We start from the raw sequence: 119,136 nt of genomic DNA, 5'->3' as shown, positions 1-119,136 counted from the left end.
AAGTGGGGAATCCATGGTTTCAACCTCTCTGCTCTTGTGTCATGCTGATGTCCAAACCATGTGGTTCAAATTCAGGACAGTGGGGGTCTCTGCAGAGGGCCTGGAAAGGGTACCCAAGGGAGATTTGACTATGTTGGCAAGGTTTTATTTCTTACTGTTTTGTGGCTTACCTACCATATTTGTTTTATTAATCTTTATGTCTTCTGTGTATTTCAAAATTTACATTAATTTTTTTTTTGTAATTTTAGTAGTTTTTAATTTAGAAACTTTGTGGTCTGGGCACCTGGTGGCTTAGTCAGTTGGGCATCTGCCTTCGGTTTGGGTGGTGAGTCCAGGGTCCTGGGACTGAGTCCCGCATTGGGCTTCCTGCTCCAAGGGGAGTTGCTTCTCCCTCTGCCTCTCTCTCTCTCTCTCTGTCTCTCATGAATGAGTAAATAAAATCTTTAAAAATAAATAAATAAATAAAAGTAAAAACTCTGTGGTTTGAAGATTCAATGAGTCTTAGATTTCAAGAATCAAGGGAGATAGTATATGTATTTTGAGGGGAGGGGAAAAAACAGACATGGCCTTCGATGCACCAGACCTGAGTTCAAATCCCAAGTCAGAAAGACCCTAGCCGCATGACTTGAGCCAGCCCCCTGACCTTTCTGAATTGGTTTTCTCCTTTGGAAAGGAATGACAATAACACTAAACTTGCAGCGATGTAAGATTAAATAAGCATTTAGCACAGAGCCTGGTACCATAGGAGATACTCAAGAAAAGAAACTGTTACTCAAATATTTACCAGATATTTTCTGGATAATTAAGAAAAATGAAATCGTGTATCCATACAAACTGGAGCACAAATGTTCATAATAGCCCCAAACTGGAAACAACCCAAATGTCCATCAACAGGTGGCTAGATAAACAAACTGTGGTTCATTCATACAATGGAATACTACTCAGCAATAAAAAGGAATGAACTATTGATACACCACCTGGATGAATCTCAAAATAATTATGCTATATGAAAGAAGCCAGAACCAAAGAGTATATACTGTATGATTCCATTTAGATAAAATTCTAGGAAATGCAAACTAATTTACAGTGATAGAGAAGAGATGAGTAGTTACCTGAGGATGGGGGTGGGGGGCGGTGCAAGAAGGGACAAAAAGGAAGGATGACAAAGGGACACAAAGAAACTGTGGGGCACATTATCTTGATCGTAGAGCTATTTTCATGATGTATGCATTTGTCAAAGCTTGCCAAATTGTGCCCTTTAAATTTGTAAAGTTTATTATGTGTCAATTATATCTCAATAAAGCTATTTTTAAAATAAGACTTTTGAAAAACATTTCTTAAAAGACAAGTGACAAAGAAAAATAGTGTGTGTATTTCAAAGATCACTATTAAGAAAGTGAAAAGTCAGCCCATAAAATAGGAGAAAATATTTACAAATTATCTATCTGATAAGGATCTAATGTCCAGAATATATGAAGAGATATTAGAACTCAATAGTCACAAGACAACCCGATTCCAAATGGACAAAGGATTTCAGATTTTTCTCCAAAGATGTGCAAATGGTCAATAAGCACATGAAAAGATGTTCCCCATCACTAGTCATTGGGGAAATGCAAATCAAAGCCACCATAAGGTGCCACTTCACACCCACTGTGAGGGCTACCATCAAAAAGACAGACAATAACAAGTGTTGTCAAGATGTGGAAAAAGTGGAACTGTCATTATTGCTGGTGGGAATGTAAAATGGTGCAGCTGGAGCGCCTGGCTGGCTCAGTCCATAGAGCATGTGACTCTTGATGTCAGGGTTGTGAGTTCGAGCACCACGGTGGGGACAGAGTTCACTTTAAAAAAATAAAATGGAAAATAAAATAAAATGGTACAGCTACTTTGAAAAACAATTTGATAATTCCTCAAAAAGTTAAAGAGTTATCATGTGACCCAGTAATTCTGCTCCTAGATCTCTACACAAGAGAAATGAAAACATACCCCCCACACAAAAACTTGTACACCAATATTCATAGTGCCATTATTCCTAGTAGTCCAAAAGTGAAAACAATCCAAATAGCCATCAACTGATGAGTGAGTGAATAAAACGTGGCATATCCATACAACAGAATATTATTTAGCCATAAAGAGGAGTTAAAATCTCAACAGAACGGTTGTTTTTAAAAAACAATGAAGTACTGATTCATGCCACAAAATGTTTGAATTTGGATGACATTATGCTAAATGAAATAAACCAGACATAAAAGGCTACATATTGTATGATTCTATTTCTGCGAAATGTCTAGAATAGGCAAATCCATAGAGACAGAAGGTAGATTAGTGGCTGCCAGGGGCTGGAGGTGGGGAGGGGGCAGGAGGGGGGTATAGAGAATGATTGTTAACGGGTACAGGGTTTCCTTTTGGGGTGATGAAAATAGTCTGGAATTAGATAGTGTTGATGGTTACACAACTTTACGGATATATGGAAAACCACCGAGTTGTACAATTTTAAAAGCTTGAATATTGTGGTATGTGAATTATAGCTCAATTTAAAAAAAGATTTCTTGGTAAGGATGGCTAGAACACACATATAGCTTTACTTCCTCTCTCAAATGACTTTTTTTTTTTTTTTAATGTAAACTCTAAGGACAGAGAAGACAGAAGAGAAAACAGCAGCAGAATTTGGGAAGCTGGAGAGCATATAGACTAGTGGTAAATCTCATAGCAGACTCCAGAAAGCTAAATCTTCAACCTGCAGCTAGAAAAGCTGAGAAGCTTTACCTATTTACATGGCAGAACAGGCTCAGGAATTGGGATATGAGGCGACTGGGTGGGAGTAGAGGTGGGGCTAAGAGGAAGAGGGCTGGTTGAAAGTCTGTTTATGAAACAGTTGGATACCCACTTCCTCCCCCTCCCCCTCTCTGAGAGAAGACTGGAAATTTATCCCCAGGCATAATAAAGGGCATGGGCCAGTACTAAAGCTGAGAGTCCCAACCTTCTCCCCCTCCCGGTTCCCAGAATGCTAGAAGGCAGGCCTCTCCCTCGGGTAATACTTGGAAAGATCCTTCTTCGGGGAACATGACCAAACCAGGAGGAATGATCTAAATACTCTAACACTGGGGGTTCCCCAATTAACAGGTAATGCTATAGGGAAGCCCTCAGCAGATAAGCTCTCCTCATGGGTCACGACTTCCATTTGGTTTTTTAGACAATCAAGGATCATGGAACATCTGAAGAAAGCCTCCAACATAAAAGAGAATGAACTAAACAAATAACCAAACCCCAAAAAAGCACCAGGGAGGAAAACAAATGGCCATGAATAGCCTTAGGGACATAAAAGATGATACTGTACCCATGAAACAAGAATAGGATGCTATAAAGATATAGGTGCTATTAGAAGAAAAATACAGCTATTGAAGATTAAAAGTACAAGGGCAGATATTAAATAATTGGTAGATGGAAGATAAAGTTTTTTTAATGTTTCAGAAAGATAAATTTCCCACGAGGATAAAAAGAAAAATCAGAAAGAAAAGAGAATTAAAGCCAATCTGAGAAACCCAACAGCCAAATATCAGAGTTTAAGAAATAGAGAACAGAGAAAATCAGGGGGAAGAAATCATCAGTGAAATAACTCAGTACCATTTCCAGAAGTCAAGGACATACATTTCCAAACTGAAAGGGCCCGGTGAGTACCAAGGAAAAGGCATAAAATAGTTTCAAATGAAGGGACATCATGGTAGAGGTTTCAGAAAAATAAAGACAAAGAAAAGATTCCACAAATTCCAAATTTCCAAAAAAGAAAACAAAACAAAACAAAACACATATAAAAACCCAGGAATCACAATGACTTTGGACTTTTTTTTTTTTAAAGATTTTATTTATTTATTCATGAGAGACAGAGAGGGAGAGGGAGAGAGAGAGAGAGAGAGAGAGAAGCAGAGGGAGAAGCAGGCTCCCAAGGAGCAGGGAGCCCGATACGGGACTCGATCCCAGGACCCTGGGATCATGACCTGAGCCGAAGGCAGACGCTTAACCATCTGAGCCACCCAGGCACCCAATGACTTTGGACTTCTTAACAGCAACCCTGGAAACCAGAAGATATTGGAGCAGTGCCCTCAAAGGTCTACGGGAAAATGATATCCACCCTACGAAGCCAAATTATCAAATATGTGAGGGTGTCATTAAGATATTCTCAGACATTGAATATCTCAAAAATTTTCCTTTCTCAGAAAGCTTCAGGAAGTTATGCTCTACCAAAATGAAGTTCACTAAAAATAAGAGAAGACCTGGGACACAGGAAACTGAAATTCAATTGGTGAGAGGGAATGGGGATGCCCAGGAGAGTGGCACACAGAAGTTCTAGGAGTAAAACAAACTACATTGGATCAGGCCCAAGAGCTCTGAAAGACATCTCCTCAACATGACAAACCTGATAGATATCTGATATGCCTGGATGTACTGAGATGCAATTTTGGGAGTATATGATGTTAAATTACGATAATTTCATAGAAAATTAAGTAAATAAAGGAACACTCGTGCACTGTTGGTGGGAACATGAACTGGTACAGCCATTCTGGAAAACTGTATGGAGGTTCCTCAAAAAGCTAAAAATAGAACTACCCTACAATCCAGCAATCTCCCTACTAGGTATTTACCCAAAAAATGCAAAAACACGAATTCAAAGGGATACATGCATCCCTATGTTTATTGCACCATTATTTACAATAGCCAAACTATTCAAGCAGCCCAAGTGTCCATCAAAAGATGATGGATAAGAAGATGGAATGGAACACAATTGAATATTATTCAGCCATAAAAAATTGAAGTCTTGCCATTTGCAACAACATGAATGGAACTAGAGATTATAATACTAAGCAGCTAAGTTAGAGAAAGAGAAATATATGATTTCACTCTTATGTAGAATTTAAGAAACAAAAGAAAATGAGCAAAGGAAAAGAGACAAACCAAGAAACAGACTTTTTTTTTTTAAGATTTTATTTATTCATTTGACAGAGACACAGCAAGAGAGGGAACACAAGCAGGGGGAGTGGGAGAGGGAGAAGCAGGCTTCCCGTGGAGCAGGGAGCCCGATGCGGGGCTCGATCCCAGGACCCTGAGATCAGGACCCGAGCCGAAGGCAGACGCTTAACAACTGAGCCACCCAGGTGCCCCAAGAAACAGACTTAACTATAGACAACAAACTGATGGTTACCAGAGAGGAGGTGGGTAGGGGATGGGTGAAAGAGGTAATAGAGATTAAAGAGTACACTTACCATGATGAGCCCTGAGTAATGTACAGAAGTGTTGAATCACTCTATTGTACCACTAGAACTAATATAACACTGTACGTTAACTATACTGGAATTAAAATAAAAAACTTAATTTAAAAAAAGAAAGAAAAATAAATGAACAACCAAGACAACTATTAAGTCTTGGGAAAACAAAAGTTATTTAGGAAATGTTTAGTAATCTTAGTATACTGTGTAGCTCAAATGGAACGATGTACACACTGTCATAATATGGTGAACGTTGAACGCTGATCATACATAACCAAACATACAATGGAGGCATAAGGGAGGATGAAAGGACAGAAAGAGTGACATAGAGGGACAGAGGAGGGAAGAGGGCGAAATCTTCACCTTCCACTGTGAAAAACCAACCAGACAATGTTTAAAATTGAAAAATCAGGAAGTAATACCAGAAGCTATTCGGAGGTACAGAGATAAATACCAAAAGAATCGGCTAAAAAAGTTTATAGTAGTATAAAGAGGAAGGTGAGGAAATGCTATTTTTCACAGCAAGGCTTATAGAGTATTTGATTCTTTAAATATGTAAATTTGTAACTTGGATACAAAGTAAAACTAAATTTAAAAATAAAGAAAAAATGCAACAGTTGATTCTAGGCTGATTGTGAAAATAAAAATGGCAGCCCAAACCCTCTCCCTTGTTTTTTTTAAAGGTTTCATTTATTTATTTGACACAAAGAGAGAGAGCACAAGCAGGGGGAGCATCAGGCAGAGGGAGAAGCAGGCTCCCCGCTGAGCAGGGAGCCCGATGCGGGACTCGATCCCAGGACCCTGGGATCATGACCTGAGCCGAAGGCAGATGCTTAACCGACTGAGCCACCCAGCACCCCCAAGCCCTTTCCCTTGTGAAGCAACTTTAGGTCAAGGCTGAGGATGTCCCCAAAGATCAACCTGGCCTTGCCCAGAGGAGGCTATAGACTAATTCCAGCCAGGAGGGTATACCCCAAGACTGAGTTTCCCCAGGATTGGCGGGAGAGGGCTCCCTTCATCTTTTCTAATTGTAGGGTAGTATGTCAGTTGTCATACAGGCCCCACTGCCCAGTGTAGGAGTCCTGTGCCACCCCTCTCCTTGCGTGGGGAAGGAGACAAAGTGATGGAAAGTAGGAAGGCTTGGTATGTGACACATCCTTAGGGGGATACAGGGTTAAGGCAGGATTCAGCTCCCCCATTTTTCAGATGGAGAAAGTCTGGCTCAGAAGGGGAAAGGAACTGACCCAAGGTCACACAGCGAGGTCACACAGAGCTGAGACTAGCCCCTGCAGTTAAACAAAAGAACTCTGGGGCAGACTTCCTGTATTCACATCCAAGTTCCAAAAGCTGGATCACAGGGTAGAGGAAAAGAAAGTACAGGTAGGTGTGTTGGAGACATCTTTTTTTCCAGAAAACAAGGAAATGCTCAGACTACTGGGATTTGTCAGAAGGATCCAGGATCTGGGGCAACTGGGTGGCTCAGTCAGTTGACAGTCTGACTCTTGATTTCAGCTCAGGTCATGATCTCAGGGTCATAAGATAGAGCCCTGAGTCGGGCTCCACTCTCAATGCAGAATCAACTTGAGATTCTCTCTCTCCCTCCCCCTCTGCCCCTCCCTGATGCTCATGCTCTCTCTCTAAATAAATAAAATCTTTAAAATAGAACTCCTTTAAAAAAGAAGAAGGATCCAGGATCCAACTTGAATAGGCACCTGCCAGCCAAATATGGGACAATTCCAGAATCAATTAGAGTAATTTACCTTCCCTCTTTGGAAGAAACTATAGTTCAATCCCAGTTGATAAAGAAAAATTCTTCTTTACATAAGAATGCAAGAAAACTAACATAAAAGAAAACATAGAATTAGAAAATCACCTTTTTATAACCTCAGTGTAATAGTTGGTTCAGGCGAGGGCCACCAATGGATGCCAAAACCATGAGATGAAATGTTGCAGGGCGACAGGATATCCACACACAGCAGTATCATCCCAAAGGTCCCTGCTGGTGGCAAAGAGGGAACGGCACTTTACTGCTGTCACTACCAAGTGACCAAACTTTTACTATCACCAACAGTGGGACAACCTGACATTATGTTTCCTAATGGGGTGTAATATTCAGCATCAGCCAGGAAATATCTTTTCTAAAAAATCATTAATCTGAATCTACCTTTAGACCTAAGTTCCAGTTTACAGTAATTATAGGGGTAGAAGAACAAGTTAAATGACACCATGAGGAAATAAAAAATTCCAGGGACAGTCTGCAAGACAATGACTGTTACCATCAAAGGGTCAATGCCATGAAAAAGGTATATGTGTGAGAGGGTTTTATATTTTAAAAGATTAAAGAAATGTAGGGGTGGGATGCCTAGGTGGCTCAGTTGGTTAAGCGTCTGCCTTCACTCAGGTCATGATCTCAGAGTCCTGGAATTGTGCTCCCTTTCTCTCTCTCCCTGTACTCATGTTCTTGCTTGCTCTACTCTCTCTCTCTCAAATAAATAAATAAATAATCAATCTTTTTTTTTTAAAGATTTTATTTATTTGACAGAGAGAGACACAGTGAAAGAGGGAATATAAGCAGGGAGAGTGGGAGAGGAAGAAGCAGGCTTCCCGCTGATCAGGGAGCCCGATGCGGGGCTCAATCCCAGGACCCTGGGACCACGACCTGAGCCGAAGGCAGATGCTTAATGACTGAGCCACCCAGGCGCCCTAAACAATCTTAAAAGAAAGACATGTAGGGGAACCAGCTGGCTCAGTGAGTGGAGCATAGGACTCTTGATCTCAGGGTTGAGTTCAAGCCCCATGTTGGGTGTAGAGATTACAAAAAATAAAATAAAATCTTTAAAAAAAGATTAAGGAAATGTCATAACCAAATGCAATTTGTGAATCTTTTTAAAAAGATTTTGTCAGAGAGAGAGAGTGAGAGAGAGGGGGCACAAGCAGGGGGAGTGGCAGGCAGAGGAAGAAGCAGGCTCCCCACTGAGCAAGGAGTCCAATGAGGGACTCAATCTCAGGACTCTGGGATCATGACCTGAGCCAAAGGCAGACATTTCACTGACTGAGCCACACAGGCATCCCTGCAATTTGCGAATCTTGACAAGATTCTGGTTTGGAAAAAAAAAAAGCTACAAAAGGTATTTTTGAGAAACTGAGGAAATGTGAATCTGGATAGATTATTAGAGGATATTTGGGAATTATTGTTTTTTTAGGTGTGATAATGGAATTTTTGGCCATTAAGTGAATATTTCTTTTTAGGGGCTGAAGGCTGAATGAAATACTCGGATGTGACATGACATGAGGTTTGCAACTTATTTTCAAATGTTCAGAAAAAAGATACAGGTAGATAATAGATAAAATTAACAATAGTTGATTATAGATGTGGGTATAGGAATAATCAATTTTCTATATGTCTGAAATTTGTCATAATAAATGGTTGGGGAAAAAAAGGCAATTGTATACAAATCCTACACAGGAACTGTGCTGGCTGCTAAGAATACACTCCATTCCCATCACTGTTACATTGACACTTGTGGGACAGTGGGTCCTTTCACACCATAGGCACATAATGTGTGTTGTAATCTTTGTTGGACTTTCTCAGTAACTACCAGAAGTTGGTGTTTGGCTTGTTTTTTGTTTTTTGTTTTGATCGGAAAAAATTCCAGCTCTACCACTTACTAGATGTGTGATTTTAAACAGGTTACTTAACTCCCTTTTGCCTCCATTTCATCTGTAAAATAGGCATACATACCATAGAACCAAATAGGCATACAACAGAACCTATCTTACTGGGTTGCTGGGAGAATTGAATGAGTTAATACACACATGCCTGACATAGAGACTAAGTGTGCAATAAAATTTTGGTAGCTCAATATGATTTTTCCTGCAAACTTGCTAAATCTGAATCAGGGACCCTGCCTGTGTACAGAGATTTTGGAGCTGCTCAACAAAAGGGAGCAGCAAGGCTTTTCTTTTTTTTTTTTAAGATTTATTTATTTGACAGAGAGGGACACAGCGAGAGAGGGAACACAAGCAGGGGGAGTGGGAGAGGGAGAAGCAGGCTTCCCGCGGAGCAGGGAGCCCGATGCGGGGCTCGATCCCAGGACCCTGGCATCATGACCTGAGCCAAAGGCAGACGCTTAACGGCTGAGCCACCCAGGCGCTCCCGAGGCTGTTTGTTCGAGCATGTGTATCCTCCCACCCGGGACCTTCCTGGGAGTCTCATACTGTACCCTTCAAGCTGGTCAGTTGAAAGGCCTGCACTCCCTTGGTCTGGATACTCCAGGCTCCAGAGGCATGAGTTCCTACCAGTTCACTTGGGTGAGCCAGGAGGTGGAGTGTCCCAGGACCTCAGGCCCATCCTGTTCTCCTCCTTAGTCCCTAAGTCCCTGAGAGGGAAGAGCCGCCCCAGGTGGCAGGCAGGCTGTTCATGTCCAGCCCTGTCCACACGCCACATGGCCTGGGGTGGGGCCTCCGTGGATCCTAGTACACTTGGGCCATAAACACAGAGCCAGAAAAGGGGCTCTTTGTGGGGAAGAGCAGGTCTGGGCTCCAGCCTCGTATCTGCTATACCCGCCCCAGGCAAGTTACTTACTTCACTTCTTTCATTCATTCAACATTTATTTATTGCACATCTACTTTGTGCCAGGCACTCTCCTGGGTACTTGTGCTACATCAATGAACAAAGCAGAGAACTATCTCTGCCTTTATGGAACTGACATTCTAGAGGGAGATAAACAAGTAAACTACACTGTATGAGAGAGATGAGCAAGCTGGGAAAAAGGGAAGGTATTGCCAGGGCACGTGGATGGGGGCAGGTTGCAGCACTTTATAGGGTGTTGGGATGGGCCTCACTGGCAAAGCCAGATTTGAGGATAGGCTTGAAGGAGGTGAGGTGGTTTACCAAGCCCATGTCTGAGGAAGTGTCCTCGGCAGAAGGAACAGGCAGAGCAAAGGTCCCTTGGTGGGGATGTGCTTGGCATGGTTGAGGAAAAGGAAGGAGGCTAGTGTGGCTGGAGCAGAGCCACTGAGCTAGAGAGTGCATGGACATGAGGTCAGTGATGTATGCAGCCAGACTGTGTGGCTATGTTCATGACTTTGGCTTTTACTATGAGTGAAATCAGGAGCCATGGGAAGCCTTTGAGCAGGAATGCTGTTATCTGATTGTTTTAACAGAGTGGCTCGGGCTGCTTCCTTGAGAACCTGTACGATAGGGACAGATAATCCCCACTGCCTTGTGGGACTGCTTTGAAGGTCTAAGGAGAGCCTGGATGGAAAGCACTTTGTAACAAAAGGCCCTCAATATAGTACAATGCCTCTGGGAAAAAGAGACTAGCTATTCTGTTTCTTCCCATCTTATGGAAGGGACAATTGAGCAAGGAAAGGATCTGATCTGCCCAAGGTCAGATGTTCTACAACCAATTTAGAATCTGGAACTCCCAGAGTCTTCTCCCAGGTGCCATCTGGCAGGTAGGTAAATAGCCGTTGGACTTGTGATTTCAGCTAGCGCCTCTGAGCAGGACGTAGTAGTCCTCCCCTATGATTCATTCATCCAACAAGTATGTACCAGGCACCAGTTCTAGGCCAGGCATTAGGGTACAGGGGCATTTGAAGACACCTGGCGAGGGCTGAGCCCCAGTCTCTAGAGGGTGGAGCAGAGGTCAGAGATCAATCAGAGACCAGGCTACCAATGGCTGGGGTTAAGCTTAGGGGTCAGGGGCCCGTCTGTGGCTGGAGGCAGAGAGACCAGTTAGGAGGCTGTGGTGAAAAGTCAAGCTGGAGCGGCAAGGCCTGATGGAGCCTGTGGCTGGGAGCATGGAGGAAAGGGGACGAAGAGTACAAAGGTCAGAAGGAAAGTCCACAGGACTTGAGCCAGACTGGACTTGGGCCTTTCTAGAGAAAGGGATGGGACCAAGATGCTGCTGAGCATTCCTACTTGGGTGACAGAGAAGATGATGTCATTCACAGAAACAGGAAGTCCTTGGCACATTTGAGGAATAGAAAGAAATGCCATACGTCTGAGCATTTTGAGAAAGGGGGAGAGTGGTTTCAAATGTTGATGGGACAGGCAGGGGACAGATCATGCAGGCTTGGGTGTTAGTGGGTATTATTTCAAAACAATGGGAAGCTAGCAGAGGGTGTGAGTCCGGAAGGGCTGGGTTTGGTTAATGTTTTAAAATGATATGTGAGGGCGCCTGGGTGGCTCAGTTGGTTAAGCGACTGCCTTCGGCTCAGGTCATGATCCTGGAGTCCCGGGATCGAGTCCCACATCAGGCTCCCTGCTCGGCAGGGTGTCTGCTTCTCCCTCTGACCCTCTTCCCTCTCGTGCTCTCTATCTTTCATTCTCTCTCTCTCTCGAATAAATAAAAATAAAATCTTTAAAAAAAAAATAAAAAATAAAATGATATGTGACATATAGATTTAAGGGGAGCAGGAGTGGAAGCCTGGAGACCAGTTAGGAGTGAAGTAGCTTAGGTGAAAGATGGTGGTGATTTCCGGTGGTGGTAGAGACGGGGAGAAGTGAATGGATTCCACAGCTATTTTGAAAGGAGAGATGTCATCACCTGCTTTGGGGATGAGATCAAAGATGGTGCCGGGGTTTGGGGCACAATAGATGGTGGCATTCAAGATGGGAAAGATGGGAGAGCACATTCTGGAACAGGCAGACTCCAGAGTTTGGTTTTGGCTGTATTCTGTGTGACACCCATATGTAGACATCAAGTAGATGGCTGATGGTACCAGACTGAAACTTAAAAAAAGAGTGAACACAGACATTTGTAAATGATCAACTTGTAGATGGTATTCACAACCATGGGACTAGGGCTGAGCTCTAGGGACTCTCAACATTTAGACTGCATGGAGGAGCAGCCCAGACCAGTACAGAGCAGCCGTCAGGAAGAAGGAAAGCCAGGAGAGGGTGTGCTCACAGATCCCAATAAGGGAGTGGCGGGGGAGCGTCAACTGCAGCAGATACCGCTGGGAGGACAAGGTGGCGGGGGAAGACGTTGGCCACGTAGAGGCTATGGGAGATAGAGACAGGAGATCAGTGAATTGGGTCGGGAGGTGACTGGGAGAAATGGTGCCAGTATGCGAGGGAGAGCACAGGTCATGGCTTTTGGGCATGTTTGTGGATGGGAATGACTCAGGAGTGAATGGGGCAGGGGCGGATGGGGCTGAGGAAGGGTCCTGCCCAGCTCCTGCACAGTGAGGTGCTTCTGCAGAAGCTACCCCTCCAAGCAAGGCCACTCTGTCACCCAGCCTCCTCCCCAGTGCCTCCCCTCCATGGCAGCCAAACCAGCTCCCTGACACCCCCGTTCTTCTGTTCCTCGGGACTCAGCCCTCCTGCCTCAGCATGGCAGCTCGGCCAGCTCGTTTCCCAAATGCTGCCAACAGCACTGTCTACTGGATCTGAGGAAAAAGTGAAACTTCCTGAAGTACACCAAGGCCTTCATTCTTGGCTTTTGTTCCCTCTTGGTGTCTCACCTCTGTGGCTGAGAATAACGGATTCCCACAACATGGTTTCTCATTTCATTGTCACCACAGCCCTAGGAGCCTCAGGGAGATTAATGAGATGTACAAGTATGAGCCAAGGGTGTTAGTAAGTGGCAGAGCTGGGACCTGAACACAGGTCTGAGCTGCCTGCAGATTCCATTCTCTTAACTACCATGCCATGCTGCCTCCACAGACCCCTTACTCACTTTGGCCAGTCGTAGTGAAGGCCATGCCTCCTGTACCCCTAATTCCCAAAGGATAGATTTGAAAGGCAGATGTGATTCTTTCCCCATCTTTGTTTCAGGTGGGCAATTTCCATAATTACTCTCTAGACAAGCTTAGTATCAGTTCACCAGGCTTCTGTCCCACCCAGGAATGACCCTTTTTGAGCATTTCCTCACAATCCCTGATAATCTTTTTGCATGCCTCCAGAGACAGAGAGTTCACTACCTCCATGAGCAGCCTGTTCTAGGCAGTAGGATAGCATAACAATCCAAAACACGGACTCCAGATCAAGTTGTTGTGGCTAAATCTCAACTCTGCTACCTACTAGTATCCCATGCCTCAGTTTCTCATCTGCAACATGGTAATAATAGTTGTACCTACTTCCTAGTGTGACTACGAGGATTAATAAGATGCTGCATTTAAGTTGCTTGCTAATTACATAATAAATTTTAGCTATTAATATCATTATTTTTCCTGAGGGAAAGCCACCACTTACCTTACTACAACCTCGACCCATTGGGCCCTTGGAATTCTACCCTCTTCTGTACTCACCTGCAGTTTCATCCTATTGTTCTGCAGGTCTCAATTTTCATTTTCTCCTGATGCAAGGTTTTTTTGTCTTTTGGGTTTTTGTTTTTGTTTTTGTTTTTTTTTGTAAGCTCTATTAGTTATCATGAAAATATGATTTTCCTAAGATCATGATTTCTCCTTGACAGTCACTGGTGGTTTGCCAGGCAAGCTCGACGTTGCCAAATACATAACTAGGGTAGGAGAATGATAGCTTAAGGCCTCGCCTTCTACCCTTACAGGCCCTCTTGTTGGTTCCCAGGCTTTTGCACTCCCTGGATTTGGAACCCTGTCAGTGGGCCTCCCATGACTGCATATCTACCATCAGGAGAAGATTATGTCATGATGAAGAGCCCAGATTCTGGAAACAGACAGAGCCAAGCTCAAATCCAGACTCTTCTGCTTACTTGCAATGTGTGATCTTGGCCAAGACATTCACTCAGTGTCTCTGAGCCTCAGTTTCTTCAAGAGCAAAAATGAGAGACTAACCTTACTTACTTCATCAGGTGCTATGAGAATTAAGATAATGCATATAAAACACTCAGCACAGTTCCTACCTCAACATTTGCCATGAATACTCTAGGGCTGTGCTGTCTAATAAGGCAGTTACTAGCCACATGTGGCAGTTGACGCCTTAAATATGGCTAGTCTAAATTGAGATGTGCAGGGTTTCAAAGACTTAGTAAGAAAAGAATGTAAATGGGGCACCTGGGTGTCTCAGTCGGTTAAGCGGCTGCCTTTGGCTTGGGTCAAGATCCCAGAGTCCTGGGATCAAGCCCTGCATTGGGCTCCAGGCTCAGCGGGGGCCTGGTTCTCCCTCTCCCTCTGCTTGTGCTGTCAAATAAATCTTAAAAAAAAAATGTAAAATACCTTGATAATTTTCATATTATGTTGAAATGAAAATATTTTGGATATATTGCATTAAATAAATTATAATTAATATTTTCTACTTTATTAATTCATCTACTAGAGAATTTGAAATTACATGTGACTCAGTTTTGTGGCTTGCATTATATTTCTTTTGGACAGTACTGTTATAGCAGGGCTTTTGTAGTTTTGGGGGAATGATGGTGGTAGTGCTTGTTTTTTTTTTTTCCCAGTGGGGGAGAAAAAAATAGTACAACTGGTTTTGGGGTATTTGAATTTTAGTGGCTGTCCTTGTCTCTTAGAGATGGTATTTGAGCAGCAAGGGCGCTTTGGAGATTAAGGAGATCTAATCTCCCCTCTGTAAAGATGGGGAAACTGAGGCCTACCCATAGACCCGTGGGATATGCCTAGGGCCAGAGAACTAACGGTGGCAGAACTCAGATCAGAACCCAGATACGGTACCCATCCCAGCAGGCAGCTTCCTATCAGAATGATGCTGCCACCTAGTGGTCACCCATAAATGAGTGCCCAAAGTAAGGGCAGCGGCTAGGCTCCCTTAGGAGCAGGACTCTGCTGCCATCTACTTCCTAGTCCTCTGCTGAAGCGAGGACAGGAGGATCCTCCTCCTCCACCTCCTAGCCAGTCGGACTGTGCGGAGCCCCAGCCTGCCAGGGGTATGACAGTGTAGTGATTAAGGCACTATATGTGGTTACAGACAAGTACAGAATTAAATCCCAGCTCGGCCCCTTCTAGCTGTGCCCCTACACAAGTCACTAATCTCTGACCCTTGGTTTCCCTATATGTAAAATGTGGATAATAATAGTACTTACCTCAAAGTGATTAAATGAGGTCGTGCCAATAATCTGAGTCAACAAATATCTACAAACCATCACCACTTATGCACTGTTCCTGGTACTGGGATATAGCAGTGAACCTAAAAAGGCAAGTCCAGTGGTTCTCAAAGTGTGGTCTTTGGACCACTGACAGCAGCAGCACCTAACATCTTGTTAGAAACGAAAAACTTTAGGCCTCCATCCCAGATCTACTGAATCTGATGCATGCTCAAGGTTGAAGACTACTAGACTTAGACATACAGATGTATATATATCAGGTAGAGTTAAATGCTATGAATATGGCAAATAAATGGTTAAATAGCTTGAGAATAATGGCTGGGTGGGGGGGTAGGTGGGGAACATTAATTCATCTGTGATGGTCAGGGAGAACCTGTCTGGATAAGGTGACAGGTTCCAGCAGAGATCTGAAAGCAATTATCTAGAGGAAAGTTTAAAAGGGTATGCCTTTTTCTGTTCAAGACACTTCCTATATTTATAATAAGTCTTGGGGATATAATATAGTGGACTATAGTTAATAATTCCAAAAGATACTTCCTGCAAATTGCATACACAAATTCTGCTTACATCTCATTGCCCACAACTTAGTCATATGGGCCACACTTAACCGCCTGAGGAGTCTATTTTTGTTTTTTTTAAAGTAGGATCCCGGCGCCTGGGTGGCTCAGTCGTTAAGCGTCTGCCTTCGGCTCAGGTCATGGTCTCAGGTTCCTGGGATCGAGTCCCGCATCGGGCTCCCTGCTCCACGGGAGGCCTGCTTCTCCCTCTCCCACTCCCCCTGCTTGTGTGTTCTTGCTCTCGCTGTCTCTGTCTCTGTTAAATAAATAAAATCTTAAAAAAAAAAAAATAAAGTAGGTTCCATGCCCAGCATGGAGTCCAGTGTGGGGTTTGAACTCACAACCCCAAAATCGAGAGTCAGATGCTTAACCAACTGAGCCACCCAGGCGCCACTGAGGAGTCTTTATTCTGATCAGCCATACATCCAGTTAAAAATTGAGACTCCTTTTTACAAGAGAAAATGAAGAAGTAGTGTATTGGGAAACAATGGTCTCTGCCACACTAAGAGATTCTAATGTAACTAGCCTTTGACAGTCTGTTTATGCTTGTATGCCTCCAATGATGGGGAGATCCCTATCTCATTAAGCAGCTGTATTCCCTTTGAGCAACTCTTTTAGAAAACTCTTTGATAACTCAAGTCTACCTCTCCACAACTCCTATCCAACGGCCAAATCCTACCACCTTAGGACTACATGCAACAAGACTGCTTGCCCCTTCCTCCCCAAGACAGAACTGACCAATTTTAAGTCCCTTATCCATCTTCTCTCTGGACCACTAAAAGTCAATGGCTTCCCTGAAGCCATGTCTTGGGAAAGGTTTTCCTGATTCTGCATTAAGAGATTGAAAATGACCTTGAAAGTAAACTCCTAGATAACAGGGAGCCAGCCACATCATCACCCAGGTCAATGAAAGCTAACTGGAAGGCTAATGCTCTCACTCAGGCAGAACAGGAAGGGAGCAATGCAGGAATATATTCAGTTCTAATCCCATTGGACTTCTCTGTTTTGTCATTTTTTCAGACTTTGTAGTTCAGCAATTCTTTCTTCTGCTGGCTCTAATCCGTCATTGAACCCATCCACTGAGTATTTAATTTCAATTACTGTATTGTTTTCTTTGCTTCCTTTTCAGAGTGATCTGATTACACATATTTTGCCTACTTTTTTGTTCCATTGTTTGTTTAAACATTTCATTTGAGGTTATATTTTAATTCTAGTATCAAGTCTTTGAGGTATATAAAAAACTTTCTGATGACTCTCATTTGGTGCCTATTTTCATGCGTTGGTATTTTGGGGGGGTTCCTACTTGGTTGAACCTCATCTGTGGGAAACCAGAGGGCCTCAATTGTGGTTCTTTCCAGAGGATTTGCTTTTGCTTTTGCCAAGAGCCCGGGAACAGTCCTACTTAGGACCATTTTGCCCAGAAATCTGAGGACTTCTGGCTAATTATCGTAAAGGTCAAGCTCCCTCACCTTGGAACAAATAGAGGTAAAGGCAGAGCCTGAACTTAACTTCCTGGCACTGACTTGGTTATTTGCCAGGAGGGCTACCCAACTTTCTTTGCCTACAGCTGTGTTCCCTAATCCATTTCTTCTTGATGAACTTTCCCCCCTCATTTCTTGAATGCCCTTGGGGATTTCCTTAATTTCTTTGAAGCACAGGAACACGTGTTTGTTTTAATTTATCGAGGATCTACCAAGGCTCTTTAAACTATCTAGTTTAGGGGCACCTGGGTGGCTCAATCAGTTGAGTCTGACTCTTGGTTTCGGCTCAGATCATCTAAGGATTGTGGGATTGAGCCCTGCGTCAGGCTTCATGCTCAGTGCAAAGTCAGCTTGAGAATATCTCTGCTGCTCCCCCACCACTCACCCATGCACTCTCCCTAAAATAAATCTTCAAAAATTTTATTTAAAAAAGGGCGCCTGGGTGGCTCAGTTGGTTAAGCGACTGCCTTCGGCTCAGGTCCTGACCTGGAGTCCTGGGATCGAGTCCCGCATCAGGCTCCCTGCTTAGCGAGGAACCTGCTTCTCCCTCTGGCCCTCCTCTCTCTCTCTCTCAAAATAAATAAATAAATCTTTAAAAAAAATTTATTAAAAAAATAAACCATCTAGTTTATAGAACCTATTTAGTTTACAGAAGGGGGAAGCCCACTCACCTATTCTTTCAGTGATTCATTAATCATTATTGAGCCCGTACTTTGGAGACTGGGCTGAGGGCTGGGGTGAGAAACACTGAACAAGACCCACTTGTCCTCTCAGAACTCACGAATTAGTAGGGAAAATAGGCTATTAGAATACAGGGGGCAGTGGTGGCACATGGGAAGTAGGGGTGACGTAGGAATTCAGTGAAGCACTTTGAGGGGCACCCAGGAGGGTGACTTTGAGCGGGATTAAGAATTGATTCTAACAGATGAGCAGAAGATAGTGAGGTGAAGTGGGGGAGAGAAGATGCTGACAGAGCTAAGCTGGGAGGGGACATGAGCAGAAGACTGAAGGCCCAGAGAATTGAAAAGTGAAAGGAAGTAGGTTTGGCTTGGGCAGGAGAGGGTGAAGTGTGTGGCAGGACCAGATAACAAAACATGTGGTCTAGGGCTAGGCAGGGGCCAGTGGGGAGACAGGGAGGCTTGTTTAGGAGACCTGCAGGGCTCAGGTCAAAGAAAGGAGGCAGGAGGGCAGTAGGGACCATTTCTAGGGGCCTGGTTGGGGTTGCAGCTGTAGCCCATGGCATCAGGCTCACCTGCCAAGGCTGGGCTCCCATGGTCCGTGTCGCAGGTGGGCAACAGCTAATCCAGTTCTGCCCTGCATGCCTGTGGCCGACAGACTGCTCCGTTCCAACGCAAGCTGTGCAAGTTGGCTCTCCTTGCAAACAAACCTCTGAAAGGAACTGCTTTCAAAGACCTGGCTGATTGCATCCCTGGTTACCAGGAAACAGCAGGACAAGTTGCAAAGTCCCATCACAGGAAATAAAGAATGCTCTAGCAACTGCCAGCATTTTTCCACCAGGATTCCAGCCAGCTGTCATTCATTCCTTGGCATAAGAACTCAACAGGCATTAAGAATAGCAATAGCTTCTTCAGAGCTAGGCACTGTGCTGAACACTTTAAATCTTATTTCTTATGACACCCTATGAAGCAGCCATTATCACAGGAATTTCCACTCAATGGCTGAGTGCTTATTTGCTTAAAGCTAGTCTGAAGCTGGGGAACTAGGTATTTTCATCCAGGCCTGTTTACCTGAGGGTCTGTACACATCCTGCCTCAGAAACCAGGCTGACCATGTTTGTTTGTTTTTGCCCCCTCACATTTTTACTTCACATTTAGATTCACCAGAAAGTTGCAAAAATCATACGGCTTTTCTGTATACCACTCATCCAGCTTTCCCTAATATTAACATCTTATACAACAACCACGGAACGTTTGTCAAAATTAAGAAACTAATGTTGGTAGATTATTAATTGAACTTCAGGCCTTTTTCGGATTTTACCAGTTTTCAAACCAACGCCCTCCTTCTGATTCAGGATCCAACGCTGTATTTTAAGTTGTCTCCATAATCTCCTCTGGTCTTCTGTCCTTGTTTTTCATCACTTTTGATGACTTAAGCACCAGTATTTTGCAGAATGTCCTCTAAGTGTTATGGGTTTTTAAAGAGTATCACAGAGTTGAGTGCTCCCATCACCTTGAACGACTATAGTTGCCCCTTTAACAGCATAGATTTGAACTGTGTGGGTAATTCAATACGTGTGGATTTTTTTGATAAATACAGCAGAGTACTGTAAATGTTTTTTCTCTTCCTTAGAACGTTAATAACATCTTCTTCTCTCTAGCTTACTTTATTAACCACCCACCAGTGTAGCAGCCACCATCCCTGGGCCTATGGTACTTTCTTGCAGAACACTCCGTACCATCTGGTGCCACTGGGTCCTCGGAGGTGGAGACAAGCTTCCGGAGAGCAAAAACTTTTTTTTTTATCACTGATGAAAATAGGGCTTGGTGTGTTATTTGTGGGGTGACCGAATCTCTATGTACTTTATGTACTGATGTGGAACAATCTCCAAGATCTGCCAAGTGAGAACAAGCAAGATGCAGTAGAGTGTGCTCCCAATTTTGCACAGAAGGTGTGGGGGGCGAGTATACACCCACATGTGTTTATATATGGCTCAAGTCTGAAAGGCTCCTCTTCTGCTCAGACTACACTTGGCTCAACAGTTTCCACTCTGCTCCGGCTCTTTTAAGATTTAGTCCATTTTTGGAACCAACGTCTCCGCTTTCAAAACAAGGTCTCTAAGGCCTTGGTGGGCTTTAGATGATGGCCACAACAAGCAGTGTGGAAAAGACCCAAATGCAGCACAGGTACCTCACCTCTCCTTAGGCTACTCCTCCCAGGAAGTCACTTCACAGAACACAGGCTCACCCGGACGCATGTCAGGGGCCGAACCAATCCCTCCTGTGTTCCTGTTTGGCAAGTTACCTACATCCTCTGAAGTAAAAGATCTACTAAAATGCCTCCTGCTTTGTCCTGCACCTGTGACTGCGAGTCAGTCTCATGCCCTGGTCAAATTTCTAGGAGGAAAGAAACAAATATCCCTGAAGGAGAGAAGACTGGAGTCGAAATAGCTCACACAAAGCCAATTTATTAACAGAAAACAGTAATTTGAGGAATCCTGTTCACAGACGGCGACCACGGCGACCCCCCTTCCTGCGGGTGCTATCGGAGGGGATGGGGGTGACATCCTCTGTGGGGAGGAAGAGAAAACATCATTGCCTAGAGATGGATGGGAAAGAGTCCAGGCCTCCCTAGACCAGTGGTCTAACAGACCAACAGTGAATCCCGCTGCTCCCCACGTGAATCCTCAAGTATATAACACATGGACACGGACTGCCCCATCTGCTGCTTCCTCAAAATTTCTGATGTGGTCTCAACTCACTTTTCTGAAGGGAAAACTGAGGGTCAGAAAAGGCACTCAACTTACAATGTCAGAAGGAGGTGAAATAATCAGGTTTCTGACACCCAGCCCGGGGACTCTCTAGTGGAAAGATTCTTCTAAACGGGCAACTTAAAACTACCTCCTTTCCAAAAGGTAATAGGCTGAACCACTAACTAGACCAATCAGTATTATGATGCTACTGTGTGTACAGAAAACAGGGAAGGGCTAACACCTTAAGTGCTCTACGAGGCCAGGAGATCACAGGCGTAAGGGGGCAGGCACCACACAGATGGAGGTGACTCGCTGTGATTCTCAACCATGGGAGGTGCTGCTCCCTGCATTCATTTTCCACTGTTACAATGACTGGCATGCTCTAATGCTTAGTAGGAAAGAACCAAGGATGTGGATGGTCTTACAATTCAGGGGACAGACCACATGAAATGCCAACTCCCATAAGAAACACTGAAGAAGAGAGACATTTCATCTCTGTCAGGGGTGTTCAGGGAGGAAATTCTGTCATATGGTGCCTCTTGCAACCCCCATTAACTGTGGTACCCTAACTGCCAATAGTCCCCAGACCAGGCACTGCATCCCACTGGGTACAACACAAACTTTCTGGGGTCAATGCTTCAAAGCAAATCCAAGTGCTAGCTAGAGGGAGGCACTTACCAATCCGCCCGATCTTCATTCCTGAGCGGGCAAGGGCTCTGAGGGCTGACTGGGCCCCAGGTCCAGGGGTCTTGGTTCTAGGGAAATAAGGATCTACATGAAGAAAAGCTTTGTCCAACTCCTTAGAGGTTCTTCTAGATCCCACAACCCTCTAGTTCAGGAATCATCTGCAACTTTTTGTAAAGGGCCAAACAATAAATATTTAAGGCTTAGTGGGCCACGTATGGTTTTTGTTGCATACTTTCTGGCCCATGCGTCAAGAGTTTGTGCTCTGCTCTGCTGCAGCCCATTGAAGGAACTGTCTTTCTTGCCAAAGGCTGTAATTTTTTTTTTTTGGCAATCCATTTCCAGCTGCTTCCCCACCCAAAACCAAGACACTAGCATCTCTCCAGAGGACCACTTTCTCTGGTCTGCTGCCCACACAGCAACCAGTTTTTTTTTTTTTTAATGTAAGCTCTATGCCCAAAGTAGGCCTGAACTCATGACCCAGATGTCAAGAGTTTCATGCTCTATCAACTGAGCCAGCCAGGTGCCCTGAAGCAGGAGTCATCTTTAAAAAAAAAAAAAAAGGGCGCCTGCCTTGGGCTCAGGTCATGATCCCAGGGTCCTGGGATCAAGCCCTGCATTGGGCTCCCTGCTCAGTGGGAAGCCTGCTTCTCCCTCTCCCACTCCCCCTGCTTGTACTCCTGCTCTCACTCGCTGTCAAATAAATAAATAAAATCTTTAAAATAAAGAAAAACCCCCAATCCCTGGAGCACCTGGGTGGCTCGGGCAGTTAAGGGTCCAACTCAATGTCAACTCAGGTCACAATCTCAGGGTCGCGCTGAGCAATGGAGTCTGCTTAAGATTCTCTCTCCTCTGTACCGCATCCCGCCCACACACATTCTCTCTCACAAAAACAAGACTCCAATCTCATCAGGTCATTACTATTAAAAAGTTCTTATGCTCCCCCCACCCTCTTTGGCTAAAGTCCAAATCCTTACTGCTTCCTTTAAGACCTAGCAGGAACTTGCTCCAATCTCTCTGCTCATACCTCATGCAACTCTTTCCCATAGATGTGTCAAGTTCATTCCCACTCAAGACCTTTTCCCTGCAGTTGTATCTGGCTGGAATATTCTCTCCCTGCCCTCCCCTCACTGGACCAACTCCTGGCACAACATTTAGGTCTTAGCTGACATTACACTTTAACTCCCATCCCTCATACTGTACTTCTTACTTCCCAGCACTTGCCACAAATGGAAGGCACATGTTCCCCTAGTCAGGCTGTTTAAAGTCAGCCTCTTCTACCTGCACAGGAAGAGTAGAGGCTGTAACTACCCTTTTCAATCATTCTTTTCTAGTACCTAGAACACAATACCTGGTCTGCAGTTGAGTGCTCAATAAACAGTAAGTTGGGGGGTGGGAGGAGTAGAAGCAGCAGTGCAGCAACCAACTACTAAATACGAACACACTTATGATGTCTTGTGCAAAGTTACAAGAGAAAAACCAAGCCTCAAATCCAGGGGCTCTGGCACCCAGGCCCAGAGATCTCACCAACCAGCCCCTGCCTTATGTACCTATTTCCTCCTGTGGCTCGTAGTTTGATGTGGAGGGCAGTGATGCCCAGTTCCTTGCACCTCTGGGCTACATCCTGGGCAGCCAACATGGCAGCATAGGGAGAAGACTCATCTCGGTCAGCCTTCACCTTCATTCCACCAGTCACGCGACAGATGGTTTCCCTGGGAACAAAAGCGCAGTCATTTCTCTCATCCATCAAGAATTCTGAGTGCTTATCACATCCCTACGGAGTAAAGACTGCCACAGTTCAGGTATGGCAGAGGATGAAGGTCAACTTGAATATGCATCCTTTTTAACAAGACTATGGCCATGGGGTCTTTGAGGCTTTTTTCAAAGTCTTTCAAGACTTTGAACCCCTGATGGGGTTCAAAGACCTAAAATAAATGAACACCGTTATTAACAATGTAAATTTACTTCTGCATTTAATCCTCCCAATCGCTCCATGAGGTAGGCACAATTACCTCTCCTTATATGAAAAACCAAAGCTTAGTATTTGAGTGAACTTCACGTGTCATAAAAACTTGCTAATTACAGCCAGAATCTGTACATAGAGTGGATTTCTATCCACCCCTGCTCCTACAAAGTACCAAGAGATTGAGTATTCAAGGATTACACTTTAAGGTCATTAAGGGCAGAGGACGTGTCTCTTTCTTTCTCATAACCCAAGTGCCTGGGAAATCACAGTATTTGTGGCCAAACAGCCAAATGCATTTCCTTATCTGAACATTCTTTTTAATTCTTTCATGAGAACCCCTTAAACTGCCACCCAGTTTCAGGGGCATTTCTTCCCCTAGACCCTTGCCAGTTTGGTCTGTGCCTCTTCACCCAGGTACTCACTTGCCAGAAAGATCGGTGACATGGACAAAAGTGTCATTGAAGGATGCAAAGATGTGGCAGACACCAAACACATTCTCTCCTTCAGCTACCTGAGGTCCAAGGCTGATGACCTGTTCTTCCTTCTTTTCCTTCCCCTTGCGAGGTGCCATTTCTGAAAGAAGGAAAAGAATCCAACATTAGCAATGGACAAGGTTTCCACAACCCTTTCTTCCTGGCTATTGAAGGAAATCTCCCAAGTTTTGCTCCTCTGTGTCCTGCTTCCCTTCACCCTAGTCTGTGAAACCTCATTTCTGTCTAAAACTCATTTCTCCCTGCATTTGGGGGGCTTTTAATTTATGGCTAAAAATGCAAAGTACCTTGAGATAACCTTTCTCCTGAATCTACCAAAAGCACAGCCCATAGCACTTATAGGAAAGGAGCCTAGAGTTCTAAGCAGATCATAAGTATGCCTCAATTTTTTACCAAGTGGGCCTCAAAAACTTAAAACACACTGGTTTAGGTCTCTGGAGACCTCCAAGTTCAACTGACAGCTCTGCAAACCCGGGCAAATCCGTTATCCCTGAGCCTTACTGCCTCCAATATGTACCCTGAGAAACTTTTGATAATTTGTTTACGGTGACAGAGCAAGTCAGTTGAAGAGCAGAAATGAAAACCAAGTTAAGAGATTCCTGGTCTACATATCACAATACTTCCAATGCCAGGAGTGCTTCTGGTTTCCTGGCCCCCAAGTACCATGTACAGGTTAGGCTCAAAGAAGACTTTAAGACCACAACCAAAAAGGTTAGTACAAAGCCAAGGTCAATAACCTACCCATGAATTGGTGACACCTGAAGACCCTTTATGGAAGGCACCTGCTGCCTGAACTCCGCACCAATCCCTTGGCTTAGAATTTAAGGAACCCTTACCCACATACCCTCTAGCTTCATCTACTATATCCTGTGCTCTACCAGATCCCTCCAAAAGCCATTTTAAATGCTATCTCTTATTCTCTGACAAGTGATCTCTTGCTATCCTTCCACAACTGATTAAAACCAAATTCTTAAACTTTTACTAGAATCAAGCATTAAAGGCAGGAAAACATATCTTCTTGGAAGGCTAAAAGCCCCATCCCCAAAATTCAATGTTAGTGAAACCAGGTAACTCTAACATGACATAGCATGTAATGGAATTTAACTGTCACAGACCCTAGGGGAGGGAGATGCTAAGACAGAAAAGCAGGTGAGGATCATACGAAGGCTAAGAGAGGACCTACTTTCCGACCGAAGCCCCAGGCCTCCTGAGACTCAAGAATCAGAACAACTTCCTGACACTTCCAGAAGACACTAGAAATAAGAAGGGCTCAGATGACTTAGGCTGTACCCTTCCAGAGGAAGACAAACACAGCCTTGCCTACGTTTGTAAAGACAGTGGCAAAACCAAACCTAAAAACCAGTGTCCCAACCCCCAGTCCAGCACTCTCTACCCTGTATCAAGATGCCTCTATTCCACGAATAACCACAATTCCAGACCTGGATAAGTTCACGTCTCCTGATTCCTGGATCTCCCCAGTGCCTTCCTTATATAAGGTCTGGTGAGCGATCACAGTAAGCCCTACAAGTGTAGGCCTTGGGTGTACAATGTTAACTGCTCCTACGCTTTAATTAAATCCAACAGAGTAAGAATTGTAAGGAGGTGCCAAGGGAGCTCACAGAAGAGCAGCTTTGAGTTCTGCCTGGAGAAGCCCAGAAAGACTCCAGCAGATGTGAACTAAGGAAGCACGAATATGAATGCCTGTAGTGGCCACTCAACAAATGCCCATGTGCAGTTTCCCCACCCCGTGTCGCCCTTAAGTGGTGATGACAATGGTCCTTGGAGAATAAATGATAAACGCACAGCAGGTGCTCAGCAAACACTGATGCACATTCCCTAGCCCCGACTTCTGGCTTCGTGCGGCGCGCCCTAAGCGTCCAGTACTTGCAACGTGCCAGACTTAGCAATCACCCAGACTTAGGGAGCACCCAACACAGCGCCGTTTCTCCTCATTCCCTCCTTGAATCCTCACTACAACTCTATGGGATCGGGGCGAGTCAATCCTATCTCCCAAACAAGGACACGAACTAAGATTAGGGACCGGGCCTGCGACCGCCCAAGAGGTTGGCGGAGTAGAGGTGAGAGACCACTGCTGAGTAGGGTCCCCGCTCCTTCTCAACCACGCTGTGCGGCTCCTTACACGTAGCTGCGGCGGCAGCGCGGAGCCCGGGCCTTCAGGGCTGTAGCCGCACTCACCCCCACTTCACAAGCTCCTCCTGGAGAGAAGACGGCCACCTTCCGAGACAAGGCGCGACCCTGAGTCGGGGTCGGCCGGCCGCGCCCGTCTCGCCCGCACCTGGCTCAGCTTCCACGGCAACACCCCAGTCCCGCGACCCCGGCCCCGGTGAGTGCGCCCTGTCCCAGGATGCCACTCGATTGTCTTCGCCCAGGCCTCTTACCTGCGTGTCTTCTCCAGACTCCGCTACCGGAAAAAGAGAGTGGGAGTGGGCGGGGCGACGGGTCACGTCCGCGTCCCCGGAAGTGTACGCCTGAGGTCACGGAACGAGGGCGGCTCCCGGAAGATGCCGGCTTTAGCGTTTCTAGGGAGCTGAAGATTCGCCCTCGGTAAAGGCGGTTTGCTTAAGAGAGCACGAAAGAAGGCAAGGGGCAGGGTGTCGCTGCGAGCGGGTCGGCCTCTGAGACTGCACGAAGCAGTTACATCAACTGAGTGAGGCGGGCCAGTGTGCAAAGATGGCGGGGCGCCGCGGCTAGACGGACTTCCTGTATCCTGACCCCGGGCCTGGTCAGCCCTAAGGCGACAGCGCTTCTCATGGCTCGGAGGGCAATAACAACAACAACCGCGATCATCGCAGACTGGCCTACTATGTACTGGGCAAAATAAGAACAAATTATTCAATATTTGTTATATACTAGCTTAGGCCGAGCAATTTATATGGATTGTTTCATTTGATCCTTACAAAATTATCAAATAGATAACTGTTTTGATTTCCCTTTTTACAGATAAGGCATGTTAACTGAAATCACTCATTTGTGGCTGATTTGGAATTCTGACTTCAAAGCCTGTATGTTTAACAGCCACTCCCTTATATCCCTCTAATGTTGAAGGACCTTGAAGGTTTGGGATAATGTATAGATGGAAATATGGGGAAGGGCCGAGAAGTAGGTCGTGTGTGTTTGTGTGTGTGTATGAATGTGTGTACGTGTGTGTGTGTGTGCATGTATACGTGTATATACACATACACACATTTATATAGAGAGCCCATGTAATGGACTGTATATATTGCATATATATATATGAACGTTTTTGAACAAAATGAGCGATTATACAGAGTAACATAGAGCCCTTTCTTCTCTAGAATTGGTGCCACTGAATAGCTTTAAGTTCAATTGGGGGAAGAACTTTTTAAAAAAGTAGTGCTTCTTTTCCCCTTTACAAAGGTAATTAATTACAGAAAACCCATAAAATAGAAACATTCAGAAAGGAGAACAAAAGAGAAAAAAGAAATGACAGTCTTACCCCCACAATTAATACCTTGGTGTATGTCCTTTCCAAACATAATCTATGCAAATACATACAAAAGAGGCACATCCTCTTTTTTAAAAGAGAATAACCTTCCAGTATCTTTCCTTGATGGTTTAAAAAAAATCCGTGCTCAATATAAACAATCTACACAATAAAGAAAAGCATGGACAAAAAAGTAAAAATTGTCTCTACATACTTTCTTCTAATGATACCGCCATTATCAAATTATCATTATCAAAGTGGAGCATCATTCGAGAAATAACTTTCTATTATCTATGCCAATATTTTTATTATATAATACACAGTCTTAGGTAAATGAAATTGTAGTCTGTATGTTGTTTGGTAACTTTCTTTTACTCAACGTTGTGGACATCTTCCCAAACAACTAGTAGAGATCTTCAAGATTTCTTCACAATATTTTATTTTATTTTTTAAAAAGACTTTATTTATTTACTTGACAGAGAGAGAGAGGGAGGGAGAGCACAAGCAGGGGGAGCAGCAGAGGGAGAGGGAGAAACAGGCTCTCTGCTGAGCAGGGAGCCCGATGCAGGGCTGGATCCCAGGACCCTGGGATCATGACCTGAGCGGAAGGCAGACACTTAACCGACTGAGCCACCTAGGTGCCCCGCTTTACAAATATTTTAAATTTTATTTGCTATTTTGAGTATTAAATGCATTCACAAAAATAAAAACTACAAACAGATATAAGTATGCACAAAAAAAAAGTCCTCCTCAATTCTGACTCCAGCAACCCAATCCTCTTGCATGCAAACAACCAGGAATAGCTGTATTGTATCATTTTTAACTACTGTATGATATTCCTTTGTATAGCTGACCCAATTTTTATTTAGCCAGTTCTCTATTGTTGGGAACAGAATTTGTAAATGTAGACAAAACTGTCAAGAACACACTTGTGCTATTTTTTCCTCAGGGTAGATTGCCAGAAGTAAAAAAGAATATATATTTGAAATTTTGATACATGTTGCTAAATTGCCCTTCAGAAAGTTCTTATCAGTTTCCACTTTTGCTTAACTGAGAAACTAAATATGTCTCCTTGTATTATATTTCTTCCATGGTTAGGAAGGTGAGATGTCTCTTTATGGATTATTTTGCACATTTGCCTAATTTATGTGAATTGTCTGTTTATAGTCCTGAAAAGGGAGGGCTTTTTATTTTCTAGTAGTGAGTTCCTCAGTAGAAGAGGTATGATAGCAACACTCAGGTTGCTGGAGGGGAGGAGTGTGGGGGGATGGGGTAACTGGGTGATGGGCATTAAGGAAGGCACGTGATGTAATGAGCACTGGGTGTTATATAAGACTGATGAGTCACTGACCTCTACCTCTGAAGCCAGTAATATATTATATGTTAATTAATTGAATTTAAATTAAAAAAGACATTTTCTTTCTCTTTATGAATTTCAAAATTATTTGCATAGAATATTTTACAGTATTGTATTAAATTATTTTAACATCTGTATTTGTAGTTATGTATCTCAGTAAATGTTTGCATATTTTACCTCAAAAAAAAAAAAGAAGAGATAATGATAGTAGAGACTGGAGCATTGTGGAGTGAGTTCTTGCTTTGGGTAAGAATTTTATTAAACCCACAGATCTCAGTGAGGGAAAACTTCATGAAGGAAGCATGGCTTGATCTTACAGCTGAAGATAGTCCATACAGTCACCGCAGAACATTATTTTTTTAGGGGCACCTGGCTGGCCCAGTCAGCAGAGCATGTGACTCTTGATCTCAGGGTCATGAGTTCTAGCCCCACGCTGGGCATAGAGCTTACTTAAAAAAATAAAGTAAGACAAATATTTTAAAAAGAACGTTGTTTTTTTTTCCACAGGGAAGTCTTATCTTCATATCAGAAATCAGCAAACTCACTGCTTTCAAACTCCAATTCGATTATTTAATCAACATATTTATTATTTCTACAAATAACTATTAGTCATGAGTCCTTGGGCAAAAGTTGTAACCTCTCTGCACTGTAGTTTTCTCACCTGTAAAATGGGGTAATAACTGTATTTTTAAAAACGTGTATTGAAACATATATCTTCAGTGGGCACTTGCTCTGTGCCAAGCTCTGAGATATAATAATACTGGCATTTAAGCTAAGACTTAAAAACAGAGCAGGAATTAGCTAAATGAAGGTGGAAAGAATGGTCTGGACAGGGAGAACAGTTTATGCAAAGGTCCTGAGGTAGGAAGGAACTGGGAGAGCTCAAGGAATTAAAAACATGGCCAGTATGGTTGGGGTATTGTGTGTGAGGGAAGAGGGGTGGGAGATCATGGGAGGAATGGTGAGAGCCACTTCCTGCTGGGTCTTCTTACCTCTCTGTTGCCTTGCCTACTTTCCCCATCACACCCTACCCCATGCAGTGTCAACACTGTAAACACAGGAAATATGTTTGCCATCACCTCCCATATTTTATTCATTCATTCAATAAATACTTACTGAGCCCTTAGTATGTGTCTCGCACTGTTCCAGATACTTGGAGTACATTTGTGACCAAAATAGATAATGATCCTTCCTTTCTGGGAGTTTATGTTCTGGCAGCAGGGGCAGACATTAATATCTAAATAAAATTTCTATTATGTTAGAAGGTAATTGATCAGTTACTATGGAAAGAAGAAAAAATCCAGTAGGGTAAAGGATATTGCGGGTGTAGGGGCTTCTCAGGGAAGGGGTGGGGCATGTGGCAGAATTAAATTGAGAGCGCAAGATAGTCTTGTTGAGAGTTTGAGCAGAGGTGGGAGGCAGGAAAAGGAGCAAGTATTGCCAGTACATAAGGGAAGATTATGACAAGCAGAGGGAACAGCATGTGCAAAGGCCCACGTCGGCGGGAGCACGCTGGTATATTCCAGGAACAGTAAGGAGACCAGTGTGGCTGGAGTAGAATGAGTGAGGGGAGATGGGTGGGAGATGAGATGCAGTGATGGAAGGTAACGGGTGGTGTGGGCAGATCACGTGGGCTTTTAGATCATTGGAGGGACTTTGGCTTTTACTCTGAAAGGAGCCATCAGAGGGTTTTGAGCAAAGGAGTGACAGAATCTGACTTCGGTTTTAATAGGATCATTGAAGATGCTCTGTGGAGAATAGACTCTCGGTAGGGGTGGGAGTGAGGGGCTAACATAGAAGGAGGGCTTCCAGGTTAGAGGGGAGAGATACTGGTAGCTGAGCCCCGGGTGGCATCGGTGGGGGCAGAAAGAAGTGATCAAAATTTGACTATATTTCTGAGGTAGTTCCAACAGGATTTCTTGATAGATTAGAGAAAGAGACAATAACATATGAGAAAGAGGAGTGTCAAAGATGATTCCGGCATTTGTGGCTGGAGGAACAGGAAAGATGGCATTGCCATCAGCCAGGATGGAGAAGGCTGAGAGTGAAGTAGGTTTTGGGGGGAAGATCAGATGTTCAATCATGGGCCTGAGTTTAAGGTGTTTATTGCACATCAAAGTGGAGATACCAAGGAGGTTTTGGGGCTAGATGAGTCTGGAATCGAAGAGAGGTGTCTTCAGCGTCTAGATGGTATTTGAAATCGTGAATCTGCTGGTGACCGCTGAGGGGCTGAGTGCAGATGGGCAGGAGGACCAGGGAGTGAACACTGGAGCATGGGGGTAAGAGAAAGAGATAGCCAGCGGAAAAGAAGCTGGGAATAGTGAGTTGGGAGGAAAGCCGAGAGGGGTGTGACCAGGAAGCCAAGCGAAGAAAGGGAACCAAGGAGAAGGGAGGGGGCAGCTTTGCCAAAGCACCCAGAGGCAGATGTGGGGGGAGGCTGAGAATGTGCACGAATGCAGCAACATGGGCGTCGGGGACCTCGGCAAGAGCAGGTTCAGCGTGCACGTGTTGGAGTAGATGTAAGGCAGAAATGAAGGTAACGTGTGCAAAGGACAGGATGAGAAAATGAGGAGATGGGGTCAAGAGGTTCTTTGGGTTTATTCTTTTTAAAGGTTCTATCAATAACAGATGTTTGTACGCTGATGGGAATGGTCTAGTACAGTGACAATTTGATGAAGGCGCTGTGTCCTTAGGCAGGCGAGATTTGATGGGCTTTAGCGCCCACAGGGAGGAACTGACTCGAGGTAGGAGAGTGGGTAGTGCATCTGTATAAATGGGGGAGAAGGAAGGTGTGCAGGGTGAGCACATGTCGGGGAGGGGGCTCGAGAGTGGCCTCGTCGGGGGAATGGCACGAGGCTGGGGCCGGGTGGGGGCATAGGGAAGGCGGGAGGTGAGAGAAGGCTCGAAAGGGTCCCTGAGGTCCAGGGCACTAGAGGATAATTCTGGGGCAGCACGCAGGGCCCCCTTGAGGTTGGTGGTTGGCGTTTTCTCCAGCCACGTTCAGCTGCGTGGATGCAGCTATGGAATAAACAGAGCTTGGGATTTAACCAGAGCTGTGGTTGTGTCCAGAGAAGAGAAAGTGAGAGAGGGGCAGGATAACAAGGGTGAGTGCACAGGAACAATGATCATAACCAAGCATGACGTTCAAGCTGGATGACTGGGGTCATGAGAGCATCAAGGGGCTAAGGGACATCATAAAGACTGTGGGGGCAACAGGCCAGAGGTCCCGATGGGGCAAGGGGACAGCTGCAGTCAGTTACCGGCTGATACTTTGGGCTGGAGGTCAGGGGCTGAGGGGCATGGGATTGAGATGTTGGTTGAAAGAGGAGCTGCAGGCATTGGTAATGACCATGGGAGTGAGTGGCTCTTCGTAGAGAAGAGCAGATCAAGGAACCAGAGGCCAGGGTGATGGCAGCATCCTCTGTGTGAATACTGAGAGGGCCAAGAAGTAAAACAGGAATAGACAGATGGAGAGTGATACTGAGTCCAGGGGAAAGGCCTTGAGGATGGGAGGCAGGATGGGACTCGGGGTTTGGGAGATATCTTTGCTGAGGTGGAGCAAGGCATGCTAGCTACAGGCGTGCGGTGACAAGATTCAAAACTAGTGTCCTTTAGTGTGTGTGATGGGGGAGGGGGACGGAGAATGGCCTGGAAATAACAACGAGGAGCAGGAGGACAACACGCTCACACCCTGTGGTTCCCATCCCCCTTCCATAGGCTGTGGAAGCAAAAGGGGAAGCCATGGGGAGGCCTGCAGGGAGATGGAGGGGAGATGGAGGGGAGATGGAGGGGAGGGCCAGATTTCCTGGGACTGGACAGGAAAGAGAAGAGACGGAGAGAGAGGAAATCCCATTGCCGATGGCCTGGAATTCCCCAGGGCAGAATTCCAGAAGGCTTTGAGGAACTGAAGGAGGTGGGTGGGGGGGGGGGGGTGGGACTGATGAGGGGCTGCCAGGGCCGCACTGGCACTGGGACGGGGACCGGGTGCGGTGTGCCAGAGACAAGGGAGGCCCTGGGTGTGGGCGGGCGGTCAAGGCGGCAGAGCTTAGTGACAGCCCTGCAGCCGCCCGGGGAACAATGGTAGCAACAATAGCCCCTCTGTTAATGGAACACTTACAGCAGGCCAGAGCCTGTCCCAAGCCAGGTGCATGTATCACCACCCTGGGAGGCAGGACTGTTTTTGTCCCCTCATTTACAACTGAGCAAACAAGTAAGCAGTCAACAGCCGTTGGTGGTGAGCCCAGGCAATCTGACTCCAGAGCCCCGAAGTTTTAGGTGTTTTCTAAACGTCTGTTGGCCGGGTAAATGAAGAGCAGAGAATTAACCTGAGAAACCCACACCCAGCCCTTTGCTGGGCCCTGCCTGGAATGCCCCAAACTTCCCATGTTCGGCAACAGGTCACACTTTAATTTGCTCATGGGTTCCATCCTCTGCTCCTCTTGGAGGCAGCTTTGTGAACGGGAGTAAGGGAAGCGTGGGAAGAAGAAGCTGTGGCCCAGAGAGGGTGAGTTAGTTCACCACAGACACACAGCCAGGAATCAGAGACCAATGGTAGCCCAGTGGGCACGAGGGCTTGGAGGTGGGACCCAGCCTGAAGCAGCACCCTGCGTCCTTCCTGGAAACCCCCAGCGTCCATCCTCCACAGGCTGTGACCCGCTCACTTCTGATGCTCCCGGGACTTACTCGCAGTTTGAGTGCATGGGGCCCGGGCCCTCTGAGCACTTACCCTGCTGAGGAAAGCATGACAGAGCCTCTGTCAAGGTCTCTGTTGAAGGAGGGATCCGGGCAAGAAGCATGGTGAATGTATGTGGAGCAGGCTTAGCAACAGGGCGGGAGGGATGCCTTGGGGGGCAACAGAGGGCAGGCCTAGCTGGGTCAGGGGCCTCCGGGCAGGTGCCATCTAAGTAGAGGCCCCGAGTGTGAGCAGGGGCTAGGGGTCAGCCAGGACAGGGAGAAGAGGGTGGGGAAGAAAAGAGCCTGTGGGAAGGTCTTGAGTCTGTAGAAAACGTGGACCATTCAGGATCATTCATGGAGCGGTTCTGTGCGGCCGGAGGGGAGGGAATGGTGGGAAGTGGGGTCCCAGATCGGGGGTGAGAGGCTCAGTGCCTGGATGGGCAGCTCCTGTGTTTGCTCCTAGGCCCAGCTCTGCCCACGGAGGGAGTTCAAGGTGGCAGTGGGAACAGAGGGGCTGAGAATGCCTGCTCCTGCCTAGGTTCCCCACTAGATGGCGCGGATCCCCACACTGGGGGCAAGGACAGGCCTTGGCTGAGGCTGGCGTGGGGAGGATGCTCTGGGGTTAGGGACGGGCTCTGCAGGTTCTGAGCCCAGAAGTTGGTTGGGGAGTGTGAGTCTGTGTGTGTAAATCTGCACTTCAGTGGGGACATCCACCTGGGACGTGGCTGTGAGGTCGCCTTGGCATACATTCTCTCTCTGTGCCTCATCTCACCCCCAGGAGTTCAGATTTTTATCCTCATTTTCCAGAGAGGAAGCCAAGGCTAGAGAAGGTTGGGGACATGCCCAAGGTCCCTGGGCTGGCTCGGAGTGGAGTAAGTGGTTAGAGGTGGAAACCAGGCCTTCCCCAGATCTGAATCTAGGCCTCTGCACTTCCCCACACTGCAGGCCCGGCTTTCAGAGGACCTGTTCAGGTCGTCCTGAAGGAAATGCAAGGCCCAATGGGGTGATGGCACCACAATACAGATTCTGGGGCATTTACCCATTCAGCACGCTTGTTGAGTGCCTGATATGTGCCAGGATCTCTGCTAGGCATTGGTGAGCAATAAGGCAATGGGTAGCACAGACCCAAAGGCAAAATCTAGCAGTGGAGATAGCCAGATGATGTACGAATAAACTGGCCCAAGTCCTATGAAGGAAACAGGCAGACTTAGACTCAAGAAGGTCACAGGGCTGGGCTCATTCTCTTGGAGGGCGGTGGGGACAAGACTCTGAGACCTGAAGGGAAAGAAGGCACACGGCCAGAAGATATAACTAGCGCAAGGACTGCCAAGGCAGAGAAGAGCCTAAGGGACTGCCCAGAGGAGGGGGCAGGCAAAGAGGGAGAAAGAAGTAAGATCATCCAGGAGGTCAGGAGCCTGGTGGGCCTTGGTGCCAGGGTGCCATAGGAAGGCAGTGAGGAGCTTGAAGCAGGGCATGGCATGCTCCGATTTGTGTATTTCAAAGTTCACTCCAGCTTTTTTGGGAGAATCAGGTAAAGATGGTCATGCAGGTGAGAGATGGCGCTCAGAGCATGATAGTAGCTGTGGGGATGGGAGGACCAAATCCAGATTTGAGAGCTGCTTTGGAAGTAACATTTGTAGCATTTTGAGCAATGCGTGGACAGTGGGACCACTTATCAAGGTGGTGGAGCCTGGGAGAGGTCATGATTTGAGTGGAGGGTGGGAAGCTCAGGCCCGTTACTTTTGGAGCTAGCTGTAGGACCTCCTGATAGAAAGATGGGCAGGCAGCTGAGGCTCACTGGAATGGTCAGGGCTGCCGATGTCACTTTAGGAGCCTCTAGATTGTCCTAATGTCAAGGGATCGGGGGAGGTCACCCAGCCCACACTCCAGGTGGCTCCACAATGGAAGGTAGCAAGGGCCCCATCGCTGCAGATGTGCAGGGGAGCCTGGCTGAGGTCAGCCCCAGCTGCGGGAAAGGGGAGGCCTCTTTGAGAGGGCCGGAATAAGTTGGCCTCTTAGGGTGCCGGAGACCAGGGCCGGGCGGCCCTGAGACTGTGTGGAGGAAGCTGGACATGCTGACTCTCTCTTTGTCTGGTTAGATTCTCCTCAGTGGCACTTCCCCCATTGCCATCTGGCAGGGCCCAGAGATGAGACCCTGGGGTGGGGGTGGGGAGGCCAGCCTCAGGGATGGGCTGTAATTTCAGCTGGGGGCAGGGTTTCTCAATTTCAGTTGCACCTGGTGTGAGGTTCCTTTCTGGCGCCTCCCCATGACTGGCTCTGCTGACAGTCCCTCCTCCCCAACTACAGCTCCTCAGCTAGCTTCCCACCTGGAAAGGCACTGGGTCAGGTGGCACAGCATGGGGGGGCGTGGGGAAGGGTAGTTGGGGGGGGCTGCCAAGTTTAATTAGTGGTTGTGAGGCCCTGGAAACTGCGTCTGAGAGCACCCCACCCCCAACCCCAGACTTTCATCTTCAAAACTTCCCCAGCAGCCTGGATGAAAGGGCCAGGGAGGGGCCAGGTATTAATAGTAATTATTAGTTTCACTAATAAAGAGAAGAAACAGGATTATCCCCAAGCCTGACTTGTTCTCCCCTCTTTGTCTACCTCTTCTCTCGTTCCTCCGGCAATATGTCTCTGTTCTTCCCTCTTCTCCTCCTTCTCCCTCTTTCTCTTTCTCTTTTTATCCAGGCCTTGACCATTCTATGCAACCTTGTTTCGAGGCCTCAGGATCCTGCCCCTCTGGGTCTCATCAGACCGTTGCGTTGGGATGTCTAGGGCACCAGGATATTTGGGGAGCACCCCTGTGGTTGTCTGGGTTGCAGAAGGAGGGTGGGAGAAGGGGTGTGTGTGTATTAAGCTGTCTACGTCCATTCATTCACTGTTTTCCAAATAGTTACTGAACACCTACTAGGTGCCAAGCACTGGATTGGACCCCAGGGATTCAATGCTGAACAGGACAGACTTGGGTCCTGCCTGTGGAGCCAACATCCGAGGGAGGAAGAGGGACAATAAACAGTCAACTGAGAAGTACGTGTGAGGTCACAGACTGTGACGCACACTGGGAAGGGATAAACAGATAAGATGGCGGCCACTTCAGACTGGGGGACCAAGGAGGTCTCCATGAGGAGGTGGCATTTGGGGTGACACCTGAACAATGAGAAGGACCCAGTTTTGAGACAAGATCAGGAAAAGGGTCTGTGGCAGGGAGAACAGGCTTTAGAAAAGTCCTGAGGTGGGAAAGAGCTTGGAATGTTTGTGGATGAGATAGGAGGGTAAGGTGGCCCTGTGTCAGGAGCGGGGAGCTAGATTTAGAAGGGGTGAGCTGAGCTGGGGCAAGGTTGGCACATGGGTGTGCCCTCTGTGCACTCACACCCCCCTGTGCACTCACACCAGGCCCCACACCTGCTTGAATGCTCTGCCATCACTGTCTTGAAATTCTTTATTTTTGAACAAGAGGTTCTGCATCTTCATTTTGCACTGGGCCCCATAAATTGTGTAGCTATTCCTAGTTGGAGAGGTCGGCAAAAGAAGTGAATGTCTGTGTGTAGAAGTATGAGGGCAACTTGGCTGGTGTTTAGTGAAGGAAGGAAAGGAGGGAAGGGAGGGAGGAAGGGAGAGACAGGAAGGAAGGAAGGAAGGAAGGAAGGAAGGAAGGAAGGACCGAAGGAAGGAAGGACCAAAGGAAGGACCGAAGGAAGGACCGAAGGAAGGAGGGAGGGAGGAAGGAAGCTGTGTGCTCACATGTGTGAGCTCATCTGTGAGGCTGTCGCAGGGCCACATTAGCCGACCAGGGTTGCCGTAATGTGTGGAGGGTTCACACACAGATGTGGCTGCAGCATGCCCCAAGGTCCTGCGGCACCTGCTACATTCTCCAGAGCCTGTCACCCAAGGGGCTCCCAGGAGCTGTGTGTATGGCCTGAAGTAGCACCATGAACAGGGGGTGAGGCCAGGCTCGGCCCAGCCCCCACTCTGGGAGACAGGGTGATTCCTCCACTTCCAGTGAAGGCAGCCCTGTCTTGCCTGTAAGATTTGAGACTTTGGAGCCAGACAGACTTGAGTTCAAATGTGACTTTGACACTCTGTCTAGTGCTGGCAAATAACTAAACTTTGAGCAGGTGATTTGCTTCTCTGAGCCTCAGTTTCTTCATCTGTAAAATGGGGGTCACTACTTCAAAGTGTTGAGGGGATTATAAGAGAAGAGCTCTTGGCCAAGTCAGCTTGGGAGATACAGGCAATAGTAATTATTATTACCATACAATCTCTGGAGCCTCGGGTAAACATTCGCTTCTGCCTCTAAATGTCTGCATAATCATGAATAAGCTCTTAATCCTCCTGGGCCTCAGTTTCCTCTTCTCTTAAGTTGGAGTGATAACAGTCTAACCCATCTCTAACCACAGTGGTCAGGACAGAACCACATGATCATTGTGAAGCTTTGCTGTAAACTGACGTGTGCATATGTGCGTTGTTGGCACATTCCTGTCCCTTTGGGGGCAGGTTTTCTACAAATCTGCCCACCTGGAGAGAAAAGCACCCCTGGGTTTTTGGCAGCACGTAAAACTCAGTCCCTGGGGGCGCCTGGGTGGCTCAGTCAGTTAAGTGTCTGCCTTTGGCTCAGGTCAGGATCCCGGGGTCTTGGGATGGAGCCCTGCTTCTCCCTCTCCCACTTCTGCTCCCCCTGCTTGTATTCTCTCTGTCAAATAAATAAAATCTTAAAAAAAAAAAAAATTCAGTCCCTGGATTGCCAGCATTGGGTTATTGCGCTCATGCTGGAAAGTCTGCCTGAGAGTGAACCTCAAGTTTAAGGTCCGCATTTGGGCAAAGAAGAGGAAGGTCCCGAAGCTGCAGCAGCGGAAGGGGGAGAATGAGCTGAGGCAGGGCAAAGGAGCTGGAGCCCAAATCCCTGTGGGTCTTGCTTCCTGCCTCCCTCTGGGCAGCAAGCAGCTGGGAAGCTATGAGAATTAGTTTCTGACAAAGTGTCCAGGTGACAATGTTGGAGTGGGCTGACCCCCACTTCATCTCCCACATACACTCCAAGCAGCTGATTTGCAGGTGCCTCCAAAACTCATGGGGAGCCCTAAGCAGCACCAGCACCAGCCTAGGAAAGAGAGCCCCTTGCCTGGAGGAGTCCTGGTCTGGGGAATCTGGAAGAAGAAAGTGAAAGCTCCCTTGGCCATCCCTGAGTAAAGACTGTGAGCTCTGGGTCCATGTCTAGGGGTGGCCACCAACCAGCAAGGTGACCTTGGGGCTAGTTAGCCTCTCTGTGCCTCAGTTTCCCCATCTAGAACACATCACACCTTCTCAGGGCTTGCTAGGATAACTAAGTGCTCTAAGGTTCTCAGCAAAACCTGGCACACAGTGAGTGCTTTAGCAACACTGGCTATTATTATATTCTTTAAAAAATGAGGCCACCCAGCGAGTTGTGACAGTCTGTCAGATATCCTGATAGGCTAGTTCAAAGCCCTCTATGTTTTGCTGTATTTTTGGTTGGCAACAATCCTCCGTTCATTTGTTTATTCAGTAAGTGTTTATGGAACATATTTATGGCAGCAAAAGGTGGCAGATGGGGGGGAGGGCGGGACTGGTCGGTTCCTGGAAGGCCATTTGAGCGAGAACTAACATTTACTCAGCGCGAACCACGGGCATAGTTTCCATGCACTCTTGGACTCCCGCAAGCCTGGAGATGGGCCTTCGCCAGTTGATAGCAGGTAAAGTCACAGATGCAAGATCACACAGCTACTCAGCAGCAGCTCTGGGATTCAAAGCCCGGCTCACCTCACTCTAAAGTTTGTGCTTTTCCAAATCTAGCTTCCAGGTCCGCCTTCCTGCTGCCCCTCCCCTCAACACCTGGCCCCTGCCCCCACTTTGGCACCGCCACATCCCTAGGGCCAAAGGTTGGCCTGTTTTCTGTCACCCTCTGCAGCAGGATCTTTGTCATTTCCTCCCTGGTTCTCCTGACCAGGCAGAACAACCTTGGGGCTTTCCTCAGAGGGGAAACCCAGCCTGGAAGCAGCCCATGGAAAATGTGGCTGTGGGTGACTCTTGATGTTTGTCTCAGCTGCAGAGCGGCTGGGCGCCCAGGGGGCGGAGCAAGGTGGGCGGGTGCTGGATGGGTGCTGATCCAATGATCCCCCAGCAGCCGAGACCTAGCCCCTCTCTGGCTCTGTTGCCTGAGACAGATCATAGCGTCACTGTGGGCCTCAGTTTCCCCACCTATAGAAAATGGAACAGCTGGGGCTCCTGGCTGGTTCAGTCTCAGTTAAGTGTCTGCCTTTGGCTCATGTCATGATCCCAGGGTCCTGGGATTGAGCCCCGAGTTGTGCTCCCTGCTCGGTGGGGAATCTGCTTCTCTCTCTCCCTCTGCCTCCACCCCCTGTGCATGCTCTGTCTCTGTGCCTCTCTCTCTCTCTCTCTCAAATAAATAAATAAAATCTTAAAAAAATAAATAAAAGAAAATGGAATGGTAACCAAGCTCCGGGACCAGGCCCTCTCTCTGCCTGGCGTTTGGGCTGGGAGTTTATGTGCTGGGTGACAAGTCCTGTCCACCTTCCTCTTGCACTCTTGTGAGGATGAAATGGGACTGTGGCTGCCGAAAGACTCTGAAGGGGGATGCAGAGCTGGACGACAGCAGGGGCAGATCACTGTCGACTGAGCCCCTCACTGTCCAACTCCAGCTTCTGCCTCACCCAGCCTCCTGCCTGTACCCAAGCCCCCTTTCCCCAGACCTTCTGAAGGACCTGAGAGCCTGGGGGCAAGGCTGGAGCCAGGGGGTCTCTGGGCCTGGCACAACTATCCCCCAACCAAGAAGTCATTCACCCAGAGGAAACCCCTGTGGGACCTTCCCGCAGCTTCCCTGACATCCTACCATGCCAGGTTTCCGCCTTGACTTTCCCAGCAAGCGGAGACAGGAGAGGGAGTTTGGGAGTAGGAAGAGGAACCCTGTAGCTAACCAGGCCTCCTCCTGGCAGAGCACAACACTTGCCTTATGCCTAGATTGGGAAACCCTTTCTGCTCTCTGGCTTCAGTTTCCCCATCTGCACAACTCAAAGCGCACATCACATGACCTCAGAGAGCCCTCCTGGGTCTCCCAGCCCTAGACAGTAGGTTTCTGACTTCTGCCCTCCTTGGGGCTCCCGGCTTCAGCCTCCAGCAAATGGAGACCAGTTCCACCTTCAGTGGCCTCCATCTGGGGTTTTAACCACACTCCCTAGCTCCATCTGCTCCAGTAGTCCCCAGATGCTCTCCAGAGTGGACAGAAACGAAGGGAGGGAGGCAGGGGCATGCCCCCTCCCCGGGGAAGATTCAAAGGCAAGAGTTTCACTTCCAGGCTTGTGCGCATGGATGGAGAGATGATGAGCTGGAGAGATGGCTGGTGAGGCAGCTCCGCACAGAGGGGCCAGCTCCCTGGGCACATGGGCACGCCCACCCCCCTCTTCCATGGGTTGGGCCAGATGGAGAGGGCAGCTGAGGGGAGGTCTCCTTGCCCCTCACCCCCCAGGGACTACACAGGGGCCTGGATTTCTTTCCACACAAAAGACATGTTGTGGGGGGAAGCCTTATCCACAAGCAGGCTTGGGGCAGACTTGGGGAAACATTTCAATCTGGTGGAATCACTATTATAACATTACAGAACCGTAGTATGTTGCAGAATTCTAGAATCTTGGAGGCACAGCATCCTAGAGTTTTAGAAAGAGGAGGTATAGATTTTAGGTTTCTAAACTGCTGTCCAACACTGTAGCCACTAGTCATGTGCGGCTAGTGAGTACTCGAAATCTATCCAGTCTGAACTGAGAGGTGCTGTAAATGTAAACTACCGGCGATTTTGAAGGTTTCATACAAAAGAAAGAATTTAAAACATCTCATCAATAGTTTATATTAATTGCATGTCAAATTGCTAATAGTTTGGGTATATTGAGTTAAATATGATATGTTGCTAAAACTAATTTCATTTGTTTCCATTTTTTAGAATGTGGCTGCTAGGAAACTTAAAATTCAATGAGCGACTTGCATTATATTTCTAATAGAGCTGTTCTAGAACCTAAGAATCATATTTAAAAATCTCAGAATCAGGGGTACCTGGGTGGCTTAGTCAGTTAAGCATCCAACTCTTGATTTCAGCTCAGGTCATGATCTCAGGGTCATGGGATCGAGCCCCACTTCGGGTTCTGCGCTCAACAAGGAGTCTGCTTGAGATTCTCTCTCTTCCTCCGCCCCTCCCTGCACTTGTATGTGCGCTCTCTAAATAAATAAATACATACATACACACATACATACATACATACATATATACATAAATAAAATCTTTTTAAAAATCTCAGAATCATGAAATTGTGACATTTCAGAACCTTGAAGTGATAGAATTTTAGAACCAGATTTCCAGATCTTTACATTGCTGACTTTGAATCTTAAACAGTAACTCTCAAAGCCTAGACGAATCTGAGAAGAATCCTGGTCTCTCTCCCACCTAATATAGGGATCCTTCTATCCTTCCCTGACTGGTGCTGACGAGCTTCTGCCTACCGCTTCCTGTCTCCTGGCAGAAAGTTCACTGGAGCCAAGGCTGCTGGGCTTCTTGAATGCTCAGTTTCTTCATGTTGGGTGGGATCTACCCCCTGCCCCTTTCTCCACCCTTGAGATCGGTTCCCAGAGCACCTTCCAGGGCCTCCCGGTCAAGTCCCCATGAAAGGTAGGGAGCCTGGGTCCTGTCCCTCCCCCTCCAGACTGCTGTCCTACAGGCAGGGCCTACCTTGACAACTCTTCCTAAAGGTGGGCTTCAAGTACCACCAAGCAGGGACCCTCAGCTCCAGATGACCTTCCCTGCTTTACCATCCCTCAGCAGAACTGGTCCTGGGACCCCAATAACAGAGGAGGGGGAGTCTCCCAGCCTCTCCCAATTTATAGATTATCCTGTCTGTCCATCTGGATAACTGGCCAGTAGTATGGGCCTTGGTCTAGACCCTGCCTTATTTCCAGCTCCAGGTAGATGGGGGATGGGTGACTACAGGTGCTGGGGCATGGGATGGCACAGGAATCAGGGGGTTGATTTAGAGTGCCCCGAATCTGCTTGAAAAGTGCTTTCCATCTTAAGAGACTCTTAGAGGAAGAAGGAAGAGGCTTTTTTTTTCCCCCAGCAGAATCAGGAATTCCAAGGCAGGACTAAGGGGCAGTGACTCAGAGGGCCTCAGCAATTCAGAGGGAGACAGAGATCAGTCAGGGAAGGCTTCCTGGAGGAGGTGGGACTTGAAGGAAGGGGCGGGAGTCGGAGTTGTGAAGAGGTGGGGGTGAGGGCATTCTGGGCAGAAGGGATGCTGGGCAGACATGGCTTGTGCTCAGGCCTTGAGGGGCTCAGGCTGCCTGGAGTAGAGGGGACAGAGGTGGGAGGGCTGTGAGGGTGGGTCAGCGGGCGGAGCGCAGCCGGTGAGTTAGCCTCTGGGAATGGGTGTGTACAACAGAAGAAAAGGAACTCCAAAGAGCTATAGGGGAACGTTGAAGAAAGTAACAGTAACAGCTATAGCTACGCATGGCCTGGTGCTAAGCAGCTTCCTGAAATCTCATTTACCCTATGAGGTAAATATAACTATCCCCATTCTACAAATAAACAATGGAAGTCTAGTTAAGTGACAGTAAGAGGAGGTTGACCTTGGATTCCAACACAGGACGGTCTGGCTCCCAGGCTTTTAAGCACTGGATGGAGGGTGGTTAGGGGAGAAGGGAGGTGGGTGGGGGCACATGGGGGGGTGCAGTTTATGATTGTGAATGAGTGGGGCTGTGCGCGGTGTGCACATGGGGGGAGGTATCCCTGCATTTCCCTCCCGCTTCCCTCCCTCGCCCCGCTCCATCTCAGAACACACCCAGCCTGGGCAGGTGGGTGTGAAGAGGGGCCTGGAAATGAAAAAACTTCTATGCTTGTTGGAGCAGACAGCCCCAGACAAGAGTGACTGACCGCCCCCCCCCCCCCGCCCTGACCGCCAGTCACCGGAGCGAACTTCCCACTGGGTCAACTCTGCCCCCCCCCCCCATGCTGGCACATTTGCCAGGGCCCAGGAATGGTGGCTACCCTTGGTCCTGGGAGTCCTTGCCTTGCCGGCGTCACCCGCTCCGCAGCTGCTGCACATACAGCGGGGCAATGGGGCAGGCTGCCGGGCAGGGGCCTCCCCAGGTCATCCTAGCTCTGCCACGTCACTGCTCCTCCCTGGGCCTCAGTTTCTCCACTTCTGCAAGGAGGCGCATCAGATTGGCTCAGGAATCATAAACTAAGATGCCAAAGGGGCCCATAATGCAAATGAACAAATTGGGCTGGGCATGTGCATGGAGTGGTGGGGACCAAGGAAAACGGTATGGCAGCCTCCAGACTAGGTGACCTAGACCATCCCTCCCAGCTTCACTGGGGTTGGGGGGGTGGGGGAGCAGCTACTGGGACCCTGAGCCTCAACTCCATTCTTCAACTAAAGAATGGACATCATAATGCTTAACCCTCCCCCACGGGAGTGGCGAGAATAAACTAGGATAATTGATGGGAATCTTGTGGAGAAATGCCCCCCCTTTTGATTAATGCAATCTTTGGATTTGAGTGATGCTAGAAGTATTTGGCTCCAGGGGATCAAGTGAAGAGAACTGAAGAATGAGGAGGCCAGATAGTGGAGGATTGGATGAGAAATGGGGCCTGGGGGTAAGGGCAAGGCCGGGCAGAGCACCTCTGACCGGCAGCAGAAAGGTTTGGGAAGGAACAGTCCCTCCAGGCCCTTGGCACCTGCCATCCTGATGGCGTCTGAGCCTTCCACTCAGTTTGCCAGGCATGAACTCAGCCCTGGACCCTGCCCTGCCCTCAGGGGACTTTGAGCCCTTGCAGTAACATCATTTAGAGACCACATGTCCTTGTGTGTTTTTCTTTCACGAGGTTGTAATTGGTGCATCACAATGAACACAGTAAAAAGGGAAATTAAGCGATTTACATTTGTTTGCAGAAGCCATTACCTCCTGGCGTGAGCATTGTGAAGATGTTCACCCCCCCCTTCGCTGTTCTATCTGTTCCGTGGTCAAGACGAATCCTCTGGGGACGTGGAAGCATGCGGGCAGGTGGTCTGCAGACCCTGGGGAGCTGCAGCTCGGCATTTTTGCTAGCTGTGAGCATCTCCTCCAGGTTAGCCAAATCTCCATTTTCTCATCTGCGAAATGGGGGTAACAAATCTCCACTGTGTCTACCTCCCAGGACTGCTGTGTGGTCCCCAGAACTTGGTTTACAGAATGAGACAGTGCTGCCCTTGAAAAGGACTGTGCTAAGTGAGCCATTGGCCAGTGGCAACTCCGGAGAAGGAGGGATGGTCTAGGGAAGGCAGGACACCTATCTTTAGGTTCTGCCTGAAACAGGAAACCTGGCGCAGGAGGTGGGACTGCTTTGGAAACAAGCTTGCAAGTACTCTTCAAACCGCTGCAGCCGCGGGGATGAACGTGGGTTTACAGCAGGGAAGGGCAGGAAGGGAACCCCTGGAAGTGAGGGATGGGGGTGCAGAACCTAGGTGGTCTTGGACAACATGGGGGCTCATGGCCCCTGGGCACCTGCAAGGTGGGGTGAATAGTGACAAGAACTCAGTCTTTTAGTTGGATGGACCTGGATTGGAAATCTCTGCCACTCCTCTCTGGGTGACCTTGGGGAAGTTGTTTCACCTTTCTGAGCTTCACGCCATCTGGGTTGCTGAGTAACAAACAGAAAGCGGGTGGCATGCACCAGAGCAAGTAATTAATTGCTGTTAATTGCTCCTATCCCCCACCTCAGATAGTCTTTGGTTGGTTTCCCGAACATTTTATATCCGTTGTCCAACTGAAGCATGAATCATCTGCCCATTTCACAGATTTTCTCCTTTATTCGTTTAAGAGATTATCAAGATCTGCCAGGAGAAACTCACTGTGCGTGCCTGCGTGTGTGTGTGTGCGTGTGTGCGCATGTGTGTGCGTGTGAGAGAGAGAGAGAGAGAGAGAGGAGGGAGGGGGAGGAAACTGTTACACCATGTGGTCAATGCTGTAATTACGGTGACTGTATTCTCCAAACCACAAATCAGGTCACGTGGTCTGACAGAAGCTATTTTCTGCCTCCACTGAAGTCCAAACATGAAATCACATGTAGTTACACATTCATTGAATCACCTTTTATTTTTTAAAAGAAGCAAATGACATGAAATGTGGATCATTCTTGACAAATCCCAGGATAGTCCTAGAAAATCACTAAAGCCATGACTGGGGCCCAGAAAGAGCCCTGGCAGGAGCAGGAAGACTTCCTGGAGGAAGTGCTGCTTAAGAGGAGCCTTGAAGGCTGAATAAGAGGTCTTCAGACAGAGGAAGAGGAGGTGAGGCCTGAATGCCCTTAGGACAGGGCCTCCTACCCTTCCTGCTCTAAAGACAACCCTACTAGGAACTGGGGATGCTGGCTACAGTCAGCAACTCTTGTCTGTTTTCAGTTACTTTTTACTTTTTGTTGTTTCCAAGACCTCTGGAGGGAGGCCAGTGTAACAGCACACTACTATTGCATTTACTTGCCTCTCTGCAGTAGGCTGTGCACTCCTCCCAGGCAGGGACCACCTCTGTCTTGCTCATCTCTGTGTCCCTCTGCTTGTCCTCCCCCACAAGAAGGGCATGAGGAAGACTACAGGAGAGGTATTTAAAAATGTCAAATAGGGGTGCCCAGGTGGCTGAGTCAGTTAAGCGTCTGACCCTTGATTTCAGCTCAGGTCTTGATCTCAGGGTGGTGAGATCAATCCCTGCCTCTGGTTCCCATGCTCAGCGTGGAGTCGGCTTAGGATTCTCTCCCTCTCCCTTTGCTCCTCCCCTACACACCTCCCTCCCCACCCCCAGGGCACAGCATTCTCTCCCTCTAAATTAAAAAAAAAAAGTCAAATAAATAAATGAATAAAGTACCATTGATGAGCATTTTGTAGGTAGACAGTATCTATTTGGTGCTGAATCCGTTGAATTTCATTTCATCTGTTTTGTTAGCGAATGTGTGCGAGTTGCCTACCCTATGCCTGGTGCTGAGCAGGGCCGCGGGGCTCAGCAGTGTCTGAGACAAAAGAGGGCCTGCCTACACAGAGCTTACACTCCAGGGGGAGAGATGGGCAGTGGACAAGTAACTAAGGGGGATGAAGAGGGGGATGTGGCATGTAGACCAGGAAGCCTGGTCTGGATTAGGAGTGTAGGAAAAGCCCCAGGAAGAAATGAAATTTAGCCTGAGATCTAAAGGATCACAATTAATACTAAACTAACACTTACATATAGTGTTCATCATGTAAAGGAGACCACCCTGAAGGCTTGGCATATTTAACTCATTTAATTCTCACAAAAAAAACCTGTGAACTACAATACTATTATTGCTCCTATTTTAGAGATAAGGAAGCTGAGCACAGAAACGTTGACAAACAGGCCCAAGGTCACACAGCTTGTAAGTGGAAAGGCCCGCATTCAAAGCCGGCAGTCTGGCTGAGTCTACACTCTTATCAAAGAATTAGTCAGGTAAAGGGGAAGGTGGGGCATACCATTTAGTACAAGAGGTGAGGTTGAACATCAGGGCAGGGAATTTATCCTAAGATCAATGGGAAGCCATTGGTAGTTTTAAGTAGGAAATGAGCCGATGAGGTTGCATCAGAGGGAGAAAAGTGGGAGGGAGGGAGAGAGAGCAATTAAGAGACCGTGAACATGGGCCACAGTGGAGACAAGATGGCCGCTTGTGTTAGGGTGGCAATGGTGAAGAAGAAGAAATGGGGTTGCATTGGATTTAAAAAACAGCTGGAGGCAGAACCAATGGGACTGGCTCTTGGATGGGATGCGGGGACAAGGGGCTGGTGTCAGATTTCTGGACTGGACGTGTGAGTTGGGGACACAGGAGGAGGGAGAGAAGCATATCTGGGTGGAAGAAATGAGTTCAGCCTCTGACTTGTGGAGTCGGATAAAGCCTCTGACTTGGGACAGCCAAGGGACATATTCAGTGGGCAGTGGAGAGGCCACCTGGGGCTGAGGAAGGGGTGTGGGCAGGGGAGTTGTCAGCACAAAGAAAATCCCTGAAGCTCTGAGAGGTGTGGGTGGATCCTGAGGAGATGGAGAAACAGGACATCTCGACAGTCTTCCTCAGAACGTCCTGGGGTGTGGTTAGAAATGCAGGTCAGCTTCGCCTAGTCCCGTGGAGGCGAATTCCCTGGGTGGGGCCTGGGCCTTGCCTCCTTACAGGCTTTCTGGGTGACATTAAGCTGGAGGGCCTTGCAGCCGGCTTGGTGAACAGCAGCTCTATAAAGACATGAACAGGGTAGGAAGCGGTAGCTATCAGTGATGGGGAGTTACCCCAGCTCACTGCTGCCCCCCCAAATGCTTTGGATTTGCGACTCCATTGATGAGATGCCAGATCCCAATCAGCCTGGGCGGGAGGATGCGGCTCTGTGACCTGACCGGCCTCCCTTCCCCTCGACCCTCCCACAGCTCCTTCACCTTATGGCCTTCTTGCTTCACCAGGCCCTCAAGATAATGTCCAGTCTGTGGAGCTTCTCCCAAGAGGTCCCCTATAATCTGCTCCTAACCCACCTCTCCAGTTTTCTTGCTCATTCTTTCCTTCCTGCTACCTCCGCCCTTCTCCTCCTGCCCCCTGCCTCCCACCCATGCAACATTCAGCTTTTCCCCCGAGCACCTTCCATGTGGCCTTTGCATGGGCTGTTCCTTGTGCAGAGCATGTCCTTTGCCCCACTGCAATCCCACCCATTCCCCCTGATCCTGCTCTGAGGCTGCCTCTCCCAAAAGCTCCCGCATTTTGCTCCCCTCTTACTGTAGGCCATAGCACTTGCCCTGGGCCTCCACAGCAGACACTCAGCTTAGCCAGCTCCTGGACACAGGGAGGGGCATGCGGATCATCTCCAAACATGCCTATACATCTCTTGAGTGTAGACCCATGTCTCTTTCAACCCTGCTTCTCCCTTACCAGGAGCTTGGTGCCTGGCACAGAGAAGAAGCTCACAGGACCTCATGTGGATGGAAAGGGTCTTCTAAAGCAGAGATTAGCATGAGTAAGGTTCTAGGGGGCTTGTTTAACCTGCCGAAGACTCAGAGCATATTCAAGGACTTTTAGATCATTGACCACAGGAACATAGATTATAAAGGATAATTTGCTGGTGGGTGCTGATTCCCTGGCCAAACTGGTGGCAGGGCTAGAGTATGCACTAAGAAGTCACAAGCCCCTTTTTTGAACGTGGCCTGGAGTTTGGGCCTGGGACCATCACTACCAGGCTCATTCCTGTCTCATGGTACTCCATCTGGAGCTGTCACTTGGGCACATCTAGGAGTCAGGAGCCCAGTCCCATCCCCCAGCATCTCTTCTTCTTCAGGCCTCAGCATCTTTCCCCTCTCTGAGACATGAGTGGGCTAGCTGAAAACCCCTTTCCCCCCAGCACAAAGTTACCCTTTAGGGGACTCGGGATGAGTCTCTCCTGTCATATGTCCAGCTTGGCCTTTCTGCCTCTCTTGGCTCTGCTCTGGTTGCTCATATGCTTTTTGAACTTTGTTCCTACAGTTAATCTTGAGCCTCAGAAGATCCTTAGGAAACTACCAATCTACTGTTTTCTAAATTTGCCCCGGTCTCTCCCCAGGCCCACAGAGTCAGGATCTCCAGGGGAGGGGCCTAGTGATCCTCATCATCAGCAAGTTCCTCAAGGCTCACTAGTCCAATCCCTCCTCCCCCTGCCCCATCTCTCCTTATTCAGGATGGTTCAGAGAGGGCAAAAAGCCCCTCTGCCTAGAGCGGTCAGATCTGAGCACAGACTCCACTTAGCTCTCAGTGAGACTCCCAGAAATCATTGCATCTCTCTGGGCCTCATTGTCCCCATCCATTTAATGAGGATGGCCACTTATAGTCTTGCCTAACTTGCAGGGCCCTTGAGATGGTTGAAATGACACTGGAGATGGGAAACTGAGGCTCAGTGGGAGAAGAAATCTGTAAAGGTCATCCACCCCTTCATCTGCCAGTTCTGGGCCAGGCTCTGGGGATTCAGCTGGGTACAACTTGTTGGGGGAGATGACATTCTAGTAAACAATGAGACCAGTAAATGAACCAGATAATCACGATAAAGGAAATAAAGGGGTTTTCGAGAGTGGGGGCAAAGGTGGGGTGGGGTGGGGTGGTGAAGGCCTGCCCAGGAGCGCAGGAGAGGTCACTCTGGCAGAGACCTGGTAGTCGGGGGAGCCGTCTGGGGAGGCCCTGGAGGGTTGTCATAAGCCCAGCGGCGGCAGAGCCCGGAGGCCCCCCTCGGCCCCGGCCAGGGCGCTCCCTGGGGCCCCCGGAGGCGCGGCGGGCGCGGGTCTTTGTCTCCCTCATTTTCTCCGAAGCCTCTCGGACCCCCAGCGCTGTTCCCTCTTTGACCTCGAATAACTTGTTGGCTTCCCCCGGGCTTTGTTTCCCCGGGGGTCACCGCCTCCCGGACGCCCGGCAGCCGCCCGGGGCCCTCGTGGGTCCCGCATCTGACACCCCCTCCGGCCCCCGCCCCCTACTCGCTCGGAGACAGGGGTCAAAGGCAGCCCGCGTCACGTGGTCGCCGAGCAGCACCGAATCGGCCGGGAGAGCCGAGGGAGAATCCGGGTGGAAGCCGAGAAATCCAGCCCCGATAGCAGCGCCCGGTCCCGCCCCGGCCCCCGCCCCGGGGCGCTCGCCACACGCGCGCTGGCCGCCCGGGCCTCCGGAGCCGATCTCTGGCCGGCACCCACGCTCCATCACGGGATCGAACCCGGCTCCCACCGCCGCGATTCGGGGAGGTAGGCGCCGCGGCGGGCGAAGGGAAGGGGAGACGGGCCGGGGGCCCTGGGCGCGCGGGCTCGCCCCTCTGTGCCCCACCGGCCTGCGGGGCGCGCAGGAGCGCGCCCCAACTTCCAGTCTTCGGGGAGACCCCCACCTCCCCGTCGCGGGAACGCCGGGCAGTGAGGTGGGGGGGACTGCGAGCTGCCCCAGCGCAGTACCGGGGGCCGGGACTGGGGGCTGGGCACCGGGCGGGAGGGGGGAGGGGGAGGGGGACAGCGGGCGGGAGGCTGGAGGCGGAGCGGGCGGTGGCGGTGGCGGCGGCTGCGGCGTGGAGCGGGGGTGGGAGCGGCGGGAGGCGGCCGGTGAGGGGTTAACCCCGACCGGGGCCAGAGCCCGGCGGCGCCCGCACGGCCCGGGGGGCAACCCAGGCGTCCCGCGGCTGGCCGGGAGCGCCTCCTCCCCCGGGGGGGGGTGCCCCAGCCTGGGCAGGTAAGAGGCTGGGAGGGCCGGGGCCAGCTAGTCCCCAGTCGCTGGGCCGGCGGGGCCCGAGCCGGGCGTGCAGGCCGCGCGGGGCCCAAGCGGCCGCCGGCGCAAGTTTAGTGCGGGCGGGCGCCGGGCGGGCGCCGGGCGGGCGAGCCGAGTCTGCCGGGGCCCCGCGCACCGGGGTGGGAGGACAAAGGGGTGGGGGGCCGCGCGGGGGCCGGGGGCAGGCCAGGGTGCGGGCGAGGGCAGCGCGGCAGCTGTAGGTCACGGATAATGTCACTCACGAGGAATGCCCCCTCCCCCTCCCCTCCTCCCGAACAGGGGAAACTTTTGTCTGGCTAGGGAGGGGGTTAGAGGCCGGGTCCCCGCTCGGGGCAGGGTAAGGCAGCCGGACCGGTTTTCTCGGGACTGTGCGGCCTGGTCTCTAACTCCCTTCCTCCCTCAGGTTCTCGGAGCCAGGAGCCTCCGTTTTGAACGCTGCTCTTGAACACCCTGGGACAGGGTGAGGAGGGGGCGCCAGTGGACGCGTGGGCTCTGGGACAGGCCGGGAATCTGGGAACTGGCCTCCTGGCTCTGCTTTCCCGGATTCGAGCACACGGGTCAGCCAGGAGCCAAGCCAGGCCCAGGGGATTCAGAAGCCCCCCAACCCCGTCTAGCCCCAGCGCTGTACTCCTCCCCGCCAACCCCCAATCATTCAGGATGGCCTCGGGCAGTACTGCCCCCTGGTCTGAGGTGCAGACTGACCCGGGTGTCTGTCACTTCCCAGCTCTGTGACCTTGGACTGGTTCCTTACCTTCCCCTCACCTCAGTTTCCTTACCTGCAAAATGGGGAAAATACAGTATCTTCTAGAATAAGGTTGAAATGAGAACCAGTGGTACCTCAGTAAAGGGTAGCATGTTTCTACTCAACAAGTATTTACTGCATGTTTACTATGTGCCAGGCACTGGGCTACTTGCTTTCCGTACGTTATTTTATTCAATTCTCCCACTCTACTATTAACCACATTTCACCAAGGGGGCAACTGAGGCACAGGATGGTGAAGGTCACACAGGTGGGGAAGTGGTGGAGCTTGGATTTGACTCTCCTCCTCCCAGCCTGAGAGCTCTCAGCTACAGAGCTCTGTAAGGTCCCGCTGTGACTGAGCTCGCGGTGTCATTTTCAGTTCAAATTATGAGGACCCTTGTCCCCTTTCCCCGTTACCCTTACCCCCAGCTGATGCTCCTTCTGCCTGGTACTGGTGCAGGGTGAGATCTGGTGCCCAGCTCTTGTTATTGTGGGCAGCTGGAGCAGAAGGGAACTCTACTGGAGCCTGGGCCCAGAGCTCTATGATGGTCCAACTTTGGTTGCTGGCTGGGTCCGTGGCAGGAATGCTCTCCCAGTGCGGGGGGTGCAGGGAGGAGCTGGTGTCCCTGGCTTCAGCTAGGGACAGCTGGTGGCTTTGTCAACAGGCCTCTCCCCAGCACCCAGGGGACGGCAGAGCCTTTCATCTCCATTCAGACCAGGTCACTTTCAGATCAGCAGGGGGCAGAGGTAGGGCCAAGAAGTGGAGTCCTTGGGGCGACGAGGGACATAAGGCCAAGGGATTTATATCCCAGGTGTCCTCTTCTATGAATCATCAGCAGGGTCCTTATTACTAAACTAATGGGCTGTTCTAGGTGCTCCAGCCCCAAAGGTCCCTGAGGAGAGTCATGGGGGGTGACTTTGAGCCGGTGTCAGGATTACAGAATCCTATTGGAAAATGCATGTGTATATGGGATTTCTGAGCCTAGGACGCAGTGTAGGCCGGTGAGTGAATGTGTGGGGTGACCCAGACTTCCACTGGCTTTAATGCCCTGTGCTGGCCCAATCTTGTAGTGGGGGTACCATCTCATGACTGCTGATCAGCCTCTGATTGGGGGACTTGAGTAATTTTTTTTTAAGTGGAAAACAACTTGCTAGCTAATAAATGACGTCTTAAAACAATGGAGTGGGGTAGGTAATGAAAGTTCTTGGGAGATGCAAGTTTGGGCATTACTGTTTGAGCTGCTCTGAGGGCCATGTCCATGCTCAATCTGGGATTTGCAGGGTCTGCAGGCCTTTGCTAGACTCCATGAATAGGGGGCCCTCCTGGGCCGACAGATCACTGTTAGCCTGTAGGAACAAGAGTGGAAATTCCACTACTAGCTGGACTTTGAGGGGACTCAGAAATATGGGGCAATGAGTGGAGGGGCTGGATGGCTGAAAGGAGTCCTGAGAGATGGGGATGACCCTTGGCATATGGCCAGACGATCCTTCTCATCGTGATCGGAGAAGGGAGAGAAGCCTCTGGGAGAATCAACAGGTGAAGGGTTGGAGCCAGCAAGCAAGAAAAGATGGATAGTGAGCCTCTTGTCAACAAGGGCCATGCAAGAAGCAATTTTAGATCACAAGTTGAGGATGTGGTCGAGTATGGAATCATAGACTGGGGGTTGGCCCAGGGGCCAACTGAGAGACTCTGCATCTGAGAAACGTGGAAACGGGCTCTAGTCTCAGCAGCCCTGAGCTCTCTCTGCCCTGGGCTTTGGGCCTGCTCGACCTGTCTTCCATACTTTGGGACCAGTGCCAGGCCTACAAGTCCCTAGAGATTGGGCAGACTTCTGCTGGCTTGGAATTTGGTTTTGGGTATGGCTTGAAATATCTGGACTGTTTGGAGGACTTGGACGTGCTTTACATGAAATGGAACATTAGGGTAATTTGTTAAATATGTGTGGAAACTGCGGAGTGGGGTGATGGGGAAATGAAATGGGATGAGGTACCGCTTGTTTCTCAGTGGAGAGGCTGCTGGTCTGATGGGGGAGGGAAGACGAGGATCAGTGATGGTAAAGAGGCAGGACGTGGTCAGTGATAGATGGGCTTTGGAAGGTCAGTAGAGGGGAAAAGCTCTTTTGGTTGTTAACGTCGGCAGGGCTTCCTGGGGGAGGAAGTGTCTGTGAGGATGCAGGCTAGGGGAAGGGGGGCAGTGGGAGGCAAGACTGGGTTGTGGGGTGTTTGCAGCATCCTGCTCAGGAGGTTGGGTTTTATTCTGTAGCCGGTGGAGAGGACAGAGGGTAGTAAGCAGCTCCTTGAGTCGATGCCTGTTATTGTGTCTCGTGCCAGGCTCCTTACAGACGCTCCATTGGAATCTCCCAATACCCCTGCAAAGTAGCTGCTGCTGCTAGGAACCCCCACCCCTGCCCCATTTTCAGATGGGGAAGTAGAGGCTCCGAGGGGTTGAGTCACTTACAGAGCTGTATTGGAACGCAGGCCAGAACTGTTTCTGCCCTCGCGTGCTGTTCCTCTCAGAAGTCATTTGGCCAAAGATGATGGCAAGACTGGTGGCGTTGAGACCCACTCAGAGCTTATGCTAATTGTGGTCCAGCAGAGAGCTGACCAAAGCCCGACACAGGCCATGGGGCTGAGGAAAGGAGGAGGAGGCTGCAGGGCTTGGTAGCTGCCTTGGGGATCGGGGTCATTACGGGTGACCTAAAGTTTGGGGAAAGACCCTTAAGTGGCAGTGTCACCGCTTTTGAACCCCTGCAGGGTTCTCTGTGGGCAGAGGGCATAGCCTTGTCCTGTGCCTCTGAGGCCAGAGACAGCACCAAGGGGGACAGGAGCCTAACAGGGGGATAGGACGCCTGGGGAGGAGGCAGGGTCTCCATTGCTAAAGGTATGCAGTGAGACCGGAGGGGGAGGGTGCAGAGGGCCTGTATACCAGCAGGGTCAGGCCTAGGTGACCTCTCCTAGTTCCCTTTTCTCTCGAGAATCTCAGCAGTTGGGGTGGTGCTTGGCCCACTTCCACCCCCTGTTTTTCTTATAGCTCTCCAGAGCTGCCCCTTCCTGTGCTTCTTGGGAAGTTCCCTATACTTGCCTGGCCTGCAGTGCTCTGCCTGGGAGAGTCCTTACCCCGTGGAATACACCCAGCACAGCTGACCTTCGAGGAGCCCCTTGGGACGTCTGGATCAGCTCCCAGAGCCTGAGCTGCCCGGGACTGTGGTTTCACAGAGGACTGGCACCTTCTGCTTCCATTTTCCAGTCTGTGAAATGGGTTCAGTCTCTCTTTCCTCAAATGTGTAGAAAGAAGGCTGAATCACGAATCAGTCAGAATCAGTAGGAGTTGGAGGAAAGGGCCAGTGAATTTGAAAGTAAGGAGTGGGAGGGCTGGGGTGGGGGCAGGGCTGTCCCCCTCCTTCCCTGCAGTAAAGGTTAAGGCAGGGTCTCCTGGTCCTGGGGCGGGGGGGGGGGGGCTTGTCACTAGCAGAGGTGTTTTCTCCTGCCCGTGGGGCTGATACAAAGTTCTGCCCATTTGCTTCAGCTTGGAAGCTTGGAGCTTGGTAGAAGGGAGGGACATGTATGTCTAGGGACTGTGTGGCCTCTGGGCCAGAGCCAGTCTGCCACAAGGAGTCACAGAGGGGACCAAAGCTCTTTTCTAGATGGAGGAGAGTTTATATTAAGTTGCCTCCTAGCCCTTTGTATTTCTCCCTGTTCTATTTCTTGATACAGATTGGATTAATCTAATCAAAATATAGATTGCAAATGAGCATTTATTTATTTGAGGGCAAGGTCTAAGGAGTAGCCCACTATGTGACCCTGTGCCCCATCCCCCATTCCCCTCAACCGTCAAGCAGAACCTGCCTCTTGTCCTTTCCTGTGTGAACATCTCTGTTCTTGGTGAGGGTACGGCAGGCCAGTCACTTCCCCTCACCGCGCCTCCGCCCCCAGTCTTCCCCAGCCAAGGCCCAACTCCAGTGTTACCTGTTCATACAGTCATCCCTAATGCCACAGAGCTGGCCTTGCCTGCTCCCTGCTTTTGCATGGGCAGAGCCTGTTATATGGCCCCCTCACCGGGCCCGTCACACCCCTGGCTTTGAATTCTGATTTCTTAAGGACATGTCTCATTTCTTCTAGGCTCCATGCTTTGGAGGTAGGCGCTGCGTGTGGGCCATTCTCACACCAGCGGTGGTGGGCAGCATTGCAGAGTGGAGTCCAAAGTTGGGGGTTCGAACCCCAGCTCTGCCACCATTAGCTGTGGGATCTGGTGCAAATTACCTAAATCTTAGATCCCTTTTGGGCATTGGTTTTCTCAACTGCAAAATGAGGATAGTAATCGTCCCGTTTTGCTAGGAGAGTTGAACAGATCGATGCCTTACCCAGAGTAAAGAACCCAGTGAGCAGGAGCTCTTCAAAGATAACAGTGGGTATTATTATTGTTTATACCTAGGGGGTGGTCTGTCCCTTCAGAGATGGTGGGAAGAATCCTTGGAGTTTGAGTTCCTGAACTTTCTAATAGCCTGAGAAGGCTTGTTCAGAAGAGGAAACTGAGGCCCAGAGAGTCAGGGCAATTTGTATGGGGTGTGGGTGCTGGCGTTCTTATCCAGGAAGCCTGACAGGATTTCTTCTCTTTGTTATCCCTGTTAAGGTGCTCAAGTTGTGTAGGCCCAGTTTCCTCTCTGGTGGCCATGTGGAATGGTGTCAGATTAAGTTGGCCCGGCTGGCAGGTCCTGTGGCTGTCCTCAAGACGAGGGACGCATACCCCAGACAGTGCACACTGTGGGCTGGAACCTCCAGAGGCCTCCCGCCTGGCCTCCCTGCGCCCTGGAAACAGGGACAGGATGATGGCAGGGAGAGGTGACCCTGGGGTAGGTCTTGAGGCAGGTGAGTAGGACACAGACAGAGCTGGGAGCTAGGCTCGGAAGGGAGGAAACACTCAGAGCCAGCCAAGATGGACGGGGTTGTGTCTGGAGGTGTGGAGCCGAATCCCAGCACTTGGAGACTCTGGCCTCCTTCACAGCTGAGGTCTGGCTGTCTGAGGCAGGGCGGGGACCCTACTCACCCCTTGGCCAGCCGGGGGTCGACCTGTCTGGGCAGGTCTGCGGTGGCGGTTGGGCGGTGGAGGTCTGCTGTAATTGCGCTGTGGCAGAGCCACCTCTGGTCTGTGCTACCTGCCCAGGCAGAGGCCAGGTGAGGAGAAACGGATGTCATCATCACGGCGCCTTCGCTCATGCCTCCCTGTCTGCCCAGGTTCCCTTCTTCCTCTCCTTACAACAAGGCAGCTCCTGCTCAAGCTTTTACAGGGGTCTTGGCGTCACATACTCCCGAGAGCTCTTCCCAGTTCACCTGCAGGCTGAGTCAGTGGTCCTCAAAGTTGGTATCTGCACCAACTGCACTTGCTGGAGATGCAGATTATCTGGTCCCACCCCAGACCTACTGAATCAGAAACTGGGATGAGGCGGGAAGGAGGGACCCAGCAGTCTGTTTTAAGGAGCCTCCAAGGGATTCAGGTGCATGCTAAAGTTCAAGAAACACTTGGTTAGATAATTAAAAAAAAAAAAAAATGCTTCTCTCCTTGGGCTCTCAGCATACTCGGACACCCGGCAAATGTCGAAGACCCGGAGAAAAGCCCAGTTTCTCTCTACCCTGTCTTTAGGGAGCCACCATCTTGTAACAGCTTCCCATCTCCAGGAAGCAATCTTGTGACACAGTAATGAGGCTCAGTAAAACCCCAACACAATTATAGGAGATGGTGCTGGGGCCACTCGAGGAAGGCAGGATCAGGGGACTTGAAGGGTAGGGGGTTTTGTGGGTGGCAAAGGTGGATGCCAGGAACAAGCCAGCTGTGTTCTGGGGCTGGAATCAGGCAGAGAGCGTGGGTCCTGCTTCAGAGAAGCATGTGTGCTGGGGGTGAGGCCGCACGCATGTGTGTGCGATTACAGTGGTCAGACGTGGTCTGAGAGGGCTAAGGGGCCTTAGCAGTCACCAGCCTGGTGGTATTAAGCATCTCAATCATTTTAATGATGATGATCATAAAATTGCCACTCAGCATTTTTTGAGAGCTTATCAATGCTTGCTAGGCGTAATCCTATAAAGCAGGCGCTATTATTGTCCCCATTTTTTAGATGAAAATACTGAGGCCATACAGCCATAAGGTGGTAGATCTAGGAATTCTATAGAATTCTGTAGGGGTGCTTAGAAGCATGATTTCTTTGGAAGAAGGGAGGTGGGGGATTGTCTTGGAGTGTTTGTTTAGCAGGCACAACATAGATTGGTTTTTTAAAGATGCAGAAATGTATATACTATCAGATGAGTGAATTAGGTTTTGGCGGGGGTGATGGGATTGTGTTGGGGTGCTTAGGGCTGAAGCCTCCACATTGGGGCCTCCACTGCAGACCCTGTCATTCTTCCTGTCGTCTGGATAGCCATTTGAGGCACACAGAGACTCACTCAGTGCTGGGAGTTCAGGATCCCACCGCTAGGGCAAGAGAGAAAATCAGAGAAGAGTGGGTCTCCTCTGGTTCTAGCAGGAGGGGTGGGGATGGGGGTCAAGATCAGAGCCCACTGTCTAGCCTGCTGTTCTTTTCCCCCTCGGTGTCCCCAAGGAGCCCAGGAGCTGGAGGGCTTTCCTGACACTGTGGGAGCCTCTCCATTTCTCAGCAGGGAACCGAGGAGCAGGGACTTGCCCACACAGGGCCACACACAGTGTCATGATTGGGACCAGAAGCCAGAGCTATCTCAGTTCTGACCAGTGAAGGGTTTGTTTCCCGAACACTGTCCCTGCCCCGCACCCCATCTCGGGCAGTCTGGGTAGCCATCACCCTCAGGGTGGCCCAGAGCGATGCTGGGGGCAGAGATGGGTGTGTCCTGGGGAGAAAGCTGCCAAAGAGAGGTGGGGCAGTGTCCAAGGGAAGAACACCAAGAAGCCCAAACCCCAGACGGAAACCAAGTGTGTTTTCTAGGTCCTGAGAGGATATCTGGAACAATGGAAGTAGGTTGGGGGAAGTTGGACTATAAAAAGGGCTTCTGGATATCCTTAAAAAAAAAAAAGTGGTCTTTAGGTTTGACTTTTGTTTCTCTGAAGGATGTTTATGTAACTTCTTGAAAGTGGGATCCCAGGGCTCCGTGAAGTTTGTCATGCTGCTGTTTATATTCTCAGGCTTTGAGCTGGGAAGGGCTTGATAGGGTGGTCTCCCCATTTTACAACTGGTGGACTCTGAGAGGCAGGAGGGGCCTACCTGAGGTCCCGCAGTGAGACGGCAGAAGACTTGGCCCCAGAGCCGGGGTCCTCTGGTGCCTTGCAGGGGGCTGTCATCTTGACTCACTACTCCCTGGGCTCCGACTGGCACAGAAGCTGGGCAGGGGCTGTGGAGGGGTCCCCTTGGGAAACACTCAGAGCTGTAGACTTAGGGCAAGGCCAGGACTGGTCTCTAGCGACGTGGGCTCACTGGGTGCTGACTCGTGGGGTGGGCGAGAGGCTGGGATGGTGTGCTTAGTGATGCCACCCCCGTCCAGATGCCACGGCCCAGCTGTGCACCGTCTGCCCAGCAGCTGGGAACTGTGAGTCACACCCAGTGGGTGCAGAGGCGAGGGCTATTGTATGTCGTGATTTCTTCTGTTCTCCCAGCCCTGAAGGGATGACTAGGCCCTGAGCCCTGATTCGTGCCCACACCTATGAACTTAAGCAGCTGTGAGTTTAGGCTTCATGTTTACAGATATGAGCCGTCCCAAAGGGCTTGGGGGAGCCCCCTTCCTCTGCCACCTCCTATCTCTCGATCCTGTGGATGCTATGATCTTGACTCACCCGTTCTCACCAATGCAGGAGTCTGTGTGCCCCTGAGATCATGCACGACATTTGGTCGGCATTCCTCTGCATTCTTTTTCTGCAGGGAGTCTGTAGGTTTCATCAGGTTGTCAGAGGACTCAGTGTCCCCCCAGGTGCTGACAGGAGGGCAGGAGGCCATGTGCCTGCACTGCAGCAAGCAGGTTGCTGACGAGGCAGCGTGGCTGTGATATTCTAGGAGACGGTAGGCCGGCGGCAGCAGAACAGGACGGTTCGGAGTGTGGTCGCGGAGGCCAGCGTAGGGTTCTAAATCCTTCACTTAGGAGCTGTGTGACCTTGGCTAAGTGGCTGTGTCTGTGCCTCAGTTTCCCCCTCTGTAATATGGGAGGAATAATAATAGTTATCTCATGGGGCTACCGGCTTTTAAAATAAGATAATCCGTGAGAAGGACTTATCCCAGTGCCTGATACAAAGTAAACACTTGGTAAAAGTGTGCTATTATTATTATTCCCAGCTCTGCGATCCTGTTAAGTGCCTTACCTTGGGGTCTTAGTCTGCAGCTTTGGCTGTGTACTCTGTGTTGGGCTTTCCAGGAGCTGCAAGGCAAGGCGGGAGAGTAGGGGTAGACAGGGAGGGAGGGAGAACCCTCTCTGTATTTCTGGGACTCTCTAGCCCAGGCCGTCCCTGGTGCCTTGAACGTGGCTTTGTCCTGAGGCAGGCTTATGTAACCAGCCAGGCCTGGCCAGGCAGGAGACGATTCTTAACCTCGTTTTGTCCTCCATTGTCTCTTCCTCTGATGGAGCTGTTGCATTAGCTGACCTGTTCCTCAAGCGCCAGGGATGAAATCGAACACGTGCTATGCTGCCGCCCATGGATTTCATCTGGAGGTTTGCTGGGCAGGGGGCCCCTCCTCCTGCCACGTGGGGACAGACAGAGCTGATGCCTCTTGCGTGCTTTGGAGACAGAGACAGGGACTCCTCTTTAGTGGAAAAGGCAGGCCATAGGCGAGGGGCCCCTTGATCCATGGCCCCTGTGTTTCCAGCGAGTATGCCTACCCCTCCCCAGGATTCCCTCACAGGAGTACTCTCCCTATCCTGCAGCCTGCACCCATCTTTCTCTCCCCAGAAGCCTTCCCGGGGACCTCAGCTGTGGGGAAGTTGGCTTCCACTGAGCTTCACAGCATGTTCTGTGACAAAGCATGTCCCTTTCAAGAAAACAGAGGCCACACAGATGTGGCAGGCCACATCTGCCCCACGGGCAGGCTCTGCTTAGCCCATGCCAAAAATTGACTGATTGCCAAGAGGAGATTTTTACCTAAAAATCCTGATTTCTGGCTTTCCTTCACAAATTTGGAAGATAGGGAATACCTCGAGCCTGAGTTCTTCGCACACTCAGCTGGTCTTTCTGGCCGTCTAGGCGTCTGAGTTTGTAACCCTATCCTGAAGGCATGGCCTACTTTCTCTCCTGTGTTATATAGTGTTGTTCCTCGTCTGTCTGCCTTGTGAGCTCTTTAAGAACGGTGGCGGGGCAGGGGGGGCTGGCTCATCTCTGCTCAAAGCATCGTGCTCAGGCTCAGGGCCGTGCACACAGCAGGAGCAAATTAAGGGTTTCGTTTATGAAGAAGGGGTGGCAGTGGTGCTCCCCACCAGCTGGGAAGGTTCTATTTAATCGAGGCCTCTGGATCAGCCTGCCCTGTGGCCCTCGAATCCTCCTCCCAGATAAGCCGTGGCTGCTTAGCCACTGACCCAGGCAGCTTCTTAAGCTGTGGATAAACTGTCGCTGAAAGTGTTGTCCCCACGCTGTGGAACATTTCACCTGCAACCACCCCACATTTCACTCTCCCAGGGGGCTTGGAGGAGTTTGGGGGAGAGAGAGGCAGGGATCGTAGCCCTCAGATGGCACCAAGTCCAGACCTCTGCATCCTGGGGGGTTGGGGGGGAAGGGAGGCATCAGTTCAGGTGTTGACTGGGCCCTCTTGCGAGCCTTTCTCTGCTTTATTCTGCTCCTAGAGTACATGCTTCGTCCATCCGCTCCTTTGTCCAGCTGTCTGTCTGTCCAAGGTTTCTTTCACTCTTTCGGTTGAAATCCCAACGAGCCCTAAGGCCAGCTAAGCTAGCTCCTCCTGGAAGAGGTCTTGGCTGAGAGGTTGTAGTTGTTCTGGGTACAAGAAAAAGCTGGGAAGCTATAAACACTGCATGTAGATTTCTGTCCCCCATCTTCGGTTCCTTCAGTCTAAGGTACAACCTCCCTCTCCCCACAAGGTTCACACGTGGGGCTCTGTAGCCAGGTTTTGAGGACTCTGTCTTAACTCATGAAGCCCAGGCCTGGTGGGGGGACTCCTGGGTGGCAGTTGTGCTGTGTGACGTCAGCATGCCCCTTTCCGTCTTGGGGCTTCTCTTTTGCCCTCTGTGTGCTAACATACTGGGTTCTTTTCAGTAGTCGTCGCTGAAAGGGCCTTATGAGCCATCCTCGGAGAAGGTGAAAGAGGGGATCAGCAGAGGTGCCAGTGTCTGGGTAGGGATGAGGCCCTCCATCACTGGGCCAGGCCCAGAGAGCTTTCACACATTTCAGGTAATCATGGGAGGAGGGAGGCTTGAAAGCCTGGGTCAGAGTGGGCAGGGGCTGTGCCCTGGCTGGCAGGCCCATAGGGAGGACCCGAGCCCAGGGAAGTTGGAGGTCTAGCCTGTGTGGCCCAGTGACCTGGCCACAGGCTGAGCAGTGCCCCACTGTGTGGTCCTGTGGCAGGCAACCCTTGGGGTGCCTTTAAGTACCGGCCTGGATAAGCTCTTTACAGATGGGTAAACTGAGGTACATAGAAGAAGGCACTCTCTCAGCGTCGCACACGGGAGCATAGAAAGTCAGGCTCCGATTCAGGTCATCTGACTCCCAGGCAAGGCTACACTCCTCTGTCCCCACCTCCCTCTGCAGGGTCAATGCCAGATCACCCAGCTGGGACAATCGTCTGATTGTCTGTGTCAGCCTCCAGGCTAAGGCCTGGAAAAGTGAAGCCACCATCGTCACAGCCACCCTGGAGGCATGAAACCGATTGGGTGTGCAAATTATCCCTCAAACGTTCTCCATCCCATTTTTTTTGTTGTTTTTCCTTAAACTGTCTCTGATGGGCCAGCCCCCTCGGTGCCCGTTTCCGCCTGGCACTGGGCTTCATGCTCTTTATTCTGAAAACAAAGCTTCCTTCTGATGGCCCTCCCACTGCAACAGGAAAGGGGCAGGCGTGGCACTGCGCTGCCCCCGTCCACCTCCTCTTCCTGGGAGCATGGGGCAACCTTTGTCAGAAGCCAGACCCGGGACCTGGCAGCCCTGGGGGGCTGGGAGAGAGGCAGCCCAGACCCTGCTCCTGCTGGTGGCAGGATCCACCCCGTGGGCCCCACTGTCAAGGCCTCCCCCAGTGGCCAAAAGGGTGGGCACAGGTACCAGACAGGGACCAAGGTAAAGTCCTTCTCTGGTCCAAGCAGTCAGTTGTCCCAGGACAGAATGGAGATTTGGCCAGTAACTGTTCATGTGACAACCGTCAGGGTTTCAGCTGCCACAGGTGACCGGCCTCCAAGTGACACTGGTCTTCAGGGGCTGCAGAAACCAAAAGATGTGTTCAGATGAGAGAGGCAGTGGTCCCTCATTTAACAACTTTTTTTCAAGCATTTACTTTGTTCAGGCACTTTTTCTTGTCCTGGGACACGGCAGTGAGCAAAACAGACCAAGTCCCTGCTTTGGACATGGGGCTGACGTTCTAGTGATGGGATAGAATCAACAAAGCAGCAGATTAGTTCAACACTGGCTGTTTGTCAGGTGGTGAGAGGGGCCTGGAGGAAAACTAAAGCTTGGTTGACAGTAAAAAGAGTGACCTGAGCAAGCGGCTCTGCTGTGTCTCGGGTGAGAGGGCGGGGGAAGCCACGGCGTATCTGGGGAAGAGCATTTCAGGCAGAGGGAACAGCAGCGCAAAGGCTTTGAGGCGGGAGGGTGTGGGGTGTGTTTGAGGGGCAGGAAGGAGGCTGGTGTGGCTGGGACGGAAGGACCAGCCATCCTGGCAGGAGATGGGGCCAGAGGGAGTATGGAGGGGCAGACTGCAGGGCCCTCTGGCCCCCCGAGGGGTCTTTGCTTTTTAGTGTGAGTAAAGGGGAAGCTGCCGAGGGGCTGGGGCTGAGGTCACACTCACTTCAGCACACATCTGGGAAGGATCAAGTGGGCCACCGCCTGAGAAGAAGCAGAATGCCCGGCCAGGAGGCTTCTGTAGTCACACGAATGAAGAAGGGCTCAGTGTGACCACCATGTGGGAGGCAACCAGAGGTCAGATTCTGGATCGATTTTACAGGATAAGCTGATGGATTAGGTGTGGGGTGTGAGAGGGTGTCCACAGCAAGGACTCTGGCCTAAAGGACTGGAGGGACAGTGTTGTCATTTACTGAGACAGGGAAGGCTTCAGGACAAACAGGTTTGAGGAGAGAAATGGAGAGTTGAGGTCAGATGCATTAAGTTGGAGCGCTGGCGGGAGTGGAGGAGCACATGGCTGGAAGTTGGTTCCGGGCCTGCATATTCCTGTTGTCAAAGGGGCAATTCCTGCGCGGGCGTGGGGGGTACCCTCCCAAACTCTGAGAATCTGTCCTCTAGGAACAAACGTTTCCTGGGCTCCTCATGTTGTTTTCTCTCTTTGCAGACCTGCTTCTGCTTTTCCCTTCTGAGGAAAAAGGCAGATTCTGGGGACTCATTGTCATGGGGGTCCCAGCCTTTCTGCCCAGCGTGCCTCCTGTGGGGGTGTAGGGGAGCCCTGGAGACTTCAGGCCTTGCCCTGGCTCTGCTACCAATAGAGAGAGCTTTCACTCTGTGCCCTCTTTTAAAAAAATATTTTATTTATTTATCTGACAGGGAGAGAGCGCGCACAAGCAGGGGGAGCGGCAGGCAGAGGCAGAGGGAGAAGCAGACCCCGCACTGAGCAGGGAGCCCGATGTGGGGCTCGATCCCAGGACCCCAGGATCAGGACCTGAGCCGAAGTCTACCGCCTAACTGACTGAGCCACCCAGGCGCCCCTCCCCTCTTGTACATAGAAGGGTTGAGCTGGCCCCAGGGTTCTGAGGGTGGCACGGTGTACTTGAGGATGCCGCATCGCACAGTGGTTTAGAACCTGGACTTGGGAGTCCAGATATGGGTGTGAATCCTTGCTCTGCCACTTGCCTGTGAGACTCTGGGCCAGTGATGTAATCTCTCTGAGCCTGAATTTTCTCATCTGTGAAAATGGGCCAACCATAGTACCGTGTCAGCGTTGCAGTGAGAGTTAAATGAGAAAATCCACACAAAACACTTAGCGAAGGCCCTGGCACATCCTATACTCTGTTAACACAGGCTCTTAAAACCAGTGACCTGGGTGGTGGGTCAGGTTCAGGGGTTTTGCCTTTTGGCAGTAGGAGCCATGAAAGGTTACAGAGGAGGAGCATGTTACACGTAGTGATTTGAGGGCAGCCGTGAGTGTGGGGACTTGGCCTGAGTCCTCTTGGTAAGTCCCTGACCCCTTCTACCTGCCAGAGTGAGAACTGAGGGCTGGCCCTACTGGACTCGCTTGCCCTTCCCCCGCTGAGGGTCTTCACTGACAGCATGAGCCGCCTCCACTTTGCATAGGTCCCTCGGGGACGGAGTGATTATTTCCCTTAAGTTCTCCTACAGGACCCCTTGTCTGTACTTCCCAGTGGCTGACCTGGGGGAATGCAAATGTGGGGCTTTGAGGGGTGGGTGACATCAAGGGGACTTGAGTTACACGGAGGGCTCTGGACAGGGCCGATGGGGGCAAGGCAGGCCGGGAGTGGCATTCCGCTGGGCACTTGACTGTGCCCTCAGTTCCTGGTCTAGGTCCAGGCTGGGTGGCACTTGCTCCAGTGGAGCCGTGGAGAGGTTGACAACGGGCGGAGGAATGTGGCCCCTTCAAGACCCACCCTTCACTGGTGCCCAGGCATGCCGCCTGAGCCCTGGGCTTTTGCAAGCCTGTTTCTCAGCAGTTGAGCCATGCCAGGATGGCCAAGGACATTTCAGAGACCCCAGGGCTCACAGCCAAGCTGTCAAACCAGGCATTGCTTGTTTTCCCAGGGTCCAGGCATTTTTAGGGGTGGAGGGGGGCTCTGGAGATATTCCAGGGACTTTCTTACAGTGGGTAAATTGAGATCCAGAGAAAGCAAGGCACTTGACCAAGGTCTCACAAGGCCACCTCCCTACTATCTGTCACCTCCCTCTGTTCCCATGTCCTTTGCTTAGACTCCTGGCCTCCTGCCCGGATGTTTGTAACAGCCTCTGTCTTGTGGGCTCTCCGCGAGCCTTGCTTGTCTTCCTATTATCATACTCTGGCCGTAACCTGCCAGGCGCACATGCTGTGTGAGTGTGTCTGGTCTCCTTTCCCCTCGGGTCCCAGACAGCACAAAGGTTCTGAGCTTAGGCCCCAGAGCCAGCACTGCCCCTTCCTAGTGAGGGGACCTGGAGCAAGGTACCCACGTCTCAGAGTCCCGGTGTCTCTGTGAAATGAAGCCAGTAGTACTTTGCTTATGAGGATGGTTAAATGAGATAGTATGTGAAGCACTGGATATAAACCTGCACGGAGTGAGCTCTCAAAAATATACTGTTATAAGTGCTGGTTGAACCAAAGTCAAGGACCTGGAGGAGTCAACAAAGCTCTGGACCGGGCGGCAGAGGAGGTGGGCTTCAAGTTCACTCTCGAATACTGCCTCACTGTGTGCCTTTGGGGATGTCACCCTGCCCCTGGGAACCCCATTTTTCTCATTTAAGAAAGGCGGAAGAAATCACCGCTGTGTTTTTATGAGGTTGTCATGTGACACCGAAGCCATGGCTGTGAGAAAGCTTTACATCTGTGTAATGATTTAAAAATGGCACGGCGGCCGCGGTGTGCTGTTGGCGAGGAAGACACTGCAGCCACGGTGGTGGACAACTGGCTTGGCTGGAGGCTGGTCGGTCTGCAAGTGCTCAGCGTCCACGCAGGCTTCCCATCCCTGCCTGCCTACTCCTGGCCCCCGCCAGCCTACTCCTGGCCCCCGCCAGCCTGCCTTTCACATTAGCCTCACCACTGCACCCTCGGAGGTGTGGGAGGTGCAAAGACCCACTGGCATCCTCCAGGCCCTAGTGGGGTTTAGGTTGTCTGTGGCCAATGCCATGGAATGTAGGATTACAGCCAGACACTGGTTCGAACCTCAGCGAAGCACTTCCCCACTGGGAGCCTTAGCAAGTTGCTTAACTTCTGTGAGCCTCAGTTTCCATACTTGTAAGATGAAGCCCTAATGAAGTGGAGGCCAAGCATCTAGCAAAGGGCCCAGCACATGGTTATATCGGGGTGGGGGGTGTTGTATAATGTGTTTTCTGCCTGGAGCTTGGGGACTGATGGGTTTATGGATGGCAGGGAGTGGGGGCCATTGTGCCTATGTCTGGGGATGAGCTGCAGAGGTCAGTCACCTAGCTTGGAGCCAGGAGGGCCTTTGGAGTCATCTGGCACTGTCCATTTTGCCGGTGAACAAAGCAAGTCCTGGAAAGGAGCAGGTGCTTGGCTGAGGTCACCGGCAGGTTAGAGGAGGGCTGGGCCTTGGGTGAGGCAAGTGAGGCACCTAGAGGCACACCGTAGGGAGCCCTCACTCTCAGGTGCCCCTGGGAGACGGTGCTCACTCTCAGCACTGGGCAGGTACGCACCAATACCTGAGAATGGGTGCCTCTGGCCCATTTGTGCCTGTTGCCTCGCCAGCCTCACCCTAGCCGGGGCTAGGGCTGCACCTCCGGTCTCCTGACCCCAGGAAGTGATCCCCAAGCCTTGGAAGTGCAGGGACACCTGTGAGGCACCTTCTAAGCAGCTCACTGAGGCCTCTTGGGCCCCTTTAAAAGGAATCTGCAATAAGTAGGTCACTGGGTGCTTTTCACTCTGTCTGTGCTCTCTAGTTTCTGGATTCCAGAGAAAGTGAGGCCCTTCCACCTGCCTCCCCCCACCTCCTGCCCCTTCCCCTACCAGCTGTGCCTCCATGTAAGCCATGTGGGTGGGGGGCTTCTGTCGTGGTGGCAAGCCGCAGCAAGTTTAGAGGGATGAGGCCACTTTCATGCGTGCCCCGAGTGAAGCCTCCCTGGTCTCAGCAGGCCCGTGCTGTACCCACCAGACCTCCAGGAGATTAGGGAGCATCTGCAGCTCTAAGTGACTCAAAGCTTTCCCCTCCTCTTTGTTGCTGCCAACACATCCGGCTTCCCTCCACTCTGGCCACAGGGCCTGGAGGCTTTTTGGTTTCCCTAAGGCTTTCCCTAAGGCTTTCCCTATCTTGTGGGCAGCCTAATCTTGGGGTGTCCATCTGGGGCAGTTTCCCCATCACCCCTGCTGGGCCTGTTGGCTGGGCCTTACGTGGCTGTGAAGAGGTAGCCAAGGCCTCTACTCCCTGCAGGGGTTCTCAGGATTTACGCAGGGCTGGAAGGGTCCTGGCCACCATTGTGATGTGACATGAGGGGACTTGGACAATGAGTCCAGTCTCCACCCCCAGGCCCACACATACAAACACTCCATCTTTTTCCCTCCTGCAACTCTTGGGGCCTGAACTCCTGCCATCAGCAAGTAGCCTTGTGCTTTCCTTGGTGTCCTCTAAAAAGGCAAATACCCTCGTGGGTGGACAGTCTCCCATGTATTATGCTGCTGCAGAGCAAAGCCAAGCTAGCCTGGCCCCTTTCCAGCTGTGTGTGTGACCATGGCCTAGTTGCTTCTCCTCTCTGGGCTACGTCAGGCCCTTTTTACCCAACACCTCAACCCGCTGGCATGGATTCTACGCCTTCCACACTCTGGCAGTTAGCCTCATTCTTCCTCTGCTGGACGGGGCAAAGGGGAGGACTCGCCAGCTGAGTTGGAGTGGGGGCAGGCCCAGAAGCCAGTGTCACAAACGCGTTGACCACCAGCTGGCCCCCATAGAGGATATCAGGCCTTCTTCCTCTTCTTCTCAGGACACGTGGGGAAACTGAGGTCTGGAGGGGGAAGGGCCTTATTTGGATCACATTGGAAGCCGGGCAGGACTGCAGCCAGTGTGGGCTCCCTCCAGTGCTGGCTGCTACCTTTCTTGACAGTGTCTGGAGGGCCCATCAGCATGAAGGCCAGGGACATGCTTTCTCCCCTTCCATGGAAGGCGCCTCCAGGCAAGGGCCTCTGTCTGCTGTGGGGCCCCTGGGTGTGGGGCAGAATTGGGCAGGACATCCTTTTCCTGAAGTCCAGGAGGGAGGGGCTGGTGGCCTCTAGCAAGGAACATGTTAGTGAGGGGCCTGGAGGCTTCGGGAAGGGATGGCAGGGATCTCGGTTGGTGACTCGGTTCAGGGTGCCCTAGGGCCACCCCTCCTTCCGTCCCTCCCTCCCTCCCTCCCTCTTTTCTCCCTCCCTCCCTCCCTCCCAGGGAGGCGGCTGGGCATAGAGTAATGCCATTTGTCCTAGCTCTGGGATTAGGTGCGGCAGCATTAAGTGAGGAGTGTGTAGCCATTAAGAGGACGCACTGAAGGGAAGCGGAGCCCAGCGCTGCTGCCTGGAGGTCTGGTGGGTCTTGTCGTTCTCTCCCCAGCCTTCCCATACCCTCTGACCATGGCCCCTAGTCCCCTCCCTTCTGTCCAGTCCTCCAGGTCTGTCTGGACGGACGTGTGTGTGCCTGCATGTTCACAGCCACGTGGGAGGGGGCTGGGGGCTGGGGGTGGGGGTAGCCTGGCCCCCAAGCCTGGCACTGGATCCTGTCTGCATTTAGGACCGGGAGCAGGTTCCTCAAGTGTTCCAGCCCCTGGGGCCGCCCCAGAGAGATGGCTCAGGGCTGACAGGGCAGATTTCTGATGGAGTAGAAGGAGGTGGTGGCTGAGGGATGGGAAGGAAGGGCTCAGTTTCTGTTGTAGCTTCTCTTGAGCCGGGCAAGTCCGTGAATCCACTGGAAGCCAAAAGGTCTGAAAGGTAAAGATTTACTGCAGGGCCATGGTGGGTAGCTGGAATGGTGAGGTCCCAGGGTGCTCAGAAGTCACATTCATGACTTCAGTCTTATCTACACTGTGAAAGCCACGGCATGTCAAAGCCAGAAGGACCCCTAGAAAGTTCCCATGTTCTTAATTTGTTGTATGGTGGGGGCCGGTCACAGTTACCCTGAATTTGTTTGGAATGTGGTATCTCTCTGGGGGAACTCACTAAGAGTTTTTATAGATTCTTAGAGGGTTCTGTAACTCCAGGAGGTCACAGACTTCTGATCTAGTCCACACCCCTCATTGTCCAGTCGAGAAAACAGAGGCTAGAAGTAGGGAAGGGTCTTGTCCAGAGGTGCAGAGAGGGTGAGTGGAGGGGCTGGGATGCTGATGTGGACTCCAGGCCCACGTGGATTTTGGCTTTTGCATCTGTGAGATGGAGCGCCCCCCCCCCCCCCGAACACCTGCTTTTTGGAATCTCTCAGGGGGCATCCAGTGACCTGGGGTGGGCATGCGGAAGGACTGCCCGGCATTGCCTGGCTGCACTGCAGGGGTGACAGGTGGGGCAGGGTAGGTGTTCAGGGCATGATAAACTTGTTTCTACTTCGTTGGGAAGAAATGGTGAATAAATGAGGTCATGATTGTGCCTGGTGTGCACCAGAACCGTGAAGCATGCTGGTCACCATTATCCTCCGAGTTCACTCTCGAAGTTGAGATTTCCTGCTTCTTACCCTCACTCTTGCTTCTGTCTCTTCTTCCTTCACATGAGGCCTTTGCCTGGGGTGTGGGGGCAGCCCCCTTTCTCATGTGGACACCTGCTTGTCAGAGATGACAGAGGCCCCTGGGACAAGGGAAGGTGAAGACCCTCTGGCTGAGATCTTGCCTTTCTGGGAATCTGTGGTGTCCTTCTCTGCCAGTGAAGGCTTTCCCAGCCCTGGAGAAATTGGGTCAGCCTGTGTTTAGGCAGCTGGGGCTGGTGATCTTCGGGAAGCCTCTCTCTCGATGTGCTCTAGGCCACAGACCTGGGTTAAGAATGGTGTGGAATGCTGGACTTGAGGACTATATAGGGGTTACAAACAGGGGCCGCAGGGTGGGCTGGCTTGGGGTCATCCTAAGCTCTGCCTCTGCCCAGCTGTGTGACCTTTAGTCAGTTGCTTACCCTCTGTGAGCCTAAGTTTCCCCATCTGTAAAGTGCAGATATCAGTGACCCCACCTCTCAGGGTGTGAGGGTGGGGTGTGACAGATTGGGGAAAGCTCTCAGCACAGTCCCAGTGTAGGGCTGCTGAGTTACCAGGAGCTCAGCCAGTGCTGGCTGCTGTCTGCAAGGGAGTTTATGATATTTGCAAGGAAATATCATTCCATTCCTTTTGAATGCCTATGACCTGAGCCTAAGAAAAATAGGGATGGATTTGACTCTGTCATAGATGGATTTGGGGGTTGAGGGGAGAGAGACCTATTTGGGGTAGCTTCATGGGCTAGTGGGGAGCATGCCCTGTGATGGGCCTGCCCACCCTGATCTGTGTTAGGAGCTTTGGTGGGACTGGAGGGCAGCTGGTCCTGACCTGTCTTAATTCCTAACTCTGCCCCTCTCCACAAGCTGGTTTGCTTGTTTGCTCAGTAAACCCTTTCTTGAGAGCCAGTGCAAAGGTAAACTCTCAACTTGGGCTCTGTTGGAGGAAAGACAAATTCTCAACAAGTGGGGTCCAAGTTCCTGAGGTTTTTTGGTTGAGCATTCCCTGCTGGGGAACCCAGAACAAATCCCAGGTTGGGAACCTGGGAGTGAACCAGCACTTTATGCTTTGTTTGCTTGTTGAGTGATGGATGATTTGTGAGTCTTCTGCCAAGACGGATCATGAGAGGCTGCTTTTGATGTTAAAACACACATAAAATGGATGAAAACAAAAACAGAAAGAGCACCATTCAAAGGGAGCAGAGAGTGGGATGTGCGGAGTAGTGGTAAGAGCTGTGCCGGGTGAACGTGGGGGGCCCACGTGGCCAAAAGCTGATGAGCCCGGGCTCTGGAGCCGGCTGGCCTGTGCGGGATCCCAGTCATCACTCGTTCGCTCTGTGGGAGGGGGCCCCTCCGGGCCTTACCGTCCTGGTCTGTAACGTGAGGGCCAGGTAGGTCGTGGTGCTGTGAAAGGGTTAATAGCACGGAGTACAGACATATTTGTGTCTAATAAATGAAAGTTCATATTATTAATGCATTTAGCTTGGAGATTTCTCATAGCAGATCCAAAAAGGGAAGGTAATTGGCAGGGGCCCATCTCTCTTGAGCACCTGTCGCGGGTAGGAGACCGCCTCTGCTTTGGAGAGCTTTTGGTGAAGTTGGGGGACTGGCGCTGTAGTCACAAGAGCAGCCGGCGTCGGGCAGCGTATGCGTGCAGAATTGCATGGTGGGACACAGAGCAGGGGAGCTCACCTTGGGCTTTGAAATACAGCCGGCAGAGTCCAACTCCAGGCTGAGGCTGGGCAGCGTTTTAATGGACAAGAAAATGGGTCCAGGTAGGTGGGAGTGGGGCAGGGGTCCTTTCTTCTCTCGGGGTCTCCGTGTCCCCACGTGCTCAGTGCAGGGTGGGCTGCACCCTCTGCAACCCCGAGACTCTTGAGCCAGACTGCCGACTGTCTCTTGGTGGCAGCCCTGGACTCCGGGGTGACTGATGGGCAGCAGCTTGGCCCTCAGCCAGGCGGCACTGCGGGCCTGTGGGGGATGGGGTATGCAGTGAATTCCAGCAGAGGAAGGGATTTGCTTCTGGTTCGGCCTCCCAGGGGGGTAATTGGACTGGAGAGACTCCTGCACAGCTGGGAAGCAAATGTGGAGGATTTTCTCTGCTGCGCTGTACGTGGTGGGTGGGGCAGGCTGAGGCTGGGTGGCTGGTGGAGCTGGGCGGCTATGGGGTGTGGCTGGGCAGTGGGTGGTGGTGTGATTGTGCTGGGGGTGTGACAGGCAGGGAGGGGCCGGGTCAGCTGTGGGGAGTGGCCCTGGGATTGCCTGTGGGGCTACCGGCGCCTGGACCCGCAGCCACCCCTCCTCCCACAAGCCCGGGTGCCCATTCACAGACTTTTGAAGCTCTTTGCTTCCCACCCCACACTTGCGCCTGTGGCCCAGATGGCTGTGATGACACCACTTGAACAGATGGGCACCATGTGAGTTTGTGCATTCGTGTGCACGTGAGGATGGGGATATGGGGACAGTGTCAGGAATGCCCCAGGCGGGGAATAAAATCTGGGCTCGGTGAACATGCAGGACTGCAGGGACCTTCCTGCATCTACCTTGCAGCAGCGTCACACCAGAGGCACAAAACCTCAGGGTCCCCAAAAAGCCTACATCTTCGGTGTCCAGCGCCACGCTCGGTGTCTCGTGGTGCCCAGTAAGTACAGAAAGAGGGGACAGGGAATGGGCCTCTGCTTATTTCCAACTTCCAGTGTGCTCCCAAACCCGACCTCCTTTCTTCTCCTTCTGGATCCACTGTGAATTTGATCTGTGGCCTTGGGCCAGGTGCTTCCTGAGCCTCAGTTTCCAAATCTGTTAAATGGCTAATCATCGTATTAGCCTATATCACCGTGTGCCAGGCCCCGAGCTGTCTGACATGCATCATCTCTATTAGTTTTAGCGCTGTGAGATAGGAAGTGGTATGAAGCCTGTTTTACACCTGGGTAAACCAAGGCTCAGAGAGATTGAGGGATTTACTCAAAGATCCCAAGGCTGGTAAATAATGGAGGCAAGGTTCAAGCCCAGGCAGGCTGGCTGCAGTTGGAGCCCTTCACTGTAAGGCCAGCCCCTAGCACACCGCCACCTCTCAGATGGAATGCAACAGAATGACATGTGCATCCCTTCGCGGGAGATCGGGTGCACAGAGTAGACCCCGAGTACATGAGAGCTGCTCATTAGGTGTGCCGCCCCAGGAAAGGCACAGGGAGCTCAGCCTCAGAGAGCTCTTGCTCTCACTCCTGGAGTCTACCTGTCCATCCGGGACAGAGCCAGACCCTCTCCCCAGTCCTGATTTCTAGACAGCTTGGTCTCTGGAAGGCCCTTGGCCTCTGCCTCCTTTCTCTCCAGGTCCTAGAGAGGATTATGGGGGAAGCAGAGCATTTTGGAGTGGAGTGGGGTGAGGGGTAAGGAGTGACTTTCAACTCCAGAGCAGTGGCCACAGTTACCGTGGTATTTCCCGAAAGTGCAGCGTTGCCATGGCATCTCCATGACGACCAGAGCATCTCATTCATTATCCCCAGCACCTTGGCAGGGAGAGCTGGGCTTAGGGCTGGGAGAGCACAGTGGGAGCCTGGCTGATGGCTCGAGGCCTCGGTGGCTGAGGTCCCCTCCTGCTGTCCCCCTTCGCAGCCAAGGTGTCCCTGCCGGGCTCTGGAGCCACTTCTGTCTCCTGGGGTCTGGGTTCAAATTTCAGCTCTGGCACAGACTAGCTGTGTGATTTTGGGCAAGTGACTTAACCTCTCTGAGCCTTATTTTCCTCAACTGGAAATGTAAATAATGACAGTAGTAGTTAGTAGGAGTAGGCTTAAATGAGGTAAGGTGTGGGAAAGTGCTAAACACAGTGCCAGGCCCGCGGTAAGTGCTTGAAATGTGTAGCAGTAAAAATAACAATGATGATGATTATAATGGTATCACTGTTGTTATTATTTTTATTATAGAAGCCCCTTGGAGGGACTCCCGATGGAGGAATGAAAGACCAAATTTGCAGTTAGGAAGGAAACTTATTTGAGTCAAGACTTAGCGGTTTCCTGTGTGACTGTGGCAAGTCATTTCACTTTGGAGCCTCAGTCTCCTTATCTGTAAATTGGGAGTAATAACAGCTCATTATGATTCATTCATATCCTGAGTACTCAATTAGGACCTATGCCTGGGGAGAGCAGTGGGGGCTTCCACGATGAATCAGACTTGTCCCTGCCCTTCAGGGCACCCAGGTGTGTGGGGAAGGAGAAGGAACGAAATTAGTATTTGTGGAGGGCCTCTGTGTGCCAGCTGCTGGGTGCCAGGGAGGGCCTGCCCTGGCAGAGGTCAGTAAGTCCTGGCCCCGCCCTGGGATCTGGAGGCTCCAGAGTTGCGTATGGAAACACCTCGAGTCCACTCTGCATGGACCTCACGCTCAGGTGCACCCAGGGACTGAGCAGGAAGCCAAATGAAGGAAGGAGGTTGGCTATGGGACTGTGTTAACTGGAGAGTCCATGTCTGTGGGGACCGATGGTGGCCTGTGGGGATGAGTGCCCAGTGTCAGCAGAACATACTCTTTTATAAAAGTTAGAAGTTCTAACTTTTATGTGGAATCTCCTGATTTTGAAATATTGATAGCGAATCTCAAATTTAAGAAAAATGCCGTGTAAGCCAGAGAATGCACATTTGCGTCCTGTTTTGGCCTGAGGGTCCTGGCTTTCTGGTTTCACACTATGGAGTGGGGATGGGGCTGGCAGAAGCCTGAGGAATGGGACTTGGGGGCAGGAAAGGGGGTGGTGCATGGGGATGACTTCAGAGAGGTGATGACATTGGAACTAGGGTCTTGAAGGATGAGTAAGTGTCCCAAGGGGGAGGGGGAGGCATTCCGGCAATGGGAACTTCATTAGCAAAGGCCTAGATGCATGACCAAGATTGGTGACTGGTTGGGCGAGGCTGGAGTTGAGGAAAACCTCTGGCAGTGTCGGCAAGACCCAGGCAGGCCCAGGGCAGCGGGGTGGCGGGGGTGGGGCGTCGAGGCCTCAGCCTCCAGCTCTCCTAGAGGACTTGGTGGCTGCAAGGGGATTAGAAGCCCCCCAGTTCTCCATCCTTGAGCCACGGGGGCTCTGGAATGCAGGTGGGCATGGAGGGTCTTGAATGGCTGGCTCCAGGCCTTCGAGGGGGTTGCGGTGGGGGTCAGTGCTGAAGGCCCCTCTTGCCAACATACTGGGGGCTGACACTTTGTTCATGAAGCAGCATCTCGCCCTCCCCCACCCCCCACTCCAGAGTATTTGGCCTTCTCTGGGGACAGGAGAGGCCTTTACCCTCTCCTGGGCCTGGGCTTTGCCATGGCTTTCTCCCTGGTCTCCTGGCCTCTAACCATCTGGTCCCTGCTCATCCGTCCAGCTCCAGGGAAAGGCCACGGCCTCTGCAAATGGGGATTTGGGCTTCTGAGGACTGGCTATCAGAGACTCGAGAGGAAGCATGGAGCTGACTTGACAGAGCTTTGTGAGTTCAGTTCTTGTCCACACTGTGCCTACATTCAGTAATCAGCAGGTGTGCTCGGAGAGAGTGGCTGACCCATATTTGGTGCTGTGTGCTTTATGTATATCAACTCATTTAATTTTTTCTTTTTTTTTTTTTAAAGATTTTATTTATTTGGCAGAGAGAGACACAGCGAGAGAGGGAACACAAGCAGGGGGAGTGGGAGAGGGAGAAGCAGGCTTCCTGCTGAGCAGGGAGCCCCATGTGGGGCTCGATCCCAGGACCCCGGGATCGTGACCTGAGCCGAAGGCAGATGCCTAATGACTGAGCCACCCAGGCGCCCCGCAACTCATTTAATTTTCACAACTATGGGAGCATGTCAAACTTTGCTGTTTTACAGTTTAGGAAACTGGGAGCACTGAGAAGTTAAACAACTTGCCCAAGGTCACACGGCTGCTGGGAGGTGGCATGTGGGTGTGAATGAAGCTGCCTGCTTCCGGTCTGCGTGTAACCATAAGGGTTTCTTTACATTGTTTAGGTCCATGGGTGGGTTTGGGGGCATGGGGTTTGGACTCCTTGAAATTGTTACAAGATTTTCCAGCATACATGCATTTTTTTTTTTACATGCATATTTTTTATGGGAAAATGCTGTCAGATTCCCACAGGGGTCTGTGATCCCCAGGTGCCTGACACTGCTGGGTGCATCATTAACATGCACGCTGCAAGTCTGTTAATGCAATCGACCAAGGGCCGGTGATCACAGCCCCCAGGCCTACAGGGGAAACACTGTTGGGCGGCCGGAGTGGCCAGGTGCCCCCAGGCATGGCAGACTGGCAGGGCATCCTCCGGGCAGCTGTACCTCTCCACCCACTGCACTCTGGTCCTGGCCCCAAGGCCGAGAGGTGGGGCTCATTGTGGCCGCAGGGCAGAGGGCTGCCCTTATCAGGGGGAAATGGGACGCAGTTGCAGCCTGGGAATAAACAGGACTGTCACCCCAGCCCTTCAGGCCTCCGCCCAGGAAACCTGTTCGCTCTTGCCCTGCTCTCAGCTAGAATTGCAAGGAGTCCCCGGGAAGCTCTGCACTGTCCCTTATCTCCAAGCTGAGGCATGTGCCCTTCCGCATTCCTACCCCTGGTCAACCCACACGTGTTCTTCTGGTCAGTGCAGGTACCATTTCCTCCAGGAAGCCTTCCTTGATCCTCCCCTTCTAGGAGAGTCCAGTGCCCCTGAGTTCTCTCAAACACCCTTCCCCCACTATCACACTCGCCCCCCCCCCCAGCATTGTAGGTGCCTGTTTTCTTGGCTGCCTTGGGTTCCCCAGGGTGCTGGCACATAGTAGGGACTGAATTACAGAATATGGGAGGTGGAAGAGCCCGCCTGAGATTGGCCCAAGCTCCTCGCTAATAGGCAGGAAGCCCAGGGAGGGGTTATGTGCTCCGAGTCACACAGCATATCATTGGCAGAACTGGGAGCAGTGGTGGTGTCTGAGACATATCCTCATTTCACACTCCTGTCTCTTGCTTCTTGAGCACATCTTTTAAAAACATTTTTTTAAATTTTCACAAACATAGTAAATGATTGTTGTAGAAAATTTAGGAAACAAAAAGAAGAAAATAAAAATCATTCGCAGATATCATTGTTAACATTTTGGGTTTTTTTTGGTTTGGATTTAGTACCAGTTTCTGGCTTACGCATAACAATTTTTAACAGAAATGTGATCATGCATACCGTTTTATAAATGTTTTCCACTTTAACAACATGTGTGGCAATTATATTTCTATGTCAGTAAATGTCCTTCTTCCACATCTTGTACAAGTTGTAAGTGGCTGCCTGGGATTCTCTCTGATGCTTGCATCGTAATTGCTAAGGACAATCCCCTATTGTTGGGTGTTTGCTATTACAAACAGCCTTGGGATTCGATTTCTTTTGGGGAAATCAGTACACACTTCTACAGTTAGAACCCCTGGGATAATAAGTTCTTAGAACTGCAGTTGTTGGGTCTCTGGTACGCTGTGGCCTGGGAGGGATTTTCAAGATCTTCACCCCCAGCTCTGGGTCTGAGGCTTCTATTCCCCCGTTGGCTGTGTCTGCCCAGACCCTCACACTGTCCCTGTGCACAGAAGAAGTGCCCCCAGGGCGTCAGGGTCTCTGTCCCCATCCCCATCTCTCTCCTGCTAGCTTTCAGCGGCTGCATCCACTCATGTGTATGGGGGACTGGGGGCTGCTATTTGGGGTGAGGAAATTGGGGCCTTGGTTTAGTGGGTGTGGGTGTGGGGTCTTCATTTACTTTCCAGTGAGACCAATACAGGTGGCCTGCTCTGGGCAGGGACGGTGGGGCTGAAGGGGACCTAGGAACCCCAAGTTCTGGCTGCCTGATGAGGCTGCTCAGCCCATTCAGAGAGAGAGAAATGGTGGGGGGAGGCACTGTGGGTGAGGAGGAGCCGGTGAGGTTGGGGTGTTCAGCCGTGATTTAGAATTCCACCTCTAGCTCCCAGGCCTTGCAAATGTTTGTTTCACTTTGTCCTTCCTGCACCTGGAGTTTGCGTGGTCTAGTCTTGGACTCTGATAATTATAAAAAAATAGCAACCACCATCGCAGACACCATATTATACACATTATACACATTAGGATTAGGGACTTACGCCCTGAGCCTCTTGTGAGGCAGGTACTGTTGTCAGCCCTGTTTCACAAGTAGGGAAACTGAGGCTCAGAGAGACTACAAAGCTTGTGTGAAATAATGCAGCCAGGTTGGGCAACAGTACTTGAGCTTGGGCCCACCGAGGTCAGGTCCTGTCTGTCCACAGTCAGTGGACCCCCCACAAAGCCCACAGTCTGACTTTTCACCTCTGGCTCTCCTCTTCTCTCCACAGCCTTGGCCCCGGGGGCCCCACCAAGCGAGCAGCATGTGGTGCCCCCAGGCCTGCCCAGTGTCCTTTGGCCCGCTGCCCAGCCCCCCCAGGAGACCCTGACGCCCTGGGGGCACTTCTTCTGTGCACAGGACCACGTGGGGGTTTGCCATGGTGACATAAAGGGGCGCAGAGGAAGGAAGGAGCGCGACCAGCCTGCAGACTGTGCCCCTGGCTGGGAGGAAGGGCCGGGGGCCCAGATCCTCCACTCCTGCTGCCCACCGAGGGCCGCGCTTGCTAAGTGTCTGTGAAATTGTTGGTCAGTGGACGACTCTGGTATTTCCTGCGTGGGGCCTGGGGGTGGCCAGGGCACACGGGCCTCCAGCGGCCGAGGTCTCCGGGGCCAGGATGCCCGCCCTGGCGCGCCTCCGGAGGCTGTGTCGGCATGTGTCCCCACAGGCGATACTTTTCCTGCTGTTCGTCTTCTGCCTGTTCAGCGTTTTTGTCTCGGCCTACTACCTGTATGGCTGGAAGCGGGGCCTGGAGCCCTCGGCGGACGCCCCTGAGCCTGACTGTGGGGACCCGCCCCCCGTGGCCCCCAGCCGCCTGCTGCCGCTCAAGCCCATGCAGGCGGCCGCGCCCTCCCGCACGGACCCACTGGTGCTGGTGTTTGTGGAGAGCCTCTACTCACAACTGGGCCAGGAGGTCGTGGCCATCCTGGAGTCCAGCCGCTTCAAGTACCGCACGGAGATCGCACCAGGCAAGGGGGACATGCCCACGCTCACTGACAAGGGCCGTGGCCGCTTCGCCCTCATCATTTATGAGAACATCCTCAAGTATGTCAACCTGGACGCCTGGAACCGGGAGCTGTTGGACAAGTACTGTGTGGCCTATGGTGTGGGCATCATCGGCTTCTTCAAGGTACGTGGAGCTGGGGCCCCCAAGCAGTGCATACTCTGGCTGAGTTTGAGTCCCATTTCTACACTAAATAGCTGAGTGTCTGACTTTCCTCATCTGTAAAATGGGTAGAGTGGTAGCACCTACCTCCTAGGATTGTTGTGAAGGAGGAGTGAGTGAGTATATGTAAAGCACTTGGAGCACCTAGTGCCTGGTGTCTAATAAGTGGTTTTTAAATATTAGCTGTGAGGGGCTCCTGGGTGGCTCAGTGGGTTAAGTGTCTGCCTTCAGCTCAGGTCATGATCCCGGGGTCCTGGGATCGAGCCCCTCAGCGGGGAGCCTGCTTCTCCCTCTGCCCCGCCCCCCCCACTGGTGCTCTCGCGCACTCTCAAATAAATAAATAAAATCTTTAAAGAAATAAATATTAGTTTTTATTAAGAGCACATGGCAGGGGGATTGCCTGGCACACCGCAGGCACTTGCCTAAAGGAAGCCCCGGGAACAGGTGTGAGGTAGGAGAGGCTTGGTTCCTCGAACGTCATGGCAGTCTTCCCTAAGGGACGGGTGTGCCCTCATTTTGCAGATGGGTAAACCAAGGCCTTAGGAGGGTTACGTATCTGAGGCTAGGTAGCCTGAAAGTGGGAGAGCCGGGATTTGAACTCAGATTGAGGCAGTCTGGGCTCTGGATCCTGTGCTCTTTCCTCTTGGCTCCGGTGCGCTGTGGCATTTATGCACCTCCTGAACAGAGCCATTTTGCATTGGAGGAAAGAGGAGAAGGAAATCCCAACGGGCAGGTGAGCTACTCTGGGCTCCGCGGGGCACCCAGAATGACTGCTGGGGTCAGAGTCTTTGCTGAAAGTGTCGTAGAGAAGCTATCTGTGGGGAACAGCTGGATGGGGGGCTCTAGAGGCTCTGGCTTCAAGATGGGCAGTAGGGACTAGGTAGGTGCTTGGGGACATTTGCTTCTTCATTCAGCAAATATTTACTGCATGCTGACTGTGTTCCAGGTCCTCTGCTAGGCACTGGGGACACGGTGGTAATCGGAGTGTGCAGTCACTGCTGTCATGGAGCTGACATTTCAGTGCAGTGGGGTGGGGTGGGTGACAGGCAACAAAGAAGTAGACACACCATGTGGCAAGTGGTAATAAGTACAAGAAGGAATAAAGCCGGGAAAGGGCACAGGGAGTGATGGGTATGGGCAGTTGACGCCGTTTTTGATACAATGGCCACTTTGACAAAGCGACTGGGAAGAAGAGAGACAAGGAGACGCATAGGTCTTGGTACAGAGGGCCTTCCAGGCAGAGGTGACAGTAAGTGCGCAGGTCCTAAAGCAGGTTCTTTTTTGGCATGAGCTAGGAGAGGAGCAGGAGTGGGTCAGAAGGGGCCCATGTCTGCTGGTGGGGGCCATGTGTCCCCAGGCATTCGTGGGCCCTCTGGTGCCCTGGGCCCTGTGCTCAGTGTAGGGAGGAGCCTGGTTCAGATGAGGGGTTCCCACTGTGTGTGCTTTCACGCATTAATGCAGCAGGATGCTCCGCCACTAAAAGAAGGTTTTATGGGCCAAGAAATTGAAGGCCCTTAGAAGTCCTGCAGTAGAACAACCTGGTGAGATTTGTTCCCCAGCTGGCTTGATCACAAAGCCCTTTACTTCACAGAGCACCCTCTGGGAAACGCTGGCCTGGTTTATGGCTTTTCAGTGGCATAACCTCAGACTGCCTCCGTTGTCTGTTTTTTCTTTTCTTCTGGACTCTTCCATTCCCTGCCATGAACTTCATTAAGTTTGGTTCTGAGCCTCAGTCCTGAAGAACATCGCAATGGCTGACATTTACTGAGTGCTCGCCCAGCACTGTGCACTGTTCCTGTGCTTTGTGTGAAGAATGAACTCACCTAACACCCACCAGCCATCCTCTAAGGCAGGTGGATGTCATCCTGATTTAAGAGAAAAGGAAACTGAGGCAAAGAAGGGTGAAGAAATGTGCCTCCACTCATCTCTCTAATAAGCACAGATCCAGGCAGTCTGGCTGCAGAGGCTTTAGTCGTAACCACTGTGTGATGAGTCCAGGGCCTCAACCGCCGCTTATGTAGTAGAATTTACATCAGCGCATAGATCTCCTGTAGTCTCTGCAGACCAAGCAGCAGGCACAGTTGGTACACCAGAGCTTGGATCCTGTCTAGCCCCAATTCTTGGCTCTACAGAGGGTGGACATGAGGCCCCAGGGAGCAGGGACAGGCTCACTGTCTCACTGTGGGGTCAGTGGAAATTCTAGTCTTCGTGCTCTTCCTACCATATTGCTTAAGACCCCCCCTTGGTCTTGAGCAGGGCCCTGTGATTTTCTGCTCAAACAGAGCCCTCTGGTGGTCAAACTCCATCTGTTGGCTCTTTCCACAAGGCCCGCGTCAGTGCTGTACATTGGGTTTGTCAAACCCAGAGGGTTTATGGACTCCAGAGGTCTGGAGACACTCACTTTCCAATTCCCATGGGTGCTGGATTCCCAGATCAGTGTAAGAGTAGGGGCTGAAAAATCCAGGCCCTGGTTCACATCTTTCCATCATTTATAAGCAGAGTGACCTTGGGCAGGATCTTCAACTCATCTGGCACCGTGTTGAAGATGACAGTGGGTGGCACCCTGAGCCACCCAACAAATGGCAGCTGTCTTGCTTTGTCATCTCCGTGTTCAGCAAACGCAGCTGGTGGTCACCTTTGCCTGTCTTGTGGCTCTGACCAATATGCGCCCCTCTGAGGTCCTGGGGGTGGGGGCGGATCTTCATCGGTAGCCCTGGTTCCTGCTGTTGTTGTGTCTCAGCCTCATGACACCAGGGGCCCTGGGGGTGACCATATCCCAGCAGGGGACTGACAAGGGCTACCCACCCACTTTTATTACACACTTACTATGTGCCAGACACCGAACTCATTGCTTTGTAGGCCTTATCATGTGTAATTCTCACAACCAGCCTGTGAAGTGGGCACTTTATTTTCAGGGAAGAAACTGAGGCCCCAAAGTGGAATGGCTGTCTGGAGTAACATGGCCAGTAAGTTGGGGCCGAGGATGGACAACCACCCTCGTGCCTTCCAGCCCAGCCACACACGTGAGCATGTCAGTGCAAACCGACGGACAGATGGGGGGCCTGAGATCCGCAGAAGGGATACCGTGGGAACCTTGGGGGTCCCAAAGTCATCCAGCTAGTTACCATCAGAGTCTGTATTAGGCCTCTTGATTCTCGGATCAGGGCCCTTCCTTCCTCTACCTGCATGACTCTGTTGGGAGATTTGGTGTCTCCTAAGTGGGTCCTCAGTGCTGAGGAACAGAAGGGGTTCCCCTCTGGTGGGCTGAGGCCTACAGTAGGCATCAGTCTCTGCGACACTGAGGCTTGCTCTCCATTCCCTTCCCCAGCTGGCTCCTTTCCATTACTGACTGGCGTTCCCTCTTCCTCCATGTCCCCCAGCTGGGCAGCTGGCTGAGCTGCCAGCACCTGGCAGTCAGCTCAGGAACAGGGCTTTGAAATGGGATCCCCCGGTGCCTGTGGTCCAGTGTGGCCTCCCAGGCCACAGCAGGTGATGGACAGGGCCTGAAATGTTACCGGGCCCCACTGCCTTTGCCCCCACGTAGCCCAAGTAGTTCCCGTCCTTGGCCAGTGCTGGGTGGAGAGGCCTCTCAGGCTGCAGCTCTGCCTTGGGTCTCAACACTCGAGGCTGGCTCAGGACAGGGTGGGGCATTGGCAGGTACTGGTGCATAGAGAAGTGAATGCAGGTCCCTTATTGCATTTTACCGGGCCAGAGCCCTGAAGAGCCTTTGTGGGAATTAGCAACAAGCATTCCTGCCTGGCAGCTATTAGCAAAAGACACCCTCTGGGCAGAGGCAGCTCCACTTGGGGCACATGGCTCAGTCCTCAGCTGAGTGTCCTTGTGCAGTGCTCACCTAGCCAGCTCTCCTGGGTGGCCCTGTGTAACCCCCCCTATCTTTCTCTCCAGACTCATTGGGTGCCCTCATTTGGTGCCCTTTGCTTTGCCCCACCCCACTCATTCTCCACTCGGCAGCCAGATGGATCTTTTTTAAAATGCAAATTAGAATCTGTCATCCCTCTGTTTGAAACCCTTTGATAGAGTCTTTGCTGGCTTCCCCTGCCACTTCAAGCCTCCAGGGTCCCATGTCTGGCCCCAGCTGACCTTTATGCCTCATCTCCTCCTCTGCCTCTTGGTCACTCTGCTGGCCTCTTACTATTGCTTGAGCCCTCTCCTTCCTTAGGGCTTTTGCACTTGCTATTTTCTTTGAATGTGGCCCCTACTTTTCTCCAGTTGATACTTAGGCATTCTTTAAATCTTAGTTCAAAAGTCCCTTCTCTGGGAAGTCTTCCTTGAGCCAGCTGTCTACGGCCAGTTATTGACTCTTCTAGAACGATGAACTTGCTCTGTGTAGCATGCACCCCATTGAAGTTTTATATTTATCTCTGTGATTTTGATTGCTGTCTCTCTTCCCTGCTTGACTTTAAGGTTCATGGAGGCAGGAGCCATGTCTGTTTCTCCTCGCTGCATCCCTGGCACTTAACATAATGAATAGTTGTGGAATGAACAAATGAAACCTGTATTGAGTAACTGGCAGGTGCCAGGTACTAGGGATCTGTCTGTTCCTTTTTATTCTTTTTAAAAATCCAGTTAACTCGTGGCTCAGTCTGTTAGGCATCCGACTCTTGATTTCTACTCAGGTCATGATCTCAGGGTCGTGAGATCAAGCCCCACCTCTCTCCCTCTCCCTCTGCCCCTCTCCCGCCCCCTCTCAAAAACAAATAAAAATAAAAATCCAGATCTAACAATTGTAAATATCTATGCCCCCAACATGGGAGCAGCCATCTACATAAGCCAGCTGTTAACCAAAATAAAGAGTCATATTGATAACAATATGTTAATTGTAGGAGACCTCAACACTCTACTCTCAGCAATAGACATCATCTAAGCAGAAAATCAACAAGGAAACCAGAACTTTGAATGATAACAATGGACCAGATGGACCTCATAGATACATACAGAACATTCCACCCTAAAACCACAGAATACTCATTCTTCTCGAGCACACATGGAACTTTCTCCAGAATAGACCACATACTGAGTCACAAATCAGGTCTCAACCGATACCAAAAGGTTGAGATTATTCCCTGCATATTCTCAGACAACAATGCTTTAAAACTGGAACTCAATCATAAGAAAACATTTGGCAGAAATTCAAACACTTGGAAGCTAAAGACCACTCTGCTCAAGAATGTTTGGGTCAACCAGCAAATCAAAGAAGAACTTAAACAATTCATGAAAATCAGAACGAAAACACATCGGTCCAAAACCTATGGGATACTGCAAAGGCGGTCCTAAGGGGGAAATATATAGCCATCCAAGCCTCACTCAAAAAAATAGAAAAATCCCAAATTCACCAACTAACTCTACACCTTGAAGAACTAGAGAAAAAGCAACAAACGATGCCTAAGCCACGCATTAGAAGAGAAATAATTAAGATTAGAGCAGAGATCAATGAATTAGAAACCAGAAACATAGTAGATCAGATCAACGAAACTAGAAGTTTGTTCTTTGAAAGAATTAATAAGATCGATAAGCCACTGGCCAGACTTATCCAAAAGAAAAGAGAAAGGACCAAATTAATAAAATTATGAATGAAAGGGGAGAGATCACGACTAACACCATGGAAATAGAAACAATTATTAGAAATTATTATCAACAACTATATGCCAATAAACTGAGCAATCTGGATGAAATGGAGGCCTTCCTGGAAACCTATAAGCTGCCAAGACTGAAAGAGGAAGAAATTGACAACCTGAATAGGCCAATAACCAGGAACGAGATTGAAGCAGTGATCAAAAACCTCCCAAAAAACAAGAGTCCAGGGCCTGATGGATTCCCTGGGGAATTCTACCAAACATTCAAAGAAGAAATAATACCTGTTCTACCAAAGCTGTTTCAAAAAATAGAAACAGAAGGAAAACTTCCAAACTCATTCTATGAGGCCAGCATTACCTTAATCCCCAAACCAGGCAAAGACCCCATCAAAAGGGAGAATTTCCGACCGATATCCCTGATGAATATGGATTCCAAAATCCTCAACAAAATCCTAGCTAATAGGATCCAACAATACATTAAAAGGATCATCCACCACGACCAAGTAGGATTTATCCCTGGGATGCAAGGGTGGTTCAACATTCGAAAATCAATCAATGTAATAGATCATATTAATAAGAGGAGGGAGAAGAACCATGTGGTCCTCTCAATTGATGCAGAAAAAGCATTTGACAAAATACAACATCCTTTCCTGATTAAAACTCTTCAGAGTATAGGGATAGAGGGAACATTCCTCAAGTTCATAAAATCCATCTATGAAAATCCCACAGGGAATATCATCCTCAGTGGGGAAAAGCTGAGAGCCTTTCCCTTAAGATAGGAACACGTCAGGGATGCCCGTTCTCACCACTATTGTTCAACATAGTACTAGAAGTCCTAGCAACAGCAATCAGACAACAAAAAGAAATAAAAGGTATTCAGATTGGCAAAGAAGAGGTCAAACTCTCTCTTTTCGCAGATGATATGATACTTTATGTGGAAAACCCAAAAGACTCCACTCCCAAATTACTAGAACTCATACAGCAATTCAGTAATGTGGCAGGATACAAAATCAATGCACAGAAATCAGTTGCTTTCTTATACACTAACAATGCAACTGTAGAAAGAGAAATTAGAGAAACGATTCCATTTACAATAGCACCAAAAACCTTAAGCTACCTTGGAATAAACCTAACCAAAGAGGTAAAGGATCTATACTCTAGGCTAAACTACAGAACACTCATGAAAGAAATTGAAGAAGACACAAAAAGATGGAAAAAATATTCCATGCTCATGGATTGGAAGAATAAACATTGTTAAAATGTCTGTGCTATCCAGAGCAATCTATACCTTCAATGCCATCCCGATCAAAATATCAATTTCAAAGTGCTGGAACAAACAATCCTAAAATTTGTATGGAATCAGAAAAGACCCCGAATCGCCAAGGAAATGTTGAAAAAGAAAAACAAAGCTGGGGGCATCACGTTGCCCGATTTCAAGCTATATTACAAAGCTGTGATCACCAAGACAGCATGGTACTGGCACAAAAACAGACATATAGACCAATGGAACAGAATAGAGAACCCAGATATGGACCCTCAACTCTATGGTCAAATAATCTTCGACAAAGCAGGAAAAAACATGCAATGGAAAAAAGACAGTCTCTTCAATAAATGGTGCTGGGAAAATTGGACAGCCACATGCAGAAGAATGAAACTCGACCATTCTCTACACCATACACAAAGATAAACTCAAAATGGATGAAAGACCTCAATATGAGACAGGAATCCATCAAAGTCCTAGAGGAGAACATAGGCAGTAACCTCTTTGACATTGGCCACAGCAACTTCTTTCAAGATACATCCCCAAAAGCTAGTGAAACAAAAGCAAAAATGAACTTTTGGGACTTCATCAAGCTAAAAAGCTTCCGCACAGCAAAGGAAACAGTCAACAAAACAAAGAGGCAACTCACAGAATGGGAGAAGATATTTGCAAATGACACTACAGATAAAGGGCTGGTATCCAAGATCTATAAAGAACTTCTCAAACTCAACACCCAAAAAACAAATAATCAAGTCAAAAAATGGGCAGAAGACATGAACAGACACTTCTCCAAAGAAGACATACAAATGGCTAACAGACACATGAAAAAATGTTCATCATCATTAGCCATCAGGGAAATTCAAATCAAAACCACACTGAGATACCACCTTACACCAGTTAGAATGGCAAAAATTGACAAGGCAAGAAACAACAAATGTTGGAGAGGTTGTGGAGAAAGGGGAACCCTCTTAACACTGTTGGTGGGAATGCAAGTTGGTACAGCCACTTTGGAAAACAGTGTGGAGGTGCCTCAAAAATTAAAAATAGAGCTACCCTGTGACCCAGCAATTGCACTACTGGGTATTTACCCCAAAGACACAGATGTAGTGAAAAGAAGGGCCACATGCACCCCAATGTTCACAGCAGCAATGTCCACAATAGCCAAACTGTGGAAGGAGCCGAGATGCCCTTCAACAGATAAATGGATAAAGAAAATGTGGTCCATATGTAAGAATATTACTCAGCCATCAGAAAGGATGAATACCCAACTTTTACATCAACGTGGATGGGACTGGAGGGGATGATGCTAAGTGAAATAAGTCAAGCAGAGAAGGTCAATTATCATGTGGTTTCACTTATCTGTGGAACATAAGGAATGGCATGGAGGACATTAGGAGAAGGAAGGGAAAAATGAAGGGGGGAGATCGGAGGGAGAGATGAACGATGAGAGACAATGGACTCTGAGAAACAAACGGGGTTTTAGAGGGGAGGGGGGTGGGGGGTTGGGTTAGCCTGGTGATGGGTATTAAGGAGGGCATGTACTGCATGGATCACTGGATGTTATACGAAAATAATGGATCGTGGAACACTACATCAAAAACTAATGATGTATTGTATGGTGACTAATATAATAAAATTTTTAAAAAATTAAAAATTAAAAAGAAATTAAAAAAATAAAAATCCAGTTAGCTCATCAAACATGGGTTTTCTCCCTGGGTATCAAGCCTGTTTAGGGCACTGGGGACCCAAAGGTGGAAATGATATAGCTCCTGCCTTCAAGAGGGCTGACTGGTGGGAGAGAGACCCTGAGCTGATAATGCAGAGGCCAAGGTAAAAAGTGCTACAGATGAGGCTCTAACCTGGTTCCAGGGAGACCAGTGCAAAGAAAAGGGTATTTGCATTGGGTTTTGAAGGATGAACAGGAGTTTGTCAGGAGAAGAAAACAGAATGGAACTGGCACAAAGACAAAGGCCAGTTGTAACATATCCAGAATCAGGTGACTGGGAAGGGGAGGGATGGTACGAAGGAGCAGGGGCTATGCGTCTTGGGAAGAGGAGACGGGGTACTGTGGGTCTGCAGATCCCAGGGAGCTGGGCTCCTGTGAGGGGGTGGCCTTGGGGTGCTAGGTGCATTTGGAGGGTTGGGGATGCCCAGCAGACACCCCCTCTCTGATCTCTTCTACGTTGGCATCCACCTAAGATTTCTCCCGAGGAAAGGATGGTGTGGCAAGACCCAGCTGGGAAAGCCAGGCAGAAGGGCCTGGTGGCCAGGTGTGTGGGCCCTAGGTGCAGATGGTCTGGCTGGTCACTGTGGCTCCTCCTGACCCTGTGTGGCCGAGGGCAGCCTCAGCTTCCCCCCACCTCATGAAGTAGGATAACACAGGAACTGCGTCCTGAGGCTGGTATGGGGACCGAATGAGCAATTGTGATGCCGCTGGCCCCTTCCTGAGCACTTCACCGGGATGAATACTCATCATCCTCTACCACCCAGTGAGGAACATTTTACAGGAGAGGAAACGGAGGCACAGAGAGTTTACATAACTTGCCCAAGGCCAGGCAGTCTGATGACAGAGTCTGGGCTCGCAGCTGCTAGACTTCTCTGTGTGATTTTTGGACAAGTTACATAACCTCTCTGGGCCTTAGTTTCCTCATCTGTAAGATGGGAATGATAGTGATGCCTCCGTCGTGGGGTCACTCTGAGGATTAAGAGCATCCCTGCATGCCAAGTGCGTGACCTGGGTTCCTGGCTTTGGTAAGCGCATGGTGTGCATTTGCTGGTATATTGTTGGGACGGGCGGAGTGGAGTCTGTGCAGCTCGGTTAGCACAGGGCCAGGGATGTGCTAAGGCCTCTGCGAACATTAGAGAATACTGTTGACGCTACTGTTATCAGTCCCCACCTGAGATTGAGCGTTCCCTTGGGGCTTCTGGATCTGACGGCTCTGCTGCCCTCTCCCCGTCCCGGCTACAGGCCAACGAGAACAGCCTGCTGAGTGCGCAGCTCAAAGGTTTCCCTCTGTTCCTGCACTCAAACCTGGGCCTGAAGGACTGCAGCATCAACCCCAAGTCCCCGCTGCTCTACGTGACACGGCCCAGCGAGGTAGAGAAGGGCGTGCTACCCGGCGAGGACTGGACGGTGTTCCAGTCAAACCACTCCACCTATGAGCCGGTACTGCTGGCCAAGACACGCTCCTCCGAGTCCATCCCGCACCTGGGTGCGGACGCCGGCCTGCATGCCGCGCTGCACGCCACTGTGGTCCAGGACCTGGGCCTTCACGACGGCATCCAGCGCGTGCTGTTTGGCAACAACCTCAACTTCTGGCTGCACAAGCTCGTCTTTGTCGACGCCGTGGCCTTCCTCACGGGCAAGCGCCTCTCGCTTCCTCTGGACCGCTACATCCTGGTGGACATTGATGACATCTTTGTGGGCAAGGAGGGCACACGCATGAAGGTGGAGGACGTGAAGGTATGGCCAGGGGCGGGGGGCGGTGCCGGACAGGTTGGGCTACGGGTGCCCCTTCATGACTTCATTGTCTGCCTCTCCCCGGTGCTGTGCATGTCCCCCTTCCTTGGCCAGGTGGCTTTAGTGATTGTTTTACTAGACAAAAGTGTCACTGGAGATTATATTGAAGCATTGGATATAGAAGAATTTTGGCGTGTGGAACTCAGAAATATACCTGTGGAGGGAGAGACTCCATCATTGAAGCCCAGGGATGGGAGCTAGGCAGGGTTACATATCTGCCTTTTAACCCAGACGTGATTTTTCACTCTCAGAAATGTTTATGTCAGTACCAGAGCTCCCGCAAAACTTCTAAAGCAAGAATTAGAGCTTGAATCATACACAGGCATATTTTAACTGAGGTCTGTATAAATAGTGGAATGCATGTGTTTATTTCAAAAAGTGTTTACCAAACTAAACTGTATATAAAAGCATTTTGCAGACCATGACATTTTACACACATGCATCACTACTAAAGAGACCATTAAGCAAGCTTTAAAATGTGCTTTTCATCTAGTCTCTATTTTACTCAAAGTTCTTTGCAAAGAAAACGACATCACTAGTGTAAGTGGGGGAAATCAGTACTGGTTGCCATAAATAGAGGGCAGGCACAACAGTGGATCCAAGGAAAACAAAACCAGGGGATTAAATTCTACAGAGATTGTGCTGCCTGATGACCCCGTCCTCCCTTAGGAGATTAGCAAGCGTTAGAACATATTAGCACCAAATCCAGACTTCGCTTTGATGTTCGGATGGCAAAAGAGACTTCTAAGAGGAGTGCTTTCCTCCCAAGTGAGTCCGGTTGTGGGTGCTGTGTTCCCTGTCCTCCTGAAGTCACTGTTGGGGTTGGCCCTGGGGCCTGGGAGGGAGGCCGTGGGGCAGGAGTGAACACTCTACTCTTCCTTACGCCGCCAGAGGAGAAGAGCACAGCAGATGGTGTTGGGGGGCAGGCACCGTGTGGGGAGTCAAGACCCATTTGACCCTAAATTGACTGGAACTCGTGGGCAAGTCCCTTCCCATGTCTGAGCCTCAGTGGTGAACTGACAAGAGGGGCGGATGGGAAGTTTTCAGGTGCCCCCAGCCCCCGGGGGGTGGTTTACAGAGGGGCCTGTGCAGATGGGCCAGGCTTTGAGCCCTCCCAGCTCCCATCTCGTGGGGCGGGGCTGTGTTGCCTTGATCTGCTTTACACATTGTGTTTGCTCCTGAGATTTCACCTCCTCAAGGGCTGTCCTGTTGAAAGCAAGTGTTAAGATGATTCCTGTTGAGGCTTTCCAGCTCTGAGGCTTCATGCGATGCCATAACCTACCTCTGACAAAGCAGATCGCTCTGTTTCCTACTGAGGGCGCTCTTCCGCTCTCTCCTGCTGACCTTAGTGTTTGCTGCCTGTCCAGGTGAGTCCTTGAGACTGGTTCAGGGTTGATCCCACAGGGAGACCAGGCTACCAGGCTCACTGTGTCCCCTCATGAGCCCTGAGGTTGCCCTGCTTGCTTTTTATTTTCCCCACTTTCACAGCGAGAGGGGTGAGAGCAGTTCAGAGCTGTTTCTGTCGAAGAGTACTAATAGCGACGCCCTCTCCCGCGTGCTCAGCCCCGTGCACACTGCCGAGCGTTTCGCCAGCCAGGGTCCCACTTGCCTTAAACATCGTTGTGAGTCTGAAGGGGCAGAGGTTTTCTCCCTCCCCGTCCCTTCATCCCAAGCACAGGCTGCAGCTAAGCCTTTCTGAGACACGAATGTCGCCTCGTTAATTTGGACAGTACCAGCTGTACGGTGCACCTTAAATCACACGGACAGCAGCTGCTTATTCAGGGCGTGGCAAATCCAACCTCTGCGCTTAGCCCTTTGTGGGTATGGCCTCAGGGGATCCTCACAGCAGCCCCATGAGGCGGGTATCGTCGTAAGTCCAGTTTCACAGAGGAGGCCACTGAGGCTCAGAGAGGTGACATTACTTGCCCAAGGCCACACAGCTAGAGCAAGCCTGTCTGTCAGGTAGTGCCTGGCCTTGGTGAGATGCTGATGGTGGCCCCAGGAGGGCCAGGACTGTCTGTTTGCGAAGTGGTCTGACAGCAGGCTCCTGCTGGTGTCTTAGCAGCCTTGTGTGCTGTGTGTGGGTGGTGTGTGGGGCGGGAGGATCTTTTGGAATCCTGACTCCAGAGTACAAGTGTGTGTTTTGTTCTGCAAGCGTTAGCCTCCCTTTGTTGGCTTGCCCAGCGTGGGGTGTGCCATGCACGGGGACATCGCATGGCTGGGGACGCAGTACGTCTTTGGAAGAGTCATGATCCTGTGATATCGGCCTTGCACTCAGCGGGAGAGATCCTCCACATTTGACAGCCGAAGATCCGAGGCTCATAGTGGCAGTGACCACGGACATAGCCATGCCACCATTTTACATTACTTACGAAAATGTCGGGCACTTTGACATGCAGGGTCTCATTCAGTCATCCCAGGAGAAATTATTATCTCCATCTCACACGTGGGGAAACTGAGGCCTAGGGCAGTCACAAAGCTTTCTCGAGGGCACATAGCAGAGCCGGGCTGGTGTCAGGTCTTCTCTGGCCAGAGGCCTGGGGCAGGTGGCAGCTCAGGGCTGGCTTCATGGGTGTGGGACCCTGCGCTCAGAAGGGGCCTGTACAAGATTAGTGCTCTGCCATGGCCTTCTTGATATTTTAATTTTGGAGCAAGGGTCCCACATTTTCATTTTTTGCTGGGCCCTACAAGCTTTGCAGCTGGTCCTGCAACAGTAGGATCTTTCTGGGCCCTCAGTGGGAAGAACAGGGAGTTCCCAGCTTCCGCCTCACCCGCTTCTTCCTCCTCTGCCTATCCTAGGCCCTGTTTGATACGCAAAATGAACTACGCACACACATCCCAAACTTCACCTTCAACCTGGGCTACTCAGGGAAATTCTTCCACACAGGTAAGTGGGCCTGGCTCTGCCCCCACGAGCAACTTCCAGGGGCCCTCGGCATCTGGATCCGTGGAGTGCTCTGCCACAAGGGCAGCAGGTGGGCTGATGGGCCCACATTAGGGCCACATTTGACCCTGGTGGCCTCCCCGCTGATCCAGCAGCCCACAGAGCAGTCAGCCCCAGGCAGAGGGTATTTGGGGGCAGCAATAAGACAACAACATCCCTCACTCATCCCTCCCTGTCCTTCAGGCTGTGCTGCCTTTGGGGACATCTTCTCCCTCTGTCTCCCCCTCTCCTCTGTCTTTTAAAATTATTTGTCTTATGTCTGCTTAAAAAAGTAATTGGTTGAATCTTAAGAACATCATAGAAATATATAGCATAGAAAGTGAGAATGCCCTCCAATTGTTCCTGCCCCGGAGCTGGCCATTGCCATTTCATTTTCAAGTCTTAAGGGTCGAGGTTGAGGGTGTAGGTTGCATGGTTCATGCCTTCCCTCCCCTTTTGGGCTCTCCCAAGTTCCTCAAATGCTGCCCTTCTGGGCCAAGCAAGAGGGAAAGACCCCTGAGCCATCATCTGTAGTCAAGGTTCCCTGTAGGTGCCTTCTGCTTGGGCTACAGTGTGGAGAGCCTCTCTTGAATTCTAGGAAAAACCCTAATACTCTGCAGTTCTGGGGGGAAAGTCTGCAGCATGGTCCCAAGGCCAATTAGGAGCAATACTGGGTTGTCTGAGTGCATTTTTCACATTCTCGGCCCTCAGCATTTCAGGGGTAGTTTGAGTCATAGCATGAGACAGGATTAGACATCCTGTATATATACCAAGAGCTTCTCAGATCATTAAGTAAAAGACAAATGACAAATGGTCCAATACACACACAGGAAACAGATCAGAGCAGGCCTATCAGAGCTGGGAGAAACCCTTGGGACTGTGGATTGCACACATGGGGCCCAAGGGCCCAGAGAGGAGAAGGACTTGGCCAAAGTCACTGCTTGAGTGAAGGCCCCACTCTGGACTAGAAGGCAGGGCCCTGGGCGCTGTCTGCTCCCACCCGGTGGCTCTGGTAACTCTCCGAGCAGCTCCTGGGTGGGCTATGGCTGCGCGCTCCCGCCCCCGGGCACCAGCCCCCATTGGAGAGCCTCACGGTGGCCGGGCTGAGCAGGCCTGCACTCTGGCTGCAGGTACTGATGCTGAGGACGCTGGGGATGATCTGCTGCTGTCGTACGTGAAGGAGTTCTGGTGGTTCCCCCACATGTGGAGCCACATGCAGCCCCACCTTTTCCACAACCAGTCGGTGTTGGCCGAGCAGATGGCTCTGAACAAGAAGTTCGCTGTCGTGAGTAAGATTCCCTACAGGGCGGAGCTGGGGGGGCCGGGGGCTGGGGGGGTCCGGCCTGCTGGCCTCTCACTGCTGTTTTGCAGTTCCGTCTGACAGCATTTTATTAGTATCTTTATAGCCACTGTCTCTCTGAAGCCTCTCAGAGACCCCAAGAGGTGGTTATCAATATTCTCCCTTTTAGATAAGACACCGAAGCTCAGGGAGCCCGCAGCAGCTAGGAGGAGGTCCAGCCAGAACTTAAATCCAGGCCAGTTTATTTCCTGAGTCCAAGCTCTATCTTCAGGTCGGAGTGGGAGGCTCAGGAAAGCTGGAGCTGGTACTTGGGGAAGAGGGGACGAGGCCCAGGTATGGGCTCAGCCTGGGCCTACCAGCCAATCAGAGGCCAAGACAGGCAGGAAGAGCCCCTGTCCTTGCTCCTCACTCCAGGGTGCCGGAGGGCATGAACTCCGGGCTGAGAGTTAAGAGTCCCCCAGCGTGGTCAGTCCCTCACTCCGAGACTCTTGACTTGGGGCCCATCCCTTTCCCTCCCTGGGCCTCAGCTTTCCCATCTGTACCACGAGGGCGTGGACCCACTGCCCTGCCATTCCAGCCTGTTGATTTCTCTCTCCCGTTCTACCAAGGGGAAATGAGACCCCGTGGGGAAGGAACCCTGTGCTTACCCCGGCCTGGCCCTCTTCTCCCCAGGAGCACGGCATCCCCACAGACATGGGCTATGCGGTGGCCCCCCACCACTCGGGTGTGTATCCCGTGCACGTGCAGCTGTACGAGGCCTGGAAGCAGGTGTGGAGCATCCGTGTGACCAGCACGGAGGAGTACCCCCACCTGAAGCCGGCCCGCTACCGCCGCGGCTTTATCCACAACGGCATCATGGTGAGTGGGCCCCACAACCTGTGAGGCGGCTGTGCACACACCGTCTGGGGAAGCGTGGCTTGCGTGCGCGGGCTAGGGGTTGCAGGCCAGGCTCTGCTGCCTGCTCTGGCATCCAGGGCTCTCAGTCCCAGGGAAGGCAGGCTGCCGGTCTGGCCCTTTCCTGAGCTCCTTTTTAGCGTTCGTGATGGGATCAGGGGCTGAACATTTTTTAAAGGGGCCTCTGGTGAGGACTGGGCGGGTGAGGCCTCTGTCTCGTTCATTTGCTTATTGAAACATTTTTAATGAACTTCTACAGTGTGTCTGCACCTGTCCTGGGCACTGGGGATAGAGAAGTGTACAGAACCAACGAGGGTCCCTGCCCTTGTAGACCTGATATTCTAGTGGCAGGAGACAGACAGTGTGCTCACAAATGTGTGACATTTGTAACATATGGCCAGATGGTGTGGTGATGGGGCCATGGAGAAGAGTCAAGCAGGGAAGGGAGATTGGGAGTGCCAGAGAAGAGGAGAAGCTATTTTAAATAAGGTGATGAAGAAGGGCCTTCCTAGGAATGAGCCATGCTGCTATATGAGGAAAAGCTTTAAAGGCGGAGAAAGCAAGTGCAAAGGCCCTGTGGTAGGCAGACTTTGTGTTAGGTGTGTTTGAGGACCAACTAGGAGGCCAGTCTGGCTGGAGGGGAGCAAGTGAGGGGGACATGAGGTCAGGGGGTGATGGGCCAGATCATGTAGGGCCACAGAAAGCCATTGGATGGACGTTAGCTTTTCTCTGAGATGGGAAGTTTTTGCATGGAGTGCTGTTAGGGTCAGACTCATTTTTTAAAAAAGATTTCTCTTGTTCTGGCTGCTGTGAGTTCCAGAGACTGCAGGGGACAAAGGGGAAGGCAGGGAGACCAGTTGGGAGGCCACTTCAATCTTCCAGATGAGAGAGTGGTGGTTCCATCAGGGTGCAATGTTGGGATATGATCAGATTCTGGACTTACTTAGAAGGTCAAGCCAACAGGATCAACTAGTGATTGGAGGTAGGGTGTGGGGGAGAGAGATGAGTCAGGATGACTCCTGGGTTTTTGGCCTGAGCCACTGGAAGGATGAATTGTTGACAGTCCAGATGGGCCATGTGTGGGAAGGCCAGATTCATGCTTTCATCTGTCCATCCATCTGTCCATCCATCCATCCATCCATCCATCCTTCCCTCCTTTCTCCTTCCCTCCCTCCCTCCACTGGCCTCCTCCATACCAGGCATTCATATTCTCTCTGGGAATGAGGTGGTATCCAGACAAGCAAGTTCCCTGTTCTCCTGGAGTGCAGTTTTATGAAAGGAGACAGAGAATCAACAGTTAAACCAGCACGTGACTGGGAGAACTGGGCAGGTTCTAACGCTGTGAGGGGGTTGCGAGGGTGACTGGGAGCACTGCTTTGCAGAAGGTCAGGGACCTTCGCTGGGCAGACATTCTCACTTGCCCATCTCTGCTACTTCGGGGCCTGCTCATTTTGTTACAGGGAATAGTGGTGAAGTTTGTAAAATGGCAAGGGCCCGTGGGCTCACTTGAGGGAATATTGCAGGCTGCAGAAGGTCACAAGGGGAGGAGACCCCCAAGAGTGGGGGCTGTGTAGTCACACAAGGGGCTGCCCTTGTGCGGAGACACCCTGGCCGTTCACCCGAGGGAGGGTCTTCTGCCGCCGTCCGCGCCTGGAGAAGCCATAGCTCCCCCCTGCCCCATCGCCAGGTCCTCCCGCGGCAGACCTGCGGCCTCTTCACGCACACCATCTTCTACAACGAGTACCCTGGTGGCTCTAGCGAGCTGGACAAGATCATCAATGGGGGCGAGCTCTTCCTCACTGTGCTCCTCAATCCTGTGAGTGCTCATAGCCCTGGGCGGGGGGGGGGGGGGGCCCGCTGCCGGGCAGCCTGTCTACAGCCAGGGCTGGCTTTCCTGGGCCTGGGGAGGAGGGGGCGGCCGCCGGTATGAGGGTGGGGAGTGGGCCAACCTGCTCTGCCCCCCTGGCTCTGGCCCTGCTCTGCTGTGTGACCTTGGGAAGAGAATCCGAGTTGTCTTTCCTTTTTCCTTTCAGAATCTTGTACTTCGCTGCAATGGTGTGAGCGTTTTGGTCTGTGTTCTCTTTCCAGTCTTTGTGTGTGTGTGTAAATATATGGATGTTGTGTACTAACATACATAGTAAATCATTAATCTATAAGCTATATATGTATATATACATATATTTTGAAATACATATATTTTAAACTATTCATCTGAGCTTTCTGGCCCTCTCTTTCCTTATCTGTAAAATGGCAATAATCATCCATGCTTTAATACCATTAAGTAGATATCCAGTGGTGGTGGTACTCAGCTTTACGGGATAACCGAGCACTCCTTGTCTTCCATGAACACCCCACCAAGAAAATACAGAAGAACACCCACATGACTGCGCAGTAGGTCAGCCTCCCATTTCAGGGTTGCAATAGTTGGTGGTCAGTCAGACGTGGCTTCACCTGGCTGTGCCTAGGCCAAGTCACACAGCAAGTTTGCTGACAGCCCCAGTGAACCTTGGACTGGTCATAGAGTGACTCTGCAAAGCTGCGGCAAGACCAGAAGAGTCCAAAGTGGGGTGGAGGGTGAGGGCTCAGATGCTGACCGGCCCCGCCCCCCACCTCCCTCCCCTGGAGCAGATCAGCATCTTCATGACGCACCTGTCCAACTATGGGAACGACCGCCTGGGCCTGTACACCTTCAAGCACCTGGCGCGCTTCCTGCACTCCTGGACCAACCTGCGGCTGCAGACGCTGCCCCCCGTGCAGCTGGCCCAGAAGTACTTCCAGATCTTCTCCGAGGAGAAGGACCCGCTCTGGCAGGTGGGTGGGTGGGTGCGGTGGTGCAGACATGGGATGTCCCAGACACACGGCAGACGTGGGCTTGGCCCTCACACCCTCATAGTCCCTCTTGAGTGCAAACCAGCACAGGCACACTCGCTTGTCACACGCACATATATGTACACACTGCCCACGCAGATGTGCATGCGTGCACACTCACACACACCTTCCGAAAAAGCATTACAAGATTGTAAGTGAGCAGAGTGTAGATCAAGTGCAGATCCAAGCAACTGCCTGGCCTGCTTGGACTCTTAGATAGTCCTTTATACCCCTTCTCACACTAGAAGGCTCTGTACCATGGGAGAGGGGACTGATGGGAGGTCTTGAGGGGCCAGTTCTTGGGGAAGTCTTCCCCTGGGGACTGTCAAAATCTGGAAACAGAAGCTAAGCTGGAACGGAAGCAGTCTCATAGTTCAGACCAGGGGTCCACAAGCCCCGGCTCATGGGCCAAATCTGGCCTGCAGTCTGTTTTTGTAAATAAAGTTTTATTGAAACCCATCCACACTCATTCTTGTATGTACTGTTTAGGGCTACTTTCATGCTACAACAACAGAGTTGAGTAGTTGTGACAGAGACCAGGCAGTACTCCAGCCTGAAATAGTCACCAAACACCAAAGATTTACTAACTTCTCCAGAGAAAGCTTGCTGACCCCTGGTTCCGACACAGCTCATCCAGTTAATTCAACAAGTGCTCGTGAGCTGCTGTTGTGTGCCAAGCCCTGGGCTGAGTGTTTTGCTAGGACTAACTGGAAGTGGTCGTTGCCTGCTAGCAGCTCAGTGTCCTGAGGTGGGGATGTGACAAGGACACACATAGTTACTCTACCTGGCAGTGCTGTAAGAGCCACATATCCATGTGCAATGAGAGTCTGTTCATTGGGTTTTGGGCCACCCCCTAACATTCCTTCCACTGTTGTTTTAGGACCCGTGTGAGGACAAACGCCACAAAGACATCTGGTCCAAGGAGAAGACGTGTGACCGCTTCCCAAAGCTCCTCATCATTGGCCCCCAGAAAACAGGCAGGTCTCTCTGCTCCTGGCCAGCATCCCCCACTGCCACGGAAATCCGTGTCTCAGCCACGGAATTCTGGGGACCACCTGGAATGCCCTGGCTCCACTCCCCAATAATCTGCCCCCCCCCTTTCCCAGGAAGTGAGAGTGAAGTTGGGATGAACATGAACTGCCTATCAGTATGGAAGTGGGGAGGGGGTGGAGGGTGGGTGTAGAATTTTCCTATCTGTCCTGAACCACACCTCAGGGAGCTCTGTTTCTGGGAGTCTCTGAGTCTAAGGCAGAGAAGCCCAGATCAGCTGTTCTGCACATTTGAGCAGTGCCAGGTAAAACTGGTTCAGTGCAAAGGGGATTGCAATCAATTAGTCGTGTTTGCCAGGGGTACAAGAGGGAGGAGAGGTGATACGCTTGCTAAGTATTTGCCACCCACACACACTGTGAACCATGAATGGGTATGCCCATTTTACAGATAAAATACTTGAGGCTCAGAGAAGTGAAGTGACCCCCCCTGACACATTCAGTTAGGAAATGACAGGTCTAGGTCTTGAACCCTTATCTCTCTGACCCCCAAAGCTTATATTATACTCTTCAGGAAACTAAACTCTATAGTCTCGTTCTCTTCTAGGACATCTCATTATAGCACACAGGAAAGGAATGAACTCTCTAAAGGAGGGGGTAGGTCCTGTACTGTCAAGTAGGACAGAGTGTGAGTGGGGGAAGGGTGCCCAGAAGGAGAAGGCATTTGAGCCAAATCTCTTAGCCCTTCACGAATTTCACATCAATAGACTGCAGGGTCTGGAGCTCCCTTTTCTTTGAGCTCCTCCCACGTGTCAGAGGACAGAGGCCCAGACCTGGAAACCATCTAGTTCTGGGATTATGAGAAGACACCAATGAACTGGGCGTGGCTGCTGGAGTACAGTACGTGGGTGGGAAGGATTCTGAGGCCAAGTTCTTGTTTAGTGTTTAGGATGCCATGATAGATTAGTGATGTCTACAGTGGATGCAGGAGTTGGGGTGCCCACACGCATGCCCTGTATTTGCTGTCCTGGCTTTCATAAAATTCTTTTGATTGCACAGATATAGAAACTAAGCCCCAGAGAAGGCAAGGGACTTTCCCAGGATCTCCCAGTGAGTCATGGAGAGCTGGAGTCAGAACCTGGGATCCCAGACTCCCATGTTTGAGTTAGGGGCTGGGCCCTGGTCTCAGCTACCTTCCATCCCTGCAGGCACCACGGCCCTCTACCTGTTCCTGGGCATGCACCCGGACCTCAGCAGCAACTACCCCAGCTCAGAGACCTTTGAGGAGATCCAGTTTTTTAATGGCCACAACTATCACAAAGGCATCGACTGGTGAGTGACCCTTTCTGTCCAAAGCTGGATGGGAGCTTGCCGTCATGGAGTCTGCCCCAGAGGAGGTCTGCTCTGCTCACAGTAGGAAGCAGCTGGCCCTTGCTCACACACAGCTGAAGTTCCTGTAAACAGGGACAAGGCTCAGTGACCCTTGCACTCATGATGTTGGAGCCTTATCACAGGCGGGACACTTGATGAGGAAGCCCTTTGCCCCTTTTTGTCACCACCTGGGCTCAGAGACTGCTAGAAGTGGGAGCCAGCACCTCCCTTGCTTGCAGGAAAACCACCTGAGTCCCAGAGGAGCACAGGGACTTGCCCAAGGTCCCAAGAGTTGAGGACAGAGCAGGGGCTAAATTGCAAGTGTTCTAACCCCGAGAGCTGGCTAAACTTTGCTTGCCTGATTGTGGAGCAGGAGGTGTTCTTGTGAGCCCTTCAGAGGCGGCTTGCTGGCCTTTGGGGACTTTCCTGGGGAAGTGGTGGAAATTGCAGCTTCCCTCTAGAACCTGTCACCGGACGTTAAGGTGGTGCGGGGCGGGGCAGGGGGGGGCGCTTCGTGGGGGATAGTTTTATGCTCCAATTATTTCAATTTGCATCTTTCTCTACTATTCGCCTTTTCTTTCCCTATACATGTATTGCTCTTGTTTATTATTTTCATGTCAGTGGTTTACCCGGGTGGAGACATTATGGCCATTCTTCTGTTTATTTGTTTTCTTTCCATACTTTTTTCTTTCTCTTTTGTCAGCCTGTTGTCTGCCTACCCCTGGCTACCCACCTGTCTCTGTCTCTCATATGGGTACCGTCTCTTGTCTAAAACCCACTGTAGCCAGATGTGTCACTGGAAGTCACCTTCTCTCAGGTTTTGGGGAGGTAATATGGTGCAACACCATACATTTAACCGTATTTCCGGCAGGGTCTGGGGCAGCACCCCATCAGCAAGTACCCCAGCAGCAAATACAATACATCTATAGCAAAGTCTGTGAATATTTACACTAAGATTAGTAAGTCGGGTTTTGCTGCCAAATGGCTTTGCTAAAACCTTGAGGGGAAAAGCTTCTATTTTCAGAGCTTTCTCAATTTAGGTGTTACAAACAATGGCTTGTGGGTATACAGATGCTATTTCATAAAGAAAATTCAGAAATACACTTGAAAGTAATATAACACTGTATGTTGACTAACTAGAATTTAAAATATAATAAATAAGAAAAAAATAAATAGAATTCAGAAATAGGAGAGAGCTAGCAATTCCTCAGCCCCATTCCCAAGATTTTGATTCTGTAGGTAGGTGTAGGGTGGGGTGAGGAATCTCAGAAGCCCCAAGGTGGTTCTGATAAAGGGGTTCCTGGGACCTCCCTGGAGTAACCCTGTCTCCCAGGATATAGTAGGGATCCTACACCCTCACCTAAGGTGGGCCTGTGGGCTTTGATTCCCATAAGCCCCTGAAATTGTACCTCTATTTTGTATGCGTAGGTGCCTGTGAGAGGCTCTGGAGCATTCATTTAGCTTCTTGAGGTGTCCTCCATCCAGAGCTGGGCCCACAGGTTGGCATGGACGTCCCTCTGGGTGGGATATGGGAGGTTCCTCTGGAAAGCCAGCGGCTGACCCACGTGAGGCCTGGGAGGGGTGTGGCCAGCTGGCGGTGATACACTCCCCGTCTCTTTGTCTCCTGGTCCATGGTGACATCCTAGAAAGTGCCATCCTAGGCCAGGAAAGAGACCCTGTACTCGGGAGACAGGAGAGGGCGTCTCTCGGGTCCATGCTGTTCCTTCCCGGGTCGAAGGTGCCCCAGTTCTCCTAGAGGCAGTGAGTTAGGGCCCTGTCGCTTTAACTGGGAACATCTTATTTAGGATTCAAAGACACACACCCCCATCCCATGCCTTGGAACCCATATCACTTCCATAAGTCTTCCCATCCTCCTGACTCCAAGGTACCCCCTGAAAAGGAATGATTCAACAAAGGGAGACTGCCTGGTGGCCATCCGTCCATCTCGAATCCCTGCCAGAAGCAGGTCCTTGGGATCAATGTGCCTGCTGGCTTTCTGAAGTTCTACCCCCAGCAACCCTCACCCTCTCATGCTGCATTCCTCAGGCCCCCTTCTCGTGAGTCTTGCTGTGAGCTCTTCTCTCTGGGCTTCCTGCAGGTACATGGAGTTCTTCCCTATCCCCTCCAACACCACCTCCGACTTTTACTTTGAGAAAAGCGCCAACTACTTTGATTCGGAAGTGGCGCCCCGGCGGGCAGCTGCTCTGTTACCCAAGGCCAAGGTCCTGACCATCCTCATCAACCCAGCGGACCGGGCCTATTCCTGGTACCAGGTGAGCTGCGGCCGGGGTGCAGCCCTGGGTAGGGGCATGGGGCTCTGTCCATCACTCAGCTACTCATAACGTCATTCGACAGATATTTACTAAGCACCTACTATGTGCCAGCCCTAAGCTAGCCTTCTGGAATGCGGTGGTGGGTAAGAATAGAGTCTCAGCTCCACAGGGCTTCTAGCTTAGTGGAGGAGACAGGCAGAAATCGACATTGCATCCCAGCCAACAATTACCTGCCCACCCTGCTAGCTTCACCATGGGTCCCGCCTCTGATTCTGACACCAACAAGAGGTGGAAGGTGGTTCCACCTGGATGAAAGGGAGATTTGGTGAACAGTGATCATACTAACTGGTCTCCTCACTGGACACTGGGTGGGGTCGGGATGGGGATTCAGAGAAGGATAAGATATAGGGCTCCGCATTCATAGTAGAGGATGCAAACACCTGATCAGGTAAAGAAGTTACCTGACTGTTGTCTATGGGAGAGAAGGTATGACTCCTAATCCCCACTCGACTATGTAAGAACTAGAACTTCCTTTAACGTCAGTGACCTGACTTAATTTCTTCTGAGCACTAGGCTTACAGAACAGCCTAGACTCAGGCCTTTTGGGAGGTTTCCTCCCCTGCCTGCCAATCTTCCTGGGATTCTGATCCAGTGCCAGGGCATGGGGGGTAGCTCGTCCACTAGCTGGTCTAGGAAGACCTCCTCGGGTCAGGCCGCTTCCAGCAGCTCCCTGCCACCCTCTGAGCCTGTCACTTCCTCTCTGGGGCCTCACTGCCTCTGCAGTCCCGGCGGGGGTGCTGGGTACAGACCCTACTTGCTCTCTGGTCCTCACAGACTGTCCCTTCTCTCACTGCCCACCCTGAGCTGTGTGTGAGTGTGGAGGCTCAAGAGAGCGTGACCCCTGGTGGGCAGGTTCCTGGTCTCTGGCTGCTGATGGCCCATGGCATTATTGTAGGTGGTTCAAACATGGCATTTCCCCCTTTCTGATTCTTTTCCTATCCTGTCTTAGTCTGTTCGAGGAGCTGTAACACAGTATTCATGGACTGGGGCTTAAACAACAGGAGTTTATTTCTTATAGTGCTGGAGGCTAGAAGTACAGGATCAAGATGCCAGCAGGTTTGGTTCCTGATGAGATCACTCTTCCTGGCTTTTAAACAGTCACACTTTCACTGTGTCCTCACAAAGCAGAGAGTAAGAGAGAGTGAGCAAGAGCAGGAGCACCCACTCTCTCTGGTGTCACTTCTTATAAGGGCACTAACCTCATCATGGTGGCCCCACCCTCCTGACCTCATCTACCCACAATTACCTCCCCAAGGCCCCACCTCCAAATACCATCATATTGTGGGTTAGGACTTCAACACGGGAATTTTGGGGAGGGGACACAAACACTCAGTCCATAACACCTTCTGATTTCTATAAAGGACAAATTCTCAGTTTAGTGTAAATGGCTCTTAAGTCCTTTCTAACATTGCTAAGCTCTGTTTTCAACAAAGAGAGCGCAAGCGTTGGGCTCAGGGCCTATAGCAGACATTGTATCTGGCTGGCATTTGAGAACATTGCTTTGTTTTTATTGTATTTATGAATGATTACCTTCTGTATGTGACAACTAATTCAGGTCTTCTGCTTACGAAGGCAATAGTGAGTTTTATTTTGAAATAGTTTGATGTGAATAAGAAAGACGAGTCAATGTAAATCAAAGTATGTGGACCTCGGCACATACAGGTGGCTTGTGGATATGGGAGACATCGGAGAGATGACAGGCAGATGACCAACCTTTGAAAGCTCTGATCTAGTCCCACTCCTGTCTTGCAAAGATGGAAAAACTAGGGCTCTGAGAGGCCATGACTCCCCAGAGTCAAAGAGCAGTGAGGGGCAGAGCCGGGACTTGAACCCAGGGCTGCTGGTCACAGCCAGGGTCTTCGGGCCACTTCATGGCTGCTGAAGAGAGTCTCTTCCTTTGTGCCCCCCATGGGACGCACTGACCCTCTCCCCTTGCCTGCAGCACCAGCGAGCCCACGATGACCCAGTGGCCCTGAAGTACACCTTCCACGAGGTGATCACAGCTGGGCCCGACGTGTCCTTGAAGCTGCGGGCCCTTCAGAACCGCTGCCTGGTCCCCGGCTGGTACGCCACCCACATTGAGCGCTGGCTCAGCGCCTTTCACGCCAACCAGGTAGCTGCCGGTCCCTGGCCCTTGGGAGGGCACTCACAGTTCTGGCTTGGGGCAGCTAGCAGAGAGTCTCGAATCTCTTTCGTCAGCCGTGGGTTCCAAAAGGTCCTCATTGGCGAGCTAGACCTTTGGGGGCTTCGAAAGTTTCATTCTTGTTTATCCCAAGGCCGATGTGTGAAAATTCCCTAAGCCCCTGTCCCGTCGCCGGGCTCTGTGTCCCTAAGGGGATCCCAAAAGCCCTGGGGTAGGTTATCTTCCTGGGAGGGCTGTGGTGATGTAGGGAGAGCCTGGTCAGAGAGGTAAGCAGGGCCAGATCACATGAGGCATTTAGGGAAACCCTTGGAGGGTTGAGGCAGGAGAGTGATGTTGGGCCAGAGGCTTAGAGAGAGGCAGAGAGGGATATGGTAGGGTTGTGCGGGGCAGGCAGGAGTGGAGCGACAGCTTCATCTCTAGGAGAGGGAAGCTGGTAGAGGGCAGGGAGTTGGACTGCAGAAGCCTGAGGCGCGGGACACCTGCCGCTCGGAGGTGGAAGAGGAGGTGGAGACTGTACCGTGAAGAGTGCCCAGTTTGTAACCATGGCTGGTGACCAGGAGACTGGGAACCTGTTTGCCCCTGGAGGAAACACAGGTTCAGATCATCCTTCTCTGTTTCCTCTTTCTTCCAGATTCTGGTCTTGGATGGCAAACTGCTGCGAACAGAACCTGCCAAAGTGATGGACACGGTGCAGAAGTTCCTTGGGGTGACCAACACTATTGACTACCACAAAACCTTGGCGTGAGTGTTGCCTTGGCTTTTCAGCAGGGTGATTTCCTGAGCAGGCACCTGGGCCAAAAAGCCAAAGGCTTGAATGATTATGGAAGAGACACAGATACATTAGAGTTAGAAAGTGTGCATATTCCTGATGGCTGTTTAGCAGAAAAGCTGATACTAATATGATTTGAATCATATTAATAAAGGTTATCAACTCAAGAAAAAAGGAGGTGGTGACTATGTCCTACTCTGGTCAGTTCCACCCTGGGGTTTTCTTTTCAGTCTGTGCTGAACATTTTCGAACCTTTTATTAAAGTAAGTTCGACTAACATTAAGCAGCCCTAGTTCCCACAAAGGTTTCTTAGCATTGGATCATGATTTAAATGTAATTTCAGGAAAAGGAAACTTCAGATATTGCCGATGGCTTATAATCCCACTCACTCAGAACCTGGCACAAGGGCACTGAGAATGCCCTCCCACGGTGGGTGGAGGTCAGCCTGTGTGGCAGGCGCTCAGGGCTGGGGAGTGGTTGCGCGTTAACCATGTTACAGACAAGTAACTCACTCACCTGTGTGGGGTGGGGGTGGGTCTCGAGAGAGGGAGGAATAAAGTCACCTTCCCTGGCTACCTACTTGGGAAAGTCATACAGCAAGAATGTTCCCTTCTCACTATCTTGGAGGTTGAAGGTGAAGAAGAGAAGCAGTCCTTTACCTTGAGGCAGACAGGGGCAGCACCTGAGGGGGTTGGGCCATTGGCATCCGAGATGCCTGGGTTAGGAGACCCATTTCTTCTTTAGCTGTGTGATCTCGGACAAGTGTCTTAGTGCCTTCACACTTCACTTTCCTCATCTGTAAATTGGGAATAAAGGTTTTGACTCCTAGACCTCCCGAGGGTCGCTGTATTGCATGAAGTATACATGTGGAGCTCTTAGCTCAGCGCCTGGCACGTACTGATGCTCAAAGATCGTCTTCATCATCATCATCTTCTTCTTCTTCCTTTATGCCTACCCTGTGACCCATTCAGAAATCCCTGTCTCCCACACCTGCCAAATGTGAATTCTGTTTTCCAGCTGTCCTTATGCCGAAGCAGCTCCTAATGGTTCCAGATCTGGGGTTGAATTCTGATGCCAGTGTGCCTCCCCTCCCCTTGGCAGCTTCAGATCTCATCTCCCTCCCCCACCAAAAACCTTTGAAGGCCCAGCATGACTTCAAATCCTGAAGGCAGTCTTGCTCTGTCATTCCTGAAGTTTACTCCAAAAGCCAAAACTTTCCAGTGATGGACATGCTTAAGCGCAACTGCAGATACTGCATTTCTGGAAAAATAGACAATTTATAAAGACACACACCCAAAACCCCCACTAAGCTTTTTCTTCCCTATTGGGTTCTTGGGTAAAAAAAATTGCTCAGCCCTGAGTAGGAGAGTGCTTAGGAAAGGTTTCCCCACGTCCTGAAGGACAGCACGTGATCCTGTTCTGGGTTGCTTGCTGGAGGGACTTGGGCCGCCCCACCCGGACAAGAGCAACTCAGAGCACATGAGGTGCTTTCTGCTGGGGAGAAGAGGGCAGGCGTGTTCAGTGTAGCCCAGGGCCGGCAGAAGCAAGCCCCAGCCCCACACATCTGTCTATCTGTGGGTTCCAGAGTGTGCTTAGGGGAGTGGGTTTCATGGCCTAGGCTCTGCCACTCCTGGGGTCTGTGACCATTGCCTTAAGGTGGGAAGGGGATGGGCTGGGCCAGCTCCCATCCATAGGCTTTCCCCACCTCCACAGGTTTGATCCAAAGAAAGGATTTTGGTGCCAACTGCTCGAAGGAGGAAAAACCAAGTGTCTGGGCAAAAGCAAGGGCCGGAAATACCCAGAGATGGACCTGGATGTAAGTGGGCACACTGCCTGTGGCAGCTGGATCACTGTGGGGGTCCCTGACTGGCGGGGGGGCCCCTCTCCCCTTTACCCTGCACTCAGCACCTTAACGGCCTTGGCCTTTCTTGGGTGGTGTTCTTACAAGGAGGAAGTCGAAGCTGGGACACGGTGGGTTAGAATAGATTTAGTCCAGCGAGAATTTATTACCTTTTGCCTAGGGCTGAGCGCTGTGGGCTTTGAGGATGGATGAGACGTGTTCTTTGCCTTCAAGGGACTCCTAGTCTGGGAGGGAAATAAGTCACACACACACCAGTAAGAATACGAGGCAGGACGCGCTTTATGCAGTAAGAGAACTGCACACGAGGGCTAGGGGATTTCGGAACCAGAGATGCTACTGAAAGGGACCCCGAAGGGGAGGGGCTCTGGAGCTGGGCCTGCGAGGACCAGGCAGCGTTTGGCCCGAGGCATGGATGGATAGGTGTTCTTGTGGCAGAGAATGGCATGTCCAAAGGACGAAGGGCAAAGGTCACACGCCGTGACTTCCAGTCTTCCTGATTTTAATTAATTCCTTCTTTTCTCCCGATCACAAGAATTTTGACCTTGTGTACTATGCTTTGGTGTCCTGCCATCTAGCTTTCTTTTGGAGGCTACCAAGGAAGATGGTGAATAAATGATAGGTGTGTGGGTTGACACTGACCGAGTGGTGGGTTTACAGAGGGGAGGGGTCCCTCTGGAATCAGCACATCCCTGAGATCTGAACTCTCCTTCCTGTTCCAGTCCCGCGCCTTCCTGAAGGACTATTATCGGGACCACAACATCGAGCTCTCCAAGCTGCTGTATAAGATGGGCCAGACACTGCCCACCTGGCTCCGGGAGGACCTCCAGAACACCAGGTAGCCACGGCCACCACAGCCAGACTGAACGTATGTGATGGCCTGGACGGCCTGCCGCATGCTGAGCCAGACTGACCTGCAGAGTGGGGAGCTGGGCCTGGGCTGGCCAGGCACTTCTGAGCAATATTCAGCTGAGGCCCAGGCAGGGCCAGAAGAAGAACCCAGGCAGGTCCACAAGCGCCTCGGAGCATCCAGTGCTGGGTCTGTGGCCTCCAGGACCTCCCTAGCCACCAGAGGTCCATTCTGTTCACGGCCTTCCGTGGGGAGGCCACTCCCTGTTGGTGGAAGGCCACTTCCTGGTGAGAGGGAGTCCGTGAGACTTCCTTTTCTGTCCCTCACTGTGTTCTACCGACCATGCCCTCCCTTCATCCCATCAGGCCCTGCGACGGCAGGGTCTCCCCTCAGTATTAGCTGCCATATTTTCCCTGTCCTCCAGACAATAGGGAGAAGAGCCCAGCGGGGCCTTTTGCCAAACAGGGGAGAGAGACTGGATGCTTCCCTCACTGTTTTGAGCCAGGCACTTCAGAGGGGTCAGCTGGGTACCCAGAGTCACTGGGCTGGATGTGGGGGTAGCCACCTCAAGAGAACTCTGAACCTCTACACACATTCTGGTTAATACCTTCACATCTCACTTTCCCTTTTGGGGAAAGAATCGCTGATTCCTACAGTATCCACCCAGTCCTCAGGGCCTGCTTCAGGACCCTGGGGCACTGTCATGCCATTTGGACCCAGAGACCCAGGCCTCCCTCCCCCTGTTCCTCACCCTGGGATATGACATGTGGTATTTCCTGTGGTAAAAGACTGAGGCGGTTCAGGAGTCTGCCAGTATACATGTCCCAATGTACATATGTTGTCCCCACGTCCAGCCCCAACCTTGGCCCCTGGCAGACACTGGGCAGCGTGGGTAAGACTGCCATCCACAGCTTTGCCCCAGCTACCTGTGGCCAAGGGCTCCTAGAGACCCCCTTAGCCGCCCCCCCCCCCCAAATACTAAGAAGCTAAAGTATTTTAATATTTTGTTTTTTTTCTTGGTGCCAGAGTTTATACCCTGGGTGCTGGGGTCGCACTGTGTTATATATATATATAATGTGTATATATATATATTATATTTTTTTTGGTTGGGTTTGTTTTTAATTCAGTCGTACAAAATGGTGGCAAGCCCCAGTGTCCTATCTCAGTGCTAGAGAATGAGGTGGAAGGGAGGGAAGGGTGTGTCTTCGTGTGTCCAGGCCTTGGGGAGACAGTGTGGAGGTGCCCCTCGGAGAGGTCTCTGTTCCCTCCCCAAATGTCACAGCTGCCCTGGGGCTACTGCGGCTGGACAGAGGTGGTGAGAGGTACAGGGAAGACCTACTCTCTCCAGGACACCTGGCTTCATGAAGCGCAGTGACCCTGGAGGAATTTTGGCCAAAGGAAACAGCAGGGCTGGGGTGGGAGGCCACGGGGCTGAAGGCCAGCCTGTCCCCTCCCCCCTCACATGGTGCTAGGTTGGGAGCTGCCCTGGGAGCTGGGCTGCCCGCCGGGACCCACAGAACTGTCTCCAGGCCCCCTGTAGACCACGGGATCTTGGGGCTGTTTTCTGGTTAGGGTCTGCTCCTACCCCCTTCTTTAACAATGTGAAGTGACTAAGGCTGGGCGCCTCTCCCCAGCCCCTCCCACTGCCAGTTCAGCTTCCAACCGAAATCCAGAAAACCCTTTCTGGAGAGCCTTGTCTTGTTCAGAAGACTCTAGCATCTTGGGACTGGAAGGGTCTTTCGATGGGTTTGGAAACAGGTCCAGAAAGGCGAGATGGCCTCCTTGGCTGACATCTCAGAACTGGGTGCAAGCAGGGCCAAGAATTAAACCTGAGGCTCCTGATTCTGAGTCCAGTGCTCTTCTTCCAATGCCACACTGCCTCTGAGCCCATCCTGGGGACCCTCCTCTGTGCCAGCTTCCTGTCCCTCCCTTAGTCACACCGTGGTCATTCCAGGATAGGGGACAAACCACTCCTTCCCAGCCAGGGTGCCTTTGAGCTTTCTCCGTTCCTGGTCTGCACATGCAGTCCTGCCTTGCTCTCCCTGAGAGGTCCTCCCCTGGTCTGTGGGTGGGGGTGGGGGGGCAGGTCTGTCTGACCTCTGAACCTGACCCCTTTTCTCAAGTTCTTCACCGGCAGTGGAGAAGAAAGGCAGATACTCAGCAGGACAACTGCATGTGGGTTCACTGTCTTCCGAGAGAAGCCTTCCCATCATGCTTCTCATCAGAGCCTTTGAGCCTGGGAACCCAGTGTCAAGCCCGCAGGGGATGAGGAACAGAGTGTCTGGGGACAGGGTGGCATGCGTGCTTGTACGCTCGTGAAGACTTGCCAGTGCCGTGGGGCCAGACTCGCAGAAGGGGGTGGCGACTTCCATAGGGCAAACCCCAGGCCTCGTCTCCCATCTTGTGGTGAGGGGCTCGGGCTCCGTGGCGTGTGCAGACCTTTACAGCTCCCACTGCTGAGATCTACCCTCTGTGTCTGGATGCCTGCCCCCATCTCTGGGAGCTCAGAATGGCCGGTGGGTGGGCAGCTCCTTTCTCTCTGCCTCTGGCCTGAGGAAGGAGCAGGCAGGTTGGACACCCCATGGGAGCTTGTGGGAGCAGAGGAAATAGTGGGAAATGTTGTCCAGGCCCTTCTGGAAGGCTGGGGACTTGACCTGCCACATGTTCTGAGTCTGTCTGGCAACTACTACTTCTTCCCTCCCCACTGGTGAATCTTGCTCATGGACCCACTGTCAGGACCTGTAGATATTGGGGAGGGGGTCAGACAAATCCGTCTAGGGGCTCTCAGCTACTGAGCACGCAGATCCTCCTCATGAGAGAGCAAACCAGAGGGCAGTGGGTACAGCATCTCTGCATCTTAAGTGTTCACTGATTCACTGTGTTTGGCCAGAGAGAGAGAGAGAGAAACAGTTTAAATCATGTCGTGGACGCCGCCATCCATTCTCTCATCCCTCCCACGAGCCTTTGTCTGGGGCGGGCGCAGGCGGGTTGGTCACCTGCAGCTGCCTCAGCCACTCGGGGTTCTAGAGCTGCCTGTAGCTCAGGTGTCCAGCACCTGGAGGATGAGTCCGAAGTTTAAAGATGGGCCTCCTGCGGGCCTGTGAGGAGAAGTAGCCAGCGCCTCTGGGGCCCAGCTGAGGGAGCAGCCGTCCGATCCCAATGGAGGACGACTCGGCTGACCCGCAGACGTTGGCGGGCTCAGTAGGGGGCGGTCCCTACCGGTTTGTTAGTGAAAGAGCAAGTGAAAACACGTTGTACCAATTATTTTATGATGAACACCTACTACCTTCCATCTAGAGTTAAAATGAACATTTTGCCACATTTGATTTCTCACTCTCTCTCTCTCTGTATGTATATATTTTTTCCAAATTAGTTTAAAAGTAAGTTGCAAATACCGTGAGACTTGACCAAAATGCCTCCACATGCATCCCCTAAGAGTTAAGACATTGTCCTACGTATTGGCCTATATCACACTCAAGACAACAATGATTTCCTAAAAACATCTGCTATTCAATCCATGTTCACTTTTCCCCCAGATAACTTTTACACCTGGTTTTGGAATCAGGATCCAGTCAAGGTGCATACATGACATCTTATAACTGCAGTTTTTGTTCAATCTCTTAAGTGCTGAAAAGTCCTCTCTCTGCTCGCTTTGGTTTTTTAAATGATGTTATTTCTGAGGAGAGCAGGCCTCCTGTGCTGTTGAAGTCCCACATTCTGGATCTGTGTGATCATTTCTTCATGGTGTCATGGAGTATGTTCCTCTAGCCCCCGTCTTGTCAAGGGTGATTTAGGCTGTATGGATTTCTGCCTTTTGTGCTGACTTGACAACTTCACTCCAGCCTGAGATGCCCCTCTACCATCCCCTGTACCAAGTGCCAAACCAGCAGAAGGGCTAGGTGGCGCTCCAGGAGCTCAGGGAAGGGCAAGGGAGGCGGCCATTGCAGCTGGGCCTGGCAGTGCTGGGCCTGCTGGGAAGGAGGTGCCTCTGGTTCAGAAGAGCCTGTGCTGCCCCCTCTGATCCTGGCGATGGACCACAGGGCACCGAATAACATCTCTCTCTCTCTCTCTCTCTCTCTCTCCCCACCTCCCTCTCTCTCCCTCTCTCTCTGTTTTGTGGCCTCCTGGTTTTTACTTCCTGGAGGCCTGTGGTCTGTGTGCACTGGAACAGAGCCGGGCCCCTGGGATGCACCAGGGAAGGGCCTAACTGGGGAACTGCCCCCCCCCCCCAAGCTGTGGTGTAAGGAGAACAGCCCAGGGCTGGAGGCAGGAGATGTGAAATTTCGTCCCAACTGGGTACGTTTAGTAGCTAACGTCACGGTTTCCCCCCAGGGCCTCAACTTCCCCATTTATAGCATGAGCAGATGGGGCAATGGCAGGGGTTTTCAAATGTCACAAAGAAAGTGGATCTGCTCTAGTTGAAGTGAGCAGTTGGAGGGCCCAGACCCCTGCCCTCAGGGCAGTGCTGGGTGCCTGGGTTGCAACCTTGGACCGGCTGCGCCCCCAGGCCTTGCCCTTGCCAGCTCGGACAGCCAGAGATTTGGGGGGGTGGGGCATGGGCTTTGTGAGGGGTCAGTGTCAGGGGCCTGGGGAGACTCTGGCTGTGTTTTATCCTAATAAGTTCATCCCTCCCTCTCTCCTTCCTTTCTCTGGCTCTTGAGGAGAATGAAGAAGGAGAGGGTTTTCTATGACTGTGCTAGCTTTTATTATCAGCAAGAGGGCTCCTTTTGTAATTTGTGCATGAAATTCATGTCATTTCCTGGGGAGAGGAGAGGGCTGACTGGAGAGGGTGGGGGGCACGCTAGGGGAGCAGACAGGTTTCCTTCCCTTGTGGGGGTGGGGAGAGGGGGGAGAGGGGGTGCTACCCAGCTCATCTGATCAGGGCTCTCGAACCAGCCGTTTTGGGTTGTGTTAAAAGTGGGAACCTTCCTCCATTAATGTACAATCTCGAACTAACTACTAATAAAGTGGGATTCTATTTGTATGCACTGGTCATGTCTGTCTGTCTCTGAACTTTAGGAAAGGCCTGCAGGGGAGGGTGGGCATAGGGAGGTTCTCACCACAGCCAGTGTGGCCACCCCTGTGTATGGTGGAGATAAGTCATCTCACTCTTGGATCCTCAGTTTCCCTCATCTTTGAGGGGTATGGAGGAAGTTGGATTCAGTGGCCGTTCCCGGAGAATTTGCTTAAAATGCAGATCCCCAGGTCGCGTGTCCAGAGAGTCATCTCTGGCAGGTGTGAGGTAGGGCCCAGCCATCTGCATTTTAACCCCTTCACGCTGAGACACTGCACTTTGGGAAACCTGGGCTTTGATTGAGGAGTCCTACAGATTCTCATTAATTCAGAGAGTCCCACTATCCGAGGAACCAAAACTTTGGTTAAAATACATGTCTCTCTAGCCCTCCCAGCCTGATTGAGGGCTGAGCTTGAGATTTGCCTGGGAGAGGCAGAGCAGAGAGGCCCAGTCCACTGTCTGCAACACAGGCCTCTGGACCTGCACCCTCAGGACCCCCTGCGAAGCTTTAAAACAATGTGCATCCCTGGGCTCTCTGAAATGCGCTCTTTCAGAACCTCTGGGAGTGGGACCCCGCAAAGTGCATTTTAACACACTCCCTGATACGCAGGAAGATTTGGGAACACTGAACCAGGCCACTGAGTGCGAGGCAGAGAAGGTCCAGAGGAACGTGGACAGCTGCTGAGGGGCATGGAAGGACACAGCTGGGAACACGCACACGCAAGCCCCGATGCATGGGGGCGGCGCTTGCAGAGACCTTTACGGTTTGTCAGCTGGGAGCTTGGCACGGGTCATGGGGCATCACCAACACTACATGGCTGGAGGCTGCAGTAATGGGAGCAGCTCCGGAAGTTGTGATACAGAAGGGTTCCTGTGCCAGTTAGGGGGTCCGGCCACATTAGAGATTTTTGAGTTTTAAAATAGCCGGTATTTGTTTTTTAAAAGAAAAATTGAAAACCAGGTGAAGGTAGGGGTACTCTGGTTGGAGTGGGGTCAGGGTCTGGACTCTCACCAACTAATTCCTCCTCTCTATCCCCCATATTATCTTGGAATCCTAAAACTCCTTGAAACACAGTGTGAAATTCCAGCCCGACTGCTCTCAGAGGTGCCAAGAGTCTGCATTTCTTTTTTTTTTTTTTAATATTTTATTTATTCGAGACAGAGAGAGAGAGAGCACGCAAGTCAAGGGGAAAGGCAGAGGGAGAAGCAGACTCCCCACTGAGCAGGGAGCCTGATGCAGGACTCGATCCCGGGACCCCAGGACCACGACCTGAGCCGAAGGCAGACGCTTAACCGGCTGAGCCACCCAGGCACCCCGAGTCTGCATTTCTAATAGGTTGTGTGTATAAAGGCACGTTAGACTTTCCTCATCCCCTAACTGAGGAGTCTACTCAAGGAATCTGGTACTCCAGGAGCAGTCTAGGCTCCCAGAAGTAGACATCTCCCTCAGAGAAGCTGTGGGTCATGTGCATAGGGCAGTGCGTTCCATAATAGCAAAATGCTGGAAACAACCTAGATGTCCATCCATGGGGGGGTCAGCTACATAGCTGCTAGTGTAGCCACACGTGGTACATGATGATGCAGTTGAAAATAATGAGCTCCGTCTTCAAGTCCTCCCAGGGAGATTTCTATGAGACTGACCTACAGTGTGACCATTTTTGGAAGGAGTACTACATAGTGTGTATTCTTCCTGGGAGTGTCGATACATACCTCTCATACCAAACTGATAACTGGTTACTTCTGGAGGAGGGAGAAGAGACCCGGAAGAGGGCAAAGGTTCAAAGGGCACTTCAGCTTTGGCTGCAACACTTTTTAAAAAACAAAGATAGGATATTTGTACATCACTTGTGGAATGAAAGTCTTAATAAAAAATAACTAGAATGGGTGATGCCAAAAGGGAGGCCCGGGCGCTCGCACTAGTGTAGGGATTATGCTATGAAGGCAGCACAGGTGTCCATGACCCAGCCCTTGGGCTCCCATCAGAGCTTGGGGCCGTGGAGGGGGGGAGGGGGCATTCTTGCCTTTGCCACAGCTATCCTGAGCACTCATCAAGATCCTGAGCTGAGGATCCTGACTCGCTGGGAGACAGTAGGCAGGTCTCCCCTCCCTCTCTGGTCCGCAGAGCCCAGCTCCCACATGCTAACAGATGGGGGAGTGTTAGAGCCTACATCATCAGAACTGGACAACCTGACGTGGTATGGGACGGATTCTGCTGAACGCCTGTGAAGTTTCCGACAAAAGCGTAACATGAATCCAGCCAGCAGGTACATCTCTGTTGAGAGATAGTTTGTGAAATAACTGGCCTGAACTCTAAAAAATCACAGTCATGAAGGATAAAGGCTGAGAAATGGTTCCGAATTAAAGGAAAGTGAAGACATCTGGCAATCACATGTCCTGTGTGACCCTGGAAGGGGTCCTGGGCCAGGAAACAATCAGCTATAAAGGATGCCAGAGGGAACACTGGCAAAATGTGGAAACGGACTTTATGGATTGGGTATGGTGTTGTATCGATGTTAAATGTCCTCATTTTAATAATTATACTGTTATTTAAGAATATAGAATTTTCCTTAAGAAGGTCACGCTGAAGTATTTATGGGTAAAAGGGAGGAAATGGAGCTTGAATTTGGGCTTATCCTGTGCAGTCTAGAACTTGTCCAGCAAGGGGCAGTGTGACCCCAGCTTCTCACAGCTAGCGTCCCTGCGAACCTCTACACAGAAGATTGGGCTGGTGGTTAATGGTGGGGGTGGGGGGTAATAATGTTACAAATAATAATATCAATCAGTTACATCATATGAATACTAAAAAGCATTTCTCACTGTCAGGCAGGCCCTCTGCTTGCCAAGGACCACCTCTTTTAATCCTTCCAACAACTCTCTGAGGTTAAGGGTTAGAATCATTCCCATCATATAGATGAGGGATCTGAGGTTCAGAAAGGCTAAGTAACTCTGCCAGGACCACACAGCTAGGAGTCCTTGGTCAGGGAGACTCCACAGCCCATAGCACACGGGCTTGTACTGCGCAGGTGATCAGGCATGGAGCAGGATAGGAGAATCTACCCTCCCCCATGTTCTATCTCCAACCACGGGGAACTCTGGACTCTGGCTTCCCAAACACCTACCAGCGCCAGACATGGACACTTCTTGCCTCAGAATCAACTGAGTGGATTTTTAAATTAAACTACCTGGCCATGTTGCTCCAGATTCTGCTGCAGGAACTCTGGGAAGGGCCCAGGAATCTGTGTTTTACCAAGTTCCCCAGGTGTTCTGTCATGTCACCAGAGGCTGGCAAGTCTCGGTCACTTCAATCCGGCATGTTTTCTTCCTGCCTTCTACAGCGCCAGGCCGTGTGCTTCTGGGATAGAACATAGACGCGGATCCCTGCCCCAGACAACCTCCCAAGAAGCACTGTAAATTCCCTCTCCTTCAAGACTTCCCCCTTCCCCTCCATTATGACATTTTTGGAGGCTTATTTCCTCTGCCTGTCAAATCCACAGCCCTTAAATCTCTATTCGTACAGGAAGTCGTCCTGGCTTGCCTCTACATACTCTCTGATCTCAGATATCCATAGATGGTCATTAAAAAAAAAAGGAAATATACTATTAAAGAGTATGATACAATAATACAGAATATGAAGTATGGGTTATAGTGCAGATAATTTTATTATAGTGTATGTCTATATTATCAAATGGCATATATTGTTATTATACTACAGTTAGGTAGATGATAGGCATTTCATCCCAGGGCATACCTTTAGGCCTGATGTGGTAGAGCTAAGAAGGCCCATTTAGGGGGCGCCTGGGTGGCTCAGTCGGTTGAGCATCCGTCTCTTGATCTCAGCTCAGGTCATGATCTCAGGGTCGTGGGATTGAGGCCCATGTGTCAAGCTCCACGTTGAGCCCCACATTGGGCCTCATACTAAGCGTGCAGTCTGCTTGTTCCTCTCCTTCTGTTCCTTCCCCTGCTCACGCTCTCCTCTCTCTCAAATAAATTAATTAAATTTAAAACAAAAAGAAGGCCCACTTAGTCTCTTGGTTCTTCTCTTTCCCATTTTACAGATAGGTAAATTGAGACCCCGGCGCAGGTAATGGGGCTCTGGTGAACTTAAAGATCCTTGGTCCCCATACCACCTATTCATGAAACTATAAGCTCACCCGTGACTGAACCCCAAGTCTCTAACCACCTGGCTCATAGCAGCTTGTGGTCTAAAGAGGGGAGGCAGAGAGAAGTCCTCCGTGGCCAGCCCAGCCCCCACCCAGCCCCTAGCGTGAAGGAGGGCCAGGGCCCTCTGCACAAGCTGGAGTCAGTTACCCAGCTGTTTATGGGTCTTTGCCTCTGGTGTTTATAGTTCCGCCTTCGGGTCTGCTTTGTGTCCCCACTAATTAGAACAATACTCCAGGAGGCGGCGCAGGGTGGTGGGGGACCACTGACGGGGAGCAGCGGGCTGGACCTGTGCCCTGGCTTCTGCCTTGCCTCACTCCAACAAGGATTTCGGGTCCTTTTCAAGGACATACAAGGGACAGCAAGATGGCGTCAATTAAAATCAGGTGAAAGAACAGGCACATGGGGGAGGGGAAAAGGCTAGACAAAGGCTAAGAAATGCAGGCAAAATTTGGGGCCAAATCCTTCCTTTTAAGAAAATACACTTTTTATTTTTTATTTTTTTATTTGTATTTATTTATTTTTATTTATTTGACAGAGAGACGGGAGAGAGGGAACACAAGCAGGGGGAGCAGCAGAGGGAGACGGAGAAGCAGACTCCCTGCTGAGCAGGGAGCCCTATGTGGGGCTCGATCCCAGGACCCTGGGATCATGACCTGAGCCAAAGGCAGACGCTTAACGACTGAGCCACCCAGGTGCCCCGAAAATACTCTTTTTTAAAAGAAAATCACAAAAATGATAGATGTCCATTGTGGAAAACTAAGAACATACAGACAAATGAGAAGAAAATTTCTGAAACTGTACCCCACCGTTGCTCATATATTAGGACTTTGCCCTTCTGTCTGATATGTAAAGTTGTTTCTGTAGAAATGGGAATATCCTCACATTCTGTTTTGCAAATCTCTTTTAAATCATAATAAGTTGTCAACATTTTTGCATCTTACTAAACATTTTCTACTACATCAAATGATGTCATTTCCATTTTTATTGTGATACAAGATTGTTGTGAAAGAACTGGAATCACCAGTACGTGCACAAACTCTGACGTGGGAGTGTCCCTCTTGGTCTGGTCCCTGGGGTAACACTTCTAACTCTTTGGTGGGATGCCTTCACACATTGTCCTACGCACGCTGTAGAGCCTGGGTCGTAGGTTATTTAAATGCTCCCCTGGCACTGGACATTGAGGTTAGGCACACCGCCGTGGCTTGAAGCCCACAGGCAGCCAGTGTGTTCCGGGAAACCTCCTGATACCCAAAGCAGATCGGTTTCTCCCAGAAAAATCTCATCAGTGCATCACAGTGAGTGACGTCCTCAGTAACATGCTGGAAAACTCAAGAAGGAGTTCCGTGGGGCTTCTTCCTTGTGCAGTCATGTTTGTTTATATATTTTTTAATTAATACTAGTAATTCGCATTTATAGCAGAAATTTTTAAAAATACAAATAAGCCAAACTAAGAAAATGAAAATCACTCCACACAGCCATAAGCACTGCTGTAAGTAATCATCAAAGCTCATGTTTATCAGATGCTTGGTCTGTGCCAGTCTCACTGCGCTAAGTGCCTAGTACGTACCAGAGGACCAGGTCCTCCCCACTTGACAGATGCTGCGAGTCCAGCTTTTAGGTGTGCCTAACCTCAGGGTTGTAGGGTAAGATGGAGACTCGGAAACTAGAAGGCCCGGGGCCAAAGGCGGACTTTGTAGCCTGTAGCCAGGCTACAACCCTGCTTCGTTTACATATCTGCCTGGAGGCTGGTTTTCCTCTTCCAACATAATGTTTCATAATCTGCTTTTTTTTTTTTTTTTCCGCTTAGTGATAAATGATGACCATCTTCTGGTGAATTAAAAATTAAAAATTCTTCTTCATGGGCTTTAGTCTGTGAATGTACCACACTTTATTTAATAGGTGAATACGTGCAATATTTTAGATTTGTAGTCTCCTAAACAAAGCCACACTGAACATTTTTGCCACTTAACTCTTGAGAATGTCCACAGTTATTTCCACAGGGCTGCTTTCTCTAATGGCCCTCCCTGACCCATCACAGCAAAGGGCAAGGAGGAAAGTGTGACGGGGGGGGGGGGGGGGGGGGGGGGAGGGGGGACGCCCAGGCACACCAAGCTCCTGGCTGAGCTGGTGCTGCTTGAGAGGGACAGTCTATCTATACAGAAGACAGCCCGAATGTCTTGTTCTTTAAACTGTGCTCCAAAGGTGGTTTCTCAGTGGAACCACCAAAAGGTTAAGAGCTAGAAATGAACCG

General features: G+C 50.7%; 2 protein-coding genes across 7 annotated transcripts; one reads left to right on the top strand and one right to left on the bottom strand.

Annotated features, from left to right (window-relative positions):
* Window positions 1-20,416: 20,416 nt before the first annotated feature.
* RPS14 (ribosomal protein S14) lies at window positions 20,417-26,415 on the bottom strand. 2 transcript variants are annotated; one of them, XM_027605592.1, is made up of 5 exons: window positions 26,262-26,415; window positions 23,794-23,944; window positions 22,956-23,117; window positions 21,400-21,476; window positions 20,417-20,538 (listed from the first exon to the last, which is right to left on the bottom strand). In XM_027605592.1, exons 2-5 carry the CDS (start codon window positions 23,940-23,942, stop codon window positions 20,471-20,473), a joined length of 456 nt encoding a protein of 151 aa, XP_027461393.1. In that variant the 5' UTR covers window positions 23,943-23,944; window positions 26,262-26,415; the 3' UTR covers window positions 20,417-20,470. The 2 variants fall into 2 exon arrangements, with proteins under 2 accessions (XP_027461393.1, XP_027461394.1); XM_027605593.1 differs by having other exon boundaries at window positions 26,059-26,262.
* Window positions 26,416-49,943: 23,528 nt separating this feature from the next.
* Window positions 49,944-108,811, top strand: NDST1 (N-deacetylase and N-sulfotransferase 1). 5 transcript variants are annotated; one of them, XM_027604782.2, is made up of 15 exons: window positions 49,944-50,129; window positions 78,108-79,004; window positions 88,864-89,358; window positions 92,215-92,302; window positions 93,469-93,623; window positions 94,311-94,496; window positions 96,220-96,348; window positions 97,161-97,343; window positions 98,281-98,377; window positions 99,595-99,718; window positions 101,856-102,030; window positions 104,033-104,203; window positions 104,865-104,974; window positions 106,716-106,818; window positions 107,583-108,811. In XM_027604782.2, exons 2-15 carry the CDS (start codon window positions 78,492-78,494, stop codon window positions 107,700-107,702), a joined length of 2,649 nt encoding a protein of 882 aa, XP_027460583.1. In that variant the 5' UTR covers window positions 49,944-50,129; window positions 78,108-78,491; the 3' UTR covers window positions 107,703-108,811. The 5 variants fall into 5 exon arrangements, with proteins under 5 accessions (XP_027460583.1, XP_027460584.1, XP_027460586.1 ...); XM_027604783.2 differs by lacking the exon at window positions 49,944-50,129 and adding an exon at window positions 50,454-50,601; XM_027604785.2 differs by lacking the exon at window positions 49,944-50,129 and adding an exon at window positions 68,570-68,685.
* The last annotated feature ends 10,325 nt before the right edge of the window (window positions 108,812-119,136 follow it).

The sequence above is a fragment of the Zalophus californianus genome, chromosome 5 (assembly GCF_009762305.2).
Source record: "Zalophus californianus isolate mZalCal1 chromosome 5, mZalCal1.pri.v2, whole genome shotgun sequence".
In the NCBI taxonomy this organism is placed as follows: domain Eukaryota; kingdom Metazoa; phylum Chordata; class Mammalia; order Carnivora; family Otariidae; genus Zalophus; species Zalophus californianus.
The sequence above is the reverse complement of the archived record's forward strand: the minus strand, read 5'-3'. Positions and strand labels throughout refer to the sequence as shown.

Coding starts and splice junctions, on each gene's coding strand:
- RPS14 (XM_027605592.1), bottom strand. CDS start 23,942: ATGGCACCTCGCAAGGGGAAGGAAAAGAAGGAAGAACAGGTCATCAGC. Junction 23,118..23,793: donor GTCACCGATCTTTCTGGCAA/GTGAGTACCTGG, acceptor TTTTGTTCCCAG/GGAAACCATCTGTCGCGTGA. Junction 21,477..22,955: donor CGAGCCACAGGAGGAAATAG/GTACATAAGGCA, acceptor TTATTTCCCTAG/AACCAAGACCCCTGGACCTG.
- NDST1 (XM_027604782.2), top strand. CDS start 78,492: ATGCCCGCCCTGGCGCGCCTCCGGAGGCTGTGTCGGCATGTGTCCCCA. Junction 94,497..96,219: donor TTATCCACAACGGCATCATG/GTGAGTGGGCCC, acceptor CCCCATCGCCAG/GTCCTCCCGCGGCAGACCTG. Junction 97,344..98,280: donor AGAAGGACCCGCTCTGGCAG/GTGGGTGGGTGG, acceptor CTGTTGTTTTAG/GACCCGTGTGAGGACAAACG.